Source organism: Equus asinus, chromosome 4 (genome assembly GCF_041296235.1).
Source record: "Equus asinus isolate D_3611 breed Donkey chromosome 4, EquAss-T2T_v2, whole genome shotgun sequence".
NCBI classification, from domain to species: domain Eukaryota; kingdom Metazoa; phylum Chordata; class Mammalia; order Perissodactyla; family Equidae; genus Equus; species Equus asinus.
The window spans coordinates 22,080,752-22,219,056 of NC_091793.1; the positions used below are offsets into that span (position 1 = coordinate 22,080,752).

The window sequence follows — 138,305 nt, forward strand, 5'->3', positions numbered from 1 at the left end:
GGGCAGGCAGAGAAGGGAGAAAGGGCACTGCAGGCGAGGGAACAGCGTGATCAGAGTCGGGAGGCTGAGAGTGCCAGAGCCGTGTGGCAGGAGGCTGGGGATGACAAGTCAGGGAAAGGCTGGGGCTTCGGTTAGGCGGAAGTCACAGGCTCGTACTTGTGTTTTGGGAACATCTCCCGGGGCCAGATGGCAGGCAGAGAGACCAGTACTAGGGGGCTGCAGCCATAACCCAGACGAGAGGGGGCTGTGGCGTGGATGAGTATGGCGGCATGCAAAGAAATGGGCAGTTTTCAAAACTACCCAAGTAGGTAAAACAGAAAGACTGACTGTGGGTGGAAGTGGAAGGGAGGGGAGCAGAGGGTGACCCCCAGATGCCCGGCTCGGGCAGCGGGGTCGGGGGTGGAGGATTTCCCGAGACATGAGCACGAGAGGAGGCAGGTGTGGGCCTGGGTTGGGGAAGACTAGGAGGTCGATGGAGTGGGGTGGGCGGGGGGGGGGACACTGAAAAATTCAAAATGTACAAAATTCAGCGAATTATTGTATGCGTTCCAGGCACCTGTTGCAGATGGGATGGTGGGAAGTGGATGGTTTGAAAAAGATTTAGGAAGCTGAGTCAACAAGATCCGGAGGATGCTTGGGTTTATGAAGAGGGACAAATCTCGGATGATACCTCCAGGAGGGCAGTTAGGGGCTGAGGGTGCCTTTTTCTGAGAGGGTGAACATGGGGAAGAGAGGAGGTTTGCTGTGAAAATTAGTTCATTATTAATTCAACAATTCTCAATGAAGCACCTACTATATGCCAAGCACTTTCGTACTTGGGAAAGAGCAATGACAAGATCCCTGCCCTCATGGCACTTACAGTGAGGAGAGCCAGACAATAAAGAAGTAAACAAGTAAACCTATGTTAAATGCTAAGAAGTGCTATGGAGGAAGGTACAGTGGGAGTGGGGGCTGCATGTTTTCAAAGGCATGACCAGGGATGGTCCCATTGAGAAGGTGTCATGTGGGCAGAGACTTCGAGGGCGGAAGAGCATTCCAGAAAGAGGAGACAGGAAGTGCAAAGGCCCTGAGGCGGGAACATGCTAGATGTGTTCTAGGAACAGTAAGGAGGCCAGCGTGGCTGAAGAAGGGGGAGAGTGGCCGCCGGTGGCGTGGGAGAAGCAGTGGAGGCAGATCCCGTGGGAACACGTAGGCCATGGCAAAGACTCTGGCTTTCATGCTGAGAAAGACAGGAAAGGTTTCTGGACAGTTTTGAGCAAAAGAGGACTATGAGCTGACATATTCTGAAAGCTTAATGATTAAGAATTCCTTGGCCTTTAGATCCTCATTCTACCACTTTCTAGCTGGGTGACCTTGGACAAGTTACTTCTCTATATGTCAGTTTCATTATCTGCAAAATGGGGATAAAAATAGTAGACACTTTGCATGGTTATTGTGAGGATTAAATAAAGTTAACATAAAGAAAGCACTTGGAACAGCATCTGGCACATAAGAAGCACTGTAGAGTGGGAGCAGTTATTGTGATAATAATCATTGTCGTGGCTGCTGGTGTCGAGCACAGACTGGAGGGGGCTGGGCTGGAAGCAGAGACACCGTTGGGGCGGGTGCTGCAGTACTTCAAGAGAATGATGAGAGCAGCTTGGGCTAGAGTGGCCACAGTGGAAGTGGAGAGAAGTGGTCAGAACGAGGAAAAGCTGACAGCATTTGCCAGTGGATCAGCTGTGAAACACGAGAGGAAGGGGAAGCAAGGATGGCTCCAAGGATTTGGCCCTGAGCACTTGGAAGACGAAGCCGCCTTTACTGAGATGCGGAGGCTGGGGGAGGAGCAGTTTCGGGGAGGAACAGCAGGAGTTTGGCTTTGAGCAAATTAAATGCGAGCCGTTGACCGGATATCTCAGTGTGAAGATATGGGGCTGGACGTAAAGCGGCCTCTGCTTGGGGTGTACACGCGGGAGTGGTCAGCTTCTGGTGGATATTTAACGCCTTCAGACCAGATGGGCTCACCAAGGAAGCGAGTGTGGATGGAGAAGAGGGCCCAGCACGGGCCTGGGGGTCTGCCATGCTGACAGCCAGGGCTTGACCCATGCCACCGCCCAACTGATGGAACTTTTGTAGAGCCTGCGGATTCCTGAAAAAGCATGAGGAAAAGGACTTTCGGTTTTGTGGGAGATCTCTCAAACGTTTGAAGCGGCGTTTCTAGGACACGTAATTGGGACGGGCAGGGCAAACAGCAGAGACGGGCAAGCACGGAGGAGGATGGAGGAACATCCAAAGCTGAAGCCTTCGCTGAGCCAGGAACATTCGGAGCCGGGGGAATTTTTACATCAAGCAGGCTTTCAGGACATATGAATTACCGGAAATGTATAAAAATAATATAACAAAAGGCAGCCAAGTGGCCAAGAGCATGGGTTTTGAAGGTGGAGCCACAGAGTTCTTCAGGCTCTGCCCCAGTGTGACCCTGGCTGTGCCGCTTCTCTCTGGCCCAGCTCCTCATCTGGAGAATGGGATTGGCTTGGTGCCTCCACCACGGGCGCCGAGAGAAGTGAAATAGATAATGCCACCCAAGTGCTCCGCATAGTTCTGGCCCTAAGAAAAAACACACAGTTTTCTTCTCTACTGCTGCTCACACCAACACTTCTGACACCAAATGTGTGGGTTTCTTCCCACACCGACCAATTCTCTGACACCAGCTGGGTGTCCGACAGCTCAGCTCAGTCCTGACACTCTTTTACCTGGCATTAGCGTCAGATCCCACAGGTTATGGGCTCAGGCCCGTGACACCACCCTCACCTTGGATGCTGATCACCAGTCCCAGCCTCCTGTGCTTCTGCCCGACAGGCTATAGATTGGGGGTCCCCATGACCCCCTCTATGAGTTCAACAATTTGCTAGAATGGCTCACAGAACTCAGGAAAGTGCTTTGTTTACTCTTACCTATTTATTGAAAAGGATACAACCCAGGAACAGCCAGATGGAAGAGAGGAATAGGACAAGGTATGTGGGGTGGGGCGCAGAGCTTCCACGCCCTCTCTGGGCCCACCACCCTCCCAGCACCTTGCCGTGCTCACCAACCTGGAAGCTCTCTGAATCCTTTGGTTAGGGTTTTTGGAGGCCGTCTTACGTAGGCGCAATTGGTTAAATCGTTGGCTATTGGTGATGTACTCAGTCTCCAGCCCCTCTCCCCTCCCTAGAGGTCAGGGGGTGGGGCTGAAAGTTCCAACCCTCTGATCACCAGGATGGTTCCCCTGGCAACCAACCCCTCATCCTTAGGGGCTTTCCAAAAGTCACCTCATTAACCTATACGCAGGTGTAGTTGAAAGGGGCTTGTTAAGAATAACAAAGGCCGCTCCTCTTACCCCTATCATTCAGAAATTCCAAGGATTTTAGGAACTCTGTGCCAGGAACCAGGACTGGATGAAGACCAAATATATATTTATTATAGCACGATATTACAGGTCCACAATCAAGCGTAGCTATCTAATTGACAGGGATACTAAAAGGAGAAGAAAAAAAGACAGCATGAAGGGGAAAGGGAGAGGGGGCTGGGATCAGTGTCCTGGGCAGGGCCGAACTTATGGGCGGGCGACCTGTGCCGACACCCAGGTCCCCGCTCTCAGAATGAACTCGGCTCTTGATTTCCTGCTCTGCCTTCACCATCTTGAAATTCCTAAGAATTTTCTCTTTGAACTTGTGCTTTGTAAGGGAAGACCAATGGGACAACGAAGCATGTGTGTGAGCAGAGAAGATACACCAGGTGGCAGCAAGCAGGCTCCAGCCAACCAGAACAGCGGGCAGTGGGCAGCACGGGTGCCGAGCAGTTGGCCTGGCCACCTGGCGTGCACCCACATGGCTGGGCAGTCTGGGACACCACGGGGCTGCAAAGGGGTGGCCAGGCTGGGAACTGTGCCCAGACTGGCAGCAGCAGAAGATGGCTGCCATCCACCAAGGCCGTGGAGAGAGGAGGGACCCACAGGGAAGAGCTCATCTTGTAGCATCTATACAAATACAGGGTCTACCGCCTAAGTCTGGGACAGGAACCCCCGGTCCTCAAGCAATAAACTGTCGGTAAATTGTTACAATACCAAAGTGCGCGCGCACACACACACACACACACACACACACACACGTCATGATAAAACATATCAGAAAGTTGTTAGAATTCTTAAGGAGTTTAGAATCTCTGGGTTTTGTTTTGTTTTGAGGAAGATTAGCCCTGAGCTAACATCTGCTGCCAATCCTCCTCTTTTTGCTGAGGAAGCCTGGCCCTGAGCTAACATCCGTGCCCATCTTCCTCTACTTTCTATGTGGGATGCCTACCACAGCATGGCTTGCCAAGCAGTGCTGTGTCCGCAACCGGGATGCGAACCCGCAAACCCCGGGCCACCGCAGCAGAATGTGCGAACTTAGCAGCTGCGCCACCAGGCCGGCCCTGAATCTCTGGTTTTGAAAACTGCTGCAACACTGCGAAGCAAATAGTCATAGGCTCAGAAACAGAAATTAAATTTAAAATAATTCTGTTGTCATGCAAAGTTTCATTATGTATGAGGAAGCAATTTTAAAATTAATTTTTCCTTGTAATTGAAGATACAGTGATGAAATGCATAAACAGGTTATTAAAATTATATGCAAATCATGAAGTCACTTTCAGTTTCTTGTACACCCTCCGCAAGTTACAGAGAATGTCAGAGGAAACATTAAAATGTCACTGTAAAAATTTACATATAAGATTACATTTAAACTTAGGAAATTGATTTGTATGAAGAGTTAAATCTTTTTAGAAAAATCGTTTTGCAAAAATCATCAGCTCTAGATGTACTAAAATTTATATTTTGAAATAATTTATCAGAAATGTCTCCCGATGAGACAGCCTATAAAATATTCTTAGCTCCAGTAACAGTTGCATCGGCAGGAAGAGCCTTCTCAAAATTAAAAATTATTTGTGATCCTGCATTTGCCAGGAATGACTGTTGGAGCTTTCAATTATATCAGTTGAAATGAAATTGGCAAATGCATACATTTTGATGACCTACTAAATGAATTTGCAGAAAAGTGAGCCAGAAAAATCTAATGATCAATCAGACATCATGATAATAAGGTATTATTATTTGTTGTATTATATAAAATTATGACAAAAAATCTTATTTTTTTGCAATTTTAAGCTTATAGTGTTACTCCTGTATCACTATACCCCATTACATTTTATAAGTAATAAAATATTTTGAAAGGAAAAAGCTTTGTACTTTAGCACCTTTAACTGCACTATTTTTTTTTTTTTTTACTGCCTTTTGAACAAGAGGTCCTGCATTTTCATTTTGAACTTGACCCTGCGAATTGTCTAGGGGCCCTGATTCTGAAAACTATTTCTTTGAAAGGGTTTTTGTATTTCCCGAAGTTGTCTTGACTCTGTTAAAACCCTTTCCGGCTTTTACTGACTTCCTCCAAGCTCAGAGAATGGCCATCAACGTTATGACTTTTAAAAACCCACATGACCCGTGGACGCTCTCCACGTGATGTCCTCCTCCTCCCTTTCTTGGAGCCACCTTCTCCACCTGAGACTCTGAGTTCTTCTGAGTCCCTCCCCTCCTGCCCCCCAAGCTGGCAGATCCGAATCCATTGGATTCCGATTTCAACTTCTGAATTTCTTTGGCAGGTTCAACTTGTGAATTTCTTTGGCAGGCGACGTATGTGACAAGTGCTGTGGTAACTGTAGAGTGGAGGCAATACCTGAATAAGGATGACAGGACAGAAAGTGCTACTGGGGACAGGTGACTACTAGGTAATAATAACCGTAACAGTGACTCCGCACCTTGAGCAGCGGCTGGAGCCCGGCCCCGCTGTGTCCCAGGGGTCTGCTTCCTCGGGCGGGCAGCGGCCTCAGGTCGGCCCTCCCAGGGGTGGTCGGCTGTTGCTTGCAAGCAGTTGCAGCCCTCAGGCCTCCTTAAAGCAAAAGGTGGGCAGAACCTCGGGAGACGGTTCCCAGCAGCTGTCCACTTTCTCCGGGACGCCGCCCCTCCTCCCACTTCGGAGGGCCCACGCGCCCCGCCCCATCGCGGAGGGAAGCAGTCTGATTGGCTTGCCGGGAGTGTGGGCGGGGCCAGCACCGTGACTGACAGGCCCACACGGAGGCCGAAGCTCACCTGCTCCTCCCCGCCGTCCCGAGCTCCAGCGCCTCTTCTGCTTGGGACTTGTTCCCACCCCCACCGCTCCCCTCTTTACTCAGCCCATCATTCACGGGTCGGCTCCTTCCTCAAATATATCCTGACATCTTCCACTCTTCCCATCGCCATGGTGACCTTCCTGTGGGAACAATGGGCAGCAGGCCCTTGACTGCGGTCTGACCACCAGAGTGGTTTTTGTAAAGCACACACCCGGATGGTCACCGGCCCTTCAGTGGATCCCACATCACTTAGTATGAACCAAACCTCCTACGGAGGCCTCAAGGGCCCGCCCCGTGGGACCCTCCGGCCTGACCCTCCTCAATCTCTCGTTCTAAGCGTCCACCGCTCCCAAGCTCTTCCCCAGCCAGGGCCTGTGCGTTCTAGTTCCTCTCTCCACAACGCTCACCAGCCCACCTCCCCGCCACCGAACCCCTGCTCATCCTAGGGAGCACAGGTGAAGTGTCACCTGCTCAGAGGGGCTGAACCCGAGCCCCAGTCTAACTGCATCTTCTGACATGCTCTCTGCACTTATCATAATTCACCTTTTTGCTTGCATGTTGGTTTAACGTCCATCTCCCCTGCTGGGAGACTGTCTGCGAGGGCAGGGGCCGCCTACCTCCTTCAGTGTTGAACTCCTAGAGCCCAGCACAGTGTCTGGCACTTTATAGGGTCTGGATAAATATTGTGCCAGCTCAGGGCCACTAACTTTAAAAACAGCGTCCTGCAAACGTGTGTGTAAGAGCATGGGAACGGTCTGGAAGGAATGAAGCCAAGCTCCTAATCTTGGTTGCCTCTGGGGGATGGGGAAGGGACCAGGATAGGGAATGGTGTTGGGGTGTGTGCGCGTGAACACCCAGGTGCATGCACGCACACATGCAAAGTTGGGGGTGTTGGCCACCACTGTAATGATTTTACTTGCTACTGAACAATAATGAACAAATAAAGCATGTCCCAGATCAGGCGAGACAGCGGGGCCAGGCAAGACCAAGCCACACTCTTAACAAAAAAACCACCATGACACGCCACAACCAGCTGGTGGGTTTTGATTTTTACTTTATTACCATGTCACCAGAAGACACCACCTTCACTTGGTTCATCACAAATGGACAGATGTCATAAAGGAGGGTGCCACAGGGCCACTGGAGTCACTCTTGAGAGACTTAACCAGGTGGTGGGGAGTCCAGTGGGGGCCCAGGATGGGGACCGCCATTCACTGCACACACGCACACACACGGATATATTTGTGGAGCCTTATATTATACATCTTATATATAGAAAATATATATATTTATACTATACACAGGCAGTAACGCTGCGGAACGGGCCGGGCCACCCAGACCAGGGCTGTGGGCATGGGGAGGGGAGTGTCACATCAAGGGGCAGCGCTGGGAGATGGCTGGACCAGCCCACCCTCCCACAAATTCTTAGGAGGGGTACTCTCCCTTCATGCTCCTTAGAGAATCAAAGGGGTCTCGGGCCAAGGGTCGGGGGCCCCCAAGGGGTCACAAGTGGGGGCTCTTGGTTACAGGGGGAAAGCCTGGGGCCCCCAGGAGTCTCTTTAGATCAAGAATCACCAAGGAAGGTGGGAGGGGGGAGCAGATGCCAGTCCCCTGGGAATTAGTCCCTCAATCGTCACATCCCTGGTGGACCAGCAGCTGCATCCAGATGGCCTGTGACTCCACAGGATGTGTGTCAACTCCGAGGCAGGAGACTGGAACCCCGAACCTCTAGCTCTGTACTTGACTTGGGACAGTCACTTCCTTCCTGGCCCAGACTCTACCATCTCTAAGGGTCCTTGTAGCTCTAAAGCCGTGTGGAACCTAGTTCTCCAGGGCCCTCTCTTGTGCTTGATGGGAGGAGGGAGCCTAAACTCTGCAAGGTCAGGCTGCAGGGGAGCCCTGCTCCAAGGGAAGGCTCGGAAGCAAGGGAGAGGCAGAGGGGGCAGCAGGGAGGGAAAAGGGGATACCGCTGGCCTGTGAGCACAGGCTCTAAGCTTGGGGCCCCAGGGGGCTGTCCTCAGCCAACAGAAGGAGCAGGGCTTCCCCACCAGCCTCCCAGGAGGGGAGTCAGGGGACCTGGATCTCACCTAAAGCCTGCCGTCCGGCATCTCTCGCCCTCTCTTTCTCACCACTATGGGCTGGCCCCTACCAGCGCCCACCCTGACGGTGGGATTGTGTCTGGGACAAGTGAGGGATTTGAAGTGAGATGACCCAGTGCCCCCCAATCCTGGCAGGGTTCTTGTAAACTATCTCAGTCTGGGGCGGCAGGGAGGGCCTGTAATACACACCCAGGGATTGGGTGAAGCTTAATGGCACCTTGCCCTCCAGCCCAGCATCACCAGGGATGGGTCAGTGCCCAGGGAGAACAGATGAGCTGCACCCTAGAGTCTCCTAGCACCCATCAGCAGGAGGTTTTGGGTGGGGAGTGGCAAGGGGAGGACTTCTCGCAGCCTCCTGCGTGGGCACGGAACGTCACCACTCTACCACAAACACGCCCACACCCTTGCCTGTTTTGCAAAACTCCGGGCGGGTGCAGGGTCCCCTGCTCAGCCTGGCAGAAACCATGACCGGATCCTGTCCCCACTTGGGCCACCCCGGGGGAGAGACTGTAGACAGACCCCTTCCCCACATGTGGGAAATTGAAGTCAGCAACAACCAGCTGTTGCTCCGCTGTCTGGGGTCCTTCCGTCACAGCTGCCCTCGGGAGGACTGGAACACTCAGTTCAGATCCACACTCCACTGCTCACTCACGCTCTCCCAGCCTCAGTTCCCCCTTCTGTTAAGTGGGGACAAATGACACTACTTCTCTGCCTAGAAGTTCCTTCTCCTTCCCTTGTTACCAGGCCAGCTCCCGCCCATCCACAGGGCCCCTCCTCGGGGAGTCTCGGCCTGTCATGTGCTTATCCCGTGCTTCGCCCGCCTAATGGACCATGGGTCTAGCTGTCGCTTTAATGCTTGTCTCTGATGGACTGTCAGCTCCTTGAGGGCAGGGACCTCTGCACAGAGGTGCCCCATAACTGCTGAATCAACGGGCAAGTGAGTGAACGTGGGGGCACGGGGTGCTGGTGGTGGGCACACCCAGCAGGTGCCGACCTACAACCCCCCTGCCCTGCTCCCCGAGGCACTGGCCAGTGGACCCTGGACCCCAAGCTTCCCCACACGTCTCTCCATCCTTAAGGCTGCCCTGTCTCCTACGGCTCAGTGAGGAGCCCACCTTGTGCAAGCCCTCCCTGTCCCACACCCTCCCTGTGCCTTTGGGGACACCTGCTACCCTCCCCCTCCAGCCTGTGGCCTCCCTGAGCCTACCACGCCCAGGGGCTCTCACTGCTCATCTTGGGAGCGGTTTGTCCCACTGTAGCAGCTCTCAGGCCAGCCTTGCTGGGCCCAGAGGAAGGCCCCTCCACGCCCTTGGTTGTTGCAGCCCCTGAGCCCTCGGCGGAGGGGAAGATGACACAGTGTCCCAGATCAGTTCTGTTTCCTGGGAGGTCACAAGGGCAGGGAATCAGGGCAGCTGCTAGGTGGCTGGGGCAAGAACCCTGGCAGAAAGCCCAGCTCTGCCATTCACTCACTGTGACCTTGGGCCAGTCGCTCCCCCTTCTGGGCCTCCTCGTCCACCCTGCCCTGGACAAGAACGTAGTGAGCCCCTCCTAGAGGCAGGGACAGTGGTCAGTCCTTTCGGAGGCCACAGACGGGGTGCTGGAGCTTCCTGGGGGACAGGCGCCGTGCCTGGGAAACACGTGAGCGAGGCGAGCCCTCTTGGCTGCGAACCCTGGGAGGAGGCCAGGGAGGGGCCGCCGGGATGTGGGGACAGGCGCCTGGAGGCAGGGCTGCCCCGCTGCGGGGACAGCCGAGGCAGAACAGGCCCCTGGCTTGCAGCAGAATCAGGGTGTCTCATGGGCTGAGGTCCTCAAGGCCTCTCAGTGATGGTAGCACTGAGCAGGAGAGCCCCAGGCTCAGGGGCAGGAAGGCAGGGACGGGGGGCAGCAAGTACTCTATAGTTAGTGGCCTGGGCGTGGCCCCACCTCCACCACTGGCTGCCTGACTGACCCTGGGCAAGTGACCTTGACCTCTCCAGGTCTGTTTCCTCGAACATAAAATGGAGACAGCCCCCACACTCCTGCAGGGCTGTTGTGTCACTCCTGGCATGACAGCCCCCAGTGTCCCACAGGGGTTCACACTCACCCTGCACCCAAACCTTCCCGGCATCACCCCGGTCCGTCTTTCCCACCATTCCCACTTCTGGTACCAACGGGGCCTCCTCCACTTCTGACTTCTCCCTTTCCAGGGGCCGTTTCTCTCCCACCACCCATGCCGAGCACAGGCCTGGCACACTGGAGGCGCTCAGTGAACGCTCCATGACACAATGAAAGAATGCAAACACCCGCAGCCCCTGCTGGACACACTTGCACACACGTGTAGACCCCCAACCCTTACTGCCCCATCCCACCCCGAGCTGCTCTGGACCTCAGTGGAACCACCAGAGGCTGGTGAGGCGCTGGGCAGGGCAGCCTGGGAGGGACCAGGGGCTGGCGTGGAGGAGGGGCAGCTGGGGCTGGGGCAGGGGCAGGTGGGGGGCAGGCGGTCTCTGCGGCTCAGTAGCCCTGTGACTGGTAGCCCTGGGGCTCAGGGTCAAAGGCGCTGGCCGGCTGCTGGTAGGTGCCGCCCACGCCGGCAGGGTCTTGCCCGGCGCTGGGCTCCGCGTAGGGGGCGTAAGGCATGCTGGAGTCCTGGCTGGGATCCGTGTAGTCCTGGGAGAAGAGGGCCGAGTCGGCGCCAATCTGGTACCGCTTGAAGGCCAGCACAGCCTGGCCCGCCTGGGACGGGGGCCGCGGGACAAGGACAGGCGGGAGGGGATGGTTAGGGGAGAGACAGACAAGAGCACTGGGTTAGTGGTGGTTAGTTCACAGGACACAGGCAAGAGAGGGTTACACATCCTCCAAGCACCGAAGATGAAACCCAGTGGGACCGAGGGGAAGGCAGGCTGTCCTTGCAGCCAGCCCGCAGGGGCCCAGAACCACATCATCCAGCCAGAAGGAAGATCAGAAGTCACCACCTCCTCCGCCCCCCAATCCCAGAGGGCAGTCTGGGTCACCAGAAATTCTAGAGTCTCCACTATGGAGTGTTAAAATGACCCACAACATCCTCTCAAACTGTGTTCTCCGGGGTGTTGTGTGGAATGGGGAAAAGAAGTTTCTCAGTGGGACAGAAAACTGGTGGCATCTCCTAAAGGCCATTCTAGGTGTGGCCATATGACTAAGTGCTGGCCAATGGGTTACCCCCAGTTCTTTGTCCCACCCTTTGACTTGATGCTTGGAATGTCGAGGTGATAGCTGGAGCTCTAGTTGCCATAATGGATCACAAGATCCATGAGCCAAATTGTAGGGATGGAAGAGGCCTGGGTCACTAAAGACTTCTGGAGCCACTATGCCAGGCTTGGCCTCTGTTTAAACCACTGTTATTTGCAATTTCTGTCATTTGCTGCTGAATCTAATTCTAACTCAAAACGCTTGGTCAAACAAGTTTGGGAAACTGAGTTAAACAGAGTCTTGACTATTTAATGTGTGCTGGGGTCCCCGAGGGAAAAATTATGGCAAGCAACATCTGCCAGTCCCATCTGACTGCTGCAGCCCTTTCTTCACAGGACCCAGTTGGCAGAGACTTGTTCACAGCACACATGCCTAGGTGGGGAATTCTTTTCAGTAAAAGCAGTTACACTGTTACTAAGGACAATGACACTGACCACACCAAGCCAGGGAATAAATTCAATCTGTCATTAGAAAAGCAGCCCACAGGTTTACACTGAGAGCATCCTCCAGAGGCCCTTCCAGCCCAGATAACCTGCCTGGGACAGACGGATGCTGGGAACCCAGACCTGAACACAGGGTCCCGCCCCTGCCCAGGCCAGGGTCCCCCACCTCCTTCCCTGTGGTCAGCCCCCCAACAAGGCACTAAGTCAACCAGGAACCCAAAAGGGCAACTGGGTAGAGTCAGGGAGCGAAGTGTGCCGGCATTTTATTCCAGAAAGTTGCAGAAGCCCAATGAGTAGGCATTAACTTTTGATTTGTGTCACTGGAGAACTCTGAGGGGCAGCCCTTCCTGGGAAGTGGATGTTGAATGCAAAGTGCAGAGGCCTGGGAATGGCGACGAGGACAAGGGGAGCTGTGCTGGGGAAACCAGCTGTGGCCCTCCTGTACTTCCCACACTGTGGGTTTGAGGTCCTGGGGCTCAGGTGTGGGAACCTGGAGAGGCAGGGGGGTGAGAGCCCCCTGGGGTAGAGGCCAGGTCCTCAGCCCCCTGGAGCCATTGGCAGGCCCACAGGAGCACACAGGGAATGAATGAGTCCCCGAGAGGAACAGCTGCAGACCGCGTTCTCCCCGAGCTCCCTGGCTCCACCCTCCGGGCTGGTTTCCTGCGTGGAGGCAGAGGGCGGGCACAGATGACCTCTGCAGACCCTTCCAGGGAGACGCCTCAGGCTAAGGGACCCAGCACTGTCTCTCTGGTGACTCCTGTGCTCCCACTGAGTCAGGGCCTCCCTTAGCCATCCAGTTCAAGGGGCCACAAGACAGGACGGGGCGTGGGCCCTGCTGGACTAGGGTGAGGAAGGGAAGCTGGGAGTTCTACTCAGAGCCCAGGGACCTGGGGGTCCACCTGGCTCTGCTTCTTCAGAGCAGGTATGCCGTCTGCAGCCTCTCCACTGTGCAGCAGGCAGTCTGCACTTGTATGCCTCTCGTGTCACGAAGCTCACTCTCTGTGTGCTTTGCTCTGGGGGCTGTTTGTGCTCCATTACCTCCTCATCTCCCACAGAGAGTGGAGGGATGGGTTCCTGTCCAGACAGCTGAGGGCCAAGGAGGGAACCGGTGCAGAACTGGAGGCCAAATTCCTTTGCAAGAACAGGGACTCGCCACATAAGAATCACCCCCAAAGCAGAGATTATGGAGGTGCCCCCGACTCCTTGGAGAATGAGTGAATGAATGAATGAAAAAACAAAAGAGCCTCCATTTATTGAGCATCTCTGTGCCAAGCCCCGGGCCAGCCTTTGTTTCCTCCACACAACAGCCCTGAGAGGTTGGTCCATGATCACTCCTCAGTCCAGGGAAGTGACGCACGCTCAGAGAGGGGCAGGGGTTTGCCCAGGGTCACACCGCACAAGAGAGTCCTCGGACGTCCCGGGCCAGGCCCCCCTTGGCAGCCAGCCTCCATGAGGACTGTGAACTCAGCCTTCACGCTGCAGCCGAGACAGGCTCTCAGACTGTCGGCAGCTCCGCACCTAGGCAGCCCACGTACGGAGCCACCCCCGACCTCTAACAGCCCGTGGCAGCCCATCTGGGGCAGATTTCGGTTTGTTCGTCTTCCCCTCCCCAGCCTGCGGGCTCCCGGGGCCAGGGACCCCGCCTGATTCATCAGTGGGCACAGGACAGCTGCTCAATAAATGTTTACTGAACGGATGGACGCACGAGGAATGCACAGAGGAGGTGAATGAGTCAGTGCGAGTCCTAACCGGACCCCCAGGCCGCCCCGGCCCCCCCGGCCGGTCCTGGTAGCCGCTGCCCCCACCGCCCCCGGGCAGGCGCGGGGCTCCCTGCCCGGAAGGCAGAGGCCTAGGCCTAGGGCTGCGCTGCGGCGGGGAAGAGCGTGCTGTACTCCTCCTGGAAGGTAAGCTCCTTGAACCTCCGCGCGGCCAGGGCTGCAGTTAGGCTCTGCCGGGAGAGAGCGCGGGTGAGGCCGACCGGCCGGGCCGAGACCGCGGGGGCGCCAGCAGCAGGCTGGCTTCGGAGGCCGGCGGGCACCTGTCAGTCAGGCCTCAGGCCCGCCCCCGGAAGTCCTGCTGTCCAATCACACACTCCTCCTCTGGGAGCCCCGCCCCCTGGGGCACCTGCTCTGCCCGAGATGCCCCGGGGTCACTGGTTCCTCCTGCCCAGCCTTGAGGACGCGGAGAGCTGGAGTGACCACGGCTGGCCTGCTGGGGCCTGAACCACAGGTCTCCTCCTCCCAACCCTAGCTCCCAATATTGTATTGGGTGAGGTCCCAGGAGAAAACGGATATCCAGGGTCCCTCAAAAGAAGAAAGAAGTTGCCTCAGGCCAGGCCCAGGAGCCTGGGGGACAGGGACCTGCAGCACAGGTGCGCAGGAGGGGCTGGGTCTCCCCCCTGCGCAAGGCAGGCCGAGGACCGTGGAGGGGCGGGTGAGGAGAGGGCTGCAGGCAGGCCAGGGAACCTTGGGATGGGGGCAGGGAGCCCATGTGACCCCAGATATCTGCAGGATGGAGATGAGGGAAGAAGAACTAAATGGAGATGACCTGGAACCAGTGGGAAAGGGCGGCCTTGCTGTCATGCTGGTTGGCGCTCGAGACCACCGCGTTCAGAGCCCGCAAAGCTGTGCCCTCTGGCCAGCTGGGCCCAGAGAGACATGTTTTGACTCACACAATATATTTTCTTAATTTGAATAAACTGCTCAGCTAGGGATCAGATTTCACATAGAAATTCAGATTTCTAGCTTTTCTGGAAAAATAGGAAGACCTGTCCCCTGTGGGTTCCCATTTCAGCTTCAGAACAGCCGAGCAAAGTGTGTGCTTTCAGGACAGGCATGCACATGGCCCCGGGCCCACTCACACCTTCTCACGTCCTGCCTGCCCTTGGGCGGCTGAGTTTGTGACACCACCCCACCCCAATCCAATCTCCGATTTTACAGACGGGAGGACAGAGGCCTGGAAAATGACAGGCAGCCCCAAGATGGGACCCAGGTCTCCTGACTCCCTCCCAGCCTCAAGACCTCGAAGCCTTATCTTCCCGTCTGGGCCTCAGCTTTCTTGTTTGTAAAAGGGGAAAATAAATAGCAACCACTCAACTACTGGCGTTGTTGGGAGGGGGACCCTGACTCAGGAAGGGGGCTCTGCAGCTAAGCGAGGGTCTGCCATCACTACGTGACTGTCCTTGCCTGCAATGGCAACAGTCTCCTTCCCCAGGGAGCACCCCACCGGGAGCGAGCAAGGAGGGAGGCAGATGGGGTCTCTAGCCGTGCTGACAGGCCGCCACCTGGGCAGCAGGCTGGGCGGGCGCTGTACTCACCCACGTGAAGATGGAGAAGAAGGAGAAGGCGATGGCGGCCCGTGCCGCATCCGTCCCTTCGTTCAGCGGGTTGTCCCTGGGCTTGGAGACCTGCCACTGGTTGGCCAGGTAGCAGAAGCCCACGAACCAGAGGAAGGCCCAGAAGGCTGGGGGTCCATCAGGACCAGGCCGAATGGGCCACGCATAGGGAGCAAGCGGGAAACCGAGGCACAGGGAGAGGTTCAGGAGCACGTCTCCCACACTCCCCCACCCTCAGCGGGAGAGGCGGGGCGGGGGGCAAGGGGGAGCACAGGGAAGGCGAGGCGAGAACAGAGAGGTGGGTCAGATGCAGAGCGGGAGAGAGACGAGGGAAAGGAGCCAGCCAGGCCGAGCAGAGAGCGAGGCCAGGAGCAGACCCGGGACAGCCGCGACAGTGAGAAGGGAGGGGAGCAGGGGAGACAGAGAGAAAAGAAAAACCAGTCAGCCTAGGCCGGCATTTCTCTAACCTCAGCCTAACACAGACTTCCCAGGAGGATCCCCGAGGGACCCTGGTCCAGCCCTGAGGCCTGCAGCTCTCTGGGAGGAGCACTGGCCCAACCACGGGGCAGGGCAGGATGAGAGGAGGCCAAGGCAAGGCTGGCAGCTCAGACCCAGATGGCTGTGAACCTCGTCCTCTAACATTTGTGCAGCCTCACAAAGCTCCCGAGGTGGGTGAGTGGCCCTTCAGAGCCGAGGTCTGGGGGGTTAGGAGTGGAAGCCTTGTGGCAACAGGATCTTCTGCGGGTGCCCAGGGTCTACCCAAGGAGGACCAGAGCTGCTCACGATAAAGTGCGTGTGTGCCCAGGGGTGGTCTCCAGAGGCACTGCTGGGAACCCTGGGGCTCCCTGGAACACAGTTTGAGAACTACTAATCTCATTCCAGTTCCTTCAAGTCCAAGGATCCCCAGGCCTCAATGCTGGGCTCGTCCTGAGAGACCAGGCCTGGAAATGGAGGGAGGTCCCAGCCAGAGACCTGAGACCACGGCCTCACTGACCCCCAGCCAATCAGATTCTCAAATCTCATGGGGCCGGAGGTCAGGGTACCCGCCCAGGTCCGTTTCTGAAGGGCAAGGGCAGGAGGTCGCACTGGCTCCCCAGCTCCAGTCCTGTGCTCCCCAGGTCTGGCTGGCGCTTGCAGGGACTGGCTGTAGGCCTTCTGTCCCCACCTTGCTCAGTTCTCGTGGCCCCAGGGAGGTGGCACGGAAGAGGCCACTGAGAGATCAGACAACTCCTCCGAGGCCGCACTGCCCTCCCGGCTGGGAGCCATGGGCTCTTCTGGGTCTTGGGCCAGCCCTGGCCCCACCCCTCCCCGCGGCCAGCCATGGGCCCCACGTCTGCCCCTCACTCGCCTGCACCTTGTTTGCTCGCGGGTGTGTGTGAGGACAGAGGGGCCGCAACGCCCCTCGCAGGCTCTGCTGGGCCAGGGGTGCCCACAGGCACTCACCCGAGACACCGATGTCAGACAGCACGGCTTTCTTGCGGTCCTTCACGCTGCTGATCTGCGGGAAGTACACGTCCAGGGCCAGGTAGAGCAGGCAGGTGAGGAAGGCGAGCACGCCCACGGCCACGCCGTAGCTGCAGGCGTTGGGGTTTCGGTTGTAGATGCAGAACTCCTTCCCCTCCGAGGGGCTGTTGAGGTAGCCCTCGTTCACGATGGAGCCGAACACCACGATGGAGAAGAGCTGTGGGTGGGAGCAAGTGCACGTGAGAGTCAGCCCCACCGGGTACCAGCCCTGGGGGAGGAGGAGGCTGCCAACACCCCCCGGCTTGCTGCCTGCCCCTCTGTGAGCCCTCTTCACCCCAAACAGCCACAAGGCTGGGGTTAAGCAGGCATTTCAGAGGGGAGGCCCAGAGAGGGTGAGCAACTTGCTTAGGGTCACACGGCACACGAGGGAACAATCACTTCCTTCCTCAGCTGTAGGCACTGAGGGCCCTTTCACCACACATTTGGCCCAACACCCCCAGCCAGGTCTTAAGAGGTCTTCCTGGGTCCTGATGCCAAGGTTCCCCTAGGACCAGATGCAGCCTCCCAGAACAAGCGGTCTCATGCCCTCTTGGGAGGTGAACCTGCTAAAACCCACCTCCCAGCTGACTCCTCCGGATACTGGCAGAGGCCAGCCCCGTCTGGTGCTCCCATCCCCTCTGCGGAGCCATAGGCTGCTGGGGTCTCAAGCCCTGTCTCGGTCCCACCCTTCCCTCTTGCCCAGGCCCTGGCAGGTGGCAGGAGTGAGGAATGAAAGCGGAACACCGGTGCAGTCCCGCCAACCACAGGGCAAGCTGCACGACCGCGTGCGTTACGCGCGGCACCTCATTTAACCTCACAACCCTCCGCCACACGTCCGTTTCAGTTAGGGAGGCTGCCAGCTGGGACGGCCCCGTGACCCTCTCCTGGTATCCACGCCCTCATGCATCTCCTTCCCCGACTGTGGGCTGGGCCCAGTGATTTGCTTCTAAGACAGAATATGGCAAAAAGTGATGGGACATCGCTTCTGTGAGGAGGTCACGGAGACTCCAGCCTCCGTCTTGCTCGCCCTCCTCCCTCCTCTCATTAGCTCGTTCTGATGGAGGCGGCTGCCGCGCTGCCAGCTGCCCTGTGGAGAGGCCCGGGGGGCAGGAACTGAGGGCAGCCAACAGCAGGCAGGGAGCTGAGCCCCTTGGTCCACAGAACCAAGTCCTGCTGGCACCATGTCAGTGAGCTTGACCTCAGCCCTCAGACGAGACCGCTGCCCTGGCTGACACCGCAATTGTGGCTTGAGGGACCTTGAGGCAGAAGCAGTCAGCCAAGCAGATTCCCGTCCTGCAGAAACTGTGCGATCACAAGTGTTCATTGTTTCAAGCTACAATGTTTTTGGGGCAGTTTGTTACACAGCAATAGCTAACTAACACCATCACTATCAGCATTTACAGATGAGGTGCTCAAAGTGCAGGCATTGGCTGCAGTGCCCAGGGTCACACAACTGGGAAGTGGCAGAGCTGGCTTCAAGCTCAGGGGACCCGCCTCGGAAGTTCTCCCTTTTTGCTCCTGCCTCTCACCCCGCTGAATCTGTGTGAGGCTGAGGAGGCCCGGACCCAACGGACACCCACACGAGAAGCAGAGCCCCAGGTGTGGCCAGCAGTGAGCCTGAGGCGAGGCCAGAGGGGGTTGTTATTGTCCATTCTCCACTTCTCTGTGTTTTCCAATTTTCTAGAAGAGAAACTATAATTTCCATATGAGCCAGACACATTTCCATGTTCAGCTGCTGCCCAGGATGGGCAGTGACTCCAGGGTCGGTGTGGGAAAAAATATGAGGAATGTTTTGACTTTTTTCATCTTATCTTTTTATGACATCTACATTTGACATAGGTTTTATAATGTATTGGATATATTACACTAGTAGTTATAATATACGTGAAACAAATAAGTATATTTAATGGGAGGATTGACTCAAAAATGTTTGTGCATGATCAAAAGTCTGGAGACCACTGATTCACAACGCTGTGTGTTACGAGGGATTATGACCCAAACGCCCATCAACGGATGAAACGTTGTGAAACGAGAGAGAGGTGGTGGCTGCCCAGCACTGCGAATGCACTAAATGCCACTGACCTGTACACTTTACAATGGTTTATTGTGTGTTATGTGAATTCTTCTGCAATTAGAGAAAAAAAAAAAGGATTGTCGGGCCGTGTCCTTGCTCAGCCACAGGCACAGAGTGGGCCGCGGCACCCGTGAGCCACACAGTTGCCCGTCCTGATTAGGGAACATACACAGAGCCACATCCTCAGACCCGCGCAGCATCCAGGCTCACAGCCCCGCCTGTCTCAGGTTCTGCATCGTCACAAGCACCCCTCCCCCCCAAAGCAGGGGGCAAGTCATCCCATCTCCGATTAACCGACGAGGAGAAGGAGGCTCAGAAAGGGGAGGTGGCCCTGTTGTCAGCAGCATGGGCTGAACTCGAACCTAGTCTTCTGAGTCTCAGCCCTGTGCTCTTTTCCACCCAATCAAGCTGACTCTCAGCTTCAGGAGGCGGGCCCTGAAGACGGGCTGCTGTTTCCAGAGACCCAGGGGATCAGACCAGGGAGAAAGGGCTGGAGGGCAGCAAAGTATCAGGAGGTGTTACCGGAGTGTCTGTGCCCAGGGACACAAGGGGGAGTGACAGGAAGTCCTGACTTCAAAGCAATTGTCAAAGGGACCCCTGGACAACTGACAAGGTCTAGACACGCAAGGTGGATGCTGGATACCGGGTGACGAAGGCAGGCTCTGACAGCCAGCTGCCTGGGCTGTGCACTGCACACCTCCAGGGACCACCATTCACACAGCCCTTTGGACCCATACACCAAGACAAGTCCAAGGTTCCTCCCAGAAAACTGCCAGGTCGGCAATCTGAGGCCCTGTCCTGGATGTCACTAGACATCACCAATCCAGCAGAATGCAAAAGCCCCTTGATTAGAGAGAGATTTCAGACACTGAGGAGTCACACAGGGCAGCCAGATTCAAATCCCAGGCCTGCTGCTCATGCTGTGTGGCCTCAGGCAAGTGACTTAACCTCTCTGAGCCTCAGACTGGTCCTCTGTAGAAATGACCCTTCCCTCCAGGGATGATGGGGGAAGTACACGAAGTGCCTGGAGCAGAGCAGAGCAGGGGCTTACTGAGGGTGAGCTCCCTTCTCCTGAGGCCCAGGACAGCAGGGAGAGCACCAGGACACATAACCCTCCCTGCGGGCTGGAGGAGACACTGCTGCTGCCAGAGGCAGGAACAAGGGTGGGTGCCCTTCCAAACGACGGCAGGTGGAGGTGAGAGCAGGAGCAGGCAGGAGGAAGTCTGGGCTTTGGGGACAGCAGAGGAGGAAGCATTAAGATGAGCCCTCTTGGGGGAGAAAAGCAGGGAGTCCTCGGAGAGGCAAGGAGGAAAGTGCTGGAGACGAAGTGTCCCCAAGAGAGTGAGGAGCAAGATCAAAACACCCTCAGAGGGATGGGCGGGGCCCACCGGAAGAGCAAAGGACATGCGGGGTCAGGCATTCGTCACAGGACAGAGGCTTGCACCTGGCACCCTGTGCGAGGGGGTCAGGGGCAGCTGTGTCCACCTGTGGAGGGAGCTGCCCGGAGGGGCAGGAGTGACGGGGGCAGGAGCAGGGTCAGACTGCCTGGGCCTGCTGAATCCTAGCTTGGCCACTTGTCTAGCGGGGTGGCCGTGAGCAAGTGACTTGCCCTCTTTGGGCCTCAGTTCCCTCATCTGTGGAGTGGGACGATGATGCACCTGGTGGTCTCACTGTCGTCTCGTGAGGAATGGATGGGGTCACGTGTGCAGGGGCAGCACAGGGCAGGGAGCAAGCACCCAGAGATGCCAGCCCGGTGCGGGACAAGTGGAGCAGACAATACGGCAATGATGGGCGGCGGCAAAGGCGGGGGGCAGGTGGCGGTGGTGAGCAAAGGGGGCCCTGGGCAGGGGCTCCGAGCTGAGACTGGAAGGAGCCGGCCTGCAAAGGCTAGGGGGAAGCATGTTTCAGGCAGAAGAACAGAAAGGGCAAAGGCCGAAGGTGGAGGAGGAGGTGGGTAGAGCAGTGACTAGGGAGCTGGGGCTGGAGAGGACATGGGACAGGAGGGGGGTACATGGGGCGGAAGGGGGACTGGGGGGGACACAGCAGGGACATGGGGTTGAAACGCAGTGAGAAGTCACGGGGTGGGTGACAAGATCTGGCTCTTGTGGATCATGGTCCCCACTGTGCAGCATGAAGGCCGCCCCGCTCCCCCCCCACCCCCTCGGCCTTTTGGACACAACCTGCACATCTCGGGCAGGTAGTCAAGGCCCCGCGTGCGCGGGCCCCACCCACCTGGGGCCTCCTCTCCCTTCGCACCACCAGCTGCGTCCCCACCTCCTCGCCCCTCCTCCCTGGAGGCCTGTTCCATCACACCAGGATCCTGAGCTGTACCTGACTTTCTGTTCACATCAGGTGGAGGTGGGGCGAGCTGCTAGGGGCCCCTCTGCTGGCAGGTGCCATCCAGGAGCTGACCACTGTGCACCCCCAGGGCCCCGTGTCCCGGGCCTGGGAGGCCTCATCTCCGAGGCCAGAGAACCGGGGCTTACCATCAGTTGTTCATTCACTCAACAGTGTTTCCTGGGCCCCTGGTATGTGCCAGGCTCTGTGCTGGAGGCTGCAAGGTCCCCACTCTCACTGAGGGAAACAAACAGTAAACTGACAAATACATACCCAAGTCCTGAGAAGTGTCTTGAGGAAGCATAAAGCAGAGAGAGAGGAGACAGGCTAGGTCACTGGGGGCCTCTGATGAAGTGACCTTTGAGCAGAGGCCCGAGTGCTGTGAGGCAGAGCCATGCAGGTTTGTGGGAGGGTCAATCCAGGGGGAAGTAAACACAAGTGCAAAGGCCCTGGGATGCGAATAAGCTGGGTGTGTTGAGGAGGTGGGTGTGGCAGAGCAGAGCAGAGTGAGGTGAGCTCACCAAGGCAGGAAGGGGGGGCTGGCCCCAGGGCCTTGAGGGGCGAGGTGCGTTCAGGAGCCACTTCAGGCTTAGGAAGAGCAGATGGCTGACTTGATCTGACTTAGGTTTGAAAAGAATCACCTGGCTGCCCTGTAGGGCAGGGGTGAAGCAGAGAGACCAGCTGGGGGCCATGTCGCCCCAGGTGAGGGCCGAGGGGGCTGGGCTGGGCGGCAGCAGCGATGGGGAGCCGGGCAGGTGCTGGACATACTCTGGAGGTGAAGCCACAGAATATGCTGACAGGTCTGCGGGAGTTAGAGCAAGAGCCGGGGCAGGGGTGGGAGGACAATGGAACAGGGCACCCGTGCCAGGTCCCCGGCAGGCCACAGGGCCAGGCCAGGCCAGGCAGCACCCCCAGACCAGGCCCGAGAGTCTACAGATGGAGAAACTGAGGCTCGGGGAAGGGAAGAAGCGTTGCCAAGGACACACAACCAGTCCCTGGCGGTCTGCTAAACTCCCCCAGGACCCTCCGAGGCCCAGGTCAACGTCTCCAGTTAGCTGCCGAGGGGCTGGGAGCCCCAAGAGCAGGGCAGGGCCTCAGGCTTCTGTCCCTCAGCCGCCCACCGTCCGAGGAGGACGGGGACCCACTCAGGACCTGCTGTCACTGAACTGCATGCTCTACACTCCGTGAGGGCCCCATCCTCGTCCTCATTGGACAGCTGCATCCGGGGACTGGCCGGTCAGCAGCTGGTCTGGGATGGACCCAGACTCCACGCCGAGTCTCTGAGTCCAAAGCCAGTGCCTGAGTCAGGCAGCCTCGGGGTGACTTGCGACGGCCGGGTCTGCAGGGCCAGCACAGAGCAGACACCGCAGCCAGAGAGCCAGAACCTAAGCGGGCTGACGGTCGATGGCGGCTCAGCAGCAGGGGCGCAGGGTCTGTGCGGGACGGAGGACGGGCTGCCCAGGAGAACCAGCGCCGGGAGCAGGAGAGGATGGGGCGGCCCAGGGGGAAGGACTAGAGAGGTGCTGGGCCCTGGCAGGCCCAGGACAAACCACCTCTTTCCCTTGAGCCCAAGAAAATGCTAAAAAAAGGAGAAGGGCCTAGGTAACCGGGCAGCGGCTCTGCGTGTTCTCACCATCTTTATAATCCAATCCTGGGTCTTTTAAAAACAGATTCCAGATGGCACTTGGAAGAGAGCTACAGGAAACTCCGAAAAACAAATCGGAAGGAATCTCAGAGTCTTGGAATTTTAGGATCTGGAGCTACTGGACTCAGAGCCGCACAGAAACAGAGACCCCAGAACTCCCAGACCCCACCCTGGCCTTGCCTCTTGCCCTCCCCACCCAACACAGCCATCCCAGAGGGCCGGGCTGGCACAGCCACAGGCTGTTTGATGTGTCTACACCTGCTGTTCCCTCCTCCCAAGGCCCTGCCGGGCGGCGGGCACAGTCCAGCCCGTAGGCCGGCTCTCATGCCCCCCTGTTTGGGCCGCTGGTCTCACCTCCAGCCTCTCCCAGCCCCCAGTGACCTCCAGCGCCCCCATGCATCTGAGCTCTGGCTCCCCACCAATGCTCAGACCCCACAATGGGCTCGGCCTCGAACCCCTCCAATCTGGGCCCAGTACTCCATCCTTCCCTGAATAACTCAAATTACCCCATGTCCCCACGCTGGTCCAGGCCACCACCGCCTCCTGCCAGGTGATGACAGCAGCGTCCCAATCCCTGCATGTCCACTCCTGCCGCCTGCACTGCAGCTGGCGTGGTCTCTTTAAACCTAAGCCAGATCATGTCCCCCCCTGCACCCCGACAGCGAAGTCCCCCTCCCGCAACCCCCAGGGCTCCTGCCTTCCTCTCAGACACACTTCCTACCACACTCATTCCTGCCTCAGGGCCTTGGCTGTTCCCAAGATTTTCCCATATCTTCCTGGCTGGCTCCCACTGGTTCCTTCTCAACATCCAAATCTCAGTGAAAGACACCTCCTCAGAGCAGTCCTCCAGACCTGATTCCCAGATCTACAATATTTCTCCCATACCACAATTTGTCTTCTTGATAACATCATTGTATAATGTTTTCCCTATTTATCGGTTCCCTTGTTGGGTGTACGTCTCACCCCCAGACCCAGAGAGAGGGTTAGGAAAGGCGTCGAGAGGAGTAAACAGCAAGCCTGACAGATGAGCAAAGACACAGGCAGCACAGGAGTCAGGAAAAAGGACATTCCCTCCTCGGCATCCCTGGCTTGCACCCCTCCCTCACTTGCACCCCTCTGACCACGGGGAGTTCACTCCCTAACAAGGGGGCTGCTGAGTCTTCTCCCTCACCACCAGCTGAACCGGCCTTCCTGCCGCTGTCCCACCAAAGTCCTCCATCCTGCCTCCTGGGCCCCAGGGAAGGGCTGAGAAGAAAGGAGCAGCTTTTGAGGGATGAGTCAGGCTGCCAAGGGCCCACCTTGGGAGCGGGCCCTGCTACCCCCAGGGTCATGTGAGGAGGCCGGCCGGAGCCAACGCAAGAGCGTGTGACGGGCACCAGGCAGCCCCGGCTTCCTGACGGGCCTCATGTGAGGCTGCAGGGCCGAGGCGGGCGGTGGCCCCCAGTCCGTCCTCTCCTCCCCCGTCCGGCTGCACGTTCTGCAGCCTTGGAAGTGACCTGCCGGGGATTAGGAGGTAATCGTCCCGCAAGCTGCCCCCACATTCTCGGCAGTGGGCAGGGGAGGGGGCTCTGCCGGGCTAGGGCCTGGGACCTCTGTCCCCAAGGTGCTAAGACTCGGCCGGTGACCTGAAGGAGGCCCTTTTCCTCCCCACACTGTCCCCATCCTTGCCCTCCTGGGGCTGCCTGACCACAAGGGGGCCGGGAGCCTCATTAGAAAAGGGGAAACAGACCCAGAGCTGGGCCGGGGCTCACGCTTGGTGGCAGTCTCCGGACGCCCACCCCCTAACCTTCTACACCCCAGGTCCTTCCTCACCCAGGTCCTGCCACCTCTGCCCTGAGGAGGGGGGAGGAGGGGGGGTGAGCAATGCCAGCCCTGGAACCAGCCCTGCCTGGGCCCTTCCAGCAGGACCTCATTTACACCGCCAACAGCCCTCTGAGGGAGGCATTGCTGTCCCCATTTTACCGATGGGGAAACTGAGGCTCTGTGAGGTCCCTCACTGGGAAGAAGGTAGCTTTAAGCACCCAGTTCTGTGGCTCTTCCCCACCTCCCTGCCGCCTCTGCCCTCCAGCCCCACATGCCTGTCCCTGATACCTGTTTCTCTCCCTCTGGAAATTCCAGGCCTCAGGGAGAGAATCTCGGTCCAGGCCCTGGTGCACCTCCTAGAGAAGAAAGACACGAAGGGGACTGTGTCCTTGCGAGTCCTTACAGCCCTTCACACAGAGCGCAAGGGAAGCGGGGAGGAGAGAGCCAGCTTGGGGGGAATCCTGGAAGGCTTCAAGGGGGAGGTGATGTTTGAGTTGGGCCTTAAGGGCTGGGTGAGAGACCTGAATGGGGAGGGTGGGTGGAAGGAGGGCAGAGCAGTGCAGTTCTCCACCTCGTTCACCCACACGAGGAGCCCTCACAGGATGCCAGGCACTGTCTGGCACTGGGGATACGACAGTGATGTCACAGATGCGGCCCTTCCCCGGGAGCTTACAGCCCACGAGGGCGGCAGCTCGGCCTTTCCCATGCTGTTCCTTCTGCCTGGAACTCCTTCTCCTGCCTCCGCTGGCTGGCTCCTCCCTCTCCTCTTGACTGTCACCTCCCTGTCCCTAACCTGAGGGAGTGTCCCTCACTCTGGGTCTCGCGCTCACCTCCATATTTCAACTAGTTTCTCCACCACATTTCCCTACTACGCTGTGAGCCCTCACCAAAGAGCAGACACCAGCACGCGCTCAACGAGGACAGGAAACAGATGATGACAGGGTGACCCAAACCGCAGGACGGCTCCCTGCGGCTGAGAGAGCCACTGATAACCATCGGCCACGGGACTCGGCCGATGTGAAGGTCACGCGTGATGGAGAGGTGGGGGAAGAAGCCTGAGCGGGGAGCACGTGAAAGGAAACCACAGTCATATCCGAGGGTCCAGAGCGATGGGTGAGGGGATGGAATAACGCTCCTTTGTAAGCTGCGGGAGAAAGCCAGAGGGGAGAGGGCGACCTCAAGGATGGAGGAGAGGGAGGGAGAGAGACAGGGACCATCACTGGAGGCCTTGAGTAGGTCAGAGCGTGGGGTCCAGTGGCCGCAGTGAGGATGGCCTGGGCCACCAGACAGGAGAGCGCCTGGGGAGGGGCCGAGGGGGACGGAAGCAGAGCTCTGCCAGGTGAGTGCAACGACAGGGGCTGGAGCTGGGAGCAGCCAAGTGAGACCACTGTGGAGCCCAGGCTGCAAAGGGGGCCTGGAGGACTGGGGTGAGGGCTGGCACACAGCAGGACAGCCGATGGCTCAGAAGATCCAGGCCCAAGGACCACTGGAATGGGGGCAGGCGAGGGGCAGAGCTGGAAAGACAGGGGGGCGGGGAGAGGCAGCTATCTGAGTCCACATAGGTGCTGGAAAGACCAGCCGGGCCTGGGGTACACCCAGTGGTGAGAGGGGCCGAGGCACGTGAGGACACGGCTGTAGGAGGAGGGGAGGCCAAGGCAGTGAGAGGCCAGGCTGTGAGAAGGATCACGGAAGCGGGCATGCAGTGACCAGGAACGAAGCAGGAAGCCGCTGGAGAGCCGGCCAGGTGGGCATCTCGAGGCTCAAAGCTGGGGGAGAATGGTCTGGAAGCAGCCTCAGGAGCTGGAGGCCCCTGCCCCACCTCCAGGCCTGGCAGAGGGAGGGATGAAGGAGAGAAGAGTCCCCACTGAGGGTGTCCCCAGGGTGCCGGGGAAGCAGGGTCCTGCGGGGGAGGCCAGGTTACAGTGCAATTTACAGTTAGGATGTGCAGAGACAGAAGGCCGTGTCGTCTCGCCCCCCTGGACCGTGAGTTATTCGAGGAGCCTGGGCGTGTCAGTTCCTGGATGATCACTTCCTAAACAACGGCCACCCCTGCCTGTAGTCCTCTGCATCCCACACCTTCCTCCCCAGCAGAGGGGAGCGGAGCAAAATTCCAGCCCAGGAAGGGAAGGTTCCTCCAGAAACACAAGGGCCTGAGCCGCCCTGCCGGGCTCCAGCCAACACTGCTCTGCTCGCATACACGGGCCTGGGACCCAGGCCCCCTGCTGCAGACCCCTCAAAAAGCACTGAGCTGGGCAGTGGCTCTTGATCACTTCTCTAAAGACCGACGAGTCCAAAAGTTCCCAACCTACAATACACTAGCAGCACGAGTGGGGCTCTTTGACGGCGGAAACGTTGGGAACCTCTACCCCAATCTGACTATGCTTTTCCCATTTGACAGATGGGGAAACTGAGGCCCAGAAAGGGTGGCATCTTGCTCAAGTCAGGGTCAGAGCCAGAGTCGGTGCAGAAGGAGGCCCCACGCACTTCCTAGCGCCCTGCCCTGCCTCTCCTCCCACCAGACAGCTGGTTCTTCCGGTCGGGGTGCCAAGTGTGGCTCCCTCGCCAGCTCTGCCATCTGCCTCTCCCCTTCCACCCTCCTCCTCCTGGTTCTTCCTCCTCTCCGCCCTTCCTCCCCAGCCTTTGTTCTTTCTCCCCAGGCTCAGGCCTGTCTAACAAGCGGGCCACGTGGGACTCCCGGGGTGGCGGGGGACTCTCCTAAGCAGGAAGCGGGGGCCACATCCTCGACATCAGCGCAGGCTGTAACCCCAGCAACTCCAGTTAGCGTGTCTGGGCCTCAGCCTCTCACCTAAAGTGGGGGCAACAAAACCCACTTGACGGGGACGTCACACGCCCAGGAGGAGTGGATCATACAGCAGGCCCTTTAATTGTCCATTTCCACAAACCTTCATGTCCGCCCCAAACCCAGGTGCCCAACCCGCTGCGACAGATGAGGCGACAGAGGCTTAGAGGGGCCTGGGATTTTCCAAGGTCTCGTGCTGGTGGTCCTGCTCTTGACCCAAACCCCAGGCTCTCCCAGGCTCCCCCCGTACATGAGCAAATGCCCAAGACACCGGAAACCTATCAGCCAACAACTCCTGAAGACGTCCTTGTGGCAGAACCCAGCCCGGACCTAAGAGAGATGGACCAGCCAAGGGTCAGCCACGGGTGGGCGCAGAGGTGAGCAAGGTTCCAGGACTGTCAGCAATAAATGCCAAAGGAGCACTGGACCTGGCTCCTAAATAAAGGACAGGGCTGAGCCTGGCGCTGGGAGGGGACAGGCTGGATGAGACCACACATTTCCTGCCAGGACACCGGCCCCCAGGGTCCTCTCCAAGCCACGCTTCCACATGGCAGCCACAGGGAGCTTCCGAAACACACCTCTTTTCTGTTTACAACCCTCTGTGGCTCCCCATGGCCCTCGGATGAAGTCCAGCTCGTGTATCTGTTGTCCGAGCCCTTCCGGGGCTGCCCACTCCTGCCTAGCCTCTTGACTGGTTACTCCGACTCACACATCTGGGGCCCTCAAGAACTCACCCATCACTCATCATGAGAACTCACTCATCATTTCTAAAACTCACTCATACCTCGTGCCTCCAGACATTTGCATGTGCTGTTCCTTCCACCAGGAACGCCCCTCCCCACTTCTTTATCAGAATCACCTCAGCAGTCACCTCCCCCTGGAAGCCCTCCACTGCACCCACACACACACAGAGGTAGCTACATACTCCCCACTGGGTTTCCTTCTTGTAGCACCCCAAGCCTCCCCAGTGGTGCCTGTTGACTCAACTTCGTTCTCACTGGACTGAGAGCATCTCCGGGGGCACACGGGCTGGCACTGAGCAGGGACTTGCTATCTGTGGAGTGAATGAACGAATGCCAGAGCTGGCCAGAGGCTCCATCTGCACGCTGGATCCCTTCCACCCGGGCCGCAGCGGGCTCCAGCAGGTCCATCCGAGGGAGGGCCAGGGCGTGGCCATCTGGTTGGGAGAGGGGCAAGGGCTGCCTCTGGAAGCTGCTGTGTTTGCAAAGCAAGCTCAGCTTTTCTGCTCAGTGTTCACCTGGGACGACTGAGGGAGGCTCACAACAAGGAGGCTGTGAATCCACCTCATCCAGCCACCCCTCGGTGCCACTGCCACCCAGGCAGGGAAGCCTCAGGGTGCACTGAATGTGGACCCTGAAGACTGGGCCCAAACTGCGGCTCTGACGGCCTGAGCCTTGAGCCAGTAGACAAGTCCCCTCCAGCCTGTGCCCTACTTCTGCCATCTGGGGGGACGACCCCCACTCTACTCACAGAATCCTGGGTGCTACAGCCAACGCCCTTAGGAGATCAATGCCGAAAACGGCGAAACTTCAAACACTGTATCCTTCTATTTTGCCAAAATAGAGCATTAAATAAAAGCCTGCTCATCTACCAGTACCAATACTCTTTTCCCACAGGCCCTTTCAACCCTCTAAAGCGAGAGCAGAAATTCCAACTAGAAGGTGGTCCTTCTCAGGAAAGAGTTAGCGCCCTCCTGGCACTCCACTCCCCCACCTGGCTCCAGGACAGAGCAAGGAGCAGCGGCGACGGGCACCCTGGACCTAGCCCAGCCTCCTCACTCAGATGGGGGGACCGAGGCACAGGGGGTGGGCACAGCTCGGGGAGCTGGGAGTGGCAGTGCATCTCCTGGCGCCCAGCCGGCACAGCCCCATCTCCCCCGTAACCCAAGTCAAAGGCAGCAGCTCCGAGCTTGCCCTGGACACTGTCCCAACTCAGCCATGCCCTCCTGGCCCAGGGCAGGAAGGGTCCAAGTTGGGATCGGCCAGAGGGCTCACCACTTCCCTCCCCACCTTAAACAACACCACCACTTCCCTCCCCACCTTAACCAACACAGCCAGCTCCCTCCCCACCTTAACCAACACAGCTAATTTCCCAGTTCCTGCTGGGAGCAATCACCCCGCCAGGTGTGTGGGGTGGGGGTGGGGGAAGCAGCTGGCAGAGTGAAGCTGAGAAAGCCCAGTTGAGATAGTGCGGTCCTAGGAGCTGCCTCCGCCCAGCCAGGCCTGGGGGCTCAGGGGACTCAGCTTCCAGGATGGCTTCAGGTTTGGTGAGGCCCTGAAGCTTAAACAGTTTCGGGGTCCTTTTTTGGAAAAATAACAGGAAAAGATCTTTTACAAATTCTACAAACTCACGAGCCCATGTGCACAGAGCTGGGCCCCTGCAGGGCTGTGGGAGCAGTGGTTCTGGGTGGCACAGGAGGAGTCCTGGAGAGAGCGACCAACCGGCTCTGCTTGTCCAGGACAGGGCAGCTCCCAGGACGTGGGACCGGGACTTTCAGTGCTAAAACCTGGAAAGTTCCGGCAAACCAGGAGGAACTGGTCACCCTGGCCCTGGAGCTCAGGTTCCATCAGCTCCAGGGGGAAGCTTGACGCCCGCCAGACCCCACGGCATTTGGAACAAGCGCGAGGGCAAAGGGCAGGTGGCCAGCCGCATCCCCGGCACCCTCCCCGCGTGTTAAAATGTCTCAGAGCACCACGCGTTTCTGAAAAGACTGGAAGGAGGAGCAGCCCTCCCTACGTGTGTGCGGGGATCACACATGGGTATTTTTTCCAAAATTTTTTTTATTGTGGTAAATACACACAACCTAAAATTTACCATCTTAACCATTTCTAAGCGTACAGTCGGTGGTATTAAGTACATTTAATGTTGTTGTGCGACCATCACAAGTGATTTTTATATTTTCCAAAAATCGGGAGGTATTACTTTTATGACCAGAAAAAACTATATATTTTTAAAGGTGTCAGTCAGACTGTGTCAGAGTAGTGAGCAGGGCTAGGAGGCGGTGGGGACATTTGGGGGCGTTTGGGCACTGGATGGCCCAGATGACCCTTATCCTTTCCAATCCTGAAACCCCAGGATCCCACACTCTTCCTGCCCCAGGGTGAGCACTGAGCCTGGGACACAGGAAGATGCGGGTTCAAATCCTCTGTCTGCCCCTTTTTGCTCAGAAACCTTGGGCCTCTCTGAGCCTCAGTTTACTCAAGTGTGATACAGGCTGTTGGGGACTAGCTGGGTGATCATGAGAACACCCCTGCACACAGTGGGCACTCAATCGGAGTTCCCTTTCCTTCCTCCTGCCTGGAACGTCCTCCCCACACCCCGAGGTGCACATATGTAAACCTTCCTCATCCTTCCAGGCCCAATTCGACATCACCTTCTCCAGGAAGCCTCTCTGATTGCCACGGCAGGGAGACCCTCTCCTGGCTCTCAGGGCTCTGCCTGGGGTCCTTGGCTCACTCCTCAGTGGGACTGTGGGTGCCGTGAGCACTAAGGGCTGCATCTGAGTCATGCTGGCCTTCCCTCGGGGCCTCGATAACTCAATCAAGCTTCGCTAAATGAAGCGATCACAGGCAGGAGTGACCCCCTCACAGAGCCCTCCCAGGCCAGTGGCCAGCAGAGGAGAGTGGTGCACACAGCTGGCCCACCTGATCAGGCAGGTGCCCCCCAGAGCTCTACCTTTGCCAATGGCCTGTCAGGGTCTCGGAGAGCTGAAGACTGACACAGATGCATGAAGTCAGCCCCCCCAAGCCCTCATGGAGGTGCCCAGGGTGCGAGGCTCTGTCCAGTCACTGAGGCGCAAAGAGTAACAGGACGGGACTTCCCCACCCTCAAAGAGTCTCCATCTGGTGGGCGCCTGAGAAAAAAGGCGTTTAAACGTGACCACCCTTCTTGTGGCACCAGGAGGGGTTCTAACATTTGTAAGCAAAGGAAAGGTAGCTCCCTTATCTCTATGGGAGGCTGGAGATAAACACCAAGCTGTCCCACCCATCAGACCCTCACATGGCCCTGAGACCCAGGAAATGAGGGAGTCTGAGCACAGCTGGCCTTAGGCATAGCCCCCTGGGGCCCACAGGAATGGGCTGTAGAGCAAGACCCTTCAGTGAGGGTGTCCGGGGATGGGCAGCCAACCCTGGGGAGCTGGAGGCACCCCTCCCAGACTGAGGCGGGCCTCCCTTCCCTGCGGTGCTGCCCAGGCCACGCGAACCCCTCCCCCTGTGCTCACTGTCTCTGTCCCATCCTCCTCTCCCCACCCCGGGTCTGAACCCCACTCAGCCCTCTGCAGTGGGTGATTCCCCTGCCCACTGACCAGCGGTTGGACCGGGCATCCTTCCCCCGGGTCTCTCCCCACAGGCATCCAGGTGTGTGTTGAGGGAGGCTGTCAGAGAGCCATGAAACATCAGAGTCCAAGGAGGCCTCAAGGAGGCTCCTCCCACCTCTCTACAAATCAGGAAACTGAGGCACGAGAGAGGAGGTGACGTTCCCCACCCCGGAATTTAACTCCTCGTTTCCCGTGAACATTTCTTGGGTAGTTTCCAGCCCAAGGTCACGCTGCCAAGGAGAGGCCGTTCCCGGGTGGAAGCCAGGTATCCGGCGCCCGACGCACTGCTCCACACCAGGCGGGCTAAGCCATAAAAACCTGGTTCCCAGCCCTCTCCCGCTTGAACGTCCAGGGCAGGCGCGGCGTGCACCCCCGCGAGATGGCCCACGCCCTGATCCAAACCCCCCAAAAAGGCCACCTGAAACCCAGGCTCCGTCCCCACGGTCGCCGGTCCGCCCGGGCGGCCGCGCAGAACCCGAGCCGCGCGCTGCACGGCCGCAGCCTGGAGGTCACGACCACGGGGGGCGAAGGAGCGCACGAATGGGGGGCGCCGGGAAGCTAGGGCTCCGGGAGCAGCACCGCCGCCCCCGCGAGCGCCAGGACCCCCGCCCCGGGGCCCGGGAAGGAGGCAGGGCCGGGCACCGGTCCCCCGGCAGGACGGCTACCCTGGCGGCCGCGCCCCGGCCCGGGGTCCGAGGGGGTCGGTGTCCGCCCCGGCGCGCCGGCCCTGCCCGCGCCCCCCGCCCGGCCGGGCCGCCCCGCCGTCCTTACCCAAGACACGACGCGCAGGATGGTGTGTGGCTGCCGGAGCAGGGTGTGGGGGTCGAAGGCGCCCCCGGCTTTGCCCGCTCCGTACGCACCCCCTTCCATCGTGGCTGCGCCCGCGCGGTGCCCCCAGCTCGGCGCACGCCGGCCCTGCGCGTGCGCGGCGCCCCGCCCCCTCCCCCTCCGCGCTCGCGGCCGGCGCGGCCCGGGCTCCCGCGAGGGGGCGTCGTGCGCGGAGGCGCCGCGCGGGCCGGGCCGGGCCGTGCGCGCCCTCGATTGCGGGCGCGCGTGCTGCGGCCGGGCGGGGGGCGCTCTCGTCGCGAGCGTGGTGACCTCTTTGCGAAGCGGGGGGCGGGCAGGGGTGCGGGTGGGCGAATGCGGGCCGTGTCCCCGTCCCCGGCGCGGGGCTGCGGACGCGGTGGCCCCGGGCAGCCCCTCCGCGCCCAAGGGCAGGCGCACACCCTCTTGGTTATCTGCTTGCTTCCCGTCCCTCCCTCGGCCCCCAGTATAGCGAGGGGGCGGACGCCGCATTCGTCCTCCCCGCAGCGCGCTGGGCACACAGCGGAAGCCGCATGAAGATTTCTCGAAGGGATGGATGAACCACGAATGAACAGCCCCTCTCAGAGACCTCCAAAGCACAGCCCCACCTCCCCGGCGGCCTTTCCACCCTGCTTTCACGCTGACGTCACGTGGGTCCCCGTGTCTGCGGGCCTCCCACCCCCGGCCCGGAAGGGCCCAGAGACACCTGGCACAGAGGCGGGGGCTGAGGAAGGGCAGTAAAGTCTTAGGAAGCCTCCCCCCGACACCCACGCACACGTATCAGCATACCCTTTTCCTTAATCCAGTAATTAATTGTGTACTTATTCGTTCAGTTTTCCTCTGCTAGTCTGTAGGTTTTGCCTGTCGTGTTCGCTGCTGTAGCCAAGGGTCTCGCGCACAGTAGGCGCTCAATAAATAGGCCCTGGTCCCCATCACAGCCTGCGCTAGAGCTCCAGGTTTCACGGAAGCTGAGGCTGGATGGAGGTGTGCTGGCTGCGGTGGAAAGAACCACCTTCAGGTCTGGCTCTTCCGATGACCTGTAGTCCTTAGGGCCTCACTCTGTGCCTCTGGGCACCTCCAGTGTTTCCAGCCGCTGGACAAGGATGTCTGCAGAAGCCTTTGCCGGCGATGACAGAACATCCTGCATTCTGTGATGACAGGACACCGGATCCGGGAAGAGGAAATGTGTGGTGGGCCTGAGGGCGCCTCATAAACAATACAGAGGCAGTGTCCATGCTAGGCTCTGATTATTGAATGCTAACTCTGTTCCAGGCCCTATGCTAAGGCTTTACATACATTATCTCATTTAAGACAGCGACTTTATGCGGTGATTATATATATACTATGATTATATGAAACTTCTAGAAGAAAACGTTCAGAGAAAATTTTTTGTGACTTTGGGTTAGGCAAAGAGTTCTTAGATACAACACAAGAGCATGATCCGTAAAAGAAAATCGATAAATTGCACTGCATCAAAATTGAGAACACTCACTGAAAGACATTATTAAAAGAATTAACAAAAAGGCGAGCTACAGTCTGGAGAAAATATTTGCAAAGCATATATCTGATAAGGGATTTGTATCCCAAATATATAAAGAACTCTAAAAAGTCAATAATAAGAAAACAAACAACCCACTTTTTAAAAAATGGGCAAAAGATTTGAACAGATTTGATTTGAACACTTCACCAGAGAAGATATACAGATGGTAACTAAGCAATGAAAAGATGCTCAACATCGTTAGTCATTAGGGAAATGCAAATTAAAACCAGCGTGAGATACTTCCACACACCTATTAAAATGGCTAAAAAATTTTTTAATTTGACAATATCAAGTGCTTATAAGGATTTAGAACAACTGGAAACGTTGCTGGTGAAAATGCGAAATGGTATAGCCACCTAGGAAAACAGTTTAGCAGTGTCTTATAAAGTTCACTCTGCATTTTCCATACGGCCCTGCGGTCCCAGCCGAATGAAAAGTTATGTCCACACAAAACCCTGCACAGGAATATTGACAGTTGTTTTATTTGTAAGAGCCCAAACCTGGAAACAACCCAAATGGCCCCCAACTCAGGAATGTATAAACAAACTGTGGAACATCCATATAATGGAACACTACTCAGGAATGAAAAGGAAGAAAGCATTGATAGGCTCAACAATGTCAGCCTCCAATGCATTATATTAGGTGAAAGAAGACAGACTCAAAGGACTGTAGATTGTATGATTCCCTTGATGTGATGTTCTTGCAAAAGCAAAACTACAGAGCAGAAAACAGACCAGTGGTTGCCAGGGGCTGGGAGTGGGGCTGACATGGGGGGAGGGTGTAGGACTTACTACTAAGGAGCCATGGGGAAATTTGGCATCATGGAAGCATTTTATATGTTGTTTGTGGGCATGGTTACACAGTTGACTATATGGGTTTTCTTTCTTAAAGGCTGGCACCTGAGCTTACAGCTGTTGCCAATCTTCTTCTTTTTGTTGGTTTCTTCTTCTCCCCAAAGCCCCCCCAGTACATAGTTGTGTATTCTAGTTGTAGGTCCTTCTGGCTCTGCTATGTGGGATGCCACCTCAGCATGGCTTGATGAGTGGTGCTAGGTCCACACCCAGGATCCAAATAAGTGAAACCCTGGGCCGCCAAAGTGGAGCGTGCGAACCCAACCACTTGGCCACGGGGCCAGCCCTTTGACTATATATGTTTGTCAACACTTGCAGAACTGTCCATAAAAATGTTGACTTTCACCATATGTAAATTATACCTAATTTTTAGAAAATGGAGGAAAAAAGTGTGCAAGTGTGATGGGCCAAATCAGTGAGTAATAGTCAGATCAATGAGTAATATTCATTCATTTATTCATTCAATAAATATTTATTTGAAGCCCATCTTGCATAAGGCTGTGTGCTAGGCATGGAAGCATAAAAGGTGAAGGATTTAGAGACGATCCCTAACCCTTTCAGGTCTGAGATTTGATCCTACTATTGAATTAAATCTCGGAAAGGGTGATGTTTAAGAACCTGAGCTTCAGACTCAGATATTCTTCAAGGAAGTCCTGGCTGCCCCCTCCCCCGCTCACTGTGTGACCTTAGGCAAATGGCTTCACCTCTCTGGGCTTATTTCCTCATCTGAAAAATGGAAATAAGCATAGTACCTACCTCTGAGGATTACTGTCAGGATTAAATGGGAGAATGCACAAAATGTGCTTAGCATAGCGCTTGACACAAAGAATGAGCTCAGGAAACATTATTAGCCTTCCCCTCTTTGTTGGTGTTTAAGGTAGGTATGACAATAAGGTGTGCAGGCATTTTCTTAGAGACACAAAGCTACAATGGTGGGTAGGTTCCAGGCTGGCCCGTGAACCTCTACTTCATACCCATCCTCGCAGGTTGTGGAAACATCCTCCTCGTCGGCCGTCTGTAGTTACGTGTTCTGCCTTGGCGCAAGGAGGAAGTCAGGCTGCTCATTGCAGGTCAAGCTTTCGCAAACCCGGAGCTGCCTGGATCCTGCCATGTTCTGCCCGATGATTGATTCCAGCTTGCAGCCCTGGCCGAGCCTCATGTCGCCTTTGCTCCTTCTCTGCTGCCCCCTGGAGGCCGCTTTGGTGTGGAAGGCGTTAGGTCTGGCGCGTGTTGAGTGTGAGTTGCCTGAGCGGGGAGGAAACGCATTCGTTGTGTTTGAGCGGCTGAGCCACACCATAATTATAACCTTAAAACTTTGCCACGGGTACCCTTCTGGAGGGCTGTTTGGCAATGCATTTCAAGTGACTCAAGAATGTGCCACTTGATCCAGCAATCCTGTTCTCTTCTTGAGGAAGGGATGACGGCAGGGCACACAGATTTCCTGAGCGCTAAGCCTATCTATCGCACACTCGTCGAGACATTTGTCCAACATAAATGAGACACCACTGTGTGCCTGGTCATTGAGGACCCCTGGGACCCAATGTCCCATGTGACGTAGCACATGGTCTCTGCCCTAAATGATTTATGGTCCAGGGGAAAAAATACACAAGAGTGGCAGATGATATATGGTCACAAATTCTTTGATCCTCCTCCCATAGAGAGGTGGAGTCTGTGTCTCCTCTTGACTATGGCCGGCTCGTGACTAGTTGATCGATAGAATGCCATTGTGCCATTTTCCTGGCCCAGGCCTTAAGAATATATCAGCTTTCACTTTCCATCTGTTCGAACATACTCAGGCCTGAGCTGTCACATAAGTCTGACTATGTCGCGACCACTGAGACCTCAGGTACACACTCAGGTCAAGAGTGCCAGCTGACCCCAGCCTTCTTGAAATCACCACCCTGCCCCAAACCCTCCAGACTGCCCCATGCACCAGCTGAATACACCAAGTGACCTAAGTTGATACCACATGGAAAAGAAGAATCACTCAGCAGAGCCTTCACCAGATGCCTGAGGCACAACCTCGTGACACGTAATAAAGTGGATGTTGTTTTGAGCCACTAAGTTTTGGAGCAGTTTGTTGCACAGCAATAGAAAACAACCTAACAAGTCAACAGAAACTTGTGCACCATACCCAGAGCAGTGGCAAATAAAACGTAAGATGGGAAAACTAAACAGAACGCAACACGCTCAAAAATAAACAACCCTGTGGGGTAGAAATACAAAATGGGGAGAGGGCTGAAGGCACGGGTGCAAGGGCTCCGGGCCCGCGTAGCCACCGAAGTTTCGGCCAGTGCATGGTAATAGAGGAAGGTGCTCCACGAGAGTCAGAACCTGAGTCAGGCTCCTCCCTGAAGCAGGTGACAGGGGTGGCACTGCACCACTGGGAAAGGAAGCAAAAATCAAACTGCAGGGGATGCCGGCCTGGGCCTCTGATGTGAGAGAAAGTGGTGGGTGCAAGGAGGGCGGCCGAGGATTTAGCCAGCACACCGAATGCTGAGGCACGTTTGCTGCTACTGCCCCAACTGAGGCTGTGGTATCCCCAACATGCCCATTGGGAGGAGCCCTGAAACATCGCTGTGTGATCTGCATCTGGATGGTGGGCCCCGGGAAGCCTGGTAGAGGCAGCGGTAACTCTCCAGGACAGAGAGGGGAAGAGTGCAGGGAGAGAGAAAGGAAAGGGAAGAGAAAAACAAAACCCTTGAGCTGCAAATCGGGCTGCAAACCCCAAAACCGGAGGCCTCGATGAAATCCCACAGGCAACAAATTCACCACTCGCATGAGCGGAAAATGCAGCTGCTGCAGATGGGACAAATTCATAGAAGGAGAAAAGGCTTTATTCTTAAAATAAGTGTTTAGGGGCCAGCCTGGTGGCATAGTGGTTGGGTTTACACACTCTGCTGCGGCGGCCGAGGGTTTTACCAGTTTGGATCCTGGGCACGGACATGGCACCACTCATCAGGCCATGTTGAGGCGGCGTCCCACATGCCACAACTAGAGGGACCCACAACTAAAGATATACAACTATGTACTGGGGGGCTTTGGGGAGAAAAAGGGAAAACAAAATCTTTAAAAAAAAACAACAAAAAAGGAAGAAATAAATATTTATTACTTTCAGGAGATGTAATTGCTCTCCATGGAAAACTCTAAAGAATGTACCAATTATTGGAATTGATAAGAGTTTAGTAAGTTTGCTTATCAGAATATCAAAATACCAAAAGCAATTGTATTTTTATATTCCCACAGCCAATAGTTAGAAAATGTAAATTTTAGAAAGGAGCCATTTATAATCATTTTTCTTTTTTATATATATAATTTTATTTAAAATATAGATCCTATTCCCACACTCTAATAAGCTGTATAATTTTGTTTAGGATTTTTCTGCAAACATACTACAATAAGCTTCTTTTATCTGGAGACAAAATACAGTGGCCTTACTGAAAGGAATATCACAACATTATGTTCTTATCCTAAAGGACAAGCAAACTTTCAGGGTTGATAATGGGATAAGCATGTTTGAGAGCGTTTACCTTCTGGCAGTGCACTGCATCTGGATGTTTCTGAAAAGTATAGAGAAGCTCTTGGTTTTTAAAAATATCTTAAAATACATTTTAGATGAAAAAAATCGTAAAAGTTCTGCTTATAAGTTTATTTTTCTCCACAATTACAATATTTAAAGGAAAGCCTTGTTGAGGATGTTTTCAGCATTTAAATTTACAATGCTGAAAACAATTCTATCCCATTATTTTCGAGTAGGGGAATAAATTCATCCTTAACTTTGTTTCTTGGATGTGAACAGAAATCCACCAGAAGTCATTATTATTTAGTACACCCAGTAAATAAATGTGAGACAATTCATGTTTGCACCAAATGCCTCTTAAGGTTGTTACATTTTCTTTTTAAAAAAAGCATGAAATAATTGATTCAAAAGCCAACTAATAGCGCATAAATAAAATATTTACTTTCTAAGAAAAACTGTAGCTTATCATCAAATCGTTTACTTATCCTTTACTTTTTTCAGGCAAACAAAATTGCCCCTCAGTGCTCTGGATCTTGTAAGCACAAGCATGGCATATTCTCCTTAGAGAAAAATCTGTGCAGAATTTCACCGTATCTACCACATTTTATTTTAAAATTTCCTCTTCCACTTAAAAAATGACTTCACCATTTATAATATATCTTTCAAAAACAATTAAGGATAATTTAAAAGGAGAAAAGTGGATGAGATCTTTAGAAAAAAAATTCTAAAACTTAAGGGCAGTAAAGAAGACCTAAAAAACTGGAGAGAGAATCCAAGATAACCAGATACAAAGACCCAACATTGTAGGGATCTCAATTCTTCTCAGATTGGTCTGTAGAGTTAATGCAATTCCAGTCCAAACAGCGACAAGGTTTTTAGTGAAACTTGATAGGCAGATTCTAAAATTCTTACGGAAAAACAAAGGGCCGAGAATTGCTAATACCAATTTTGAGGAAGAAGAGCCAGTTCCATCAAGCAGATACAGCAGATGTAAAGGTTTATTATAAAGCTTTGGTAAACAAGATGATAGACAAAAAGAACAACGGAACAGAACCCGGAGCCCGGAAATAGAACAAGGAACATTTGGAAATGTGCTACACAGCAGAAGTGACACTGCGAACAGAAGGACGGGCCATTTAGCAAGTAATTGCTGGGAAAATTGGCTGTCCTCATGGGGAAGGAAATGAGGTGGGTTCCTACCTCACACCATTCACAAACATTAATTCCACGTGCTTGTTGGAAGTAGTGTCAGGGCAAATCGACAGTCCCTCTGGTGTGAGGAGCTGTTGAAGACAGATGTGCACTGCCTGAGCAGCTGCCCTCAGGACCCACCTGCCCACCCCTCCTCCCCAAGCCAGCAGGACTCGGGAATGACAGCTGGGAGGCTGCCTCCTCCCCAGGCTGCTTCACTCTGAGGGTTTCAAGGTGAACCCATGAGTACCTGGCATGGGGAGGGCAGTGTCAGCCGTGGGGAGTGCTTGTAGCTGTCTAGCGGACCCCAGAGCTTCCTGCCTCCGGGCGCATCCTCCCCTCGACTTACATTTCCTGGAACTAACACACACTAGGAACTGGCCTTTTTCCTCTCTCGATACACATGACCAGATGGAATAGTTGAAATCCGTGTGTGTGTGTGTGTGTGTGTGTGTGAGGGGAAGGGGGCGGAGCAGGAGCTCTGGGGCTAAAATAACTAGATATCTGAATGGTACACCTCCCTGAAAATAAAGACAAGAAACTGCACGACCTGTACCATTTGAAGTGGGGTCCTAATGGACAAACAGACTGAGAATTTAAAATAAGCACAATATGGAGATAAGGGAAGATATTGGCAATAGGAAAGAGGAACAAGAAATAATAAAAGTGAATCAAGCAGAAGGATGAGGCATGAAAAATATAAACAGTGAAGTAAAGAACACAATAGGGGCCGGCCCGGGGCCGAGTGGTTACGTTCGCACGCTCCGCTTCAGTGACCCAGGGTTTCACTGGTTCGGAACCTGGGCACGGACATGGCACTGCTCATCAAGCCATGCTGAGGCAGCATCCCACACAGCGCAGATACAGCTGAAGAGTGAATTAGTGAGGTGGATGATCAGAGTGCTTAAAGGCCTTGGTATTATAATGGCTGTGGTGCTCCGTTGTCCAGTCAAACGTTAGTCCACATGTTGCTGTGAAAGTATTTTGTAGATGTGATTAATATCTACAATCATTTGACTAAGTAAAGGAGATTATCCTCCATAACGTGGGTGGGCCTCATCTAATCAGTTGAAAGCACTGAAAACAAAAACAGAGACTTCTCAGAGTGGAAGGGTTTCAGACTCCAGACAACCACATGGACTCCTTTTGGAGTTCCCAGTCTGTCAGCCTGCCTTACAGATTCTGGACTCAAGACTGCAACATCAACTCTTGCCTGAGTTTGAGTTTGCCGGCCTGCCCTACAGATTTCAGACTTGCCAGCCCCATTGATCACATGAACTAATTCCTTAAAATAAATCTGACACACACCGATGATTGGTTCTGTTGGTTCTGTTTCTCTGGAGAACCTTGGCTGCTCCGAGCAGAACGTAGAAATCTCCCCACCGTAGAAGTGCCTTTATCCTCTGATTTATGGGGTGATTGTTGTGTATATTACTTCTACACACACTGAACACCCCACCCGTGGGAGCTGCGATGATTTTAGAGGGCCTGAAGCAGAGGCTGTGAGGAGGGACAGGGTGAAAGTGGAGGCCGAGAGGCTGGATTTGTCTGCGTCCTCATCACGCAGATGTTAAACATTTGGACATTAGTGGGTCACAGATGATGCTGTGCACTGCATGGTGCACCCCACGGGAGGGACCCGATGCCAGGCTGTCCCACTGTGAGTGGTACTGCTTGCTTGAGGTGGTGACCACCAGTCTCCCCATTGTTGAAGTGCGCTTTTCCTTGCTAATTAATAAGTAATCTTAGGTGATACTGTAACCATGGGCCCTCCAGGACCGGTTCAGCTGACCCCATCTTATCAACAGAGCAATTAAGAAACTGTCTGTCAGAAAATTTGCAAAGTCACGTAGCCAGAGCACGCACAGAAGAAGACATCTTGACCTGAAATGACCACAGACCACAGAAAGATTCTCCTCCCCATGGAACCAAAGGACCGGGACATGACTGGAACTTGAAAGTTGGACTTTTGGGGCCGGCCTGGTGGTGCAGCAGTTAAGTTCACATGTTTCGTTTTGGCAGCCTGGGGTTTGCTGCTTCGGATCCTGGGTGCGGACCTACGGATCGCTTGTCACCCATGCTGTGGCAGGCATCCCACATATAAAGTAGAGGAAGATGGGCATGGATGTCAGCTCACAGCTAGTCTTCCTCAGCAAAAAGAAGAGGACTGGTGGCAGATGTTGGCTCAAGGGTAATCTTCCTCAACAAAAAAAAAAAAGAAGAAGAAAAAGTTGGACTCTTACCAGAAGTGAGAGGTCCCTCATTCAGGAAGATCCGGTGTTAAAATTCCTTCCCCACCTCACTGTAAACGTTTAGACCCTCATCATAAATATTGAGACCCTCACCATCAATGCTTGAAGCCCACCAATCAAGCCTGTCCCACCAGCATCTCTGCATGCAGCCTGCTCTCCCCAACCTCTTAAATTTCACCCCAAATCCTGAATTGGAGAGAGAGACATCTGAGGGCACACGCCCCCTGCCTCTCTCAGAATAAAGCTGATTTCTCCCCCAAAAGGTGATGCCATAATTAATCGGCTTGTTTATGCACATGCATAGGTAAATCCCACTTTTAAGCGTGCTTGACTCGTGCTTGAATGACTCGTGTTTCCCAACTGCATTGTATCCAATGGTTTTAACTCTCTTGGAGAGCCTCGCTTGACTCCGCTAGAGATTACCAAGGAGGTGCCTTTCTATTTTTATTCTTTATTTTTTAGCAGGGCAGTTATCTGGTGGTTTTTTTTTTCCCTCAACATAGTAGCGGGATTTGGTTGGTTGGATTAGAAACACAGCCCACCTAGAATCCTAGCAGGAAAGTGGAAGGGACCTGGGACCATCCATGAAGGGGATTGTGGTCCAACCCCCTGATTTTCCAGAAGAAGAGACTCAGACCCAGAGACTGGAAGGGATTCGCTCCAAGGCTCTAACGTGAGCTTTGTACGGTCTCAGAGGAGCTTTTTGTGCACAGAAAAGGCTGTTACACTTACTTGGATTTTGAGTTTAAACGATTTGCCCCTGCTCTCCGCAGCTGCGTGGAGCGTAACGGGGCGCGCCCGTCCCATTCCGGGGCTCCCTCGACAGCGTGGCTGCGCTTCTCCTCCCCCATCCTGGTGCAGCGGCCCCGGGGGGGCGTCTATATTTAGAAGAAGCCCAGATGATTCGTTTTGTTTTTTTCAGACGTTCACTTTGATTTTTATTTTTGAAAACTGCGCCAGTAATTAACAACGAGTACCTTCTCGTGGTGACGAATGCAGCAGGGTGTGGAGAGCCAGCTGGGACAGCCGCCTTCGCGCGCCCCCGCGCCCACCACGCGCCCCGAAAGCGTGCAGTTTGATAAGCCACCTTTTGGTCGGCTGCCCGTGAGCTTGCTCGCTACACGTGCGTGGACCTGTATCTGATTATTAAATATATAGGATAATAGCATTTGTGTTGTTCCGTGACTTGCTTTTCTCACTTAACGATGTCTTGACAGTCTTTCCACGTCACTATATATAGACCCGCCTAATTCTGGTTAACAGGCTGCGAACTAATTTCACTGTACAGAAATATCATCGAACAAAACCAGAATATGTCACCCCGAATACGCCTCTCCGATATAAGACTTATTTTGAGCTGAAGACAATTAAGAAGCAGCAAACGCAGGAAAAGCTGTCTTTCCCCTCCCTCCTCCTAGGGTGTGAATTTTCCTTTGCTGGAGACCTTCTAGACTCTTCTCATCCCAGAGACGGCTCGGAGCAGTCTGAAGACAAACTGTATTCCATTAGTTTCCTCCCATGTGTTTACTGTCCCGCAATCTGCCACCCTTGGACGCCTAAAGCCATTTCCTTTGTTCTGTTATTTCTCTACAAATTTATGTCTTTGTTGAAGAGCCTCTAGAAGCGCAAGTTTTAGCCACTCCTTCGAATTACTCATCCCTGGGTTTCCCCCTTGTATATATGAGAGACACAACTTAATACACTTCTGCTTGTTTTTCTCCTGTTAATCTGCCATTTGTTGTAGAGCCCCAGTGAGAACCTAGAAGAGCAGAAGGAAAAACGATTTTTCCTCCCCCATAATCATCACGGCAATAACAATCATAATCATTCTCTGTGCACCTCAAGTGCCAACGGCTGAGTTAATTGTCTCCTCAATTTGCAACACATTACAATCTCCCGACTGGGTCAAACACCCTCTCTTGTCTCCTTTCTCTCCTTCCCCTCCCCCGACCCTCACTCCCAGGTGCCCCCTCACAACAGTTTCTGCAGCACAGGCTGGCGAACAGTGGCTGCATCGGCTTCCCGGGAGAGCAAGAGAGAACACGGAGGCCCCGGCCCTGACCGGTAGGGCCCGGGTCTGTGTGTTTCTACCTCGGTCTCCACCTAGTTCTGGTACCCAGTGCCCTCACGTTGTTTACGCAGGTCTCTCTGGACGTGCATGCACCCTTGTAAATTAAGCATGTATGCGTTTGTGTTTCTAAATAGTATTAGTGGCATTGAGCTATAAATGTTACTGTTTCTTCCCTTTTTTCAACTCAACATTACGGTTTTAAGGCTTATCCTTAAATAGGATAAGTTACAGTACAGTAGGAATATCTCACTTGTGGATTCCAAATGGTGCCCAGCATCCTGTTGTCTGCATCCCCATGTCTTACATACCCATCCCCAGGGTGGTGGACACTGGGGCTGCCTCCAACTCCTGCTTCTTTTCCACTGTTCTCATTGGCTTCAAGAACCACTGAATTAAAATAAAGGGAAGATAGGGGTTCATAATATCGTCTTAATAAGGGGACGGGGACGGGGAGAAAGAGCTTCAGTGGAAGAACAAATGAGAGGCATGCCAGTTTCAGATAAAGCTTGTTTAAGCGATCATTCAGGTTATGAGGGTCAGTCTCTTCTCTGACTGTGAGCCTCGTGGGCTGGGGTTTATGGTGGCTGTCTCTTTCAGGAGGTCCTGCTCAAGGCAGCAAAGAAGTTTAGTTGTTTGTTTTTTTCTTGTGGTTGCTGTTTGTTCAGATGTTTTTAACTTAAAATAACCTTAATGCCACTGAAGCGCATTTTGGATCCCCTACAACTGCATGGTCCATAAACCAAAAGTATTTACTCGCTGACCCCTTATAGAAGGCAGAAGGCGTTTGTGGACCCCTGGCTGAGAGCTTGGACTTCGGACCTGGACTCCTCGGCCTTGAATGTGCTCTCATCACTTTCAAGTGTACTTTTCTGTGGCTCTGCTCGCATGTATGAAATGACGATGCGAACAGGACCAAGCTCGTAGGTTTGTGGGATCATGTGGGTTAACATTCGTAAACATATGGAACAAGCCAGGCACCAAGTAAACACTCTGCAAATGTCAATTAACTATACTCTCCTTCACTGACAAGCAATCCTCAGTGTTGATATAGAATCATACAGTCATTTTCCCCTTATGATTTGTATTTCTGGGGCCTTATTTAAGAAGTCTTTCAGCATCCGTAGGTCACAAAGATTTTATCCCATATATATATATATATATTTATTATCTTTATTGTCTTACATTCCTTTACTTTACCTAGAATCCACCTTCATATATGGTGTTTGTAGAAGATGCCATGGCTGTTTTTTCCCAGAGCAAGTCGGTTCTCCCCACACCATACAGGTCACTCATCAGTCCACCTGTGCCCCACGGCCTTGTGGCTCCTCGATCGTGGACCAGGTCCCGATGCGCAAGGAGATCTGCTGCTCCGCCCTCTCTTTGCTTCCTTTGTCTGTACCTGCTCCGGGTTCCATGCTGTTTTTTTCCATTAAGGCCAGAATGGAGCACTCAGAGGGCAGGGAAACTTCTGGTATTTACTCATATGTCCCAAATGCCTAGATCAGTGCCTGGTACATAACAGGTGCACAAAAAATACACAGTGAATGAGTCAATGACTTTGTGGAACGTCCTCGTGTCAGATAGGGTGAGCCATGATTTATTTCACCACCCCCGACTGGTGGCCATCTTTTATTTGTCAGGGGATTCTGTGCCCCAGAACCACACCAGGGTCACCCCAGGTCCCTGAGAGCCCTACCTGAGTACAAGGAGCCTGTAGGGCAGGCCACAGACACCCTCGCCTCGGGGGACAGTTGCCTCCTTCTGGAAGACTCACCTCCCCATCTCTGTCTTCTCCCTCCCACAGGCCCCTCCCACCTCCCTCCAGTTACCGCGAATGAACACCAAATGGATTCATCTCCAAATCCCCAACCTTGGGGCAGAACCTGACACACATTATGAATCTAGAAAAGGTTGGTCGAATGGATAACATTGAAGCCTGCCAACCCAATCCTCCTGCTGAATTCTTTTTTTTTATTTTGAGGAAGAGTAGCCCTGAGCTAACATCTGCTGCCAATCCTCCTCTTTTTGCTGAGGAATCCTGGCCCTGAGCTCAATCCGTGCCCATCTTCCTCTCTTTATATGTGGGACACCTGCCACAGCATGGCTTGACAAGCGGTGCCATGTCTGCACCCGGGATCCAAACCGGCGAACCCCGGGCCGCTGAGAAACGGAACATGCGCACTTAACCGCTGTGCCACTGGGCTGGCGCCTTGCTGAATTCTTTAAGCCAGTAGTTCTCAATTTTGGCTTCACTTTGGCATCACCTGGAGGGCTTTCCAAAATGCCTGATGCTTGGGTCTCACCCCTAGAAATTGCAACTTGTCCTGAGAGTCAGCCTGGGGATCAGAACTTCTAAAATCTCCTTGGGTGATTCTAATGTGCAGCCAACGCTGAAGAACCTTAGTGTTACTCTGTCCCTGAAACCCCTCTCCACCTTTCAGCTGTGGGACCCTTAACCTCTCTGAGCCTCAATCATCTGGGCTGTAAAATGGGGATAATTAATAAGAGACACTTAGGGGCCGGCCTGGTGGCGCAGCGGTTAAGTTCGCATGTTCCTCTTCAGCGGCCCGGGGTTCACCGGTTCGGATCCCAGGTGTGGACATGGTACTGCTTGGCACGCATGCTGTAGTAGGCGTCCCACATATAAAGTAGAGGAAGATGGGCATGGATGTGAGCTCAGGGCCAGTCTTCCTCAGCAAAAAGAGGAGGATTGGCAGCAGTTGGCTCAGGGCTAATCTTCCTCAAAAAAAAAAAAGGCACTTAGGGCCTTGTTATCTAAAGTGTGCTCCATGGACAAGCAGCCTCGCAGCGCAATCCTCCTGAATCAGAACTCACACTCTAACAAGCTGCCTAATGATTTGTTTGCATATTAAAGTTTGAGAAGGGGGCCGGCCCTGTGGCCTAGTTGAGTTCGGTGCCCTCAGCTTCAGTGACCCAGGAGGTTTGTGGATTCGGTTCCTGGGTGTGGACCTACACCACTCGTCAGCCATGTTGTGGTGGTGACCCACATACAAAATAGAGGAATATTGACACAGAGTTTAGCTCAGGGCCAATCTTCCTCACCAAAAAAATAAATAAATAAAGTTTGAGAGGCACTGCTTTAGAGGATTTTGAAGATTGACCAAGATAGTGAATATTATAATTCTATAATGACTTATATGTAATGAATATAAAAGAATCTAGTAACAGGCACTTCTCTATTTGTTGAATGAATGAATGAATAACCCTTTGATTTAGATGGAATTGTGCCCACTTTACACCTGAGGAAACTAAGGCTCAGCTGGCTACTATATTAGCTGGTCAAACTATAACATGCTGGGGCACTGGGCTTGGTGTTTGGGGAATGGCAAAAAGGGAAGGTTCCCAGAGACTTGAAGACCAGGACACAAAACCACATCTTTGGCTATGCTGGGAGGATGGGCTTCTTCTCATCTTCCTATTCCCAGAGGGAAGAGAAACGCATTTTTGTTAGAGAAACTGGGGAGGTCCAAGCCTGAGGCTCCATCGACAACATTTACAAATCCCTAGAATAGACAGGCTCGTCCTTGCATTCATCCACAAACGTTTATGAAGCCCCCTGCGTGCCGGGTGCTGGGCGAAACGGAGATAGCTCTGTCTCTGAAGATGCTGACAACGACAATTTAAATCCACCACGGGCATAAGGTCTGAGGAGGGGAGAGAGACTGGTTTACGAGATAAGGTGACTGGGGAAGGCTCCTGAAGAGACAACGTGTAAGGTGAGATCTGAAGAGTGCAGGGAAATTTAAAGAATTTTGGAATAAACGAAAGAGATCACTGGCTATCCTTTCAACGACACGCTGGAGCCTCAGGGATTATCCAGTTCTGTGTAGTTTAAAGGTTCTTATTTGCCCTTAAACTATACTATTTTGCAGCTCTGTACACTGAAGATGAAGGATGGCAATGCCAGTAATCCTTATCTACACACATGCAAATAAATCCTGCCCAGTGGAAGGGCACCTCCCTCCCAGTGGCAAAGCTGGTTTTAGGTTCATTTGTAAATTCATTTCAACATTTTTTTACTCCATATAAATACGTGGTTCTGTGTCTTCTCTTTTGAACCAGTTGTGGCACCTGCCTGGTTCCCTCATTAATTAATGAGCTAAATAAAATCTTGGACATATGTTCATTTTGTATCTGTCTGAGAGGTGTGATCCTTATCTTCTTTTAAAATGTATGCTTTAGGGGCCAGCCTGGTGGTATAGTGGTTAAGTTTGCATGCTCCACTTTTGTGGCCCGGGGTTCACAGGCTCAGGTCCTGGGCACAGACCCACACACCGCTCATCAAGCCACGTTGTGGCAGCATCCCACATACAAAATAGACGAAGATTGGCACAGATGTTAGCTCAGGGCCAATCTTCTTCAAGCAAAAAGAGGAAGATTGGCAACAGATGTTAACTCAGGGCCAATCTTCCTCAGCAAAAATAAATAAATTAATTAATTAATTAAAATAAAATAAAATTTATGCTTTAACAAAAATAAGTGGAAGTCAGCCCATGTTCCAGGCAGGGAAAGAGGCCCTGCGGCAAGGAGGGCTGCATGTGATACTGAACCTCTTAATCTCAAGTTGGAGTACCTGACGTGCAGTAAGCCAATCACAGTGACATCCGTGCTTTGAGATGGAGGAAAGTTTATTGGAATTGGCCAAAATGAGAAGGTGGGAGGATAGGTTCTCTCAAGTCCTCCTTAACAGAAGAAGCAGGGGGTTTTATAGAGCTAAGGGGCCTGGCAGGAGGAGTTGTGGAGAAACAAAGGGGAAGTCCGTGTTTCTTTCACTCCAGATAAGCCCCGGGGCAATCTGGCTTCTGCGCATCATCACAGCTGGGGCCTGGTTACCTGGTGATCACACCTTCCATAAAGGCATTCTTTTTCTTCTGCAAAACAAGCTCATAAATCCTCATGAACACTGAGTCACCCCCCAGGTTAAATAAGAAGACAGCAAATTAACAAAATTAACTTCTTTTCATCTGTGTCTGTGTTGGGAAGAAGGTTGAAGGGTAATCATGTTCTTATTGAATATTTACGGTAACCCTCATGTACCCAGCTTCACAGGTAGAATGGGAGAGGTCAGTGTCAGGGCTGCCTGGGGGACCAAGGGATTGCTGGGTCCCAGCTCCCAGGCCGTGTGGGTCTCATACTATGGGAAGCCACTGGTGGTTCCTAATCAGTGGAATAACATGGTCTGATTCGCGGTGTAGGATCCACCTGGCTGCTGGGTGGAGAACGGATTTCAGGGGCAGGAACGGGACTGAGAGGATGTCTGGAGGCTGGAGCAGCGATCCAGGTGGGATGTGACTGTGGCCTGGACTCAGGGGGTTGAGGGGTGAGGAGGTGAGCAGTGTCTGCTGAGCAGCAAAGGAATGGAGAAAGCGCAGGTGAAGGTCACAAAGGGGTACCGGCGTCTGGTTGCACGCACAGGATAAACGCTGTAGGCCAGACTCAGTCCTGATGCCTCTAGGCTAGTACGGGGAGTGGAGGAGGAGCCAGGGGAACCCCAGGAAGCGCTCCTTCTGAGCACGGAGGACGGAAGGCGAGTGGTTGAGGGCATGAGCTCTGCCGCGTGACCTCAGGAAGCCACTTAATTCTCTTGGGACAGTTTCCTTAAAGGAGCCGGTAAGAGAGTCCCTTCCTCAAAGGGCTGATTGGATGACCGAATTATTCTGCCCTCGATAATGGCAGCTAATATTATCTCCCATAGAATAACGAATGCTTTGGGCACATTACAATAACCCTGCATTCGTATAGTACTTGAAATGCTTTTGGACCTTAGGTACAGAGCTGAGATACATGGTGAGGCTCTGTATTAGGTTTCTGTGGCTGCTGTAACAGGTTACCAAAAGCTTTGTGGCTAGAACAACAGATATTTACTCTCTCCCAGTTCTGGAGGCCGGAAGTCTGACATCAAGGTGTGGGCAGGGTTGGTTCCTTCTGGAGGCCCCGAGGGAGAAACTGTTCATGCCTCCCTCCCAGCTTCTGGTGGCTGCCAGCAACCTTTGGCATTCCTTGGCTGATCTGGGTCCCTCTTCACACGGCCTTCCTCTCTGTGTTTCTCCTCCCCTTTGCTTCTCTTATAAAGACACTTGTCTCTGGGTTTAGGGACCATCCTAGTCGGGGATGACCTAATCTCAAGATCCTTAGTTCAAAGAATCCTTTGCAAAGAAGATTTTTCCAAATAAGGCTACATTCACAGGTTCTAGGTGGACATGCCTTTCGAGGACCACCATTCAACGAACTACGAGATCCACGTTTATTTATTTTTCTCATGTAGTGAACCAATTTCTCCAACGCCATCTGCTAAATAGCCCACGCTCTCCCAGTGGTTTGTGATGTCACCTTTTTCATGTACCAAGTTCCCATTTGTCGCCAGCCTTTGTCCGGGCTCTGCATTCTGTTCCAATCATCTCCCTGTTTTTTCTGCCACTACCACACTGTTTTTACTACTATGATTTTGTAATATGCCTTAATATTTGGCAGAGCAAGTCTTCACCTTGGCTCCGTTTTTTCAAAAACGCCTTAAATTTTTAAGGACCTTGATTTTCCATATACATCTTAGAGAGACTCTCAGAACAGTTTATGAGTCCCCTCCAGCCAAAATCTCTTGGGATTTTGGTTGGAATCTTAATGACTTTATAGATTAATTTGGAGACAATTGACATTTTTAAGACAGTAGGTCAGGGACTGACCTGGTGGCATAGTGGTTAAGTACACTCGCTCTGCTTTGGCGGCCCAGGCTTTGCAGGTTCAGATCCCAGGTGCAGACCTGGCACCGCTCAAGCCACACTGTGGCAGCATCCCACATAAAACAGAGGAACATCAGGACAGGTGTTAGCTCAGTGACAATCTTCCTCAAAAAAAAAAAAAGACAGCAGGTCAGTCCATCCGTAAATTGACTATATCCCTCCATTTATTCAGGTTTTCTTTTTATGTGCTTTAATAGAATACAAAAGTGTTCTCCAAGGAGGCCTCATGTGCTCTGCTGGGTAATCAGAGGGGAAGAGCACTCTACAATTGACACATGACACATTTTTATACATCCCCTCTCCCTGGAGTCCTAGTATCTACATTTTACAGAAGAGGACACTGGGGCTGAGAAGGGGGAAGAAACCTCCCCAAGGACACACAGCAGTGACAGAGCTGAGATCAGGTCCACCAGCCAGGCCCCTGGGATGCATGGGGCTTGCATGCTGGGTACCACCCACCCTTGCCCTGAGCCCAGTAAAGCCTTCAGGGGACAGATCTGAGGCCATTCAATCTCTCACTGACAAAGCAAATCAGGGACATCCCGGAGGCCGGTTCACACTGGATCATTTATTTTAAGATCTGCACAAAAAGAGACGCGGCACAGATATACAGAAGAATGATGAGAACACAGGTCGCCTTGACTTGCCGTGCGAGGGCCTGCTTGGATGAAGACCTGAAGGCCATCTTGCTTGTCCTATGGCTCTGGAACCTGGTGCTAATGGGCACCTTGCTGGCCGCACAGCCACGGCCTCCTTCTCCCTTGCTGGTATCCTTGTCCGCAACCACTAGGCACAGGCTGATGGAGGCTGGCGGGAGCCTGCTCAGGGTGGCTGGGTCAGGTCCAGGGAAACGCTGGCTAAAAGGGACAGTGGTGGCTGGAAGGACAGTGGTGATGGCATCCAGGTCTTTGGAGGCCTCCCGGCACAGCCTGGCCCACTCCAGGGGCTGTAGGCCGCTGCCTGGCTTGGTCCGGGCCACCCATCCCATGGCCACCCACAGCTTGTCCAGGCAGCGGACCAGCAGAGACACGGCCACCTGCTGCAGCACAGCTCGCAGCAGCAGTCCCAACACCTTGCTGTTCTCCTGGTGGAAGTCGGCCAGGCCGTAGTAGGCCCACTGGGCCACGGAGAGCAGAGCCAGGCCGGCCTCCCACCGCAGGTGCCGCAGGAGCCGCAGGACGCAGCAGGGGGCCCTATGGATCAGGGTGGCGAGCAGCTGAAGGCCCCAGCTCTGCGCGACGGTCAGCGGCTGCCACAAGGCCCGTTGGAGGGGCAGCAGCACCTCTACGCACAGCTTCCTGGCCAGGATGAGGGTGAGCCGCCCACCCACCTGTAGGCTGCTACAGCACAGGAGGCAGAGGCCCAGCATGCAGACCGAGAGGCAGTGGGAGGCCACACTTGCCAGGGCTGCCTGCAGCCCCAGCAGTGGGGTGTGGAATTTCACCAGACCGGGGCCACACAGGAGCAGGAGCAGGAACAAGAGCTGCCAAGCGCCCCTGGCCAGCAGGCTCCCGTTCTTCGGGGCATCACCCCGGCAGCTGGCGGTGGAGGAACTGGGAGTGGGGGCCTTCATGACCCAGAGGCTCTGTGCCCAGGCTCCCGCCCCAGGGGCATGGGGCTGTGCTCATGCCACAAGCTGGTATTAACTGACCCTCTGGCCCAAATGCCCTGTCATCCTGCCCAGGTGGTTATGCAACAATCAATGACAGCATAAAAGATCAGGATGTGAGCTTGTGTCAAAGAGGGGGAATTATTGCTTCAACGGACCAGGGAGAAAGCCTCGGAAAGTGAAACTGTGATGTTCTAGCTTGGGTCCCTTGTCTTCATGCCCTTATCCTGTGCTGTGGCTGGCACTGGGGGCTGAGCATGTGGGAGCTGAGGACAGTCTCGGCTGACACGAAGCTTCCAGTGTGGTAAGGGAGATGGACATCGAAACACCCTCATGACAAACCGGCCTCCCTCAGCTCCTCTTAGCCTCCCGCTTCCACATCTGCTCCTCCTCGGGTCCTCCCCATCTTCCACCGTGGTGACCGCACCTCGGGTTTTACGTGGCAGCAGAGAATACCTGCCCTTTGGGTATTTGAGCAAAACTTTGGACCCTTTTCTGTTCCTTGGTAAAAGTTCTATTTTGAAATACAGTATTGAGGAAGGACGACTTGTGAATAAAATCAATCCATTTCTTTCCAGACGTTGGATTTTATCTTTGGATTAAACCAACAGTCTCAGATCAGGTAACCCAACCTCCTTGTTTGGGCTTCTTGTAAACAGCTCGCACAGATCAGATCGGTGTGTTACCAGGAGTTCAGTGGTGTGCACGGAGCGTGCACAGCCATTGCGCGTCCACTGTGCGATGATGTCAGGGCGTCATTGGCTGCATCCTATTTCGGCCCCTTTAGGAGAACCCTGTCTCCCCAGAGAAATTTCTTTCAAGCCTTATTTCAGGCACAGTGGACTCCTTCTGGCCACTGGTTTGTTTTGATCATGTGGGTATTATGAATTGTGTTGCTAATCACATTTATCTTTATTTGGCTGCACAGAGGCTCAGACCGAAATGGGAGGACTATTCTGGCATAAACAGAGTTCTGTAATGTGTGTTTTGGCTATGATCCCTCTCTGACTTCATTTTATTTCCCTTCCCTCACTTCCTTACTTCTTTTTTCTTGAGTTGCATAGATCTTGGTATGTAGCCTTAGATGTGTTCTTGAAAAGAAAAAGAATACAGTTAACCCCTGACTGAATCCACACCTACATATATAAATTAGTCATGTTGTTACTGCCACGGAGCTGATTCCGACTCCTAGGGGCCCTGTGGACGGCAGAGCAGAACCCCGCCCAGCCTTTTTGCACCATCTTCTCGCCTTCCAGTACTTTATCAGGCAACGCTTCACTGCTGTTTGTAGTATTTCCATGGCCAATTTTTTGGAAGTGGGTGGCCAAGTCCTTCTTGCTAGTCTGTCTTAGTCTGGAAGCTCCGATGAAACCTGTCCACCGTGAGTGACCCTGCTGCTATTTGAAATCCCAACAGCAGAGCTTTCAGCATCACAGCAACACGCAGCCGCCACAGTGTGACCACCGACAGAGGGGTGGTGTGGTTCCCTGACTGGGAAATGGATCCGGGCCGTGGCAGTCAGAGCGCCGGATCTTAACCACTAGACACCCGGGCTGGCTTATCCTTTCTAAAAGTCACACTCTCTACCCAATATTCTAAGATGGACATCCTCACTCCTGCCCTCCCTGCTTCCTCTCCCCTTAGCCACCTCCAACGACACGTACAAACAGTCTCCTGATCCCTCCATCCTCCATATCTCCTGATTCTGCTCCCTCATGTCCACCTTTAGCGCCCTCTTCCAGGTCACCCACGCTGATGGCTAGCATGGAATAGGGAGAACCCTCCTACCTTACCCCCACCTTCTGGCTGGCCTCTTCCAATCCATAGTGTCATTCTTAGGTAGAGCGGGCTCAGCACACATTTGTTGAATAAACGAACAAATGCCTCTTTTGACAGATGGGGAAACTGAGGCCCAAGGCAATATCCCAGTGAGCGATATGCACAAGTGGCATGACTATGCACGTCCCTTGATGGTCTCCTTCCTTGTGTCTGGAAAGAGGGAATTCCTTTTAAGGGGAACAGTTTGTCCAGGACCTCTAGCGACATTGTTTGTTAAGTCTTTCCTAATCCTCATCACAATACTAAATAGTCTTAATTGGTCTGCGATGATGGCCATCTTGTTCCCCTCTGTCTTTCCACAGTCCGGTGCAGCACCTGGCACAGAGCAGGCCTTCCATAAGAATTTCAGGACGTGACTCAGGATCCCAGAGCTTCTTTTCCAGCAAAGGGGTTACTGAACCCCAAGTCTGAGGTCATGAAAACCCAACCTAAAGTCAGTCAGATTTGAGCTCTGTCCTTCATCGTGTGACTTTTGTCAAATTATTTCCTTTTGGCCTAAAACTTAAGTTTTCTCTGTAAGAGGGGACAATACAGGTCATAGTCCCTTGTCTGCAATTCTGAAATCAAAAAAAATTTTTTTTTTAAATCTTTTTATTTTATTTTTTTTCCTTTTTCTCCCCAAAGCCCCCGGGTACATAGTTGTATATTTTAGTTGTGGGTCCTTCTAGTTGTGGCATGTGGGATGCTGCCTCAGCGTGGTTTGATGAGCAGTGCCATGTCCGCGCCCAGGACTCGAATCAACGAAACACTGGGCCGCCTGCAGTGGAGCGCGTGAACTTAACCACTCAGCCATGGGGCCAGCTAAAAAACTTCTTAAGTGATTTGATGACAAAAACCAAAATGACCTGAATTTTTTAGGCAGCTAAGGCAGCCTTGAACTGATGTGAGGCTATTTATATTTATCCCACTCCATGTGAATATTCATGTTTCTTTACAGAATTAATGTGTTTCAATAAAGGGTTTTGGGAGGATTACATAATGTACAGTATGTGCACCATATTGCAGGATATTATCTAAAACCTGAAAAATGCTGAATTTGGAAACACATCTGGCCCCAAACGTTTCCAACAAGGGCCTGAGGACCTATCACTGCTGCCCCTGAGGAATCGTGTGAGGATTAAACGGGAGATGGTGTGAGCAATGCCAGGCCCAGAATCAAAGAGCAGGAGGGGGTGGGATGGAGGTGGAGGGTGAGATATGGGACAGAACGTGTGCGCTCACTCGCCTGCAGCGAAGAGGCTGGTACCCAGTCAGGGCAGGGCCTTGGGCGGCAGCCACAGGAGTTAATGCTTAATCCTGAGGAAGCGACAGGGGGCCGGGGAGGGGGGAGGGGAGGGAAGTAACAAGATGAGATTATTTTCTTAGAAAGATTTGGAGGGGCAAGCCTGGAGGCAGGGAGAGCACTTAGGAGCCTCCTGGGTCACTGGGAGTCCAGGCAGAGATCAGCAAGGGCCCTTCATGCAGAAGGTCCGGGAGGCAGGGAGAACCAGGCTCTGTGAGGCTGGGCAGCTGGACCCACGACCCTGTTACAGTGCAAAGGGCATGATCTGCTTGGCCAAGACAAAAGCCAGTCTGTCAAGAGGCAAGATAGCGGCAGAGAATGGGGCCAGCCCTGTGGCCACGTGCTCTGCTTCTGCAGCTGAGGGTTTCACTGGTTCAGATCCCGGGCATGGACCCAGCACTGCTCACCAGGCTGTGCTGAGGTGGCGTCCCACATGCCACAACTAGAAGGACCTGCAACTAGAATATATAGCTATGTACTGAGGGGCTTTGGGGAGAAGAAGAAGAAGAAAAAAAAAAAGATTGGCAACAGATGTTAGCTCTGGTGCCAATCTTTAAAGAAAAAAAAAGATGGCGGCAGACAAAGGGCATTCTATTAAGTGATGAGCTAGCTGATCAGAAGACGGTGGACCAGCGTCCTAAAAAACCATGTTAAATGGGTACAGAATCTTGAAGCAGTCATATACAGCTAGCGGGCTACAGAGGAGGGGGTCAGGAATGTTGACCCCTGGCTTGCACACTGGGAGTCACCACACCAGACCTTTCAGCAGCCCTGGATGATGGATACCAGTACAGAATCTCTGTCCAGGCGTCATTACATTCTTAAGGAACTCAAAAGAACAAAGTTGTCATCTTATTGCAGCTGGGCTGTGCACATCAAGCAGGAGCCATAAAATCTACAGAGCATGTGTATCTCCTGGAGGGTGCATAGCCAGCTGGGTTAATCAGAGGTCACTCAAAGTTACAATATGGCTTCCTCTCTATAATATGGCTTCCCTTATGTCAACCTCGTGTTGAGCTAGTATCACCCCAGGTTCAAAGACGCTCAGGACCAAGCGCGAGCCACCAGGGCCACAGCAGCTGGATACCGGGAGGAATGGCCGGGATGGAGCTTGAGGGACGGTCCCGAAATCAAGATGCGTTACACGCAAGCTGGCATCTGGAAGCACCTCGTGGTTGGGAGCCAGGAAACCAGAGCTTCAGTCTTTTCTCTCCAATTTACAGCAGGTGGGAGCGGCGCAACTCTTTCCAATTCAACGTGCCTGCAAAATGGCAATAACGCTCATCCACTGTGGGGGACGAAAATGGGACACCACGTGTGAAAGCCCACAGCAGGGTTATTCAATCCCAGAGAGGACTGCATTTCAAATGAAGAGAAGCGACGCAGCCAGCTTCCTTAAGCGCAACGGCGTGTTTCATTCAATTTGGCCGCTGCCCAGCGCCGTGGGTTTCTTGCATTCTAATTCTCTGCCTGCGTTTCGTGGCTCTTCACTAAGTTTGAACCCAGCTGCTTGCCGTAGAGTCTCTCCTTCCCGCCTCCGGAGCTGACGCCCGGCTGGGAACTAGCGCTAGGCGGGGACGGGCGTGCGTGGAAGGGGCGCCATGTCCCCGCCCCCCGACCCGACGTCCGCCGCGGGCGCGCGCTCGCACGCCGGAAGGGGCGGGGCCAGGCTGGGCTTTATATATCACGGGCCGTGAGTCAGCCGACCTCTACCGGGGGATTGTGACAGGAGGATGGTACGTGTGGATATGGCGGCTTCCCCTTTGTCTCCAGTGGCGACACGGCTGAATCGGTGGTGCATCGTCGCCATCTCGGCTCGCCGGGCGCTGGGGGCCTGCTCTAGGAGCACGGGGGCCTCTGCGGCATCCGCAGTCAGGCCTATTTTCTGGAAACGCTGGAGGCGTGTGGTTGGCCTTGAGCTTGCCGATCGGCCCGGCGCGAGGCCTTGGGGCGGGAGCTGAGCGGGCGGGCCGGGTCCCGATAGTTTTCACGCCTTGGGTTGTTTCTGGGTCCCGCCCTCACCAGTTTGGAGCTAGTGGGGATCGGAGTCCGTGAGCACCTGGGCCGGGAGGACCTGGCGCGGGGGCCCTGGCGGTGCTGTTGCCGAACCGGGAGGTGCGGATGTCAGAGCAGCAGGCGGGTGGGGGCCTCGGGCCGGTTGGTCGGGCTCGTTAAGAAAAGACGGAGACGGTTGGTGCAGCTCCTCGGGCCCGTAGAGCTCCGTAGCCGCAGGTGATGAGCTTATTGACGGGCGGACAGAGACTCTGTGCTGATTGTCACGCTCTGATGTGGCTGTCGCGCTCCGGGGGCCTGCGCGCCTCATCTGAGCTCCGCTCGGAGCGGGAGGTGCCTATAGTACCTTTATCGCTACCCAGTCGTGGTCCAGAGGCGCTTTTGTGGTCATTGTCCCTATTTTGCTTTCCTAAAGGCACCTGGTGTGCCCTCGTGTTTAGAGGAAAAAATGGATGGCTCGTTTTCCTAAATTATGAAGTGCAGATTTGAGCTCAAGGTTCAGGTGAAACTCAGTTGGGTGCTGCTTTCTGGGCGTGTGTTCCTGCGAAAAGTGCACCGAATCCAGGCTGAAAGCCTGTGACCTGGGTTGCTGGGTCTCGGTTCAGCATCACCAGAGTCCGTTTAGTACCCAGGCAGCTGGGATTCAAGTGAGAGCTGCTGAAACGTTTGGGTGCTGACGGTGGCCCTTTTCTCCTAGTCTCACAGGAAGTTCTCCGCCCCCAGGCACGGGTCCCTGGGCTTCTTGCCTCGGAAACGCAGCAGCCGGCACCGCGGCAAGGTGAAGAGTTTCCCCAAGGATGACGCTTCGAAGCCCGTGCACCTCACGGCCTTCCTTGGCTACAAGGCCGGCATGACCCACATCGTGCGTGAGGTCGATAGGCCCGGGTCCAGTACGTACGAGCTGCATTCTCCAACCTGGAGGCGCGGGTCGGAGTGGAGGGTTGGGACTGGCTAGGTGGGGCAAAGCTGTCAGAAGAGGACAGACTCCTAAGAGATGAACAGAAGCTTTGAGGGGGGTGGAAATAATAATATATTTTAGGACTAATTAATATTCCTGAGGTTCAGATGCCTGGCACTGCTTGCCTTAGGCAGAGGCCTGTGATGAAGTCAGAGCACGATGTAAGTTTGTCGAGAGCCACAGCAGAGAAGTATGCTGACTTGGGCTCACCCTCTGAGACTCAGATAGAAACTATTGACATGTTGCTGGCAGCACTGAGCTGCCAGCCTCACCTAAAAACTCGAGGTATTGAACCACAGTCGATCACAGGAGGTACTGTTACCACCGCACTGTACTTCGTTAGTACTCAGATCGTCTGGGTAATAAGGAATTTGTTTGCATGTGGAGGTTTCTCTGATAGAACTGAAGCCAGACTTACTTGGCTGATGAGGGTCCAGATATTTTTGATTGCGTTAGAGTTGTAAGTGCGTGCACACTGAGAAGGATGCAGTAAGGACGGTCCTTGGGGCCAGCTTGCTGATAAATGGGCTTCTGCAGACTTACCTGTTACCTGAAGCGCGTTGCCTTGCTGGCCTCAAAGGGCTCTTCACCTTTTTGTACAAAACATCGTAACCCTTTATTGGGGTCTCTAGTCAGCCCGCTGAGGTCTGAGTACCTGCTTTCTTTGCAGAGGTGAACAAGAAGGAAGTTGTGGAGGCTGTGACCATTGTGGAGACGCCACCCATGGTGGTTGTGGGCATTGTGGGCTACGTGGAAACCCCTCGGGGCCTCCGTACCTTCAAGACCATCTTTGCTGAGCACATCAGTGATGAGTGCAAAAGGCGCTTCTACAAGAACTGGTAAGGGTGTGGGAGGCGTGCATGCCCTGCAGGGTTAGGGGCTGGAGAGAAGGGTGGGCTGTGCAGGGCTTCCTCACTGTAGCAGGGAGGGGCTGTGCTACTGTCAGACTTAGGTGCCTCTTGAGCAGCCACTGGTGTATGGAGTTGGGAGCAGCACCTTGAGGCCTTCCCTCGGTGTGCAGTGTAGTGGGTGTTGTCTGAGGACTCAGTGCTCCATTCTCTTGGTTGCTGGGAAGTGTCGAGTCCTCAGAAGCTGAGAGCAGTGTAATTCCCAGTCCTCCCCAGGTGTGTGGTCTGGTTAATGGTTAAACTGGAGCAAGAATTAGTGTGTATCTGAATGTTGGTGACTTGCATTAATCTTGTGGACCTCTGCTAGCTCCGCTCGGCTCTGCCCGATGAGCTTCATCTAGGCTCCGCTTGCCGGTGGAAAAGGCTCCTTAGAAGCCGGCAATGAGCCCCATCCCCATTTGGTGCCAGCGTGCCTTCCGCTCGCCCCTTGGAGGGGTGATGAAGGCCTGCACCCGGCCCCTCCCCAACTCTGCTCTGCTCCTGAAGGCATAAGTCTAAGAAGAAGGCCTTCACCAAATACTGCAAGAAGTGGCAGGATGAGGACGGCAGGAAGCAGCTGGAGAAGGATTTCAGCAGCATGAAGAAGTACTGCCAGGTCATCCGTGTCATCGCCCACACCCAGGTGAGCGCCCGCCCGTGCCTTCCCGTCAACACAGGTGACTGCCTACATGGTCACGTGTGGTTTTGGCTATCAAGTGCTACCTTTTGGGGGGTCTCGCTTATCTTCTGAGTTGATTCTGAGTTCAAACTGATTTTGTGTCAAGCCTCAGGATTGTAGGGAATGGGGAGACGGGGTCAGGTTTCTGGAACTTATTTCCTAGTTGGAGGAGGTGGGCCAGCGAACAGCCCGGGGGTGGTTAGAAGTTACACAGCTATACAGTGCAGCCACTTCCCTGCCCTTGAGGCCTGCCTTCCTGGGCTAGGTTAGGGACAGTGGGGACAGTGGCTTGAGAATCCATCCAGTGCCTCCACGTTGGCGGGTTGGTTTTTCTGTTGCCAGCAGAGGGCACTGTGTCCCGTTGGCTCTTAATTAGGAAAACTGTGCCCCGTTTTAGAAAAACTGGTGGCTCGTGATTAACGTCAAGTGCCTGACAACAGTCAGTAGGAAGCACTGGGCCACGCGTAGCGAGACACTTTGTTAGATTAATTTTCTTTTCTAACCTTTGCCGCTTTGCTCGGCTGTGGTGCTGCCCTGCTCCCAAATGTAAGTGGCTTATTGATAGTTACAGAGCAAGGTCGATGGCTGGGGGGGGCGGCTAGGGCAGTGCCCAGGGAAAGTGGCCGAGAGGACAGTGATGAGCACTGGGCAAGTTGGGCAGGATTTAGTTAAGCTGGCTTGTCTTGATGTGGGCCCTGTGGGTCTGTTAAGGATCAGCTCATCCCAATGGTGGTGATTCAGACATCAGAATTGGAAGGTGAATTGTACCTAGAGGAAGGACGTTGATTTTGCCAGTAGGGAAATGCATTTCCCTGACAGTTAGGCCCCAGTGTGCGTTCTCCACCGTGGGGGGAGAGCTTGAGCTAAGCTGCCCCCATCCCCCCCAGATGCGCCTGCTCCCTCTGCGCCAGAAGAAGGCGCATCTCATGGAGATCCAGGTGAACGGAGGCACAGTGGCCGAGAAACTGGACTGGGCCCGCGAGAGGCTGGAGCAGCAGGTCCCTGTGAACCAGGTGTTTGGGCAGGACGAGATGATTGATGTCATTGGCGTGACCAAGGGCAAAGGATACAAAGGTGAGCTTTGCGGTGGCCCGGGTCGGTGTGGCTAACCTCTGGGAGAGAAGGTCTCAGGCTGGCTGTTCGATGAGGAGACTCTGGAATGAGCGCTGGGCACAGCGCCCGAGTCAGACTGCGGAAGCATTCCTAGCTGCCTTCCTTCTGAGAGCAGTTCTGGGGTCCAGTGCCTGGCGTAAGGTGGGGACTGGGGATGCCACACATTGGAACCCTTACTGCTTGCACGCAGCCCATTGTAAAATAAATGTCAAGGGGAACCTGGAGATTTGGCCGGCCCCTGCTGGTGCGAGCTGTGTGAAGGCCTTAAAGTACACACATTCCTCTTTGGTTCAGGGCTAAGTCTATGGCCCATTCTTGTTCCCAGGGTTCTAACTCGAGGTTTGTGTCTGGGCAGGTATTCAACTTGAGTGGAAGTATAAGAAGGGTGGGGAAGGACATAGGGGTTTGAGAGTGACTTGCAGATTCAACCCACCTTTTCCTCAAACGTAGCTGGTCGTTGGGTGTTGGCTGTTCTGTGTATAAGCAGCAGAAATGAACACACTTGAGTAGGGCCTTCACAGCAGGAAGCGGCTTGTGGCGTGAGTGCCAGACACCCAGTAACAGCGTGTTGTTCCAGGGGTCACCAGCCGCTGGCACACCAAGAAGCTGCCCCGCAAGACCCACCGAGGGCTGCGCAAGGTTGCCTGCATTGGGGCCTGGCATCCCGCCCGAGTGGCCTTCTCCGTGGCGCGGGCCGGGCAGAAGGGCTACCATCACCGCACGGAGATCAACAAGAAGGTGAGCTGCCCAGGGCTGTGTCTGGGGGCTTCAGCCTGGGAGGAGACAGACAGTCCCTGTCCCCGCCGCTCCAGCTGGTGGCGGAGCTTTTGGGCGTCACACAGGCTTAGTTGCTCATGTCTGATGGGCACAGTTCTGGCTTGTGGGTTATGATTTGTAAGGTGCCATCCTCGAGGGTGGTTCTGGTGCAGTGGACCCTTGGCGTGTGACTGGGGGTGACATGAGGTTTCGTCTCACGTGGGTAGCAGTATCTTTAGTTTAGGCCCAGCCAGCTTTCCTTTGCTCTGAGACTGAATCGCCCTATCACTAGGACTGAGGTCACAGTCGTAGCTGTCTTCCCAGAGTCTTGCAGGCTAGCCCACTGCCAAGAGGGGGCGTTAACTTTTCCTAATGATGTCCCTCCAGCTCGCTCTGTCTGGGGACACCTGAGGCTCCTGGCCTGCGCCCTGTCCTGCTTCCTCCTTCCTGAGTATTTACAGTCCTTTCTTTGGTTCAGATCTACAAGATTGGCCAGGGCTACCTCATCAAGGACGGCAAGCTGATCAAGAACAATGCCTCCACTGATTACGACCTGTCTGACAAGAGCATCAACCCTCTGGTGAGTAATGGCAGCTGTCTTCTCAGCTTCTGATGCCTGGGTCTGGCTGGGGGTTCCCCCTCATTCTTTGTGACTCTGCCCTAGGCCCCACTGATAGGGCAGGGAGCCTGGTGCTTTTGGGGCCTGGCTGATTCACAGGGCTTGTAAGCGGCGGGTCTTCAGTCCACTCGCTGGTAAAAGGGGGCTCTCGGGCCAGCTGTTCGGTGATGAGACTCTGGAATGAGCGCTGGGCACAGCGCCCGAGTCAGACTGCGGAAGCATTCCTAGCTGCCTTCCTTCTGAGAACAGCCTGTGTGTTGGGGCTGGGCACCACCTGAACCAAAAGGTCAAATGTGTCTGACTTGTTGCCAGCTCTATCCTGATCTGTGCTGACCTGATGGCCTTGCCTTTTCCCAGGGTGGCTTTGTCCACTACGGTGAAGTGACCAACGACTTTGTCATGCTGAAAGGGTGTGTGGTGGGAACCAAGAAGCGAGTGCTGACCCTTCGCAAGGTGAGCCTGGGGCCCTTCCTGCTGGTGGAGGGTGGCCGCGCCCCAGGACCCTGCAGACAGGAGCTGCTCCCTCCTGTGGACGACAGGAGAGAAGTTCAGCAGCTGGGGGGCAGGGAGCCGCACGCAGGGCTGAGCTTTGTCAGGGAGAAAGGGGGAGTTCAAAGGAAAAGGAGGGCTTGCCACTCCCTTAGCACTGGCTTTGAAGTCCTGGGAGGAGGAAGTTCCCAGGCTGGCTGGGCCCAGCTGTTTGCTTCAGTTTTTGCGTGTATCCTCATCCGCCTGGCCGCAGAGGGGAGCTCCTTGGGCAGACCCGGTGAGACAGCAGAGGTGTGGGGGAGGGGGCGGCACTGCTGGCTCCAGGGCTGCCCGTGCAGGTCTCACAGGAGGGGCCTGTGAACGAGGATGATGTGGAGAAAGGCCTGGCCTTTAATCACCTTCTTCTCTTGGCCCACAGTCCCTGCTGGTGCAGACGAAGCGGCGGGCCCTGGAGAAGGTTGACCTCAAGTTCATCGACACCACCTCCAAGTTTGGCCATGGCCGCTTCCAGACTGTGGAGGAGAAGAAAGCATTCATGGTGAGCGCCTCTGCCTTGCTGCTTGTGGGGTGGGGTGGCTCCCAGCTGCTATCACATGTCAGCCTGCCAGCTGCCCCTCTGCTGCTGGTTCAGGAGGAGGCAGCAGGGCTGGCTCCTGGGGTCCCCAGAAGGGCCGCCTTGTGCCTGGGCTCGGGCTGGGGCTCCTGGCCCAGGCCCTCTGATCCACTAAGGCGAGGTTGTTCTTACGTCCTGCTGCCGTCCTCTGCGTCTAGCCTTACTTGCTGCACCTCTCTCCACAGGGACCACTTAAGAAAGACCGAATTGCAAAGGAGGAAGGAGCTTGATGCCAGCAGCAGATCGTGCAGCTGGTGGGGTCCCAATAAAGAGTATTTTCCAGTGACGTCTGCCTCACTTTATCTTTCAGTCCCTGCTGCTTCTGCAGGGACCTTGTGCTCCCCGGGGCATGCTGCCCTCAGCCTTTGGGTACCCTGGGCTGCTTTTTGCCTGGCCACTCGCCTCGCCCCTCTCCCTGGAACAGACTAGGTATAGGGGGAGGTAAGCGCCGAGCCTGGGGTGGCGAGTTTGGGCAAAGTATTTGTCACCTGGGCGAGGCGGCTGGGGCTCTGCTGAAGTTGTGTTTGCACAGCTTGGGTGGTTAGCGCTGTGGAGATGGAAGGAGACACGAGGCCTTGCTGTTCCCTGGTGCCTTTGGCATTCCCGGTGGGCATGGCAGGGCACACCCTGGGTCTCGAGTGTACAAATGCTCATGCACATAGGAGCAGGTTCCAGTTCGGGCTTGTCGAGGTTCTTTCGTAACCTGCAGCCAAGTTCGGGTGGGGAGAGGGGGCTGTCATGCAGAAGGCCTGAGCAGCACCTGGGGCTAGGACAACACGCTGAAGTGTTCACTTTGAGGAGGGCCCTGGTTGGTTTAGTTTACCCACCCAGTGTCATGCAGCCGAGAACCCGGCCTGCAGAGAGAAAGTTACTTGTCCCAGTTCACCCAGCTGGTGAAGTCACTGGGGCCTGGGTCTGCCCCCATGCCCCTGCAGGAGGTGCCCACCCCATGCTGTGTTGACCAGCGTATGGAGCACCTGCAGCTTCCAGGATGCTGGTGAGTGGCTCGGCTGCCTTCTGACCTGCCCTTCAGCCCAATGACTTGGCTCCCTTGTGGTCCCTGGCCATCCAGGTGTGCAAGATGCCCTTGCTGGGACCTTGCCGTCCCCCCGTTTATCTCATTCTTGGCCAGGGCTGCTCCCCACGTAAGGTCTGGCTGTATGGCATGTTTCCTCAGCTCCACTGAGCTGAGGGCAGAGACCACTGCTGGAGCCCCTCGGACTGCACCCTGCCCGGCGGTCTGGCAGCTGGCAGGGCCTCCACCAGTGGCATGGACTCAGAAAGGTGGTGATAGAAGTGGACTTGGGTCCCATGTATGTGGCATTGTTAAGGAAAGTTCCTGGTCCAAGTCTCTCTGCTTCTCCCCAGGCATGGCCCCCCACCAGTGGGCTGAGGCCCCATGTCCAAGGTTGGGGCCCAGAGGAGGTTGCTGGAGTTGCGCGTGGGCCTGAGGCAGAGGCAGGGCGAGGTCTGCAGTGTGCTGAGCAGGAGACAGCCTGGGACCTACCCCTGTCTGCCCAGCATTTCTGGAGCTCTTCTGAGCTCTACGGGGTGTAGTGGGCCTCTGTCTACTGCTGGGCTAATGCATAGGCTCCACACCACCCCGCAGTGCCTCCCGCTGGCACCTGGGATCCAGCCCCGAGGGGCTGCAGTTGCGCTTCTGGCTGGAGCCACCAGAGGGTGGGAGTGGGCAGCACCCGTTGGGCCCACCCTAGGAACCTCTGCAGGAGGCCCTGGCGCCCAACCAGGGTCTCTTGGGTGCCCCACGGTCCTGGAAGTCAAGCCCACTGCCAGGGGAGGTCAGGACCTGGCCCAAGGCCACCAGGCACCTCTGGCAGATCCGGGCATGGGACCTGGGCCCCGGGCCCCACCTGGGCTTGTGCCTCTGTAGGAGCCTCTGTCCAGTCAGGTCCTGGGGAGCATGCTGAGCTGGGCAGGGGCCCCACTGCGTCCCCTCACCTGTCCGGGTTGCCCTTGGCCTCTTAAGGTGGGGGCCTCCCCCTCCTCTTAGGCCAGCCCTGGAGCCGGCTGCCCACCCAGCCTAGGTGGGAAAGGCCTTGCTGCTCTGAGACATACTGCCAGGCCTCTCTCCCTGTCAAGGCCTCCATCCCTTCCTCTGGGATGTGGAGGCCAGAGGACAAAGGCCCCTATAGCAGAAAAGAGGAGTGTGTGCTCCCAGGCTGAGGATGCATGTGTGCATGCACTCATACCACAGACACACCTCTAAGTGACAGGCTGTCCCCATACTTAAATGTCGCCATGCAGGTGACACAAGAAGAAAGCCCTTGTCAGGGGCAGCGTCGCTTGGCAGGGCTTGAGCCCTAGACTGTTGGCCATCCACATGTCCCCATCCTCCTGGTTTCCTCCTGGCCAGTGAGTGACTTTGGGCACGGCCCAGAACAGTTCCGATCCCCCCTCCTCTGGTGGTGACTTGCCACCTCGGCGGTGGTTGGGGGACCGGATGAGGAAGACACCCCAGTGGGCGCACAGGAGGCCGGAGCTGCCGCGGTCGGGATAAACCACAAGGGCTTCCCGGGGCAGCCCGAAGCTCCCCCACGGGGGCTGTGGGGTTGGCGTCACTCACTGAAGAAACCCTGTCGTCTCCTGTGGACGCAGCTCCCCTCCAGGTGCAGGGAGCCGTGGGAACTCAAGGCCCTTCTCAAGGAGCTGATATTCTAATTGTGGCAGACAGAACACACAGGCGACCACGAGTTTTAGAAGTGAGGAATGCTGTGAAGAAAGAAAACAGCCCACTGGGAGAGAGAGTGATGCGGGGTCGGGGGAGGCCTCTGAGACCTGAGAGTGGAAAGGCTCCAGCCTGGTAGACTTCTGTGGGGACAACACTCCAAGCAGAGGGAACAGCAGGTGCAAAGGCCCTGAGGTGGCAATGAGGCTTCTGGCCTCACATCTGAGCTCCCCAAGGGAAGGTCTGTGCATGAGCTCTGTGGAGGCAGGACTGAATCCCCCGCCTCCCTAGCCGGGGCCTGGTAGATAGCAGGTGCTCAATTAATGTCATTCCCTGTTCTAGGACTCACCCACGCTTGTGAATGTGTTGGGGTGTCCCAGATAGGGGTCCCCGGGCATTTCTGTGGGCCTGCGGTGGGTGGGGCAGCCATCTCTGTCTCCTGCAGTCTGACTGAGGGCGCCTCTGAGTGCCTGTCGGCGTATGCTTCCTGTCGCCAGCACCCCCGGACAGGCCTCGCTGGAATCCTGCGGTGACAGAACAAGGAGCCTCATTCCATTCCTCTTGAAGAAAAAAGAAAGAAAAAAGAAAATACCTGCAGGGAATTTCTGTGCAAGTGGGAACAGGGAGGTGGAGGTGGCGGGAGCCATCATGGCCTTAAAAGGCACGACAGAGCCAGTGACTTTGCTGAGCTCACGGGGGACGGCCTCGGCGGGTGGAGGGGTGGGCAGCCAGCTGCCACCTCATGAGCTCCCCCCAAAGTGCTCTCCCCCCGGATCCTCGCTGACAGCCTCGCCAGGGGGGCTGCGCTGTGGGCTCTCTGTCCTCCGCCCGCGACCCGCCCCCGCCCCCAGGTGCCCAGCCTCCTGCTTCCAGCCTCACCCTCCTGTCGGCGCCCAGCGTGCAGCTGCTTGTCTGAGGCTCCCATGGGTCCCCCACCCCTCCAGGCGACATCCTGCCGCCCAGGCTGGCACTCAGGGCCTGCCGACCTCTCCAGCGTTGTGTCTCGCCCAGGCCTCCTAGCTTCCTGACCCGAGACTCCTGGCCCTCTCTCCGAGGAGCATGGCCTGCCCTGACCTCACTGGAGGCTGGAGAGTGACGTCCACGGGCCCAGCAGGGAGGATGGCAGCATCCAGGAACCTTCCAGGGCCCGTTAGCACATCAGAACTCAAAGTATGAGATTGTCACCAGGTCCTTGGCATTCATTAGCCCCCTGGATGCCCCCACACAGCACTGCCCAGCGCCCAGCCTCCTGGGCCCCCCACCCACAACGCCCAGCCCCCACTCTGACATCGAAGGCCTCCGGAGGGCAGTGCCTGGGCGGCAGGTGGTGATGGCTGTGAACACCTTACCCCTGCCAGGCGCCGTCCTCAGTACTTTGTATATATAAACTCCATCTTAGGTCACCCCTTGGAGCAGATTCTCCTGTTACCCCATTTTACAGAGGAGAAACTGAGGCTCAGAGAGGTTGAGTAACTTGCCCAAGGGCACACAGAGTGTCTAGCTAGTAGGGCTGGGATTTGAGCCTAGGCATCTCTTCGCCCTGACCCTCTGCTCCCAGGGGCCTGTAACACATATTTTGGCTCGAGGGCGAAGAAGTAGGGTACTCGAGCATGTTCTGTAAGCCAAGCCTTGTGCTGGATGCTGGCAGAGTTACCTTAATCCTTACAACCACTATTCCCACTTCACAGACGGGGAACATGGGGGCCCAGAGAGATTCAGAGAACCCTGCGAGGTCGCAGGGCTGGAACATGCTCCTCCAGGCGGGTCTCACTGGATCATGAGTCGGTGCCCCTGTTCTCACTCCTGCTTTTAATGAGGAAATTGAGGCACAGAGAGGGTCAGCACGGGCCCCTCAGGTCAGACTCTCAGGAGCGGTAAAGCAGGGATTCAGACCCAGTAGCTCAGCACTAACCACTGCACCACACGGCCCCTGCTGAGTAGGGGCCTGGAGGCTCCTGTGAGGAATGGGAGGGGCACCAGCAGCCACTGTGGCACCAGTGTTCCTTTGCCCCCCGCCTCTGGTGGGCTCACACCCTGGGCCCTGCCTGTCTGATCCATGGGGGCGGCAAGGATGCTGCCAGCCGACAGGTGGGGTGGAGAAGCCAGTACCGCAACCAGCCCCGCCCTCCTGAGGCCCTGGCCCCACAGCTGGTCCCAGGCCACCGGCTTCATGTAACTATGGAGAAGTGGCGCCTCCCGGCCCGCTCCCCGCCTGAGCCCCATGCAGCCAGGCAGAGGAAAAGGGCTGTGAGAGAATGCCCTAAAGATAGCCACTCGCCGACTTCCCCATCCTCCCTGGTCACCACCTCGTCCCCATGGCGCCCCCAGCAGGCCCCGCCCCGGGTCAGGCCACTCCTCAGAGCGGGGGGCGCAACACAGGGACCCAGGCAATGGTTCACCGTGGGAAGACTCTGCACCCTCCTGGCCCCAGCCAGACAGGGCTGTACCTCATCTGCTCATGTGGTCCCCTCAACAAGGGACAGGAGCATCACTACCACCCCCACTCCATGGGCAGGGGCCCGAGCAGACGGGGCACCAGCTCCCACGAGCACACAGGCCCGTTCACACGCTAGTGCCAGGAACACACCTCGATACTGACACAACCACACCATTTCCATCATGGCTGGGGCCTGTGAGCACACTCGCGTGGCAACCTGAAGGCCCATTAGGACACCACCACTGTGCCGTCACATTAGTCTCTGAGTCCACCTGCACGCACGAGGAAGCATCTACACCAGGGAAATCGGTCAACGTGCACACCAGGGCCTTCCTTCTGGAGAGCTGGCTGTTAACCAGTTACCAGCACACCACTGGCCTCAACCTCCGCGTCTCCTGCTGGCCACTCCCCACGGCTGAACCCACCGGAAGCAGGCAGGAGTGGGGTTGGTGCAGGCCCTAGAGGTCAGCATCCTGGGGCACGGAGCAGGGGTGGCAGGGCGGATGAGGCGCTGGAGGGACAGCCCGCACAATGCCCGGCTCTTTGCTCTGCTCCCTCGGGGCCGGGTGCTATCCTGAACACGTCACAGATACACTCCATCAAAGACGGGGCTCCCCGGATCAGAAGCTTCCCATGGCGCCGCATCACACGTCCATTTGTTCCTGGATCCAAATGTTTCTTAAGCACTTCCTGTGCATCAGCCATCTTGGTGTGGCTTCCAAGGCTCCTCACAGTCTGGCCCCGGTCTGCCTACTGGCTCGTCACAGGATACTGGGCTACGGATGTGGGGACCATCAGAGTCGTCCTGCCCAGGTTTCCTGGCTGTGCCTCGGTGGCCCCCGTGCAGTGCGTGAGAAAGCCGGGCAGGGCTGGATCCTGGCACTGTCTCACCACCTCTGAGGGCTGGGATGAGGGTTCTACGGGATCCTGTATGGGATGGGTCCTGGCACGGAGTCATCGCTCGTCTGCCCCACACTCCCCATTAGTAAATAGGTACTGAGTGTGTGGACAGCCCTATGAGAAGGCAACATTACTTCCATTTCACAGGTGGCAAAACAGGCCTCAGAGAGGGCAGCCGACTTGCCCAGGGTCACACACCCAGCACATGGCTCAGCCTGGCTTGGCACCCAATGCCCCCTAAGCCAGGGCCGGCAATAGCTATGTTTGGTTTGGCCCTCAGAGTTGCAAAAATAAATAAATAAGTTGAGCCGACATTTAAAAATCGGGAGCTTTCACATAGAATTCAGATTTCCAGCTTCTTCGGGAAATGGGACCATCTGGCGGATGCAGACAGGAGCCGCGAAGCAGCCGCCCCTTCACACCGTCTGCACCTGCCCCCTGGCTCGTTTCCACGCCTGGCCCGACTCCTGAGGGTGAGGCCCCTCTCCCACCCCACAAGCTGCGCTGCCTCACAGTCACCTTGGTGACCCCAGATCCCAGCAGGGCCCAGCACACAGTAGGTGCTCAGCCAGGGGCTGGGAGGTGGGAGGGACGGGATGGAGGACAAATGAACCTCAGTTTCCTCATCTGAAGCATGAGGCCCCGGGAGAGCTGGGTCGGACGATTTCTCAGGGCCTTGCAGCTCTGAGGTTGACTCTGAAGGCCAAACGCCAGTGCAGAGAGAGGAGAGAGAGACAGGGAGAGACTCCGTGGGCTTCAGCAATCAGGGAAGGCTTCCTGAAAGAGGGAGGCTGGAGCTGAGCTGTGAAGGCTGAGCCACACCCTGCCCAGGGCTAACCTGGCTAGGAATGGATGATTCTAGAAGGGTGGGCGGGAATGCACAATTCGAAGGAGCGAGTTTGTAATAGAGATTTCAGCAGAAGGCAAGTTGGGGAGAGGTTTGGGGGTGGGCTGTGGGAAGTCTTCCCTGTGACCCTCTGTCGCACCTCATCCCAGGGGGCCCCCCTTCTCCAGACCAGGCTGGGGAGCTGGGGTGGGGAAGTCGACCTCCTTGTCACTATGGGTCAGGCACCGGGTCTGGCGCCTGTCCCACATCGGCTCCTTTCCTCCTCACGTCTCAGGGAGTCAGGCACTAAGAGGACCCCACTTCACAGGAAGGGAATCTGGCCTTGAGCCCCAGGCTCCTCGGGGCCCTTTTACCTGGAGGAAGGAAAGGAGAGGAAGCCTTTCATAGAAGCAGGAGGCCACTGCCTCAGAGCTTCTGCATAGTCTGTTCCCCCTGCCTGGAATGCTTTTCCCTCTTTTCTGCAGTGGGGAACCCCAACTCACCCTTCTGGGCTTGGCTCTAAGGTCACCTCCTCCTGGAAGCCTTGCCTGACCCCACCACATCAGGGCCCCAGGAGGTTGGCTCTTTCTGCTTCTCCCTCACCACTGACACTGTGGCTGTCACCACATTTTCGTTTCTGCTGCTTTTGGCTTCGTGTCCATCTTTCCGGTCAGATGGCCAGAGGCTGAGGCTGTGTCTGTTCTGCTATCCTCGTGCCCTCTGCACCCAGGTCTGAGCACACAGTAGGTGCTCTATAAATATTTGTTGAAAGACTAGTTGACTGAAGGCACGAATAAACACGTACGTTTTAGAGCAAATGAGGTGATTTGCCCAGGGTCACCCGGATGCTCAGGGCTGCGTGGCGGTGGGGGGACCGGAGTCCTGCCTGGGCACCGCCCGCCCCTCCTGGTTCTGTCTGGTTCCCCTGCCTCCCTCCCCAGCGCGCAGGCCTGGTCTCCGCCCAGCACCACCACATCCCGCAGAACCCGGGCAGACGGCCCCTCCACGCGGAGATTCCTCCTTACAGATGACAGTCCTGGGACGGACGTCGGGCGGGCGGCACCACCACGGGAGCGTGCTCAGCCCCGCTGAACCCCACCCTCAAAAATGGCTGGGATGGTAAATTTGATGTTGTGTGTATTAAAAAACAACTGCATCCCTCCTCTGTTCCAACCCCGCATAGCTCCCCTCGGACGCCTGCCAAGTACCATCCCAGGTCACCACGGTGGCCAGGCCCCGCCACCTCGCTGACCTCACCACATCACTCCCCTCGTCCCCGCCCGCCATCGGGGGATGGGGGGCAGGCTGCCTGGGTCCTCCGCGCTGGCTCCCCTCTTCCCGGTGTCTCCTCCCAAAGGGGCAGAGACATCCTCTCCCGCCCGCCCTGGGGACAGCGCTCCTTCTCTTTGGCGGCACCGACCCCACTCCGCCGTAGAGCCGACTCGCCGGCCGGCCTCCGCATGCCTGTGGTCGCAGCCTCGGTTCTCCGGGCTTGCGGAGGGGCCAGGATGGGCTGAGCCCTGGCCGCACGGGCGGGAGCGGAGAGGCCCGGGGCAGCCGCCTCCTCCAAGCCAGTCTCAGAAAGGCTGAAGCGAAGCGGCCTGGGTGGCGGGGTCTGCCTGCTCTCCCTGTCTGGGTGTGACTGCGTGTTCTCTGTGTCTAGGGTATGTGGGGGCTCCTGAAACAAGGGACGTGCCCTCTTGCGGCTCAGGGGTTGAGCCAGGTGGTCTCCGGCTCCTGGTGCCCCAGACCCCCCAGGGCTGGCGGCCTGGGCTGTCTGTCCTTCCCCTCCTGGGACCGTGTGACCTAACGGGACAGCACACGGCCTCTGGAGCCCGACTCTCAGGGTCCCGTCCCAGCTCTGCCACTCACTGTGTCACCTTGAGGAAGCGATTTAGCCACCCTGGGCCTCAGTCTCATGATCTGAAAAGTGGGGCTGATCAGACAAGACCCTGCCTCCTATCCCTGTGGCCGGGATTTGGGGAGTGAAGGCACGTGAGGGGCTGAGACCCGCAGTGGGCGCTCAGTGGCTGTTCCCAGTGGATACTGGCCCAAGATCCAGCCTCTGTGAGACCCAGCCTAGCCTCAGAGGTGGGCACCCACGCTGCGCCCACCCCTGCCGTGGGGTGGCAGCTGCAGAGGGGAGGCACCAGTCCCAGCAGGTGGTCTCAGCTGAGGCCTCAGGGACGAGGGTGCTCAGGCCAGGGAAGGAGGGAGGAGGGGAGGGGTGCAGAGAGGGGAGCTGTGAGGGTGCGAGATGACTGGTGGGGCTGCAAGGAACTCAGGCAGACCCACGTCTGGTGGGACCAAGGGGTGAGGCCACAGTGCAGCCACAGGGCCCTCCTCACCTGAGTGCCAGGCTGCGCTGGCCTTTCCGGAGCAGTGCGGAGAGCAGGGGTGAGGAGGCCTCAGACCAAGCTTCCGGTTCTAGTGACTGGGAGACACCATCATAGCACAGGCTGGGAAGATGAGACATTTTCACACAAAACAGTTAGAACACAAGGCCCAAGTACTTACAGAGCACTGCTTGGCAGAGTGGTAAAGTCTTAAGGGCCTAAGGGGCCTAGGAGAGTGAGATCCAGGAAGGCGGGAAGGCTTCCTGGAGGAGGAGGCCCTGGATGTGAGCCCTAGGGGAGGCTATAAGACGCTCTGTCTCAGAGTGCTCGGTGACTTTAGGTAAACCGCTATCCTCTCTGGTCTCTGCTCCCAGCTGCCCTGCCAGGGCCGACCCAGATCCCTCCCCTGTGGCTGTCTCAGCGCTGACATTCCGCGGTCAGGGATGGGGCCGACTAGAATCTGCCAGGGGCAGATTCAGGCTCTTGGTGTAGCCAGAGCCCTCGCCTGCCTCTGTTTCCCCTCTGCTCTGGGCTAGGGGTGAGGCAGGGAGGTAATAATGCTTGATTGTCAAAGACCTTGCCCGCCTTAGGGGCCAGATGCCAATGATTGTTTTCCATTCCTGGGAGGGTGGGCCCTTCCTGCCAGGAGAAAATTCCAAGCTCCTGTAGCCAGGGAGGGGGCAGATCCTGCCACCCGCTGTGGCCGCGTACCTGCTGCCCGGACCTGTGGCATCAATGGCTTTCTTTTCCTTCTTCTTTCTCTTGGCAAAGGCTGCATCCCAGGGCCTGGAGGAGAGGCGCTCAGCTCTTTTGGTTTGCTCAGAAGTGCACCCTCTCTTCCCCCTTCCTTCCCGCCTCTGCTGTTCCAGGCACAGAGAACTGGCCCCAAGGCAGGGGCTGCGTGGACCGATGCCCACTAGGGCCTGGTTTGTTCTGAGAGGCCGGGTGGTGGGAAGAACGCAGGGCTCATGTCCTCTGGGACGATGGGATAGTTGTTTGGGAATTTTCTGCTTCTAAGAGCCCTTGCTCCCAGAATTCCCTTAATCCAAGTTTTCATGGTTCTGATCTTCGTTCACAAGATGCTGAGTTTCTGAAACGATTTGGTTCTAAGAGTCTTGTGCCTGGAATGGAAAATGTTCCGATATTTGATGGTCCTAGAGTTTTCTGGCTGTAAGAACCCATGGTTCTAGAATTTTCTAGCTTAGAGGCACTGTGGTTCTGGAAGTCTGGAGCCAGCTGTCTGTAGTTCTGACGCCACTCTTGGGGTTGAGGGTGCCACAGGAGCTGGGGGGGCGCAGGAAGAGGAACTGAGGAGGGGGTGGTGGCGGGTGGCCCAGTGGCGGGCCAGGTGTGCTGGTGTGGGTGTTCGCAGAAGCTCCGGCGCTGACAGCTGGGCAGGGGCAGCCCGAGACCCCCCGTCGTCAGTCCAGGCCTCTTTTCGGGGGTCTCATGTTAACCGGCTTTCAGGCACCCCTTTCTTCCCAGATGTTTGGTGTCTGGCACAGACTGACCCTCACCCCTCGCCCCTGCAGCATCCGGGGCCATCCCAGGTCTCTGGCCTGAGAAGGCAGGAACTCAGAGTTTGACACCAGGGGGCCTCAGTCTTCCCATCTGGGCCCTGGAGGTGGCAAGCTGTCTGCCTGTGGGGCCCTGACCATGTCCACTCTGACCGTCCGCTTCTTTGGCCCCCCAGCCCCCCCAGGCTCTCCTGTGCCCTCCTGGCTTCTGAGAGGAGGGGCTCCCCACCCCCCGCCGGCCCTCCTGGCGCGCTCCCAGCCGGCTCGTGGGAGCGGGAATTCGGAGCGGTCCCCGGCGTGTGTGCCTGCCTCCCGCCTGCCTGCCGGGGCACCTCCCCTGATTCGGGGCCAGGAATTCCTCTCGCTTGCTCCCAACCAGCCCCTGGGGAAGGAGGAGCTGTGGGAAGGGGCAGGACTGAGTAGGGGGCTGGGAGGGAGCCATGGCCTGGGGACACCCGAGGCAGGGGAGGCTGGTGGGGAGAGGAGGATGGGGTGGGTTCTGAGCACGTCCCCAACCCTTGTCTTCAGTCCCATTATGTGCGCTGACAGTGACAGTTTGAGTCTCTCTGTGCCCTTCCATGGAGTCACTCACAGCCTCGAGACTCACTGAGCACTGAGGATGGGGCGGCCACCGCTCCAGGTGTCGGGGGCACAGAGAGAAGCCCTGCCCAGAAGGGGCTTCATGCCGTGTGAGGACAGAGGATAAACACACACACACACACACACACACGGCGTGAGTTGTGCCCCCCGGACACAACTGAGTTCCTGGGGGTGTGGACCCCCTGCCTGCACCCTCTTGGTCCCCCTCTTGAACACAGTCCTCTTGGCTGTGCCCCGGGGAACACGCTCGGAGGGCAGAGCGCCGTGCTGGGAGATGGGAGGGCTGGCTTCCTCCAGGATCTGCCCCTCACTTGCTACATAATCTGAGGAGACGCCTCTCTGGGCCTCGGTTTCCGCATCTGTAAAATGAGGCGCTCGGACCAGAGGTGATGAGCACCTGCCTGCCCCGGGGCCTCACGTGGCTTCCAGGGCACGGGGCCAGTCCTCTTCCAGGGCTTTGGCTGCTAACGGGGGTTAGCCCCAGGGCTGGTGATGTATTTCCAGACGCCTACCTGGCCGGCCTCAGCTTGCCTGGTCCTCCAGCTGTGCGGCCCGGAGCAGTGATGTCACCGCTGGGGAGACGGTGACCTCCGATGGGGGTTATCCTGCCCTAGGCTCCTCTGGCCCACCCTAAGACCTGCTTCCTATAGGGAGCCCTTATGGGTTACTCTGCTGCTCTGAACACCTCCCAGCTAACCTGGACCCTTGCTGTGGGCTAGACCCTCATTTGGGTGTGGGTCGGGCCTCTCCAAGTAGATCGGACAGACTCAGAGGCAGGGCAGGGGTCTCCAGGGCAGAGCAAGGAGTCCTGGCTCAACCCTAACTGGCTGTGTGACCTTGGGCAAGTCACTCTCTCTCGCTGGGCCTCAACTCTTCTCTTGAAATAGGAATGACTTTCCAAACGGGGTCCTTTAGGTGCCTCCCAGTGGAGAGCAGGTGGGAGGCCTGACCTGGAGCAGGTGGCCCTGAATCTGTGGCAGCAAGAGACTGGATAATTCCTACTCTCACGGCTTTAATGTCGTCCCTGGGCTGATGTTGCCTGACTCCCGTCTCCAGCCCCAGGCCTGCGTCCACACTCTCAGCCTGAACTCTGGGCAGAACTCTGGATCCCCTGCTCCCCGCTGGCCATCCCAGCTCAGGAGGTGGCACCACTGCCCACGTGGTTGCTTAAGCTAAAAGCCCACGGGTCCCCTCGCTGCCCACACGGGTGACTCTCACACATGGGGAGCAGAAAGCCGGCGCGTGGAAGGAGCAGGTGCCGTGGCTCCAGGTGCAGGAAAGTCAGGAACAAGGAAGGGGAGTATGGGTCCCCTTGGGCGGGGGGCGGGTGCTGACCAGAGGGAGCACAGGGGAGCTTCTGGGGATGGAAACCATGTGTGTCTTCATCTTAGAGCCGGTTTTGTGGGTATGTCGAGCTAAAAATCTGATCATCAGTGTCGATTCTCTTCTCTCGGCTGCTTCGTACAGCAGGAGACAAAAATCCCAACTCTCATACACCCGCGTCCTAGCAGGGGCGGAGGCGGGGGGCAGCCGCTAAACAAGAAAAACAGATAAACATGTTGTCAATTGAGAGCGGGAAGAGCTAGGAGGCAAAGGAGGCGGGGTGGGGGACATGAGCCCAGAGGGCAGCGGGGGAGGGCGCCAGGAGCCCACGGTGAGATGTTCCCGCAGGCCCCGCACCCGCCAAGGCTCTTGGGGGGAAACGTTTACGGGGTCAGGACTGTCGTGGGTTCCAATGGGTCCCTGTAAGTGCTAAGGAGAAGCAGGACGGGGGAGAGGATTGGCAGCTGTCACTTTAGGGGCTGGCATTGGAAGCTGATGTCTTGAGGGGTTGGTAGTTTAGACAGGGCACCCCCAGTTCCGTTCCTTGGAGAACTTCATATCTGACCCGATCTGCTGCTATGGTCTTCTCTTGGAGGGGCCCCCCAGTCCCCGAGGGCAGGGCCGCCCTGGTCCTCGCCCTGCCGCCCAGCTCCCAGCCGTGCCCCCTGGGGCCGGGGCTCCCTTATATGTGATGGACATGAACCGGCTTCGGAGGTGGCCTGCCTTTGTGTATCAGGCGCACGTCCTCGCCACGAGGTTTCTGCTCTGAGCTGTTCCCTGCAGGAGGGGAGGGCGTGGGCTGGGCCACCTGACCTGCGCTCCGTCTTATCTCAGTTGCTCCTCGCTGGGTGGCCTTGGCAAGCGCCTTCTCTCCCTGAGTTGACTTCCTGGACTGTGAAATGGGGATAGTCACATGTGGGCCGAGTGCTGTAAGGCAGGGGTCTCTTGCAGAGGGTCCTGGCCTGTGCGAGGAGCTGGGAGCTGGGATGCCCATGGCCCACTGGGTGTAGGAATTGGGAAGAGCAGGAATTCTTAGGGAAGAGTAATTAACTGAGGGTGCAAGGAGTTGGATTGTGGCCTGTGTCACTTGGGGAAAGTCACCTCCCTTCTCTGATCCTTGCTTGGTTCCAAGATAAATGGCGTGGCTGCCCTTGGGGCCCGGGGACCGGGACAGGGCTTGTGGAACTCCATCTGGGGACGGGAGGGGAGGGCGTGGGGCGGTGTCGGAGGCGGGGGCAGCGGTGGTTCAAAGTGTCTGGGACAGACAATGGGCGCTGTGTGTGGGGGAGCGGGGCGGGGCAGCGTGGGTGGCACGGTGGCACCCCAGCAGGAATGTGCCGGCCTGTCTGGGAATGCGAGCGCATCGCTCCCCTGGTGCCCGCTCCCTGATGGTGGGCTCCGTTGCTGGCCGTGCCCACCCTGCCACGAGGGTTGAGAGCCTGGAGTGGCTGAGGGGGCAGAGGGCTGAGGAAGGCACTGGCAGGCAGTTCCGGGGTCCCCACCCTCTGCAGGCCTGAGCAACCTCCCTGGGCCTTGGAAGAAGGATCGGGGTGGGGCCACGGAGCTGTCCTCTGCCACGGACCTGCTGGTGACCTGGGGGAAGTCCCTGCCTCCCTCCAGGCCTGTTTCCCCATCTGTGTCGATGGTCTGATTGCCCTGTAGAAACTTCTTGGTTTAAAACAACTCTCGTGTCCCAACTACCTCCCTCATACTCCCCTCCTTGGAGAGGGGACTTGGTGTGTCTTGGTCACCACTCTGTCCCCCAGGCCCAGAACAAAGCCCGGCCATGGCTGTGCTCAGCAGACATTTGCTGAACGAGGCATTTTCTTTATTATTCGGATAATTTCCTGCTTGCTGCCCCAAGTCCTTTCTCTGCCTTCTCCTCCTGCCCTGTGGCTTCCCCTTTCAGTGGGTCCTTCTCCACAGCTGCTGGTGGGATTCAGCCGGTGGGAGGCACTGGCAGATGGGAGGGCGGGAGGGGAGGGGTGTTTCTCCCTGCCCCCTCCTTGGTCCCGGCTGCGGCCCCCCGGGATGCAGCTCTTCCTCCGTGTGGCCTTCTCCCTGCCTCTCTCTCTCTGCCTTTTGGAAGCCTCAGCCCCTCCCTGCCCCTCGGCTCTGGGGACGGCCCTCCAGGGGCCTCGAGCCTCATCTGCCCACGGCTCAGAGTGGGTGCATCCCCACTTTCTTCTTCTGAAGCCCCTGATATCTGTTTCCTGCCGGGATGCTGACACGGGCTTCAGGGCCCACTGGCTTTCACGACATGAGGAAGCTGAGGCCCAGGAAGGGGCTGTGACCGGCTCCCATCTCTGTGGCTGGGGCGTGCTAACATTTGAACCCATGTCTCTGTCACTCCAGGGTCTGGGGCCTGTGTCCTGGGCAACCCTTGATTTTCAGCTTTTCTGATGATCACAGTACTAAAAGCTTCGAATGCTCAGGTGGAATGCCCAGCAAGTAACAGATATAATCACAGTCATGTTCCATGACTCTCACTAGCCAAAGACTGGGCCCCGGGCCAGCAGCTCGGCTCGGTGGAGGCGTCTCCTCCACTCCCCTCCCTGGCGGGGCAGTGAGGAGAGGAGGCTGGGGGGCCAGAGGACTACTCATCCGAGGCCTGTGTCAAGCAGGTGGAGTAGGGGGCTGAGAGCCCCCCAGGACGGTCTCCATCCATCCACGGGCTGTCTCCATCCTGCAGCCCGGAGGGCAGGCGGCCCCCTTCCTGGGGAACTCCCAGCTGGTGAGTCCAGGGGCCAGACAGCTCCCAAACTGCCGAGGTGGCCACTGGATGATTTCATGGGCCTTTCCCACCCCTGAGTCACCCGAGCCTCACTCCCTGACCCCTGGGCACCTTTGGAGGGAGGGGAGGCGGCTGGCTGAGCTGGAAGGCAGGGCAGGGTGCTGTTACCTAACGGTGCGGAGGTGCAGAGGGAGCCGGGGAAAGGAGGCCGGTGGTGGTGCTTCTGAGATACTGTGTGACGGAGCATCCTGCCCCTCTCTGGGCCTCAGGGACCATATCACCCCCTCCGGGGGGTTCGTCTAGAATTCCCCTCACTCCACCTCAGGCCTGCTGGACTTGGCCAGCTCAGGACTGTGGATGTGGCTGCACCAAGTGTTGGAAAGAATAAGTCCCTGTCTGTTTGTGTGTCTGTCTGCTCCCCGCCCCTCTCAGCACAGGTGTGAATCAGCCCAGGTGAGGAAGCTGACTCACCTTCGCCACCTGGCCCTGGAGAAAGGGCCACTTTCCCTTCCCTGGGGCTTGGGATGGAACTTGGACTTGACTGTTACTCTCAGAGAGGGTGGCTCTGCCATGGGGGGGACAGAGTGCAAGGACTTAGGGTGTCAGGTCTGTGGGAGGAAGTTATTGAGTACCTGCTATGTGCCAGGTTCCTGGCACCCACTCGGCAGACACGATCTCAGAGGATCCTCACACAGGCCTGCTGCCGGTGCCCTCATTTTGCAGATGGGGAAACTGAGGCTCAGAGAGGGAATCGACTCACCTAAGATCGTACTGCCCAGGCAAGTGCCTGTGGATGGACGTTTGACCCATGCCTGGGATTCTCGTCCTTGGAGGAACTTTCTTGCTCTGTCTTACTCCCTCCAGCCCCCCAGCCCTGCACTCTGAGTTCAGCTGCCTCTTCCTTAGAGACCAGGGGCAGATGGGAGGGGTAGAGACAGGGAGGGGTGGGGGGTGCAGAGCCAGCCGTCACACCCCGACCTGCGTCACAGGGTCCAGGGGTCGCCAGGGAAGAGGTGAGCTCCTCCTCTGTGCCCCCATCTTGGGTGAAGGGTTTCCCCCACAGTTCTGCGGTTGTTAATCTTTAATAGCCTGATGATTAATTAATTACCAAGACCCACGGGGGCTCAGTTGAGTGTTCCTGGTGCCTGTGACCAGGGCACCCTCTCCTCAGCCCCTGTCCCCCCCGTGCGAGCTGGGAGACAATGGCCAGGCCCACCAGACTCCCGGACACAGAGGAGGGCATCATGGTCACTGCTGTGGGCAAACTGTGCTCTGTCCTGGGCGCTGGCCACAGCACAGCCTTCAGGGGACAGGGACAGGGCAAGGGCCGCCAGAGGAAGGAAGACAGAAGCCCAGAGGCCAGGCCGGGCGAGGAGGGCCTCTGGGGCCTCCTCCCAGCCTCCGATACATGGGGTCTCTTTGCACTCTGCGGGGCGCCCTGGGGCCTTTGCGTCCTCTGCGTCCAGCATCGTGCTGGCTCTGGGGCGAGCTGGGGCCAGCCGGCATCTGCTGACTGGACAGGACAGGCCCAGGCTGGGTTCTGAGCCTTCCGCCCCTGCACAGCCCGAGCCTCAGTTTCCCTATCTACCTCACTGTCCATGCTTACCTCACAGGGTAAACAGGGAAGAACGACTCTCTAATGGAAACAGCGGGGGGCTGCAGCTGCGGGGAGTGGAGGAGATTTGGGGCCAGGCTTCTTGCCGAGAAGCAGTAGGATAGGTCACGTGGCTCCTAATTCGGGAGGTGGCCTTGGCTAAATCCTTTCTTCTCTTTCACCCTCAGTTCCCCCACCTGTAAAACCAGGGGCTGGGATCAGTGAATGCCCAGGACCCTGGGGGCACCTGTAATGGGTGAGCGGGTCATTGGTACCACGCAGAGGCCCCCAGCCCACGGCTCCCCTCCCCTCTCCATCCCCACCACACCCCAGGGTGCTCAGCTCATACTCCCGGGCAGGTGTGGGCTGTGCATGTCAGCCGGTCATCTCTCCAGGATCACAGGAAGGCTCCTTATGGGGAGGTCTGAGGACCTTGGGCAGCTTCCAGCCTGGTCAGCCTGGGCAGGTGCGAGCAACGTCAGCCCTGCTCGTGTTGACCATTTTTGCCTCATGGCTGAGGGGACGGAGCCTCCCAGAAAACCTGAGACTCTGACCCTGGGGGGTAAGGGATCTTTGAAGACATCTGGTCTTCTGGGAGTTGAGAATTTTTAAAAATTGAAATGAAATAACACCAGTGATACCTAAATCCATAAACATGCTTTCCTTGCAGGAAGGCACATCTACCTTCCCACCCGTAGGGTCGAATAGTGTCCCCCAAATCCATGTTCTCCCAGAACCTCAGAATGTGACCTCGTTTGGAATAAAGGGTTTTGCAGATGTAATTAGAATAAGGATCTCGAAATAAGATCATGCTGGAATTGGGCGGATCCTAAATGCAAGGAGAGCATCCTTCTAAGAGAAAGGAGAGCGAGAGTTGAAAACAGAGCCGCAGGAGAGAAGCCATGTGCGACAGAGGCAGAGACTGGAGTGACGCAGCCACCAGCCAAGGAACGCCGGGAGCCCCGGGGAGCTGGACGAGGCAGGGACACAGTCTCGCCCGGAGCCTTCGGACCGAGTGGGGCTCTGATTTGACTTAGCACTCGTGGCCTCCAGGACGGTGAGGATAAACGTCTGTATTTCAAGTTATCCTGTTCGTGGCGATTGGTTACAGCCGCCATTGGAAACCAACACGTACCCCCATCCCAGCAGGCCCTTCACGGTCCGCTGTCTGTCCCTCCGGGCGGCTCTCTGCTCTCCACAGGTAACTGTACTGTCTTTGCAGGAGTGGTGCTTTTAAACCTTAAATAGGCGCACACCCCACGCCATGCTGTCAAGGGCTCTCAGCCCCCCGCCACGTGTATCTGGGAGAAGCTCCGAGGTTCTTGCTGCAGTGACGGCATCCTTTCTAACAGCTGCAGGTAGGCCCCTGTGGGACCCTCCCATCCCTTATGTGACGAGCCCTCACTGTTGGACACTCAAGTTCTCTCCAGCTTTTCTCCTTGGCATGTGATGCCACGGTGAACATCTCCGCACCTTCTGTACACGCTCAATGATTTTCGGAGCATCGAATATTCCTTAGAAGAATGGCTGGGCCAAAGGCTAAGCTCGTTTACAGTTCTATTGGTTTTGTCAAACTGAGTCAAAATGTATTGGAAACTTAGACCCTTGAGAAGGACAGAAGCCTGGAAGCAGACTTCCGGATTTTGTAGTGTTGGATACTTCCAACCCCTGAGTCAAGGAAAGTTAGGGCACGGGGGAGGGGCCTTAGAAAGGACATCTGTGCTGGGGTCTCGGGGGAACCCAGGAGCGGCCACTCCCAAACCCTGCCTGGGTCTCTGTCGCCCTGGGGTGGGCGAGGAGAAAGCAGAGGAGATAGACTGGGGGCCCCGGGAGTTCTGGCAGCGGGGAGGCACCTCTCCAGCCTGGGCACCCAGCTCGTCTGCCCCAGTGAGGTTGCCCCTGTCCAGCCGAGGTGCCAGGTCAGTTGGGCCTCTGTGTGTGAATGGAAAGGGCAAGGTGGGGGTGGAGGAAAAGGGGCCACCTGCTCTGGGACTGATTTGCTGGCCCCGGCTGGAGCTCTGGGGTCTGGGGCAGGGGGCTCTGGACTCGACAGTGATTGCCTACCTTGGGGCCATCTCCCTCCCCACTCTGGTGGTTTTAGAACATGCCACCCTCCCCCCTCCAATTATTTGACATTCCGCTTATGGAGAAGTGGACACTTGAATCTGTGCTCTGGATGCTTGAGCAAAGTGGTGGAAGTGGCACTGTGTCAGAGCCCAGACCCAGGCTGTCGCCAACTGCAGCTTCCATGACCCATCTCTTGGGATGCTCGCTCTTGGAACTCAGCCACCATGCTGTGCGGAAGCCCAATGGCTCCATGGAAAGGCCATGTGGAGAGGAACAGAGGCCCCCAGCTCTCACCCCCACAGGGCTAATGGGTCCTTCAGGCCCCGAGATCCCCAGTTGATGCCACCTGGAGCAAGGATGTGCCTTCCCTCCTCAGCCTGCTTCACTTGCAGAGCGGAGAGCAAGAGAAATGATTGCTCTTGTTTTAAGCCACTAAATTGTGAGGTTATTTGTTACATGGCAATAGATAGCTACAAGACCCCACGGCCAAGGAACTCGCCACCAGCACGTGAGCGTGGGCTTTGCGGTCAGACCCACCAGCCGTGTGCCAAGACCTCTCTCGGCCTCAGTTTCCTCATGGGCAAATAGTGACAGTGATAGTACTTGCCCATAAGGTGCTGAGAGGTGAAACGAGGTGGTTCCTGGAGAGGAGCTGGCATGGCGTGAGTGCATGGTACGTGGTAGCTGTTCTGACTGCTGACTGTTACTATGGTTATGTTCATAGGCGCTAGAAAATCACTCACTCCAGGCTTCATTGCAACAGACAGATCCTTCACTGCTTGTTCCTTTGGGGGCCTCATCCTCCAGGAAGCCGTCCCTGACCTCCCGGGCTGAGCTGGCACCCCTCTGCAGCCCCCATTCTACCCTCTGCGGCAGCGTGCGCCCCACTGTGCGGTCACGGCCTGTTTACGGCCTCAGGCTGCAGCTCCCTGAGGGCATTGTTAGAAGGACCAGAAAGCAGTTGAAGTGTGCAAAGTGAGGACAAGGTGTGTGTGCCCATAGGTGGGTTCCTGGGGATGCTTACGTAGCCGAGTGATCCTCAGCCGGCCTGTGCACCCTGAGTGTGCACTTGAGCCTCTGTGTGTTCTGGCGGGCCTGTACGAGGTGCGTGTGTGCATGTCTGTGCACATGTGAATACCTGTAAACGTGTCTGTAGGTATATGTGGGCATGTCTCTGCATGTGTGTGGGTGCACACCCGTGTATACCCCTCTGTGCATGGCCATGTTCACATGCATGTGCTCACGTATTTGCATGGAGCCATGTGCATGGCGCGTCCATGTGCGAGTGTGCGTGTGCTCCTGGGGGCGGTCTGCAGCAAGGAAAGTCTTGCAGCAGCTGCTACATCCGGGTCCCACCAGCCCTCACGGGGGAACTAAAAATAGCCTGTGCCCAGCCCTGACCCAGCGGGCAGGGGGCCGAGGGGCAGCCCCGCAGGGCACCCCGGCCGGGCTGTTGCCCTCCTCCCTCCTGGGGCCACCGCCCTGCCTGCGGCCCAGTCTCGGGCTCCCATGAGCTCATGCCGGCCCTGGCCAGCAGGGCGGGGAGGGCAGCCCGGGGCCGAGGCCCTGCCCACGGCCGGCGCTGGACACAGGCAAGGCCTGATAAGGTCAAGCTGGAGTGGGGTCCGCCCCTCCTCCAGCCTGGCCACGGGCGGACGTGAGTCAGCACAGGGGGCATCGGGCAGCCCGGCTGACGCTGCTGGCAGCAGGGGAGGCCGGGGGTGGGCCGCCCGGGCAGGGCAGGGACTGGCCAGGAGGAATCACCTGCTGCCTCGGCCAAGCCCTGACCTCAGTCCCCACCTTGAGGACCCCACCTCCACTTCCGCCGGGAAAGCCCCTCTCAGAGGCTCCCCCAGGCTTCCTGCCCTGGTCTGGGATCACCCCTGGCCTCGGGAGGGCTGTCGCCCACCGGGCCCCAGGGCGTCCACACGCCCCTGCCCCAAGACATCCTCTCGGACCCCCCAGCTGGCCACGACAGACCCCGGCTGTGGAGCCTCAGCTGAGAAAGGTGGGCACCTGGGAGGAGCAGGGACGCTCTGAGAAGCTGGCCCCTGAGCTCTGAGCCAGCTTCCATAACTTCTGCTCGTGTGACTCAGTTTCCTCATCTGTAGAATGGGCTTATGACTGCCTGCCCTCACAGAGTTGTCACGGGGATTGAAGGGCTCTTGGCACATAGTGGGCCTCATCTGGGCTAGCTCCCCTCCCACATCCTCTCTAGCTCCCAGGGAGCTGGCCCCAGACCCCAGGACACCTGCAAATCCCCCTTCACTTCCCAGGCTCAGAGAATGACAGGAGGGGGACAACCGAAAAAAGCAAAAAACTGATATACTTGCTGAAGAGCTAGCACGCTGACGTGACCAACAATCCAAACACGTCAAGGGGTGTGGAGTGAGTGGTCCCCTCCCACCCCCTCCCCCGTCCCTTTCTAGAGTATTCTAGAGATAGCCTATGCAGACACATACAAAGACAGATTTATATCCTCTTCTCCACCTTAAACACACACCGCGGACAGCAGAGTTCCCTCCTGCACCCGGAGGAGGGCCTGTGTCCACGCACGCAGAGCCCCCTCGTTCTCATCTGTGGTGTGTGTCCCATCATTTACTTAGCCAGACTGTGGCCGGAAGTGCTATTTATTTGTCTGTTTGTTAAGACAAGGGAGCAGCTTCCCGGAAGGGTCCCTCCTCGAGTCTGCGGAGGGAGACCTGGGTCTGAGTCAGGTCTGGACGTCCCACTCAAGGGACCTGGCACATCTTGCCTCAGTTTCCCACCTGTGAGATGGTGGCCGCATCCGTTAATGAGACCGTGTTGCTACCTGCTGGCCCACAGGCTGTATCCTGTTTATGGATGTGTTCTGCTTCTCAAATTTTTCCAAAATCTGGAGATCTCACATTAAAATCCAGACTTCTGGATTCTCTTGAAAAATTAAATGTCTGGCAACAGCTGGCTAGAGTCAAGGAGCAGCTGCCCTCTCCGGACCGGGCGAGGGTGCTCTGCTTGGCCCAGCCCCCACTACTCTGCATTGCTCCTCCTCAGGAGCATCTGTGATGCTCGCTTAGAGTTGTGCAGACACAGTGAGGGCTCTGAGCGCAGGGTCCCCAGCGGCCAGCGCAGGCCCAGCTTCACCCTCTTGCTGGATCCTCAGGGTGTCTGGGACTCAGTAGCCAGAGCCGCTGCTGGTCCTGGGACCCAGGGCCAAGCAAGAGGCTCCAGAGTGTCCTCCTGCCAGACGGGAAGCGGAAGTGCCACGTCCGGGATGGGCCCTGGGTCTGGGCTCCCAGCCAGGCAGCCGTGTCCTGGGAGGCAGGAGCCGAGACTTCTTCCCTCTGCTGGAGCCGGAAGCTGGGCTCCAGGCACCTGGAGTTCTCATCTCCTGGTCCCCAGGATGCGGATTCCGGCACACGACCCCCACGCCTTCCTCTTCCCCACCTACGTTTGGCAGCCACATCCTGTAGCGGTGGGTGGGGCCCAAACAGGAGGCAGGGATGTGGGTGGAATCCCGGGAGACCTGAGGGGCATCCTTTCTCAGGGGCAGTTGAAATCTCTTCTTGGCCCCAGGGTGCCTTGGAGCACAGTTTGAAAAACACTGATGGAGCCCTTTTGATAGATGGAAACACAGAGGCCTGGAGGGGTGAAGGGGGAGAGTCAGACCCTGGGGGCCCTTGCAGTCCCCACTTCCCAAAATCTGCTACAGGGCCTGGCAGGTGAAATTGCACTTCACAGTGCCCCCAACCCACCTGCCCTGGCAGCCCCCTGCTCTCATTGTCCAGAAGGCCAGGGAGGCGTTGGGGCTCCATGACTTCCCGTGTAGGACACCCCATATCTGCAAGTCTCACTTGGCTGCATCTGCCAAATGCCCACCTCACAGGGTTGTGAGGAGCGACAGAGATGACAATGCGAGAACAAGATGGCCAGGCCTAGCCGCTCCCACTCCCCGTGCTCCGACTCGAGGCTGCACAGGCGGGCTCCGAGCGTCTCCTTGGTTATCGAGACAGAATTTACCTCCCATAAAGCTCGCCCATTTCAAGTGTGTGGTTCAAGGGTTTTTAGTGCATTTACAGAGTTGTCCAACCATCACCATCTAATTTTAGATTGTCCCCAAATCTAATTTTGTCTAATAATGTAAATTAGATTGTCTAAAAAATCTAATTTTACATTGTCCCAAGAAGAAATCCAATACTCACGAGCAGTCCCTGCCATTCCTCTTCCCCAGGCCCCGGAAACACCAGTCTACTCTCTACGGATTTACCGATTTTGGACATTTCATACAATGGAATCATATAATATGCCGGCTTTTGTGACTGACTTCTTTCACCGAGCAAAGTGTCGTAGCGTGTATCAGTACTTGATTCTTTTTTATGGCTGGATAATATTCCACCATATAGATACACCATTTTGTTTATCCATTCGTCCACTGATGGACATGTGGGTTGTTCCACTCTTTGACTATTACGAAGAATGCTGCCGGGAACATCCCCGCCCAAGTCTTTGCGAGGACGTGTTTCCGTTTCCCTGGGGTGCATACCTAGGTGGGAACTGCTAGGTCATATGGTAACTCTTTATTTAACATTTTGAGAAACTGTTCGACTGTTCCCGACGTGGCCGAATCATTTTTCTTTCCCACCCGCAGGGCATGAGGACCTCCATGTCTCTACGTCCTCACCGACACTGTTACTGTCTTTGTGCATACAACCGTCCTAGTGGGTGTGAGGTAGTATCTCGCTGTGGTTTTGATTTTCATTTTCCTAAAGACTAATCACATTGCCCATCCTTTCACGTGCTTATCAGTCATTCATAGATATTTTCTGGAGAAACGTCTATTCAAATGGCAGCGTCTTGTTTAATCCTCACAAAAACATCATGGATCTCTACTGTTCCCAGCTCCACTGATGATAATGAGAACACTGAGGTTCCAAGGAGCTCCTGAGTGACGCTGGGGAAGGGCTGGTGAGGGTGGGCCACCACGCTGGGGTACCAAACCGGGAGGAGGGACCTCATGCGCCACAAAGTTGTGCGGGTGGAGGACGTGGGTGATGGGGGCAGGAGGTTGAGGACCGCTGGGGCTGCGGGCTGGAAGACTGAGCCCTGAGTCCTATTTCTGTCTTCCTCTGTCTTGCTCTGTGACCTTGGGCAAGACACATCCTGCTCTGGGCCTCAGTTTCCCAACTAACAATGCCTCTATTCTGCTGTGAGAGCCCGATTTGGTTCTCTAAGTGAATTCACTGAAGGCAAGATGAGGGGCTTGGTGGTTTAGACCCCAGGGGCCCCCACTCTAGTCACTGACCCACCGGGGCTGGCTGCAGGCAGGGCCTCTGCTCTGGGTCCCCAGCCAGCCTGCCCTCCTGGGCACCCACACGGGCAGGTTGTGGGTCTTCAGGAAGGCCCTGCTCAGGCTGGGGTGGGTGGAGAGCAGCCGGGCAGCTGGTCTGTGGGAAGAGCATGTCAGTCCCTCGGCGAGCACCTCCTCCCCACTGTCCACCTGCCCGCTTCCACCTGGGGCGCGGGGAGGCAGGAAGCTAAAAAGGGGGCTGGAGCAGGGTCAGGCTGGGGAGGAAGGTAGGCTGAGAGCCCCTCCTCTGGTAAGAAACGGAGCAGACTGGGTCATTCACTCTCTCATACATTCATCAGTCCGTCATCCAGCCCTGGGCGCCGCCCTTCCACGGCCCTGTGTCTTCCCGATGGGAGTGCTGAGCACAGTGTGGTCATTGCCTCGGGAAACTTGCTGAAGGAGCGGACACCAAAGACTGGGACCCGTGCTGCCACCTGAGCACATCCAGCCTGCCCTCACAGGTCTCCCGGAGGAGCAGGAGAGACAGAGAGACAACCAGTGTAGCACCCACGCCAGCTCCCCGAGTGTTGACAAGAGGCCGGGCACTGGCCTAAGGCCCTCGAACAAGCCGATCCACTATGCAGCACCCTTATGGTAAAACCGCCATTGTCTCCGTTTATAGATGGGGAAACTGAGGCTCAGAGAGGAGCAGAGACTGGCTCCAGGGGCCCCAGGGAGTTAGTTGCAGAAGCAGGGGCAGAAACTTGATGTCCTGCTCCCAGCTCCGGGTTCCTTCCCCACACCACGCCGCCTTCCTTGCTGTTCTGCACCCCACCCTCTAGAATTCAGAGGGGGTGCTCTGCAACCCCTGCCCCTTTCTTGCAATATTTGACCCGTATTTGAGGATGGATGTCAGGTGTGGCTGAAGAGGAACTTGCAGCAGCCGTGGGAACTGGGTTCAAGCTTTCACTCTGCTATCAAGATGCTGTGTGACTTGGGCAAGGCCCCCAACCTCTCTGGTTCCAGCTTCCTCATTGGTCAGCCAGAAGGCTGGACCAGATGCTTTTGAAGGGCTCTTGGCAGGGGCTGTATCTTAGGGCAGCTCCGGAGAGTGTGGGGTGGCTCAGGGTGGGCTCCCTGGGGGAAGTACAAGGCTTGGGGGAGGATGGCTGCAGCCTACAGGTCACTTTCCAGGGGACACTGGAGATTTGTCCCCCTCCCCACCAGCTCTGGCTCGGCTTATCATCCACTTGTCTTGGGCGGCTCTTCCGAGTGGCATCTCGGGTTTCAGCTCAGAATCTGTGATACTGGGGTCGTGGGAGACGCGGGGGCAGGTGGGTGGCCCGCTGCTAGCAGAGCTGTGGGCAACCCGTCTCTCCCGGGTTATCTCTGGGCTGGGATAGGCTGGAAAGTGAGAAGCTGCCTTATCTCCTCCACTTCCCTCCGGAGACAGGGCTGCCTCAAAGCCCTCTTGTTCGGCCCCCCATGCCCACTGGCCCCCTGGGAGGTGGGGGCACCAGTGCAGCACTGAGGCTGTGGGGGGGCAGCAAGAAGTGAGACCCAGTGGACCGAGCACCAGGCGGGGGCAAGGGGCCACAAGGGTTTCAAACCCCCCATTCACTCCCTCACCATACACTTGAACACCTACTGTGTGCCAGAGCAGAGGTGAGATTTAAACTAGTTCACACCCAGTGTGGCCCAGGCCCTGGCCAGTCAGGTGACCAGGGAGCGCAGGTCCAGGGATCCCCTGCTGGGCCAGGTGGCTCATGAGGAGGACTGGGGGCTCCGGGGGGGGGCCAGGCAGCATGGGGGGCATTGGAGGCCTGGAGCCGAGGCTGGTTACCGGGTGACATGCAAGGCCTCCCAGAGACCCACACCTGCAGGGCCACGGTGTGGACCGGGGGCAGAGCGCCCCCTCGGTGGGTGTGGCCTTGCGCTCCGTGTGTAAGTGGGTCTGGGGGTGGCTTGTTCTGCACAGGCAGCTGAGCTGGAAGCTCGCCCCTCTGTGTCCGTGGCTGCACACTGTGCTGGCGCAAATTAGGGGGACCTGACGAAATTGCTGCTGTGTGACTATTTTCGACAAAAAGAGCCATTTCCGTGGAACTCGTGACCATGTCCCCTCGCAGGGCAAAAGGGACTTTGTGGATGTCATTAAGTTCAGGATCTTGAGGTGGGAGGTTTGCCTGGATTATCCGGGCGGGCCTGGTGTCATCACAAGGGTCTTTCTCAGAGGCAGACAAACTGACCTGTACACTTAAAAACAAAGGGTAAAATGGCAAAAGTTGTGTTAGATATATTTTCCTACAATTTTAGAAAATTAATAACGTAATAAACCCCAAATCATTACACTGCACACTTTAAATGGGTGAATTGTATGGTACGTGAATTATATCTCAATAAAACTGTTAAAAAAAAACCAAAACAAATGGAGGGACATTCTACAAAATAGCGTTCCTGAGAAGCGTCCGGGTCAGGAAAGACCGAGGGACATCACGGATGGGAGGGACTAAGGTGACACGGAGACCAAACGCACGTGGGATCACGGACGGATTCTGGAACAGGGAAAGGACACTGGAGACAAAGCTGGTGACATCCGAATCAGGGTTGTCTCAGCGCTGACGTCTTCTCTGTGGGAAGTGTGGTCCAGTTACGTGAGATGCAGACCGGAGTGGAGTCTGGGTGGAGAGCGTCTGGGAACTCTGAATTATTGTTGTAACTTCTCGAACGCTCAGATGAGTTCTACGTAAAAAGTTTAAAAAAAATAGGAGAGAAGACGGTCAAAGTCAGAGAAGAGGTGTGACGATCAGAAGGAGGGAGACGGGAAGATGTGGGCCTTGAAGACAGAGTTAGAGACCCACGCCGAGGCAGGCGGCTGCCTCTAGAAGCCGGAATGGGCGATGGAGCGGACTCTCCCCGGAGCCTCTGGAAGGAGCGCAGCCCCGCCGACACCTGCATCTCCAAAGCCACGAGATAAAAACTCTGTGCTGTCGCCACCTTTGCGTGAATTGGTCACAGCAGCTCCAGGAAACTCACCCAGAAGGCCGGGCGGTAATAAAGATACTGGCACCAACGCGAGCGCTTAGAAGGGGCACAGCTGTGGCCTGACGTGCTCGACCTGCGAGAACTCAGCGGGTCCCCACACAGCCCCTGCAGAGGGGGCTTATTGTTCCCATGTTACAGAGGAGGAAACTAAGGCACAGAGAGGTTAAGGAACTTGCCCGAGGCCACGCAACTGGAAGCGGCAGAGCAGGATTCTCACCCAGGCGGGTGGCTGAGTGTGTGCGTGGAGCCGCTGCCCTCGCTGCCCGGCCCCAACCTGTGTGTGAATTCTGACCCCACCTGGTCGGTGTGAGACCCTTTACACAAAGGACTTGGCTAATTTCACAACTACTCTATGGGGTAGATGTTCTCGTCATTCTCCGTTTCATAGGTGGGGAAACTGAGACCCACCTATGTGAGATGGCGGTGCTTGCCCAAAGTCACACGGACAAGGCTAGGGAGTGTGCCCCAAAGATGCTGCGCCTCCAGCTGGGGCCTGGGACGCCCTCCTGCCCCCAGGCCACATTCCCTGGGCTCCCTGAATGGGAATGGCATCTTCATCAGATGTCCCCACACCCCTGCACGCCAGAGGCTGAGGGACATCCCGGCCCCATTGTTCGGGCCAGGAAGCCACCCCTCCCTTGACGGCCAGAGGAGGCGGTCTCTGGGGGGCAAGTTCCTTTCCAGAGCCTTGAACACCGGTGGTTGGGGCTAGGACAGAAGACACGCTGGCCCTTTAAGGGCAGGGGCTGGAGTGGGGGCTGCTCACCCACGGTCACCCGTCACCAAGTTTATTCTCATCAGAAACCCTTCCTGGCGGGGGGTGGTGGACCCAGGACCAAGGGCAGCTGGTGACAGCCATGGAGGTGGGGGGTAAGGGGCTCTTGTTTAAGGCATGTCCTCCTCCCTCTCTGGGCTCAGCTTCCTCAGCTGTAACGTGGGAGAGTGGGGCCGGGTTCTGCGGCCCCTGACCTGTGGTTTGATCCCCTGTTCATTCACGACAATAGAGTGGACACCCACTGCGGCGTCCACGCCAGGTCTGTCCCACTTAGGTCTCACGATGACCGGGAGCGAAGCATGCCATGACAGCCTGGTTTAGAGGTGAGGAAACTGAGGCACAGAGAGGTTATGGAATGCCTAAGGTCACCCAGCCAGTGAGCATATGCATACGCCCGGGGTTCAGGCTCCCTGGGCTGCCCAAGGCCCCCAGCTGCATCTGCTGTCCTGCCGTCACTGCACGCTCCCCTTTCCCTCCTAACCCGCACCGAGCTGGGGGGCAGCAGCTGGATCAGGGACGAGGGCTGGGGACCCAGGATCTCTGGATATGTGTGGGCAGGGTTGTGGGAACTTGAGAATGTGGGTGTTGCTGGTGCTCCAGGTCCCATGCCTGCTCTGGGCTGAACCGGGGCTCAGGAGCCAGCTGCAAACCCCTCTCTGCATCAGGCAGGGCTTCCTGGAGGAGGTGGAATCTTAGCAAGAGTAAGCATTAAGCAGGTAAAGGAAGGGGGAGAGGGCATTCTGGGCAGAGGGAACCCCAGTTCAAAGAAATAGGAACTCTCCATCGTGACCTTTCACCTCCAGCTGCCAGGCTTGTTTTCTCAATGCTGCTTCCTGGACCTGTGCTGTCCTGGGACCCCTCTGAGCTTCTTTTGGCTGAGGCAGGGCCGTCTGTCCACCTGCGGGGCCTTCCTGTACCTGCTGGCTTCCCCACTGGACTGTCAGCCAGGTGTGAAGAGCCTGGACTCAGGGGCCCAGTGCCCTGTTCAAACGCTGCCTCGTTCCCTGCAGCTCCATCACCAAGACCGAGTGACTGCACCTCCGGTTGTCTCCATGTTGCTATTGTCACCATTCTCGTTACTGAGTCCCTCCAGCCAGTCACAACCACGAGGGGCCCGCGGACTGAATGTGTGCGGGAAGGAGGACCCGGGAGCTGAGCACAGTGGGGGCGAGGCATTTCGGCTGAGCAGCAGTCCCCGGGGACCACCTGGGAATCGAGCTCAGCAGGGCCAGGTCAGCAGCCTGCTTGGGAGAAGCCAGGAACCCAGACTCTTGTGAAGTGTCCCAATTTTTAAGGGAAGGCCGAGTCGTAGAAAATAGTTTGGGGTCAAGGCAAACCAGGCTAGACGCTGCTCTCGGGGCTGTCACAGGTGGCCCTCTGCTTCTCAATTCTGCTGGGGACTCTGACATGCAAATGAGCCCCCCAATTTGCATATGGACAAATGCAAAGGTGGGTGGGAATGCCCCTGTCCTTCCTGTTGGCTCCTTCGGGATGGAAACGCCTTGAGGGCAGCGGGTTTTGCCTGTTTTGTTCACTGTGCCTGGCACACAGTAGGTGCACTTTATCTGTTGAATGAATGAATGAGGGGCACATGATGATGGGGGTAGATGAGGTACAGAGGAGGGGTTTCGGGCATCGGCTGAGTGACCTCTGTCACCTCTGGGCCCTCTCTGCTCATCTGTAGAATGGGCGTGGCCCGGGTCTTTCGGACAGCAAGCCAGAAACCTGCATGAGTCACTGCCCCAGCAATTCCATTCCAGCCAAGGAGATAGCCCTTCAAACGGAAAAAGGAAAGCTTTCTGCACACAGATCTACCAAAATATATTATTTGTAATGTTGAAAGCTGGAAATAACAGAGATGTCCAACAATAAGAGAATGGCTAAATAAACTATGGAACTTCCACTTGACCAAATATTAGGCAGCCAATAAAAATGAGGTTCAGAGAAGAGGAAAAAGAGAGGGGGTTACGGAGAGCGACATCAGCAGAGCCGTGCCCGCGACAGAACGGGAAGGCAAAAAGGCAGGATACCACCGTTTTGTTTTTTCATTTAATATACAGTATGATCTCAGCCATGTTTAAAAAAAGTCCCAAACAAAAAACTATGGAAGGAAATACATCAAACCTTAACAATGATCGTCTTTGGGTGGTGGGGCTGTGGGTGGCGATTTTTCTTCCTTATTTTGACTTTTCTGCATTTTTCAGATTTTCATAAGTGAACACGTATTGTTGCTTTTATAGTGAAGACATGAAAAGTGAAAAAAAATTAGAATTCGGGAGTGGCAGTCGATGCTGCATAAGGTCTGCCCGGGTCTCTGAGAGGGAAGGTCAAACTCTCCTCCGAGGCTTCAAGGAAGGTTCTGGGCTTGGGTTGGCAGCCCGAATGTCAGAACCAGGCTGCCCGTGTGACCCCGGGCAAATCGCTCCATCCTTTTGGGCCTCAGTGGGCTCACTTGTCAAATGGGGCCTGGTCCCCCACTTCACAGGGGTGTAGCGAGAACAGGACAAGATCATGGCTTTATAAGGCCTTCGGGAACCCCGACAGAAGGGACGTAAATGGTGCCATTGTCATCAGTTCCTGGGAAGGCCAGTCTGCTTTCAGACACCTGGGGCAGCTGTCAGCATCCTCAGCAGGGAGCCCCCAGGAGTATTTTTGGCCCTGGCGGTACAGATGTTCCTGACTCACTTTGGAAGGTAGAACGAGGGTGGTTTCCAGAACTATGCCTGGGGGTCAGAGTCCTGGGTTCTGATCCCAGCCCTTCCCCCACTGCTGTGTGACTCGGGGAGAGTCACTCAGCCATCCTGGCCTCAGCTTCGCCTATGCCCTGGGCTCTGGACACAGAGCTCACCAAGATTCTGAAACTCTCTCTGTTTGAATGAGGCCGCCTCACCCAGGCCCTTAGGGGCAGGCACCCAGGAGTGTGAGGGGCAGCCCCTTTCCGTGGGGGTCCCCGGAACCTCCAGGGGGGCTTGTGAGCTCACCTCCAGCACATCCTTCCCCGGGAGGGCGTGGGAGTGTGGGGGTTGGAGGAACATGTCCCAGTGGGTCTCTGGAAGCCCAGCTCCATGATGGGGGGATCACCCTCAGTTTCCCTCAGCACCCTCCATCACATTTGACCCCCCCCCCGCCACCGTGGGTCCAGTGGTGGGGGACAGTGGGGGCTGCTGTGGGGCGGGCAGTGTGTGTACACGTGGCCTGCACGCTCCCAGCCTGTCCTTGGTGCCATGAGGAGCCTCAGAACCTCAGTCCTGACCACTCCCAGCGTCCCCCATGACACGCAGATCTGTCCTACCCCTGTAGATGCAGATCAAGGAGCTCAGGCCCAATTAGGGTCTGATTAACCATGCAGTTAATGCTTGACCTGTGCTCCCCCCAGGCTGGGCTTGCTGCAGGAGCCGCCGCAGCGAATCTTCAGAACCATTCTGTGAGACAGGCCATGATGCTCTTCAGCACTTAGAGATGGGGAAACAGGCTCAGCAAGGTGAAGAAACTCTCCCGAGGCCACACAGCTGACAAGGGGACAGGGCCAGGATTTGAACCCAGGCTGTCTGGCTCAAGTCCACACTCATGACTGCGATGTTTTGAGATCATTTAACCTCTTCCAGCTGCTGCTTTGGCAAATAAGAAACAGCTCTGCACAGGTCAATGGCTTCCCAAGGTCACACAGTGAATGAGTGCAGAGCCCAGCCATGCGCCAGACCCCTGAATTTGGGGAATGGGTTCTTTGCACGTGAACACGAGTGGGTCTGTCTGTCGTGTCATCCCTGGCTTCTGCGCCCAGCACAGTGCTCAGCACACAGGCCAGTGGATAACAGGCTGATTGGACCTGCATAACTTCCCTGTTCATTCATTCATTCATTCATTTATCCATCCATCTACTAAGATCCTTCTTGGTGCCAAGGCCTATGCCCAGCCTCGGGGGATAGAGATGAGCACAAGACCCATCTTCTGATTACAGCCCAGGGATTTCCAGGAAAAGGCAACCGCCGAGTTTTGGTCAGAGGGAGGAGGGCAGAAAGGGCGTGAAGGGCCCGGGGAATAGCTGATGCACTTGGGGAAGCCCCATGGTTTCTGGGAGTGTTGGCAAAAGGGAAGGAGAGGAGGCCACCATGGTCTGACACTGTCGGGGCCAGTGGGTGGCTGAGGGGTGGGAGGCAGGCGGGGAGTGCAACGGGAGGCAGCCACAGGCTGAGGGTCACCGCTTTGTCCACTGCCGTCCTCTCTGGAGTCTGAGACCCTCTCCCCGATGAGGGAGTGGAGGGAGGGGGGACGCAGTTTAGGAAATGATGCCATCCCTGCCTTCTTTGGTCACAAGTGGAAGGGGAAGTGGGAGCTGGGGGCTGGGGCTGGGTGGGGCTGAGGTCACAAGGCGGGAGGGGTGGTGGCAGAGCAGCACCCCAGCTCAGGCCTGGTGGGGGCCAGTTCTGCAAGTGTTAGTCCCTCAGAGGTGGGAAGAAGAGAGGGAAGTGGACCCAGCACCCGGGCTTCTCTGACCTCATCTCCCACTGCTCACTTCCTCATGCACTTCCCACCGGCCTTGTTGCTGTTTCTCTAATGTATCCAGCTCATCCCTGCCTCAGGGCCTTGGCACCTGCTGCTCCTTCTGCCTGAAATGGCTCTCTTCTTTTAGCTATTCATCTCTTCAAATGTCACCTTCTCAGAGAAGTCTCCTGACCCTTCCAAACAGCACTGCCTCCTCCCCATCCATCTCCTCTGTCTCCTAAGACACATGATTGTTCATTTTGCCCCCATCACTGCCTCATTAACTGCCCGATTGCTCACTGTTCATTGTCTGGTCCCCCTCTCAGGACACAAACTCCATGAGGACAGGGTGTTGGCCTGTCTTGTTCATCCCTGAATCCCCAGCTCCAACCACAGTGCCTGGCCCACAGTGGATCCTCAACAGCATGGCAGTGAGCACTCGCCACGTGCAGGCATGTCCCACAGGCAGTGACCGTTTATTCTGAAAGTCCTTTGGGCAGGCCCAGTCCTTGATTGCTGGGGCCTGACGCTGAATCAGTCTGGGATCCTTAAGGGAAATACACACGATTAGGAGCGTGAAAGAGGAATGGGGCCTTGGAAGGGGCCGTGCCGGTGAGGGCCTTGGGGGTGGGGATTGTCCCCATGGTGGATGTGAGGAAACTGAGGCACAGAGAGGTTAAGTAACTTGCCACTTGGCTTGCAAGTGGCAACCCTGGGATTTGAATCCAGGAAGTCCGGATTCAAAGACCCTGGAAGGCTTGGATGCTATCAAGCTTTTGCTCAGTCAATATTTATTGAATCCGTGGATGACTGGTTAGCCCTGGATAAATGACGACCTTACCCGGGCCTCAGTTTCCTCATTTGGAGCATGAGGACGGACACTGAACAGACAGGAGGGCAGCCCAATTCGAGAAGCTCCACACCCCATCTCTTACCCTCTCACCCCCCAGGGTTTCAGTCGAGAGCAAGGGTTCTGGAGTCATTCATTCATTCATTCATTCATTCGACATCTGAAACCCTGCTACGTGCCAGGCCCTGCACTAGGCGCTGAGGGTAAAGCAGGAAAAAGGAAGTCGCTGTTGGAGGCAGACAGAAAAAATTGAGATGCAACTGACCATCATCATTAGGAGGTGGGAATTCAATGAAGAAAAATAAAGCAAGGGGAGAATGGGGAGTTCCTGGGGGAGGGTGGTTAGGGGGGCTTCACTGAGTAGGTGACATTTGAACTGAGAGCTGAAAGGGTGCGGGAGCCAGGCAGACGCCTGGGGGAAAGGAAATCCTGGGCAGAAGGAATAGCGAGGACGATGGCTCTGAGGAAGGGACGTGCTTGACGAGTTTGGAGAAACAGCTGGAGCAGAGTAAGGGATGCGTGGGGGAGCAGAGGTCAGAGAGGTCGTGGGGGCAGGTCGGATAGGGCCTGCGGGTTGCTGTCAGGGCTTGTGAGTGATGGAAGCCCCTGCAGGGCTTTGAGGAGCGGTGTCTCTGTGCCCTAGGCTTGCTCTGGCGGCCATGTGGAGAGCAGCCTGCAGGGCCGAGGGCAGGAGCGGGACCCCAGGTGAGAGGCTGCTGCGGACGTCAAGGCAGAGACGCGGGTGGCCCAGATGGTGGTGGGTGAAAATGAGAGAAAAAGTGGATTCTGGATTATTTTGCACATCAGTCCAACAGGATTTGCAACAGGTTGTGTTCCAAGTAGCCACTGCAGCTTAACAAACTGACCCAAAACTTAGGAGCTTAAAACAACAAGAACCATTTTATTATTTCTCCTGGTTTCTGTGGGCAGGGACTCGGGACAGGCGTGTAGCTGGGAGGTCTGGCCGGGGGGTCCCTCGGGCAGGTGTGGCCAGGGGCTGGAGCTGGAACAGCAGGCAGGAGCATGGGGGCTGCCTGCGTCCTCCCCCTCTCCCCGTACTCCAGGGCCTCGCCTGGCCTCTGTGTGGGCTGCTTGGGCTTCCTCACAGCAAGGCGGCTCAGAGCATTGCAGGCGAGCGTCCCAGAGAGCCGAGCAGAAGCCACGCTGCATTGTCTGCCCCAGCTCAGAAGAGAGAGCATTGCTCCTGCGAGTCCAAGCCCACGGGGAATGGAGGAGAGGGAGCCCGGGAGGCTGTGTCTCCTCGGGAGGGGCGGCGATGCTGCGCTGTGAGAGGAACACGTGGGACGGGAGACGGCACTGCCAGCCTCTCTGAGAACCCGACCTGTCACCCATTGAGAAAGCCGAATTTGAGCGCTGTCACCGTGTGATATGACCGAATCATTCAGCCTCTCCACGCCTCCGTTTCCTCACTTGTGAGAGGGGGCGGACAGCAGCGACATCCTCCGGTTGGGATTCCACACGAGCCCGCTCCCCCCACATCTCGCCAACCTCTCTGCCCTGCCGCCTGGAGGGGTCCCTCCACGGAGGAGGCGGGAACAAAGGCCTGAGTGGCTGCCCTCATGGCGTCTGCTCACTGTGCCATCTGCCCGGGCCTGGGCTGCCCTCCTGTCTGTGTGTGCACCTGTGCGTACTCATGTGCCTGCGAGCACCTTTCTCTCCGGAGCTCTTGCTGCAGGAGGGGCACCTCAGCCTGCAGCCAGCGCTCCAGCGGGAACCTGGCCTCGTCTGCCAGGGCCAGATGCTCACCTAGTCCTGAGGATTCCTCTCAAACCTACCTTTTTTTTTTTTTAATTATATCACTTATTTTTTTGGTGAGGAAGATTGGCCCTGAGCTAACGTCTGTTGCCAATCTTCCTCTTTTTTTTCCCCCCAAAGCCCGCCAGTACATAGTTGTATATTCTAGCTGTGGGTCCTTCTAGTTGTGGCATGTGGGACACCGCCTCAGCGTGGCCTGATGAATGGTGCCATGTCCGCACCCAGGATCTGAGCCAGCGAACCCGGGGCCACTGAAGCAATTTGGCCACAGGGCCAGCCCCTCAAATCCACTTCTCAGGGTGGCCCCCCTCATCTTTCCGGGGCTAGACCTGTCACTGTCATCTCCATCCTGCCAGGTCCTTGATCCTCCTCGGCCCTCCTCTCCACGCCAGTGTGGCAGCCCGAGCGACCTCCTCAGATGCAGGGGTGACCACATCTCTCTCTGGCTTCCGTGGAATTCCGGAAAGGGCAACATTAGCACCAGAGGGCAGCCCAGTGGCTGTCCAGGGCTAGGGGGACGGGGCAGGGGTTCGCCAGGAAGAGGCGTGCAGGAACTTTCAAGGCAATGAGAATGTTCCACATCCTGGTTGAGGTGGTTACATGACTACCCGTCTGAGGTTTGACAACTGGCGGCTTTCACTGTGTGTACTTTACATTATGACAAAGCTGGCGACAAACCTTCCCGCCCCTCACCCACCCCATGCTTGTGGAGCGCTCCCGTGTGCCCGGTGCTGCACTAGACCCTGGGGCACAGCAGCGGACAAGACACACACAATCTCCTCCCTGGTGGGTGGGAAGACGCAGAGTGGTGACCACAGGAGATGCTCAGCCCCCTGCAGGGGAAGCAGAGCCACCCAGGAGACAGCAGAGACGGAGCCCATTTCAAGGCCCTGGGCGGCCTGTCCCCTCTCCACTGCCCCCTCCCAGAGGTCTCCCTTCGAGGCTGTTCCCCAGCAGCTGGGGTGGGGCCAGGCTCTGGGAGACGGGGCCCTGGTGGCCTGTGCTTCCCATTCCACTGGGAGGAGACAGGGACACACCTGTGCTCCCACCTCCATGGGGGGTGAGGGGATACAGCTGTTCCTTGTGAGCCTGCCCTGGGCACACACACGCCCAGACCTGGGAATACACCTTCCCCTAGACGCTGGCGCACACACATGAGCACTGGACTCTGGCCCGAGCGCAGATCCACAGCCCGACTTTGCCGCCCGCTCTCTTTCACACACATCCAATGGCTTCCACACTCTCTGGGAGCACAACCTCAGGGCATGAACACATGCAGCCTGGTGCACAAGCACACATGCACAGACATGCACGCCCACATGTACCTCTCGGCTCTGCGCACACGTGCTAAGAGCTGATGCATACTGAGCACTCACTTTATGTATTGATCTCAACCTGCCCAACAGCCCTGTGACACAGGTTCCAGCATGACCCCATCTTACAGATGGGGAGTGGAGGCGCCGAGGGGACAGTTACCGCGCCCTCAGTCTGAGACTGACAGCAGAGAGCCAGGATTCTTCAATCAGGCCGTCTGGCTCTGCGGTCTGGTGTTGGTCGCTCTCCATAGAGGCCACTAGATGTTGGGGACACCTGTTACCAGTGTCCCCTGCTCATCAGGAGGCCTGTGCCCACGTGTGCACAGCACTCCAGCTTTTGCAAAGCCCTGTCCCACGCTGCGCCGGGAATAGGGTGGGTCAATCTCCCCTTTTACAGACAAGGCAATCCAGGGACAAAAGACAGTCCTGGTCTTCCTCAAGGTCACGCAGGGGTTGATGGCAGAAGCAGGACCAGATCCCATGTCCCTGACTCCAGGGCCATAGATTTGGCCCCACCCTCTCAGAGTGTTGACCGCTGGTCATCGCCAGGTGCGCTGTCCTCTTGCTGTACAGACTTGGGAATTTTCTGGAGAGCTGTGAGCAAGGGGAGGCGTGAGGGACAACAGAGCATCATGGGTGCCGGGCGAGGAGGCACAATGTCCAGCCTGGCCTGGGGGACTGTGGGAGTCAGCCACGCCTCTGAGAGGTCAGGTCCTGGGTCCTGCAGCCACTCTTGGGACCAGCCCCTGCGTGGGCCTGAGCACAGCAGGTGCGCCTCATCTGTGCCTGTCTGATGGGGGTGGCTCGTTCCAGCTGGGGGACAGGGACTACGGAGGACTCTGGAATCTGGACCCCCTGAGGGAGAGCAGGGTCGAGGCCAAGGGCGAGAGGAGCCCGTGCCCCCGGCGGCACCTGTCTGGGGTGGGAGTGCCTGCCCAGGAAGCGTGGCTCCCAGCCCATCCTCGCTCTCTCTGTCCTCTGCGGGAGGTGCCTCAGGCAGGCATTGTTCGCAGGTTTAAAAATAAAGGCATCTTGGCCTGATCCCTGCTGGCGGAGGGGAGGCGGGGTGGCCCTGCCACAGGCCTGAAGGGCATCTGGCTGGAGAAGGAGGCCTCACCCAGCTCCACCGCCAGCCTAGCTGGGAGCGTGGGGTGTCCCGAGAATGGCCAGCACCGCAGTGTCTCCTGCTGTGAGAGGGGCTGGCAGGCGGTGTCTGGGTGCTGGCTGCCCTCTCCTCACTCCAGCAGCTCCAAATTGCCCTTGGCTTTCACTGGCACAACCTGGGGCCACCGGGGGGTGGCAGGGGACATGAGCTCTCGCTAGTACCCTCCTTCCCCCACCAGCTGACGATGCTAACAATAACAGCTGTGTCCCAACAGCCCCGGTGGGGAAGGCGCTGTTATTATTACCATCAGACAAATGAAGAAATCAAGGCTCAGAGAGGGTTGGTAACTTGGCCAAGGCCACGCAAGGTCAAGGGATGAGCCACAGCTCAAACCAAGGTCTGTCTGGCTCCTGAGCCAGGATCCTAGCCAGGATCCTTACCAGGATCCCCAGTGTCCCCGGCTCCTGTCCCGGGCCCTCCCCCTGGCCGGCAGAGGGAAGGAGCTTTCTACTTCCCCTGCATGACCAGGGACAGGGGAACTGAGCAGGAGCGGGGAGAGGAGGAGGGAGCCCACAGATGAGGAGCTGGAAGGGCCAGGGCCGGGAGCGGCCTGGTGTCACCCTGTTACATGCTCGCACCACGCCCTTGCGGCAGCGGGATAGCCTCCATGCTGTAAATGAGGAAACTGAGGCCCAGAGAAGCGGTCACTGTCCAGACGGGATTTGAACCCAGATCGGCCTTCATCTAAAGCTCTTTTCCTCACCCTCAGTGTCTGCAGGGTCAACAGGAATCACAACACAGAGCGCTAGCTCCCCGACTCCACAGGGTTCAAGTGTGAGCGAGAGGCACTGAAAGCGTGGAGGGTACAGGAAGAGTGAGACGGGGACGCTGTTGCTAGGGACCCAGCTCCCCGCTCCTGGAGGGACGGTAAGTCGAGGGAGCAGGCCAGCAGTCCAGGGAGCCGGGGGCAGCTCCGGGACTGGCCGTCCCTCACCTGAGAGGCGGCAGGCACAGCCCCTGTGGCTGCCAGCCGCCCCATTCCAGACGAGATCCAGTGATCCCCCGTCCGCCCCCGAGGCCTCTGCCGAGGTTGGCAAACTGGTGCTGGCACCGGAAAGCGACATTCCAGAGGCCCCCCACAAGTCCCTGCCAACCCCGGATTCTTGGCAGAGCAGGAGAGCAGGGGCTTCTGGGAGACACAGGGCAGAGGCATGGGGGAGAGGGTTGCGGTTTGGGAGGGGGCGAGGGGCCGACGAGCTGGAACACCTGTCTTCAGAATGGGGGAGGAGCCAGGCTCCAGACGTGGCAGACCCCCACTCATCCCGCAAGGATTGTGCATGTCTGGCCTGCTCACCCTGACCCCAACAGGAGCCTGGGCAGGGCCCACAGCGCAGCCTGCAGATTGAGGGGACTGGGCTGAGGGCAGTGTCTCAGACACGGTGTTCTTGAAAAGACACTTTTCAGGTGGCAAAGTTCCTTTCACTACACACTATAAAAGACTTTCCAGGCAGAGCTCCGACGTGCTGTATGACTTTGGACAAGACACATACCCTCTCTGGGCCTCAGAGATGCATGAGAGACCAAAGCAGGTAAATCTTGAAGGTGTCCTCTAGCAAACAGTGTTTATGATCCTGAGGTGTCATGACTTCAGACTCCTCCCTGCTCTCTGGCTGCCCCATGTCTACAACGCAGCCAAGAGATCCTTTTAAATCTGCAAGTGGGGTCACGGCTCCTCTGCTCATCCCCCGGGGGGAGGGGAATGCCTGGCAGGGGGCATGCCACCCCAGCTTCTGCCCTATCTCGCCCCTGCCGCCTCCTGAGCCCTGCCTTCTCCCTCCCAGGAGTGGTCTCCTGACCTCCTGACTGCCCCAAACCAGACCTGTTTCTTCTCCCCGGGCATCTGCTCCTGCCCCAACTCTGGCCCGAAGGGCTTGCCCCACCCAGATCTTCGGATAGTTCTTTCTGGTCATCCAAGAGTCAGCTCAAACGTCACCTCTCAGAAAGGCCTTCCCTGACCCTTTCTCCAGAAGCCAGGGCCCTCCGCCCCACCTAGGTTTCAAGATCACATCTCTGATTTATTTTCTTCACATGTCACAACCAAAACGATGATCTTGGTCCTTTCGTGTTGACTTGCTGACTGTCCTTCTTCCTCGAGACTGTCCACGCCGGGAGGGCAGGGTCATGCTCTCCCCCGGGCTGGACCCAGGTACAGCAGGCACCCAGTCAGCCTGTTTGAATGGGTGACCCTGAGCCTTGGTGTTTCTTCCAAACGCCCAGGCCCCTGGTGCTCCAGCGTGGCCTTCCTCCCTGGGAGCTCGCCGCTCCCTCCCTCCGAAGCCTCCCCACCAAGGCTGGAGAGAAAGTTCCTAGAGATTCAGCTCTGGGCCCAGCAGCCCAGGGGCTGGGCAAGGCAGGAGGGAGAGAGGACCCATGACCCCTGGTCCCCTCATAGCCTGTTCCCCAAAGCAGGAGAGCAGCCTGGCCCTGGAAACCCCCTGGGTCTGGCTGCTTGAGCAGGCGGTTCCGGGGTGACCTCATCGCCTTGAAAGGAGGGCAGCAGGGGCAGGAAGCAAGGACGAATGAGATGGGCTAAATTTAGAGCGTTTGATTCAGCCCAGGCAGGACAATATTCCTGGAGTCCCCATTGTTCGAGAGGGGCCAGAGGGCAGGCCATCCGTTGAATGGCTGGGTCTGAGCCATGCCAAGCTGTCTGGGCATGCAGGGGTGGGCGGCAGTGGTGGGGTGGCCCCCTCTCTACCCAGGGAGAAGCCAGGCCAAGGGCCATCAGGGCAGAGCCAGGTGCGATGCAGGCTCTGGGGATGCTGCCCTTGGGATTAAAGCCAAAGGAGGATGCCTCGCAGATGAGGAGGGGGCCCTGGGTGGCCCTGCTAAGAACCACTCAGCTGTGCCAGGACAACCATTAGTCTTCCTCCCTACTCTGTCTCTTCCTAGGCCAGGGGTGAGGCTCAGACCCAGAGAGTGAGTCGCTGAAGGCCACATGGATGCCCTGTGTTCCAACTCCCAGCCTGGGTCCGCAGCAACCAGCTGTGCCCCCAGCCCACGGCCCGCCCACCAGGACAGGTGCCGTGGGCCCTCTCCCTGCCAGGCCAGGCAGCCGCAGGGGGACCAGAGCGGGTGGCTCAGCCTGTGCAGGCTCCAGAACCTGTTGCCATGGCAACCCGGGGTCCAGGCCTGCCCTGCTCGGAGGATGAGCCTGAAGCTGAGATTTCCTTGGGTGAGCAGGCAGGGGCTGCGGCTGCCTCCTGACCCCGGGCTGCCGGAGCTGGGGACTGGCCCCCAGCCCAGCCTAGCTGCCTGGGCTGATCACACCGGCTGGGCCAGCGATCCTTGAGGGTGTCCTGTTTCTGCACCCATGCCTCCTGGCCACACTGTGGCCAGGCAGCAAAAGGAGGGTGGAGACTGACCCCGATTCAGGGCCACCCTGGTGGGGGAAGGCTCAGTGGGCCAAGAGCACAGGAACTTCAGCCTCCTGTCTAAGCCCCCCACCCCCCATCCTACTAATCCCAATGGGGCCGGGGGAGCTCCCAGGCCCCCTGCCTCGGAAATGGGGGGAGGGGGCTGAAGTTCCTAACAATCTGCTCTTCCCACTGACCTGTGACAGGCACAGGGAGAGGACCAGAGATGCTCAGAGCGAGGCTCCTGCTCTGCTTCCTCTGCCCAGCTCAGGGAGGGCCTTGGGAATGAAGCCCCCGCCCCCACCCCGCCCCATGTTCCAGGTGAGTACCCCCAGGCTCTGAGCTGGGAAGAGGCCTATCTGAGGCCACACACGGGGCAGCAGCTTCATCCGCCCTCCAGGGTCTGCCCACCGAGCTCCCCAGGCGCCCGCTCTTCCCCTGCAGCCCCACTGCCCTGCCCGGGGTGGCGGCCCGAGGCTGTTTGCTGCTCCCCTGGATTTCACATCGTGACTCATGTTATCATGTTCTCAGGAGCTGAGTAACCACCTGAGTTATTTATACCCTGGCCTAGCAGGCTTCCTTCCCTCGTCCCAGAGCTCGGGCAGGGAGGACGGGATGGGGGCGGGGAGGGACCGGGCAGGGGGGATGCGGACTGGGAGAAGGCAGTTGAGCACCCCCCGTATCCCCACCCTGGGTACCACCGTAAAGCATCCAGAAATAGCCGTGACCATCCCAGCAAACAGGATGGGCCTGGGTCCACGGCCTCGATACACAGGTATTATGATGGTTTGGGGAGGGGGAATTCCTTTCCCCAGCGAGTCACCCGTCTGGAAAAATAAAGAAGGAAAAAGTTGAAATTTTTTCCTTCCATCAAAACAGGAAGGAGCTGGGGGAGGTGGGGGCGGACGGGGAGATGACGGGCAGAGGCCTAGATGCATCCTCTAAACTGCGGTGGTCTTCAGGGAGGGGAAGCCCGCTGACCCACCTGGCCCTGGGTGTCCCCGGTGCCTGGGGGGCATTTTCACCCTCCCTTCCTCCCAGGCCTGCGTGAGTTCGTGGACACACAGAGATCCGTGTCCCCCCCAGCACCCTCTCACACCCGTGTCACACAGACATGCTCGCCCCCACCAGATTCCACATGAAAAAAGATCTCACTCTCGGCAGGGGGACTTGAGGGGGTCTGCCTTCCTGACTCACTTGTTTTGCCCTCCGCTTGAGCACTGTCCTGGGAGTCCCGGGACTTAAGTCCAAACCTGGCTCCATCTCTACCCAGCAGGGTGATCTCAGGGAAGTCACCCACCCTCTCTGGGCCTCGGTTGTCTCATCTGTCATAAGGGTACCGTTGTTCCATTTCCATGCTGCTTCCTTCTGGGGCAAATCATCGGGATGGCCTCGTCCCATGAGGGAATCGTACCACAGCCCCGTTTAGCGAGCGCTGTGTGCTCAGCACTCACATTCAGTCGCTAGATTAACCCCGACCCCAGATGTGGTGGGCTCCAGAATCATCCTCATCCACAGTCCAGAGGGCAGGGATTCACCCAGGGTCACAAGGGTGGGACGGTGGAGGCTGGTCGTGAGTGCTGGGCTCCTCAGCACTGTGCGTCCAAGGAGAAATGACGGAGGTCCCGTCAGAGCCCGGAGGAGGAGGCGACGGAGGAGGAGGAGGAGGAGGAGGGGAGCGGGAGGAAGGCCCAGCTTTCCTGGGACCATGGAGGACAGCTCCGTGGCTGCAGCAGGGTTGTGCCCAGAGGCTGAGGCACATCTGTGCCCAGGGAGCGTTGTGCCCACTGCTGCGGTGAGCACTATTGAGATGATTAGTCGCTCCCATTGGGCTGCCCTCGGTTTGCTTATTGACTTAGATAAGCACTGCCAGAGGGCGTTCATACAGTTGTCTCAGTCTTTCTGTCTGCCTTGCATGGGCCTGCCTCAGCCTGTAAGCCCCTCAAGGGCAAGGGGCTCCAGAGAGGTGAGCGGGCCATGGAACACCCCATTCTCTGTGAGGGCGACCCAGGGCACCACGCGGGCCGCGTCTGCACACCCTCCTCACAACCCGCTTGTGCTGGGACCCCCTTCTACAGATGAGGACATCGAGGGTGCGGACTTGCTCCTCCAAGCCCAGCACTGGACGGCCGGACAGTCCTCCCAGGAGGCACAGCTCTGAAGCCCAGGGCGCTGGTTCAGATCGTCGTGCGGCCACTTCCTGATCCTGTGACTCAGGGAAGTCACGTGACTCTCCAGGACTCAGTTTCCCTGTCTGTATAATAGGGATCCTGTACCCGGCTCTCCCTGGCTGGCCAGCTGGGTCAGGGGTGATGTGTTAGTTCGAGACGTATGAATCCTGGTGTTTGGCCATCTCTGACCCATCCTTCGGATCAGCGCTTCTAAAACCACTGTGCACATGCGTAACGGGGGTCTTCTTAAAGTGCAGACTCGGACTCGGCAGGTCGGAGGTAGGCCTGGCACTGTGCATTCCTAACAGGCCCCCAGGGGAAGCGGCTGCCGCTGGTCCACGGTCCACACTTGGAGGATCAATGGTGTAGATCTGGACCATGAGGAAAACGTAACAACTGTACTGTGTGCTGAGTGCCTGGCTGTGCCAGGCATTGGGCTGGCACCTTTATACCCATCCTCACATCCGATCCTCACAGCAACCCTGCAAGGGAAATGTGGTCATCCTCAGTCTACAATGAGGAAGCTGAGGCTCAGAGAGGTCAATGCCCTGCCCAGGGACACACAGCCAATAAGTGGCACAGCCAGGTGTCAAAGCCAGGCCTGTGAGGCGTCCCCACCAGGGTCCTCGTCCATCCATCCAAACCTTTGCAGAGGCTCACGATCCTTGCCGCCAAGAAGCTCACAGCCCTGGCGGGGACCTAAGATACACCCAGGACACGGAGACATCCTTAGGTGGCCTCCAGGCAGCGGTGGGAAAGGACACCTTGCTACTTTTGGGAACTCACCCGTGAGCAAAGCTCCCCAGAGGGCACATTGGACAACGGAGGAAGTGGGTGGGAGCTGGGTTGGCAACCTGGGACCATGCTGGGAGAGGACAGCATGAGGGGGGTCCACTACTCCTTGTGAACCCCAAACTTGCCCAACTCCCTTCTCTCCTACCCACCTGCTTCCCTCCCTCTCCTACTGAACACACTTCAGAGTCCCCGCCTGGGCTACTTGCCCCCAGCAGAGGACGGCCAGGGGTCCCTGGAGGTGGCAGAACTGAATGTCACCCCATTTCTGTCCCTGACTCGCTGTGTGACATTGGGTAAGTCACATGATGTCTCTGAACCTCAGATGTTCCCTCTGAACACCATGCTTGTACTGTGGGGACAGGTCTTGAAGATAAAGGCCGTGTCAGACCTTCTACCAAAGGGGAGCTTCCCAATGGCGGTGGGACAAGATGGGGACTCGGGGTGGTAGGACGAGGCAAGGGAGAGGAGAGGACAAGGCCGCTCACCTTCCATCTCGAGGGTCCCTGTCCAGTGTCAGCTCAGCCCGGTGGGCAGTGAGAGGAAGCTCCTTTAGCCAGCGGTCGGGCCTAATGCCCACCAGAGGGCCCTCCCCAGACAGGGGCGGAGCTTGGTGAAAATCTGTGGGTGAACTGGGCAGTGGTGTGTTTTCATCTCTGCTGGGTCTGGGAGACGGGTGTCGAGGTCCAAAGAGGGATGCTGGCACCAGGCTGCCCAGGTCCAAACGCCAGCTCTGCCCTGACTGACCCTTGACCTTGCAAAGCTGCTTCAGACGTTGGTTTGCCCCATCTGTAAAACTGGGCTGGTGGGGGGCGGTCACACTCCTCTCTCACGGGCACGTTGTGAGGCTTAACTGAGTTATCAGACCCGAAGGGCTTGGAGCAAGCTGCCGACACAGTGCGGGCCACGTGAACATTCGCTCTTCAGAACATTGACCAAACATTGGTGACTTTGACACTGTGGCTGGCTTCTCATTCTTCTGAGGCCCTCAGGTTCCTTGCAGTCACACACAGCTTCCTCTGGAAAGCCGGTGAGGGTCCGTGTGCGGTACCCCCACCGAGAGGGGCTGCCTGCCACCTGCCTGCCCCCTGTCCCCCTGCCCCCCTCCCCGCCAGAATCCCCAAATCCTCAGAACACAGCAGCAAGGACACCTGACTTGAAAAGGGCTGGCAACCCAGATCCAGTCCTCAGCTTCCAGCCCCGGGGCGGGCGGGTCCTGGGGGCCACCCTCCTCCAGCCCTTCACAGCCGCCTCCACCTAGCTTGTGTAATTTTTTGTGTGCAAAGTGACAGGAAAAGTTAGGCAATCCAGGCCACACAGGGAGGTGTCGCATAACAGGGAGATGGCATCACAGCCCTGGATTCAAATCCTGGCGCTGCCACTTCCTTGCTGGGTGATGCTGGGCAAGCTGGTATCCCTCTCTGAGCCTCTGTGCCTCCTCCCCCAAGGATGAACATGGTAAGACCATAGGCCCTCTAGGAAGGGGGCAAGGACTCAGCCAGCCTCCTTCCTTTGCTGGTAAACTGGTAGTAATTGCTGTCCATCCCTCGTTGGGCGACAGTTCAGGGAAGGCGTTGGGCCCAGCGCGAAGGCCCTGTAAGGGAGCCTGTCAGTCCTGGAGGCCTTGCACATGAGCAGCGAAGGCTGCGGAGAGGACGACCCTGCTCTGGGGAGATCGGACCAGCACCAGATCCCAGCGGGCTCATCTCCCAGCCCATTGGGCCAGCTCCCCTCACCCTGAGGGGCTTTGCTCCATTTCCAGCCAGCTTCCAGGACAGGTAGATCTGAGCTGCCCCGTCCAAACATCCTCTTCCTCGTCTGGAGACTGGACGAGCTAAAAATGCGGCGGCGGGGCCCAGGGAAAACAAACACTTCGCTTCCCTTGCCTTTGTATACAGGACACAGGCCCAAGGCCGCAGAGGCCGGGGCTGTGGGCTCCCCCGGCGGCCCCAGGCCTGGGGGTTTGTCTGTCTGTCTGCCTTCCTGGGGTTCCTCCTGCCATGCTGGTACTCATGGCCCCAGCAGCCAGAGCCTTGCCAGGTGGGGGGTCTCCAACAGCAGTGGGGGATCTATGTGAGGACACCCCCTGGGTGACAAGCCTGTGGCCTGGCCAGCCCCGAGACCATCTCCGAGCCTTCGGGGGAGCGCACAGGTGGGTGTGGGCGTGAGCGTGAGCGCAGGCAGGCGGCTTGGAGTGAGAATGGTCATTGTGGTAACCAACGCTCCTGTCCTGCTCACTCCTGCTTTCAGTTCCTCAGAGGGATTAACTCCTTCGACTCCAGACGTCACTGCCATAGGGAGACCTTACAGAGGAGGAGACGGAGGCTGGGAAAGGGGAAGTGACTTACTCAAGGTCACAAGCCAGTGGACAGGAGAGCGGGGCTTTGGCCCAGGTGGGCTTTGATGAGAAGCCTAGCCCCCTGCCCTAAGCTGTTTTCTCATCTGTAAAAGGGGCACACACGCGCGGCAGGACAAACACCTCGCAGATGGGAGGGTGGGAGTGTGTGAGTGTCGGGGGGTCCGGGCGCGTTGGTTACAGCTACACGGTGTGGGGTTAGAGTGTGGACTTTGCCATCATACAGCCTGGGCTGGGGCCCCAGGCCGTCTGTGTCATGGCCTGGGACTGTCCCCAGTTTGGAGCCCCACTTCCTCCTCCATCAAGCTGGGAAAAGCCAACTTGCCTGGCAGGAGGGCTGCCAGGGCCCTCGCAGCAGGGCAGGGGTACCCAGGACACCTCACTCCCATCCTTCCTGACTTGAAGGTACAAGCCAGCCCCTGGGACTGAAATCAACAGCTGTCTTGGCCCCGACCCCCTCCCAGGGGGTAAGAGGCTCCTAAAGGACAAGAGCGTGGACGGCTCTAAGCCCAGCGTCTAAACAGCCCAGCGTCTAAACAGCCCCGGGGCCTGGGCAGGTCCCCTGCCCCAGCACTCATCAGAGGCCACACTGAGAGGTGTGGCCTCTGCGCTTCCCCCAGGGCTCAGACCTGTGGGGCGGGGGAGGGGGTTAGAGTCATGGGGGTGTGGCCCCCACCCCACAGAGGCCCCTCCCAGTCCCACTGGAAAGCCTGACTCCTCAGCGGTCCCTACACCAAAGACGGGCTGGGGCCTTCCCAGATCTGTGAGGGGGGCGCCCCTCAGGAGAGTCCAGGGCTCGTGTTCCAGGCCCCCTCCCCACCACTCTCCACCCCTCAGGCGGGGTCTGGCTTCTTTGCACGGACAGGCCAAGACTCAGAAGGAGAGGCAGGCAAGACGTTTACTCATTTCTTCGCTCCTGGAGCAGACAGTTATTGAGCAACTACTGTATGGAGGGGCTGGAATGAGGCTCTTGCTCATTCAGATCTCAGTCTGGTGCTAGACTGGTAAATGCGCAGTGACCGTACCGATACCACGGGGTAAACGCCGTGGGAACCCAGAGCCAGCGCCACCCCTGGGGGACTTCCCGGAGGAGGTGCTGACTACGCCAAGCCTGATGGAAGGAAGAGAAGGTGTTCTTTGGAGAACCGCTGGTGTGGAAAGACCCCGATATTGACCTGGGGTCGTCGAAGAGAGGGGATAGGAAAGGGGCTCTCCTCAGCATGGCATTCAGGCCATGTGCCACGTGGTCCCCGCCCCCTCTGCTGTCCCTGTCCTGCCAGTTGTGGATTGTAAGGATCTGCGTCTGCCCCCCTCGAGAGCCTGGGGGTCCCAGAGTGCCAGGGCTGGGTCTCCTTCCTCTTTCCACTTCCCAGGGCTTCCCACACGGCCTGCAAACAATAGGTGCTCATTGATGCTGCTCCCAGGAGCCTCCCCTGTCTGCAGCCCTCCTCTGAGGCTGCAGCACTCTGTACCTAAGTTAGGGCTCACAGCCCACTTTTCAGAGGGCAAAGCACTTTCACATATATTAATGCCTTTGATGCTCACAAAAGCCCTGTGTAAAAAGTGTCACTGTTGTTATCACACTTGCCAGGAGACAGCACAGCATGGTGGTTTAAGTGTGTGGGCTGTGCAGCTGGACTGCCTGGGTTCAAGTCCTGGCTCTACCACTTACTGGCTGTGCGACCTTGAACAAGTTGCTTAACCTCTCTGTGCTTCAATTTCCCCATTTGAGAGATAGGAGTAACACACCTCATAGGAGCCTTGAGAGGCTACACACAGAGTAAGAAGAACGCTACCTGCAGCAGGGTCACCTCATTAAAAATGGTGGCTATTATCATCCCATTTATAGATAAGGACACAGAAGGTCAAGGTCAAGGTCACCCAGCTGTCCGGTGGAGCAGAGTTTTATCTCTAAGTCTTTAGACTTCAGATCTCGTGTTTTGGGATTATCTTCCCATCCTCTCCCTCTCTTCTCTCTCGTCACCCTGTCTTTTTTTTTTTTTTTTGAGGAAGATTAGCCCTGAGCTAACAGCCGCTGCCAATTCTCCTCTTTTTGCTGAGGAAGACTGGCCCTGAGCTAACATCCATGCCCATCTTCCTCTACTTTATACGTGGGACGCCTACCACAGCATGGCGTGCCAAGTGGTGCCATGTCCGCACCTGGGATCCCAACAGGCAAACCCCGGGCCTCCGAAGGGGAACATTCGAACTTAACTGCTGCAACACCGGGCCAGCCCCCACCCTGTGTCTTAATGGATCTGTTTACCGGTCTGTCTGTCCCCTTGGATGGGGGCTCCCCCAGGGCAGGAGGCTGTATTAGCATTATGCTGTCTCCCTAGTGCCCGGAACAGCGCCTGGCCAGCAGCGAACACCGGAAAGCAGTGTGGAAGGGACGAAGCAGTCCACGCGCCAGGCGTCCCGCTCTGCACGTCCATGTGGGTAATCTCTGAGCCTCCAGATGACACGATGAGGGAAGGACAAGTTCTACAACTGTGCGGAGGCCCAATAAACTGCACACACCAGTTCTAAGCTATGTACATAGCCGGGAACCCCTCGCCACCAGCAAGGAGGACCAGCATTTGCAGCAGCCCCAAGGTCGTCTCGCACCTCTCTGAAATCCCTCCCTATCCAATTATAGAATTATCTCCAGTTTATAGGGAGGAAATCGAGGTCCTGAGGCGTCAACCTTCTCAGAGACATTCGGCCAGCGAGTGGCCAGCCAGGCTCTGAACCAAGGTGACCTGCTCCCGGCCTGCCTCTGCGCCGTGCTGCCTGGGCGGGGACGGGCAGAGGGGATGCCTGGGGTCATCTGATGAGCCCTCCCGGGAGGTCTTCCCTCCTCGGCTCCCCCCTCGCTCAGGTCCAAGGAGACAGTTTGTGAAGAGCCGGTGCGTGTGCCTGTCTCAGTGACGGAGGGTGTACGGCCACATGTGAGAAGCAGCCTGACACCCCAAAGGGATGTTTGGGTACAAACGGCAGATGACAGAGACAGTACAAGGGGACCAGACAAAGGTGTCCTAAAGCCAGGAGCCAGGTAAGGCCGTGAGTCTGCGGGTCCAGTGGTGGGTGCTGGGCTCAGCAGGCGTGCGTGTGACTGTGACTGGGACCGTGTGACAGCTGAAGGCAGGGACACAGCAGCTCGCAGAGCTGGGGGTGGAAGGCATTAACTGTGTGACTGCTGGTGAGGGTGGGGGGCCCTGGGCCTCGAGCCAGGGGCTGAGGGAGGTAGTAAACATCAGGGGATGGGAGGATCATGACGGCACCCTGCGAGGATGCTGCTGGGTGGTGGCGGTTGTGTGACTTTGCAGTTCCACGAATTCAGTTCCGCCAGCACCGGCAGGGCCTGTGGTGTGCCAGGCAACCGGCACGCAGGAGGCGACAGGGCCCGGCTTTCGGCCGATCTGTCCTGGCTGACGGTCTGTGCCATCACCTTGCGGCTGGCTGCTTTCTGCCCTTTCTGGCATTAAGTGCTCACAAGAACCCTATCCTGAATTGAGGCTAGATGGAGGAGCACAGAAAGGAAGTGACTTGCCCAAGGTGACCCAGCTCCTCAGTGCCAGGGCAGGATCTGAATCCAGCTGCAGAGCCTGAGTCCTTCACCACCACGCCCGCCCCAGGGTGCGAACATCGGCTTCTGGAGGACCAGCATGGACTCCGGGCGTGGCCCTGGACCCAGACCCCCAACCAAGCGGCTAGAAAGCAGGCCAGGCCACCCTGCTGAGGGGCACGGCTGTTCCTAGCCCCTAGTTCTCTCTTCCCAAGGGCCACATTGCTGGACAGAGGGGCCACCAGGCTCTGGGAGAACCCTAAGCGCCCCATCCTTGCCTCAGGAACCTCCCTGAGCTCCCGCCCCCCCTCCCGGGGCTGACTCTCGGCCAGAAGAGGAAAGGCAGTCTCCGCCCACCTCCCGCACTCTCCCTTCTCCTTTATAAAGGCCGGAACAGCTGAAAGCGTGCAACTTCTCCTGCCGCCGGGAGCAGCCCGCCTGCCTCTGCGCCCGCAGCCTCCCCCGCTGCCTCCCTGAGGGCTCCCGTCCGGCCGCCAGCGCCCATCTTTCATTCCCGAGATTGAGATATTTCGCGCACACACACATACACACACGCGCAAAAAGGAAAAAAAAGCCCACCCTCCAGCCTCGTTGCAAAGAGAAAGCCGGAGCAGCCGCAGCCCGCAGCCCGCAGAGGACGCCCAGAGCGGCGAGCCGGCGAGCAGACAGACCGACGGACTCGCGCCGCGTCCACCTGTCTGCCGCGCCCGGCCCAGCGCGCAGCGGGCACGCCGCGCGCGCGGAGCAGCCGTGCCCGCCGCCCGGGCCCCGCGCCAGGGCGCACACGCTCCGGCACCCCCCCCCCCCCCCCCCCCGGCCCGGGCGGGAGTTTGCACCTCTCTCTGCCCGGGTACACGGGCCGCCGCTGCAAAGCCAACTTGGAAAAAAGTTTTTTGGGGGAGACTTTGGCTTTGAGGTGCCCAGCTCTGGGCTTTCCGACTTCGGGGGCATTTCCAGAAAATGTTGCAAAAAAGCTAAGCCGGCAGGCAGAGGAAAACGCCTTTAGCCGGCGAGTGAAGACGAACCATCGACTGCCGTGTTCTTTTTCCTCTTGGAGGTTGGAGTCCCCTGGGCGCCCCCACACGGCTAGACGCCTCGGCTGGTTCGCGACGCAGCCCCCCGGCCGTGGATGCTCGCTCGGGCTCGGGATCCGCCCAGGTAGCGGCCTCAGACCCTCGTCCCGCGCCCAGGCCCTCCCTAGCCCCCCAACGACGGAGCCGGGGCCGGGGGCGGCGGCGCCCGGGGGCCATGCGGGTGAGCCGCGGCGGCGGCTGCAGCGGCCAGAGAGCCTGATCGCCGCAGACCCGAGCCTAGCCCACCTCCCTCCCCAGCCCCCGCCCCCCGCCCTGGCCGCGGGGGCGGCGCGCTCGGTCCACGCGTCCGGGGCCCCGCGGGGCCGGGCCCGGAGTCGGCATGAATCGTTGCTGGGCGCTCTTCCTGTCTCTCTGCTGCTACCTGCGTCTGGTCAGCGCCGAGGTGAGTTGCGACGGCGGCTGGGGCTGATTCGCTTCATTCGTTACCCCTATCCCCACCCTCTGACTGCCCCCTCCTCTCCCTGCAGTGAACTTTGGACCCTTGCAGCCCTTGGGCCTGGCGCCGGGCACTAGGTGACCTCCGAGGGTTGGGACGTGAGGTCCGGGAGGTGCCAGGCTCTACAGGGAGGGGGCAGCTGTGGCTTTCTTTCCCATGGGCGATCCTAGATCTCTGAGCCCTTAAGCGTCGGCGGAGGGTGTGTATGGTCCTGTCTCCCACCCCTCAGGAACCCGAGAATAAACCCCTCCCGGCCGAAGGGAGAGGGGGTGGGGTGGTGCCGAGGGTGCAGAAGGCTGCGCGTCCCCCAGAGCCCACTTGGGTTCCAGCTTAGATTCTGTCCAGGAGCCGGCTTGCACGGGAGGCGCGAGCTCGCGCACCGGGGTCAGCCACGCTAACCCCCGGCGGAGGTTTGCGTCCCACCCTGGCTCCTGCTCCCGGTAGGGGTGGTCGCCCTCTGGCCCGTGCAGGGCATGCCCAGCGCCAGGCGCAGTCCAGGAGCAGCATGTGTCTTGGGCGCGCGGGGGGCGGGGGCGGCGAGAGAGAGGTTTTGGGCGTTCGGGATTAGGAGAGGAGTGGGGGTTCTTAGGAAATCCAGCCCCCGCGGCGCTGTGTGCGGGAGGCCCCGCCAGACCTGCGCCCGCGCCCTGCGAGAGGAAGCGCGTCTCTCCCCCGCTTGCAGGGTGCGGAGCGCGCCGCCTGTAAAAGCCTAGCTGCAAGGTGGTGGGGTGTAAAAACGTCTGCGGGAGCGATCAGGTCGGATCAGCGCCCCCACCCCTCCCAGCCTCACGTAGCAGTGAGTTGGCAAGTCTACCCGGAATCCAGGTGGGAAAGGGGGCGGGGCAGGGAGGAGGCGCGAGGTGGAGGGAGGAGAGGGCAGCGGGGAGCGCGGCGTGCCTGCGTGCCGTCCCGCCGCCACTCGGCCGCGGCCAGGATCCCGCACCTCGCCCGCTCCCAGGGAGGGCCGGCCGCTCTCGGCCTCCAGCGAGGTGCAGGGAGGCGGCGGCGACGGCGGCGAAGGGGTTAAGGTGAAGGGCTCCGAGGCCGCGGCCGGGCCTTGGGCCGCCGCCAGCGCAGGTTGTTTTGACCACGGAGGAGCCGTCGCCGTCTCCTTTTGTTCTCGGGGCTCCTCGAGGGCCGCCGGCCGCCCGCCCGGGGGCCCCGCCCTTCCGCGGCCACCCCCGGCGTCCCGGCGTCCCGCACCCGGTAGGGAGGACGCACGGCTCGGCCTGGCAGCCTGCAGGCCCCTCCCGACGCCCCCTCCTCTCCTCTCCTGCAGCCCCCCGGGCCGCGGCCAGCTGTTGGGGAGGGGGGCGCCGGCCGGCCCCAGCTGCCGCCTCGCCTCGCCGCGGAGCCTGGGGGCTGGGCCCGGTGCCAGGGCGTCCTGGGAACGGCGGCGCCCCCGCCGCTGCTCTCCGCAGCCCACCCCGCCCGGCCCCCCGACTCGCTCACTCACCCCACGCATGCACACTGTTGGCCGGAGGCGATGCTGCGCTCCGGCGGGCGGGCGGGCGCGCAGAGCGACGGGCACGCACTACCGCGGCCGGGTCGCGCGCTCGCCGCCGCCACGCCCGTGCACACGCGGGGCACACGCGCGCGCACCGCACACACATGCACGCATGGCCTCCGCATACGCGGCCTGAGCACACGTGCGCGCACACCCACGCACGCACACAGGCATGCACGGCTCCTCTACACGCAGCGCGCCAGGTGCCCGCCCCCGCGCAACAGGTGGGCTCACCGTGGGCCCTGGAACCTCATCACCTCTGTAGCGACCCCGTTTCCTTCCTGGGTCCTATGAGGGAAGGGGAACCCCGGCCCTCCCATCAGGTCACGGTCCCGCTTTTCTTTGCCTGGGCTGGTCAGCTCCACGCCCCTCCAGCATTAGCCTCTGTGATTGCTTTTTTTCCAGCCACCCCCATGTGGCCGAAAATGGTGTTGATGTGCCTGGGGGGCGCTGTCATGTCCAGAGCATTTCTATCTTCCAACGGGCCCTTCTTTGAACCTCCAAGACTGGAGGACCCTGAGCCGCCGAGCGAGCGGGCTCCCACCCGGACTGTTCTGGCCTCTTTGCTGATGCCAGCGTGCTCTGGAGAGGCTGGGGGACAGCTGGATAAGGCTTTCCCAGGCCTGCTGTTAACCATTTCCAGCTTCAGCCAGCACCTCCTCCTCCTTTTCCACAACTGCATGGGTGTGTGCGTTTGGAGGGGAGGCTGGGGCACAGAAGCTGGTGCCTTTCTCCTCAGTTAATCACAGCATCCTTGAACACAGGAACCCGGGGTTGTGTGGCACTTTGCAGTTTATGAAGCACTTTCGTGCTAAGCCTGAGCCTGCCTCAAGGAAGGAGACCTAAAGGGAAGACCTATGGCCTCGGGTGCCAGTCCAGGAGCAGAGACTGTGGGAGATCTTGCTGGTGGAGGTGGCCTTGGGGCTGACCATGTCCTGGGCGAGCTTGGACTGAGCCTCAGGTGGCAGCCTCAGCAGCTGAGATGGAGGGCTGAGGGTCGCCCGAGGCCTGTGAGGTCCCATCTCCGTCAGCTGAGCTGGTTTCCGGGAGGGTGACTCTTGCTGTCATGTGATGCCTCTGGCCTCAGCACCCTTCTGCCAGGAAGGAGGGACGGGGCCTTGCAGCCCTTCAGCACCCAGATTCCTTATGGTTTGCTGATGGCCTTAGGGGTGGGAAACCCACCTGCCGGACTCTCCCAGCCCTGGAAGCGTGTGCAAGGTTAGGATCAATCAGAACTTCAAGGCTCGGGTGCAAGACCTGGGAACAGCGTGTGTGTGTGTGTGTGTGAGAGAGAGAAATTGATTGAGCAGGAGTGGCAAAGGGACGTTTGCCTCGGGCCTCGTAAGTCCCTCTGAAAGTCTTCCCTCACCCCCCATTGAAATGTCCCTTCTAGGACATCTGCTTTCATTTTCTGGTTTATTTAGTTGTTTATTATCTGCTTTTCCTCGCTGGACTGTGGTCTCTGCTGGGGAGCTTTTGTGTTGGTCCCCACTGTCTCCCGTGCTTAGAACGGTGCCTGGCACGTGGTGTCTGTAAAAATTTGTGGAAAGGGTAGTGAGCCCTGGGCGGGGGATGACCAGACATGTATCTGGCGCTTGCTAAGACCTTCATAAACACGGCCTCATTTAATCCTCACTCCAAGGGTAGCCCAGCGTGGCCACACTGCCCGCCCACAGGCACCTGCCTCCGAGGCCCCCCAACCTTTAGAGACAAGCGTGTCTTCACTTCCATGACTTGGGACTTGGGCTGCCAAGATGGGACAGGAGGGAGGGGAAGGAACAGAAGGAAAATCCAATTGCAAAGCTTCTGTGTATCTTGAGCTGGGCCTGTTTCTGCCACCTAAAAAAATGAGCAGGTTGGGTTCGCACAGAGTTCCCCAAGAGAAGCAGAATGACTTGGCCTCTTGAAAATGCAGATTCCTGGGCCCCACCCCATGCTGAGAGTTGGGTTGGGGGGTGGGGTGGGGCCAGTGATTGCAAGGGGCTGCCAGGATTGTAATGGCTGCGGTGGGGAGCCCAGTGAGGGGGACAGGGCTAATATGAAGGAAGAGTGGAGGAGGGGGCGGGTCCCAGGAGCAATAAGGAAGGGCAATCTAGGTGGGAAAGTCTGGTTCTAAAAGGCTTCTGTGGTCTGCCCAGAGAAGGCTCCTTCAAAGGGCTTGGCTTTGGCACTGAATGTAAGTCAGGCCTGAGACTGTCAGGCAGGCGGGTGCTCTGAGGCCTTGTGGCCTCTCCCTCTGCCAGCCACTGACAACGCCCCTGGTTGCTGGGGCCGAGCCTGTGTCATCTCCCTGAGCGGAATGGCAGGCGGCCTGGGGAAGTGTGCATGTGTGTGTGCACGGGGCCCAGGCGGAGGGTGGGGTCCCAGCCCCTTTGATCTGCCAGCCTGGTTGGGAGCAGGTAATTCACCTGGCCTCACGCTGGCTCGTGCCCGCCCTCCCTCCTGCAGCTGGCGTTGGGGGCGGGCTGGGGGAGGAGGCTGTTTGCCTTGGCTCTCTGGGCTGGCTGCGCCCCAGCTGCCTTCTTGCCACACCCTCGCCCTGCCAGGAACCCAGGCCTGAGATCCGGGGCAGCTTCCTCAGGGTGCCAGGCCTCCTTTCCCCGGCAGTTCCTCGTGGAGGAGGTGGGAGACTCTCCCGGGATTCTCCGAGGGGAGGTGCCCACCTAAAGAGGCTTCTAGAACCAGGAAAACTGGGCTGTGGGCTGCTCACCCTCCTACACCAAGAGGCGCCTCTGACCCCAAGCAGGTGCCCATGAATCTCCCTCAGGGCACTGTCTCCTGGAGCTGACCACAGGCTGAATCCCCATCCCTCACCCACCCCCGGCCAGGAAGGGACCCGCCAGCCCACGCGGCCCTGGGCAATGCCAGTGTGGGCTAGGGTGCCGTTTCCTGTGGCCCCGCACAGGGCATAATGCAAAGCCAGACACTCGTCCCTGGGCAGGCAGCTCTCCACTCACCCATTGTCATCCTCAAAAGTGTCCTGCACTGGGGGCTGGCCCCGTGGCCGAGCGGTTAAGTTCGCGCGCTCCGCTGCAGGCGGCCCAGTGTTTCGTTGGTTCGAATCCTGGGCGCGGACATGACACTGCTCATCAAACCACGCTGAGGCAGCGTCCCACATGCCACAACTAGAAGGACCCACAACAAAGAATATACAACTATGTACCGGGGGGCTTTGGGGAGAAAAAGGAAAAAATAAAAAAAAAATCTTTAAAAAAAAAAAAAAATGTCCTGCACTGCTGGCCTGGGCCTGCGTGCTGCCTCACAGGAGCCACACTGAAGGAGTGAGTGGTGATCATGGCGACAGCTCAGTTAAGTACCCGTTATTTGCTGGCTGCTCTGCTGGGTGATTACCCCTCCCCATGACCCCAGGTGAGGTATTATTAGCACGGTTTAAAAGATAAAGAAGCTGAGATTTTAGATTGTTCAAAGACTTACTCCAAGAATTCAGGTTTCCTTGGCAGCTGAAGCCCTTGCTCCTGCACGTGCCACAGTTTCTCATCCTCTGCCCCGTTGACATTTGGGGCCAGATGATTCTTGACTGTGGACGGCCATCCTGTGTATAGGAGGGTGCTGCGCATCATTGCCACCCTCCACCTGCTAGATGCCGGTAGCGCTTCTCTAGTTGTGACCACCGAAAGTGCCTCCAGACGTGGCCCCTGTCCCCTGGGGGCCCCTGGTTGAGAACCACTGCTCTCTGACATGCCACAGGGGTCAAGAGCCGACAGGAACTGAAGATGACCGAGGAGAGGGGAGGCCGGAAGCTGCGCTGCGGGCTGGGAGAGGGAGGGACCTGGCTTGGCTACTTACTAGTCGAGTAGACCTGTGGCCATTTACTTAATTTTCCTGAGCCTCAGTTTCCGCCTCTGGAAGATGGGGGTAAAAATAGTGCCAGCCTCTAGGACTGGTAGTTAGTCCAGCCTTTGGCTCTGCCTGGCTCATAGTCAGCACTTTGCAAAAGTGGGCTGTGGGATTCTTACCAAATCCAGGGGCTCTGAGTGACTTCTGGGCGTCCAGTGGCCACGTTACCAGAAGCATTCACAGGATGGCTTCTCTGCTTAGAATAAAGTGGGCTCTTAAGAGGGGGGTGGGGAGGATATCCCAGGTGGCCCTCCTGGTGGAGGAGGTGGGCGAACCATCCTGGAGAGAACCCCCTCTGGAGAAGGGTAGACTCCTTCATGCATTTTGTCAGTATTCACTGAGCACCTACTCTGTGTGTCTCCCACCTTCCCAGTCTCTCTCCTGGGCTCCTCCCCACTCTGCCTTGGAGGGTTGAGTTTGTTTCCCTAAGACGCCATCTCCCTTGAGTCATTGGCCGGCCCGGGCATCCGCCAGGCCTGACTGGGGGTCTGCCTGTTCTGCCGTGGCTGGCAGCTGCAGCCAGCTCTCCAGTGGGCAAGGAAGTCCTGGCACCAGTGCTGTGTGCCATTTGGTACTGAGCCTTTGGGCCCCTCTCCGGGGGGGGCGGGTTCATTGAATCATTAGTCCACAAATAGCCTGGGAGACCTGGCTGGACGCCCCCACCCTGGCTCTCCTCTGCTGCCTCTCCTGCCACCCCCAGGCAGACTTAGAATCGAGTCAAATGTTCTTCAAGCCCCTTGATTCACAGGTAATGCCAGGACCAGAGAGGGGCAGTGCCCAGTCTGAGGTCACAGGGCGGTTAGTAGCGGTACGAGGATGGACTCCAGCTCTTAGGACCGGTTCTGGGGTTGACAAAACCCCCAGGGGAGCGGCCGGCCCTGGTCTTACCTGGACACCTGCCACCTGCCTTCTGTTCTGTGGGCTGGGTCCGGGGTCCATGTTGGGAGACCACTGAAGGCATGGTCTCCTTGGTGGGGGGAAGAAAGGGAGGGGCAGCGAGGCCAACGGCCCTCCCCCGTCTTGCACACACAGCCCCCCACTCCCGGCTGTGCAGCCTGGACCCTGAAGGAAAGACCCTGACTCCCACCAGGCTGACTGCTCGGCCCCCACCCTCCCCTGCCTGAACCTCCCATCAGACACCGGGCAGGATTGTAAACTCCACATTCAAACGAAGCAGCGGGGTTCAGGGGTTTCAAGGAATTCGTTTTAAAAGCGATCATGTCTCCCCTTCACCCGTGGTCTTCTGGCTCCAGGGCCTACTTGGGTGCCCGGAGCTGGACATGGTGGTGCCCTGGAGGAGGCGTTCCCACTCCATGATGAGCATTGAGGAAGTGGGGCTTTGGGGGAGGCTAGAAACTGATCAACCCCCAGGCTCCCGATGGAGCTTCTGGGGAGAGCCCCTGGGGCGGCCACGCAGCGAGATGCCTCCCTCCCCGGCGGGCAGGGCGCCTGGGCTCAGCCGAGGACTCCAGTCCATGGAGCAGTGAACCAGTGGGAGCAGGAGCTCCTCCCTTCTTAATCCAGGGAAACCAAGGCACGGAGTGGTTCAACCCAAGATTCAACAGTAGTGAGCCAGGCCTGCTGACGCCCTCTCCGGGGCTCCTTCCACAGGACCGTGCCAACGCTGTGCGTGTGTGCCAGTGTGTGTTTCCATGGGTGTGAGTCCGGACACACAGCAGCATCTCGTGCCTTTCCCTGCCCTGAGGTGCTGGGTGGGTGGATGGTACTTCTTCGCCTGTCTGTTGTCTGCCCTCACCTCTTTCTCAGGGCCTCTGGCGTCAGCCGCTCGGGTCTCCCTGGACCGTGGGGGACATGACTGTGACCTTCCTATCGGGCTCATATCGTGTCATTGTGGGACCTGTGGTTTCCCTGGAGGAAGCCGGGCTCTGAGTGGGGCCTGTTAAAGTGCTTATTCAGTTTCAAGTGTTTTGGTAAGAGGCCAGGGGGCCTCTAAAAATAGGGTTTGGTTGGGCATGGGGCGTGGGTAAACTTTCGGGTCTCCCAGTCACATCTGAGGGTTCCCTTCTCTCCTCTTTTGAGCGAGAGACTAAGTAGACATCACCAGTACACGTGGCCTCCTGAGACCATCTGACTCTGTGAGCATTTGCTAGCCGCCTCGCGTGCCCAGGAGGCTCGGGTACGGGCTCTGCCATCAGAAAGGCCTGGGTTTGGATGCGGCTTCTGTGATCATCAGCTTGGGACTCTGACAAAGAATGTCACCTATTTGAGCCTCTGTGTAAATGGGGATAATAATTTCTCCCCTGACAAATGCTGGCTGGCGTTAGCTGGGAGGGGTGGAGGGGAAGCAACGAGGAGGAGGCTGGGGGAGCTGCCCGGAGCCAGTAGTGTGATGGGGAGACGGACGCACACGATCAAGTCTAACGCGAAGCATGCTGGGTTTCCGTTTTGGGGTGGGGGGGTGCAGCATCCAAGCTGGGTCTTAGAGGCTGCGGCAGGTTCTGGCCCCCAGGCCTCCGTGCTCCTGGTTGTCAGGCCTGGGATCTGCCCCTCGCCTGCCCCCAGCCTGACTGTCCATTTGCCCGTGGCCGAGGGGCCCTCGGGAACTTTCCATAGGAGGGAGTGTGTGTGTTGGGGCAAGAGGGCCTCAACTGGAAAGCCCTCACTCTGAGCTCACGTGGCCCCCCCGGTGTCTGCCTGGCAGGGGGACCCCATTCCTGAGGAGCTCTACGAGATGCTGAGCGACCACTCGATCCGCTCCTTCGATGACCTCCAGCGCCTGCTGCACGGAGACTCCGTAGGTAAATGGAAGCCTCGTCCGTTGCTCTGACACTCCACTAAGTCCTCGGGAGCCGCAGGGGCAGGGGCAGGGGCATCCCCACTTCCTCGACATCCAGAGAACAGAGGCCCACAGCAGCCCAGGAGGGCGCGGCCACACCTGCCCAGGGCGGGGCTGAGTAAGAGGACGGGTTGGTACCTGGGACCTGGGGTGTGGCAGGAGAAGCACCCACATGCGGCTCTGGCTCAGTGCAGAGGGTGGGGTGCAGGAGGAGGGGGGCAGGGGGAGGCGCCCAGGGCCCTGCTGAGTGTATATCCAGGTGTAGACCCAGTCGGGGAGGGTGCTGCTGCAGGAGCCACCTCCCTGCCCGTCTGGCCAAGGGCCCGGTCTGCAAGGTCTCCCAGGGACACCTGGCCTCGACTAGTGGGCAGCCCTGCCCATCCCGAGAGCTCGCTCAGAGAATGGGCACGTGCTTGGTGACACACACGTGGCGGGGCTGGCGGGCTGGGTCAGGAATGTATTTATAAACGCTGTCTTCAGAGCAAATTCCATTCTATTCTAACCTCTGGCCTGTTCCCCGGAGCCCTGGTCAGCACCCCCCCTGCACCCCAGCTCCCCTTCCCTCTGGGGTTTTGTCTCTGTCACTTTGTAATCCTTGCCCAGACTGCTATCTACGGGGGACAGCATTTCCTGCCTTTGTTTCTCTCCCATTGGGCCCCTGGCTGCCTCTCAAAAGCATTCCCGGGGCCTTTCACGCCCGCCTCTGCCGGGAGCTGGTGGGGCAGGCAGGAGGGGGCCCCAGCTGGGCCCACCTATTGTTCGCCAGGCCCCCCACCCCACATCTCCCACACCCCCCACCCTATGCCCGACTGACCAGCCCTGGCCAACACAATGGGGCAACTTCCAAATTTAGCCTTTCTGCTGTTTCTTTCCAAGGCCCTTGGCCCCCACCTTCGGACAGCCCCTCCACACCCCGGGTGGGGGTCGGAATCTTGGAGACGAGGTTTTCAATAGCAGGCCTGTTCCGAGGCAACCATGTGGCTATTTTTTTCCTAATCAACTTAACCTTTCCACAAAGCACATCTTTTCCCCATCTCCTCCTCACCAGGGACATTCCAGAGATGGCAGGGAGAAAGGAAGGGAGAGGGAGGGACAGACAGACGTGCTGATGTGGGAGCAGTAGGCCAGACGGAAAGGCACCAGTTCAGGATGGTCTCCTCCAAACGGGACCCCTGGGAGCCCGGCCCGGATGAGCAGGAGCTTCGTCACTGGGTGGGGGTGGGGTGGGTGGGCAGTGGGCTGGGGAGACAGCGTGAGCCTCGACGGGCTGCGTGGAGCGGGCAGGAGCTTGTCCTTCACGTCCTCAGCTGATCTGCCTGCTCTTCAGCCATCCCGGAGAGAAGGGGCTGCCCACGATTCAGCGAGCAGCTCTGTCCTCCTCTCTAACTCTCGCCTCCCACCGCAGCTTCTGGCGCCCTCTCTAGAGAGAAGGGGATGCCTCCAAGGAGCGCTGGCCACCTGAGATGGGGAGCCCAGGCTAGAGAGGGGCTGTGGTTTCTGAGCTCAGGAATAAACGGACAACTTAGGGCTGACACGGGGCAAAGGTTGTAGGGGGAGAGACAGGAAGAGAAGGGCGAGGAGAGATGGAGCGGAGAGGGATGGAGGCCTAGGAGGACGCGGGGCGAGGGCCCCCCCATCCCAGCAGGCCCTGCCTCCCCACAGCCCCCACCCCCATCCCTCTCCCGCCCTCCCCCTCTCCCGCCCAAGTGGGCCATTGTCCGGGGCTCCGGAGGGGCTGTGTCCAGGGCATGCTGGTCCCTCCTGGGGATTCTGGGAATTTCTCCATTCAGCACTTCCTATGGGAACGCTGGGCGGAGGGGCACTGGAAACTGGCCTTCGAGCTCTGGTCCTCGCCCTGCCCTGGAGGCCGAGGAGGGTTCGCTTACAGTAGCAAAGGGGATGGGTTATTTTTAACTTCATTGACATGGGTTCTGTCCAAGAATGTGGCCGAAGAGCCCAGAGTGGGGCTGAAGGCCCCCCCGGGATGCAGTCAGGGCCCCACCACCTGCTGAGCCCCGTGGCCACCCTGGGGTTTGCTGGGAGGGCCGCTGCTCAGAGCTGGGACCCTTGGGTTTACAGGGAGCCAGGAGGGGAGCCTGTTTTCTGGAGTGGGGTACCATGGGGGGTGGCGAGAGGTGATCCTCCTGCCTGCCCAGAGCCCCCATCGGAGCCCCCCCCGCCCCGTGGTCGGGCCAGCCAGCGGTTATGAGAATGTACTGACCCTTCTCTTGCAGATGAAGACGGGGCCGAGCTGGACCTGAATCTGACGCGGTCCCATGCTGGAGGCGAGCCGGACAGCTTATCCCGCGGGAGAAGGAGCCTAGGTGAGACTGGGGTGAGGAGAGTGGCCCCTCTGGGGTGGGAGCTGGGGACGGCGAGCCCGGGCGTACAGCCAGCTGAGGCTCCCGACACTCAGGACTGGGCTGAGCTAAGGAAGTTACCCTGTATCCTTCGATCCCACATAGTGAGGAGTGGAGTCATCACGCCCCAAAACACAGTTTTCTAATTACAGTGACTTTAAGCTCGTTTATTGATTACTTCAGCCTTGGAGGTAGATATTATTTTACGGAGTTTTAGATAGAGTTGGAAACGGGCCCAGAGAGGGTAAAGAAGTAGCTGAAGTCACACAGCTAGTAAGTGGGAGGGCTGGGATCCCTAAAGCCATTGTCACTTGAACCCAGTGCCACCCTGGTGGGCCGTGTGTCTCTGCTGTGGCTAAGGGCTGCGGCCTGGGCCCTGCCTCCTGCTCTGTCGCTGAGACCAAAAGGAGAATGTCCATCACTATGTCTCTGGGAACCTTCCAAGGGCAGGCGAGTCTCCCTCCAAGCCCCTCCTGCTCTCTACCCACCTGCAGTCCCCACTGTAGACAGTGGCTGGGGGACCCAGGTGATGGTGAGGGGCCTGAGTGCGGCTCCTCACTCTGTGGATTTGGGCGGCTAAGTCAGTCATGCAAGACTGGAGGACAGTGTGAAACAGCAATGGGAGAGCGATGACCAGACAGGATGTATTCTAAATGGTCTCGCGTGATTCTCATGCTGGTTCTGGGGCGTAGATCTCAGCATGCCCATTTTGCACATGGGGAAACTGAGGCTTCGAGCTCACCAGCACCTGCCCAAGTTCCACGGCTGATAACAGCCAGGGCTCGAAACCCCCACCCCAGGGCTGGAGGAGGTGGGAATCGAGGGAGAGCAGTCCCAGAGGTGCCCCGCTGGGCTCTCCCGCCGGTGGGGCCTCCGGGCAGGCCCCCTCCTGACGGAGGTCTCCCTCCCTCAGGTTCCCTGGCCGTTGCCGAGCCAGCCATGATCGCCGAGTGCAAGACTCGCACCGAGGTGTTCGAGATCTCCCGGCGCCTCATCGACCGCACCAACGCCAACTTCCTGGTGTGGCCGCCCTGCGTGGAGGTCCAGCGCTGCTCCGGCTGCTGCAACAACCGCCACGTGCAGTGCCGGCCCACCCAGGTGCAGCTGCGGCCCGTGCAGGTGCGCAGGCCCACGGCCGCCGCCGGCCTCTGGGGCGGGTCCCCGCGGCTTCTGCGGGTCAGAAGGCTTCCTGGCCGGCCCTGGGCTCTGTCCAGGGAGGCCCGCCCTGGGAAGCTCCCTCTGGACAGGTGCGCCGAGGCCACCGTCAGTCCTCGGAGGCTGCCCCAACCGCTGTCACCAAAGCCACAGACAGACCCCCAGGCAGGGCTGGGTGGGGGACGTTGTAAAGGACACTGCTTCCTTCTTTACAAGGATAAAATCCCAAAATGCCCCTGAAGAGACAGGTCTGCAGACTTTCGCAGGACCCTCAGGATGTTCTGGGCAGCTGCTTGGTGCCCCCAGAGCTCGCCCCTGTTTTCTCCATTCCACAGAGAATGGCTGGGTTAGGTGGCCCTGTGTCTTTGCCGCCTGCGCATTTCTTTTGACAAGCTGTGCTTTTAACAAAGAGGGTAGAGACCCTCTAGGGACAGACGCTGCCCTTGCTGGGGCAGCCCCGGTACAGTCAGAATGCTGAATCCTGCCTCTTTTCTGGAAATTTCGGGTACACACTGTGACTCACAGGATGTTTCAGAGTAGAGACTGTCCCGGGAGCCCCCCGTCTCGCGCCGGGCAGGCTGGGGCCGGAGAAGCCTCAGCTGCCTTCTGATCACGTGGGAAGGTTTCTGCACCCCTGGGTGGGCCCGCCTGGCTCGAGCATCAGCTCAGGGTGGCCCGCGCTGTGGGGCGGTGGGCACGCACAGGCTTGGCACCCGCTCTTGCCAGATGCTCTGCGCCTTCGCCATGCGCCCCTGCCCTGCGGCCAGCCGTGGCTTTCCTCGTGCCCACCTTCCCCCCAGGGCCTGGGCCCCAGGCCTGAGATTACAAATGTCACTCCTACTACCACCCACTGCCATGGTATCGCCTGTGCCCAAGGCGGCCAGCGCTGTGGATGGATACCTGACAGCTGGCTCCCCTTCCCGCCTCCCTCCTGGATACCACCTCCCCCCACTTCCTTCCAGACAACCCTCTCCGCCTCTGCCCAGCCCCTGACCTTGGCTGGCGCTCCTGGAATGAGGACAGTACAGGCTCCATGCTCAACCCGGAAATGCCTTTCTCCCTCTCTGGGGGCACCGAGGGGGGCTGCGGCAAAGCCGGAGGCTGGGTCAGGAGGGCTTGTTTTGATGGAAAAGCTACAAGAAGGGCAGAGGGCAAGGTCCTGCTATTGTTTGGGCCAAATTGTCTGCTGTGTGGCTGTCCGGGCTTTCGAGGAAAGATCAAGGCCGGGGACATCGGGGTAGAAGAGCAGGGGCAGGCTCCCCGGCTGCCCCTGTGGCCTCACAGAGGGATGTTGGTGGGTCTGTCCTCCAGGTGAGAAAGATCGAGATCGTGCGGAAGAAGCCGACCTTCAAGAAGGCCACAGTGACCCTGGAAGACCACCTGGCCTGCAAGTGTGAGACGGTGGGGGCCGCACGACCCGTGACCCGAAACCCCGGGAGTTCCCAGGAGCAGCGAGGTAACCACGGGTCAGGGGCTGCCTCTGAATTGCTCAGTCGGGCAGCCCCCTTCTCATGTGGCAGCTTTTATGAGCAGGCAGGGGAAAGTGACTCAGGCATGCCCCTGGCTAAGTTCATCTGAAGCTTCCCATCTCTCTGAGAACAATCCAGATTCCTCCCCTGCCTGCAAGGCCCTGTGAAGATGCAGCCCCCGGTTGGCCCTCTGGCCTTACTGCCAACCAATCCCCGTCACTTATGCCGCCCCAGCCAGGTTGGCCTTGAATGCCCAAATAAATGTCTGCCTCAGGGCCTTGGCACATGCCACTCTGGCTGACATTCACTTCCCAGCTCTTCACAAGCCTAGCTCCTTCTCTTCATTTGGGTCTCAGCTTAGAAGCCCCCTCCTCTGAGAAGTCCACCCTGACCACCCCGTCCAGAGCAGCCTCCATCTCAGTCTTGCTCCACAGCCCCTACTTTGTTGAGTGAGTGCATGAGATGGTGGGAGGAACTGGGGCCTGGATAAGAGAAGACCCCACATACATGGTCTTCAGATATTTGACAGCTTGTCCTGGGGATGAGAAATCAAACCAATTGCTTGCAGCCTTGGTGGGGGAATTAGGACCCGTGGGGAGAGTCATCAGAGAGAGATTCTAACTCCACATACGCAGAAGCTGGTGATCAGTCAGGGGTTCAAGATGGAATTGTCTGTGCGGGAGGTAGTGAGATCCCTGTTGCTGGAGGTGTGCAAGTGAAGGCTGGGCAGCCACGCAGCAGGGATGTGACAGACAGGATATCAGATGGATAAGTGGAACCGGGGTTCTGTTCCTCTCCCTGGATTTCATGAATTCACAATTTCAGGGGCTTAGTTTGACTTAAAGAGTTGAAAGGGACCGAAAGAATGGTCTGGTCCAGTTGCCTCCTCCACATTTTACAGAGGAGGTGCCCTGAGGCCCAGAGAGGCTGAGGTCTTAGCCAAGGGTCACACAGCCAATCCCAGGCAGGGCTATAGCTGGAACCCAGGTGTCCTGAAGTTCTCTTCTTAGCTTTTCCCTCCCCTGACGGCTGTCACTGGCTCTTACCTCCCTCATCTTTTTTTTTTTTGGGGGGGGGGGTGGGATTTTAAAATTTTAGAGCTGGAATAGACCAGAGAGATGACCTTGCAAGTGAATCCTTCAGTGTTATTAATGGGAGCACAGAGAGGTTAAGGGACTTACTGGCGGTTGCACGGCGGCAAAGCCTAGCCCAGAAGCCAGGTTTTGTAACGTCTAATTCTGGTTTCTTTAGACAGTGTCCTGCTCTCTTTCCTCCCTCGATTGTTTGCAGTAAGGATCAAAGGAGAATCATGGAGTTAATTCGATTAGATGAGCAAAACAATCACACAAGTGATGGTTTTGATTTTCAGTAACTCTCATTACTCGGGGGACAGGTGGTCTGACCAGCCCTTCTTGTTAACAAGCCCCCAAAGGCGGGGCCGCCCGGAGCCTCATCCTCCTGCTCTCAGAGCCCAGCGGGGACACGGGTGCCCTGGGGCGCTGCTCACGTCATAGCTTCAACAGACATGGTGTGAATTATTGACCGAGTGAACGTGGAGGACTATTTTTCTATTCAGGAAAAAGGACATTCCTTTTTATCTTTAGAGTGGGGCTCTTTTGCGTGCATTTATTTCCTGTAGTTTTCCGAGCTGGTTTCCCGTGCTGCGCGGTCACCTGATTGATGTGAAGAGTTGTAAACTCTTGTCGCTTTAGTGTGAGCGTCGCGGCCCCGGGCGGGCGGGAGGGCGGCCCGGCAGCTGTCCCTGGGCTAAGGTTTGGGGGTGTGGCCCCTGTGATGTGATGGTCAGTGTCAGACCTCCTGGGCTCAAATCTCTGCTCGGTCGCTCGGGAGTTGCGTGACGACCTTGAGCCCAGCCGGACTTTGCCCAGCCCAGCGTCCTGCTCATGGCCTCGTCTCTGGAGCAGAACCTCCCTGGGTCCTTCAGTGGCCGTCCTGGGTGTCCTCCCCTGAAGGGGAGCTGGGACCCAACTGAGTCCCTAAATCTGTCCCTTTGCAGAGATGGGGTAACCACCTCGTGGCAGCTGGTGTCTATGAGGTGGGAGTTCAGGTGTTGGCCCAAACAGCTATGGGCTGCGGAGATCTCGGAGGGCTCCCAGGAAGAGGCAGGCCCTGAGCGTGGCAGAGAAGCTGTCACTGCCAGGTGTCTCCCTGGGGGCCCAAGGGGAAGAGACATCAGCGCTGACCCTGACAGGTCTCGCAGGCGCTGTGATCCACAGCCCAGTGGCTGAAAGCATGGACTCCGGACACAGATCTCTGGGTTCAGATCCTTGTGTCTGCCTCAGTTTCCTCCTCTGTTAAATGTAGACCCTTATGCCTGCTGTGAGGATAAACAAGTGTGGTAGGCGCTAGCTAAGGGCTTCTGGCTGTTTCCATGGTTTCCATGTATTATCTCTTAACCCTGGGAGGCCAGGGCTGCCGTCATCTCAGCTTTAAAGATGTGGAAACCGAGGCACAGAGAGTTGACGTGACTGGCCCCCAAGCACACAGCCAACACCTGGGACAGCCCAGCGTTGAACCCGGCGGCCTGGCCGCAGCCCGAGCTCTGGCCACTGCTGCACAGCGAGGGCAGGCAGACAGGCACCTCCACGGGAAGTCCCAGCTCCTGGGGGTGGTTCCGGCCCGAAGCCCAGGGGCCCCTGTCACATGGCTGGAAGGGGCTGAGAGGTTGGGGGGGACCTCACTCGAGGGTCAAACCGAGGAAATAAGAAACAAGTGAATGAGAGCGGCTGCGCGGGCCGATGGCCTCCTGCTAGGAACTTAGTGCCTAAAGAGGACAGTGGCCGCTCGTTCTGTCTCCTGGGCCTCTGGCTGGCTGGGCTCAGCCGGGCGGTTCCCCTGGCGTCCCTTGTGGGTGTAGCCGGTCGTGGGATGGGCGCTGGGACGGCTGGGCCTCTGTCCCTCCCTGTGGGGTGCAGGCCTCTCCTCCCCACGTGGCCTCCTCAGCAGGGTGGCCAGACTTCTTATGGGGGGGGGCACAGGGCTCCCCAAAGCACAAAGGTGGGAGCTGCCAGGCCTTCTGAAGGCTCACCCTGGAAGCAGCCTGCCCTCTGCCTGCTTTGATTGGCTTCCAGATGGGAGTCCAGGCCAGGGTCGAGGGGCCCGTCAGTAGGGGGCCAACAAAGAACTTGACGCCATTGTTAACCTACCCCCCTCTGTGTTTGCGCATCCTATTGTTTATTCCTTCCCCCAGTCCTATGAGACTGGCGGTCTTATTTCTCCCATTTCCCAGATGGGGAAACTGAGGCACAGAGTGGTTCAGGCATTGTCCCTGGGCGACATACAGCTGGTGAGTGGAGAAGCTGGGATCTGAACCCAGGAGGTCTGGTGGCAGACTCCCTCCCGCCCCTGCTCTCAGCCCTGAGGATCTGGGTGGTCTGTTGCAGGCCCTGGTCGAGGCCGGCAGACCCTCCACAGTGGTCGTCCACCTGCTGACAAGACCTTTCTTTTCCCTCCAGCAGCCAAAACGCCTCAAACTCGGGTGACCATTCGGACGGTGCGCGTCCGCCGGCCCCCCAAGGGGAAGCACCGGAAGTTCAAGCACACTCATGACAAGAAGGCACTGAAGGAGACCCTCGGAGCCTAGGGGCATCTGCAGAGAGTGGGCAGGTGAGGGCCAGGCCGGAGACTGAGCTCCGTTGCCCTGGGTTTCCTTGTATGGGAAAATGCTGGGGGAGAGGCATTTTTCCATACAAAACCCAGCCTCTAAGCCACACCCTGGCTCCCCCCCACCCCCAGTTATCCGCTGTTTTCCATGGGGCAGGTGACGGGGGGCTTGGGAGACCCCAGCCCAGCTGTGTGGCAGCCCCGAGAGAACGGGAGGTCTACCCTCAGCTCCCCCAGCCCTGAGCGAGCCGGCTGGAAATCAGAGGCGCTGGTGGACCCCGGCTCCCCGTCCCCGGCCAAGGGGGCTTGTGAGCATGGGACGCCCCCCAGTCTGTCTCTGACTCCCCCTGTCCTCTGCTTGGCCCACAGGGTTATTTAATATGGTATTTGCGGTATCGCCCCCATGGGGTCCTTGGAGTCATAATATTGTCCCCTCGTCCGTCTGTCTCGATGCCTGATTCGGACGGCCAATGGTGCTTCCCCCACCCCTCCGCGTCCGTCCACCCGTCCGCCAGCGGGGCTCCCCTCGGCCGCCTCCAGCGTCTGGCCCCGAAGCTCGAGAAGGAAACGAAGGACCTGGACTCTGCCGCTGGCTTCCTCTCCTGCCCCGAGGACCTCGGAAGAGGGTGCAAGAGAGACAGGCGTGGCCACCGTCTGGGGACAGGGGCTCTCTTCCCGCGCGGTGGGTCAGCCCGAAGCCCTGCGCGTGGCCCTGAGGATCTCTGGGCGCAGCCTCCGCTGCCCGGTCCCCCGGCCGGCTCTGAAGGCAACACCCCCAGGCAGGCCGGGTACCTCGTCCTCCTGTGGTTGGGACCACGTGGCGGAGCACAGACTGGGGAAGCCTCCTGCAGTGCCCACGCCCATCCCCTCTGCCGGGTCCCCTCTGCCGCAGGGGCTCCCTTTCCTTTCATACGTATGACATCTTTGAAGATGTGGACTCCTCCGGGCGGCCGTGGCCAGAGCGCCAGGCGGCCGCGCACCCTCTCAGATGGGTAAGAGTTGAAGTTTGCTCTGGAAGTGGATGTAGATGGTGACCTGGGCATCCACCGCCTCCTTCCACTCCCCTTCACTTCCTCCTCTGTTTCATCTCTCTACCTCTACCCTGCATCTTCCTCTTGGCCCTCAGTCTGCTCCACCAAGGGGCTCTTGGACCCCTCATTGAGGCCCCACATAACCCCAGTCACTGCTCCATAAGGCAGAAGATGAGGGGCCAGGGCAGCAGGGGGCCTGCCCATCATATCTCAGCCCAGCCAAGACTGCCATGTAAGGTTGTGCAGGGTGTGCACTGCACAATGGCACTGCATGCAGGGATCACGGTTCACACCATAAACACGGCCAATGTGTATATTTATTATGACAGTTTTCCGGCAGATGGAGGTCAGATGTCTCAAGGAAAGGAATCCTTTCCCTGATTGACACAAAAAGACTCTGTGTGGACTGCTGTGCCCCGACCCAGCCCAGGGCTTGGAGTGGTCGGACGGGAGTGAGCCCGTGTTGGCGGGGAGGCACGCTGTTGTGCGTCCGGCCTCCATCTCCCCGAGTCCTCAGCTCAAACAGTCCTCCTTCCAGGCAGGTTTGAAAAACCCAAGAGGACGTCTCCAAGGGATGGGGCGGCTCCTGTTCCCCCGCCCGCTCCCCCATCTTAGATCCTTTGAGCTCCGCCTCTGGCGGCTCCTCCCCGGAAACCAGCTCCTGGGCTGGGAGTGGGGGAGCAAAGGGAGAAGATCCGGGGGCCCCAGGGGTGGGGTCTGAGCTCCGCCTCCCTTCCCCCCTCCCGCTGCGCTCGCCCCTCCCCCCTCCCAAATCTGCTTCCTTCAGTTTGAAAAGTCGGTGATTATATTTTTGGGGGCTTTCCTTTTATTTTTTAAATGTAAAATTTATTTATATTCCGTATTTAAAGTTGTAAAAAAAATAATCACAAAACAACCAAATGAATCCCCAGAGGTCTGTCTGTTGGCGTCGCGCGCGACAGTTACCCTTTTGCGCGTTGGCAGCATCTGCCGACAGCTTGCCACGCGTTCCTCTCGCTCGGGAGGCTCGGGCGGGCGCACACCCGTGCACACACGCAGGCTCACACGTGCGTGCGCGCGCACGCGGGCCGGCTGCTCCGAGGGAGGCGTCTGTCTGGGGCGGGTGACAGTCACGCCACCCGTTCTGAGGTCCTGGTCCTGCAGCGGCTCCTGACGCCCGGCCCTCCGGTCCCAGCCCTGTGCCTGTCACTGGCAGTGACCAGAGATGGTTCTGCAGCCTGAGGTTCCCTGGAGGGAAGCAGATCCTCGGCGTCGTGGGGTGGGGCTGCTTGCGGGAGGGGGTCCCGCTGTGGGGAGGCTGAAGGGGGTCCGCGAGGCGCTGTGGGATTTAGAAGGAACACGGCTGAAAGTTGGCTCTGGGGTCTGATCGTGGCTCAGCTCTTGGCCGGCTGTGTGGCCTTGGGCAAATCACAGCCCCTCTCTGGCCGGAACCTCGTCTGTGACACGAGAAGATGACCAGGAGATGTGTGGCCTCCAAGGTCCAGCTGTAGGGTTCTGTGCCATCCTTTGCCTGCAAAGACTTGGGTACCATCCCATAAAAAGGGTTCTCAGTGTGGTCCGGGTGTCACTTGCAGGCAGACTGGGGCTGAGGAGGCAACCCAGGAGGTAGGGAACCCAACTCATCATAGGGATGATCTCAGACTAAACCCACTTTGCCTCTGAAAGTAGTGAGTGCCCCATCCCTGGAAGTGTGTAAGTGGAAGCTGAGCGACAACTCGGCGGAGGTTAGACCAAATGACATTGGGGCTCCCCTGACGGAGTGAGTTGGGGAGTGAGTCCTTCCTTCACTCCCCTTGAGCGCCTGCTGTGCGTCTGTCTCTACCAGGGGCTTTTAGCAATTTGGTTTAAGGTCATCCGGGGGTTCCCAGCCCCGGGCTTGAGGAGTGGAGTCCACCCGTGGTGGTGGGCGGGGTGGCTCTGGTTTCCCTAGAGACTCCTAATCCTGCAGCCCCACCCTGTCTGTAGGAGCCCCATCCCCGAACCCCCCGTGTTCTGGGCTCACGGGGCACCAGAGAAGGCCCTGGCTGGGAGCGAGAGGGGATGCTCCTCCGGGAGATGGAAATTAGAGGGCAGCGGGAGGGCCCAGCACACAGAGCATCTTGGCAGCTGCCAACAGCTGTCTTGTCCTTGGATGGCTGCAGGGCCTTGCCCGGGGAGACAGGCAGAGCTGCAGCTCTACCCTCTCCAGTGCCATCCCAGGCAGCAGCAGGGCCAAGACTGTGGGCCTTCTGGGAACCTGGTGGGCCCTCTCTGGACCTTAGAACCACCAAGCTAAAACGGCATTCTTCTAGAAACCCCTCTGCTGGGGAGGAGGCATTCCCTTCTTCATCCCTTTCTCTGCCCTGTTGGCTGGAATACAGACATGATGTCTGGCACTCAGGCAGCCATCTTGAACCATGAGGTGGCGAAAGCCAAATGCTGAGATTGGTGGAGCAAGATGGAAGGGGCCAGGGTCTCTGACACCTGACTGCCTAGCTCAGGAGTTTTTACATAAGAAAGGAAGAAATTTCTTTCAGTTTGAGCTACTCTTATTTTGGATTTTCTGTCCTTTGTAATTGAACCTAATTTTAATAGATAGCCATCTTCTCTTTGGGAAGGAGATGATGTGGCCACCAGGCTGGTCATTTATCTTCCACAATCCTTGGGCGTTCAGCCCTCTCTGCCCCAGCCAGAGGCTCTCCTCCCTCACCTGGAGCAGAGCTGTCGCCCTCTTTGCAGGGTTAGCATTGGCTGCCCCCATAAAATAACAAAGTGAGGAACGTTTGCTGTGGATAAAGTGAAATATCTGTGAACTTTTAATACCTGCAAGATTGTTGTAAGGACTCGAGACGAACATGAGCGGTCAGGTGGTGGCAAACAGGCCTGGAGAGATGCAGATCAAGCTGCTCCGCCCAGCCGGGTCCCAGCAACACCCTCCTCTGCTGACGCCCTGTCTGCCGTGTTTCCACTATTTTCTAGTGTCACGCCAAGAACCCCAGAACCCGAACACCTGTGCATGACCCGGGTTACAGTTGTGATTCAGCCATGTGGTCCCTATGTGATCCTAGGAAAGTCACGGCTCCTTCCAGATCTCGGCCTGATGCCCCTGCCCGTCCCTCGGGCCTCCTTGCACCTGTCAAACCACCAGTGGGGCCTGCCCTGTCCAACCTTCCCCAAAGAGCAGGCCCTCGCCCCCAGACCCCCCTCTCTTACGCCGCCTCGTTTATTCCGTGGTTCCCGTCCTCATCTGGCTCGCTCTGCAGGTGCATCTCTCCTTGTCGCCCCCTCCCCTGCCCAGAAGCTCCACATGGAGTTATTTTGTTCACTACTCTGTCCCCAGAGCCTAGAATAGTGCCTGGTACATAGTAGGTGTGCAATAAACACCTGTTGAGTGAGCAAACATAAAGGTCTGTTGTTGGAGGAATCAAGTGTGTCTGCCCCAAGTCGCAGCTCGCCTGGCTGATGTCCGTCACACACGCTGTGGTGTGCCTGGAAAGCTGCAGGCCCTGAGGGTGTCACCAACTACAGATAAGATATTGCAACAGCTTAGCTCACTCCGTGCTTAGTGTTGTACCTTCCTTGACTGGAAAGGATCCTCGAGCGTTGGGATCATGTCGAATGAAACTTCTAAGTGTATTCAGCCGTCGTCTCTCTCCACATCGACACTTCTCCCTCCGTCCCTCCCTCCCTCCATCCATCCACCCATCCATCTATCCATCCACCTACTCACCCATCCATCCATTCCCTACCCATCCGTCTGCCCATCATCCATTCGCTCATCCATCCATCCTTGCACCACCCACCCCACCTGCCATCCGCCACCTTCCTCCCCTCTCTCTTTGTCACTGTCACCATGTCCCAAGCTCTGCACTTGCCACCTCATTTTATTAACTTCTGAGGAGCCGGTGCCACAGTAGAAACAATACATATTTAGCAACAGAACACACTAGGTCACCCCAGGGCTGCCTCCTCCCCTTGTATGACCCCCAGAGCTGCCGCTTAGGTAGAGACGGGGGGCCGAGTGCCACTCCCGGCACGCGCTGCATCCTCGCTCAGTGGTCGGACCTGTTATTTTTTAATTCTCAGCACCCAGCAAATGGCTGCTCTCAGTACGGTGGAGTGAAGACGGAAACAAATGGATGAAGGGAGACCGAATCCCAGAGGGGTTAACAGCTCAGCTGCTGCCAACGCATGCATTTATAGTCCGGGCACCATCCCATTATTCTACTCAATTAACCCGACAATCCTTTCAGGCGGATATTATTGTCTTCTTGTTGCAGACGAGGAAACAAGGACTCAGCAAGGCTCTAACCGCGCCGCTGCTCCCCCATGCACAGGTCTCCTGTAAATGCCACCGTCCCCCGGGGGATGTTGGGGGAGATTCATGGCACCGACTTGGAAAAGAATGTCAGGTTTTTTCCTCTTTTGGGGAGCTCAGGGTCTGTGAACTGACCCGGGCCCGGGACTGAGGAGGGATCATGGGTCTCTGTCCAGGGGGCTCCAGTCAAACCTCTGTTTACCAGACAGACCTTTCTGGTGTTAAAAGCCACAGGTCCTTGAGGGCCGCAGAGCTGTTTTTTCCCTGGGGACCTTGTGATCCATTAGCACCACCAGGCTGTGCTGGTCAGATCACTGGGATGGCCACCTTGCCTGCTGCCGTGATGGTAATGCACCCACCTCGCCCCTGGCAGCGACTGCCACGGGGTCTCTGCCCTCCCAGGCTCTTGGTTTCCAGCCCAGAAATCAGGAGTCGGGCCACTGGCAGGACCCTCACCTGGACACTGAGGCCTTGTGGAGGCTGTTGGGTTGCCTCCACAGCTGGCTCATGCCTCCTTGGTGAAGGGCCCACGGTATTTAGGGCTCTCACAAGGGGTTGTGGTTAGGTGTGGTGGGTCACCCACGGTTGTTCACGACTCCATCTCTACAATATGCCTCAGCACTTCTGTCACCTCTCCCTCAGTGGGCTTGGGCCACCGCTCAGTTGGGCTTCAGCGCACCTGCCGATCGACAAACCAGCCCCCGAAACAACTAGAGCCGCCGCAGCCCATGAGGCCGGCACCCCGGATCCAGGACTGCTGGTAGGGACGGCACAGTGATCCGTTCACACGTGGTCTCGAGATTTTTGATCATATGAAATAGCAAAGTTTCACCCAGATTTTGGTTTGAGGTTGGTATTCAATCTTGCCCCATCCCACTGGCCACCTGGGGACCCGACTGGGGTCTGAAGACCCTGAGGGATGGTGGGGCATGGGTGGCCATTAAGGGGCCCCTGTTAAGGCAGGGCCAGCATCATCAGATGGTGAGGAGTGGCCGTTGCAGCCTGTGAGGGGCTCGGCGGGGCTTGGGAGTCCAGGGGGCTCAGCCTCACCCCAAATCCTGCCCTGTGGCTCCGTGCACTGAGCTCACTCTTTCCCAGTCCACGTCTGACTCCCACAGGGCAGAGCGGGCCAGGCCGTGGCATCACCGTCCTACTTGCTCACATTCTGAGCGTCATTTT

The 138,305-nt window shown here is 57.4% G+C and overlaps 3 protein-coding genes, 1 long non-coding RNA gene and 4 other non-coding genes across 14 annotated transcripts; 7 read left to right on the top strand and 1 right to left on the bottom strand.

The window, feature by feature from the left end:
• Positions 1-7,193: 7,193 nt before the first annotated feature.
• SYNGR1 (synaptogyrin 1) lies at positions 7,194-32,690 on the bottom strand. Of its 3 annotated transcripts, none has more exons than XM_044779565.2 (4): positions 32,512-32,690; positions 16,683-16,920; positions 15,222-15,367; positions 7,194-10,904 (listed from the first exon to the last, which is right to left on the bottom strand). In XM_044779565.2, exons 1-4 carry the CDS (start codon positions 32,608-32,610, stop codon positions 10,749-10,751), a joined length of 639 nt encoding a protein of 212 aa, XP_044635500.1. In that variant the 5' UTR covers positions 32,611-32,690; the 3' UTR covers positions 7,194-10,748. The 3 variants fall into 3 exon arrangements, with proteins under 3 accessions (XP_044635500.1, XP_044635499.1, XP_044635501.1); XM_044779564.2 differs by having other exon boundaries at positions 7,194-10,970; XM_044779566.2 differs by lacking the exon at positions 7,194-10,904 and adding an exon at positions 13,138-13,853 and having other exon boundaries at positions 32,512-32,685.
• A 24,367-nt stretch (positions 32,691-57,057) lies between these two features.
• Positions 57,058-63,870, top strand: RPL3 (ribosomal protein L3). Its single transcript, XM_014850088.3, has 10 exons — positions 57,058-57,193; positions 58,168-58,360; positions 59,099-59,267; positions 59,823-59,958; positions 60,882-61,068; positions 61,685-61,845; positions 62,342-62,443; positions 62,840-62,935; positions 63,390-63,509; positions 63,770-63,870. Exons 1-10 carry the CDS (start codon positions 57,191-57,193, stop codon positions 63,812-63,814), a joined length of 1,212 nt encoding a protein of 403 aa, XP_014705574.1. The 5' UTR covers positions 57,058-57,190; the 3' UTR covers positions 63,815-63,870.
• LOC123283626 (small nucleolar RNA SNORD43) lies at positions 57,685-57,748 on the top strand. The gene has a single exon (XR_006524302.1). It is a non-coding gene; the product is annotated as a small nucleolar RNA SNORD43 (small nucleolar RNA).
• LOC123283652 (small nucleolar RNA U82P) lies at positions 59,769-59,822 on the top strand. Its single transcript, XR_006524328.2, has one exon. It is a non-coding gene; the product is annotated as a small nucleolar RNA U82P (small nucleolar RNA).
• Positions 61,130-61,223, top strand: LOC123283645 (small nucleolar RNA U83B). The gene has a single exon (XR_006524321.1). It is a non-coding gene; the product is annotated as a small nucleolar RNA U83B (small nucleolar RNA).
• On the top strand, positions 62,639-62,732 carry LOC123283644 (small nucleolar RNA U83B). Its single transcript, XR_006524320.1, has one exon. It is a non-coding gene; the product is annotated as a small nucleolar RNA U83B (small nucleolar RNA).
• Positions 63,871-97,935: 34,065 nt separating the features above from the next.
• Positions 97,936-108,676, top strand: LOC123289518 (uncharacterized). Of its 4 annotated transcripts, XR_011502586.1 has the most exons (6): positions 97,936-102,143; positions 102,670-102,805; positions 103,372-103,422; positions 104,169-104,451; positions 104,839-104,953; positions 106,711-108,676. It is a non-coding gene; the product is annotated as an uncharacterized lncRNA (long non-coding RNA). The 4 variants fall into 4 exon arrangements; XR_011502584.1 differs by lacking the exon at positions 103,372-103,422; XR_011502587.1 differs by lacking the exon at positions 103,372-103,422 and having other exon boundaries at positions 104,169-104,297.
• A 5,447-nt stretch (positions 108,677-114,123) lies between these two features.
• On the top strand, positions 114,124-133,733 carry PDGFB (platelet derived growth factor subunit B). Of its 2 annotated transcripts, none has more exons than XM_014850086.3 (7): positions 114,124-114,974; positions 123,056-123,152; positions 125,425-125,514; positions 126,464-126,669; positions 128,017-128,161; positions 131,651-131,801; positions 132,168-133,733. In XM_014850086.3, the coding sequence occupies exons 1-6, from the start codon at positions 114,912-114,914 to the stop codon at positions 131,776-131,778; spliced, it is 729 nt and encodes a 242-aa protein (XP_014705572.1). In that variant the 5' UTR covers positions 114,124-114,911; the 3' UTR covers positions 131,779-131,801; positions 132,168-133,733. The 2 variants fall into 2 exon arrangements, with proteins under 2 accessions (XP_014705572.1, XP_014705573.1); XM_014850087.3 differs by having other exon boundaries at positions 131,654-131,801.
• The last annotated feature ends 4,572 nt before the right edge of the window (positions 133,734-138,305 follow it).

Coding starts and splice junctions, on each gene's coding strand:
- SYNGR1 (XM_044779564.2), bottom strand. CDS start 32,610: ATGGAAGGGGGTGCGTACGGAGCGGGCAAAGCCGGGGGCGCCTTCGAC. Junction 16,921..32,511: donor TCCTGCGCGTCGTGTCTTGG/GTAAGGACGGCG, acceptor TCCCACCCACAG/CTCTTCTCCATCGTGGTGTT. Junction 10,971..15,221: donor TCTTCTCCATCTTCACGTGG/GTGAGTACAGCG, acceptor CCCCCGTCCCAG/GCGGGCCAGGCTGTGCTGGC.
- RPL3 (XM_014850088.3), top strand. Junction 59,268..59,822: donor AGGCGCTTCTACAAGAACTG/GTAAGGGTGTGG, acceptor CTGCTCCTGAAG/GCATAAGTCTAAGAAGAAGG. Junction 62,936..63,389: donor GAGTGCTGACCCTTCGCAAG/GTGAGCCTGGGG, acceptor CTTGGCCCACAG/TCCCTGCTGGTGCAGACGAA.
- PDGFB (XM_014850086.3), top strand. CDS start 114,912: ATGAATCGTTGCTGGGCGCTCTTCCTGTCTCTCTGCTGCTACCTGCGT. Junction 123,153..125,424: donor GCTGCACGGAGACTCCGTAG/GTAAATGGAAGC, acceptor CTTCTCTTGCAG/ATGAAGACGGGGCCGAGCTG. Junction 128,162..131,650: donor GAGTTCCCAGGAGCAGCGAG/GTAACCACGGGT, acceptor TTTTCCCTCCAG/CAGCCAAAACGCCTCAAACT.